The sequence below is a fragment of the Schistocerca cancellata genome, chromosome 4 (genome assembly GCF_023864275.1).
Source record: "Schistocerca cancellata isolate TAMUIC-IGC-003103 chromosome 4, iqSchCanc2.1, whole genome shotgun sequence".
NCBI lineage: Eukaryota > Metazoa > Arthropoda > Insecta > Orthoptera > Acrididae > Schistocerca > Schistocerca cancellata.
In genome coordinates, this window is record NC_064629.1 from 128,766,981 (window position 1) to 128,911,159 (window position 144,179).

The window sequence follows — 144,179 nt, forward strand, 5'->3', positions numbered from 1 at the left end:
TATCCCAGAGCACGGAGAAATTTCATTTTTGAAGAGTAGTACCAAGAATATAACGTCCTGGAATCCTTCAGATATATGCAGGTACCCTTCATAACCTTGCTGAAATTCTACACCACAAGAATATACACCTCTTTTAGGGCACATACCAATGATGTTAAGTTCAAGTTCATTATTAAAAAAAGGATATTCCTCTTTGAATATCTGGATTCGGCAGTGATACTCTACGAAACTGTACTACCCGACATATCCGCATCCTCCAACTAACTTACAGGCGGTGGCATAACAATGACCGGCCGCTGTGACCGAGTGGTTCTAGGCGCTTCAGTCCGGAACCGCGCTGCTGCTCCGGTCGCAGGTTTGAATCCTGCCTCGGGCATGGATGTGTGTGTTGTCCTTAGGTTAGTAAGGTTTACGTAGTTCTAAGTCTAGGGGACTGATGACTTTAGATGTTAAGTCCGGCAGTGCTTAGAGCCATTTGAACCATTTTTTGAACCATAACAATGCAGAATATGAGGACATAATGTGTGTTTGGTAGACAGGAATTTAATATCTCTAACTTAAGGGAGTATACAAGGTTTTGCATGGACATTGAAGTAAACTGTTTTGCAGGTGTGTTTAAACAATTCCATCGTGTATGTCTGGCAACATACAGTCTGGATCCTAAATACTGCTAAACCACGCATAGGTCACTGTGCAACATAACACACCAAAACACACATCCTGAACTCGAGCTCTTAACTGGTATCCACATATTGTTCTTTGTGTGTGTGTGTGTGTGTGTCACGGGTCGATGTATTTATAGACACACCAAGGCAAATAACCCATCAACAGGTGAGTTGTTCAACAACACCATCGATTCGAGTTACATCCTTCACTTGGATATTAACAATTTACACAGGTTCGCCATGCAACAGTTACTAGTTATTGGAGGACTTCTTTTTTATTTGATGACTGACTCATGTTCAAATCGAATGAATGTGGTTTTCAGCTGCGGAAGATGACTGTGGTGTTGGATATATCTTGGAAATAGGCATGGAATATCTAAATAGTTCTCATGACGAGCACAGTGATTTGCAACTGCGTTCAGAGAACTAAGATTCATGACATAGTCCCCTCCCCAAGCTAATGATAACGCTAAAGTGGCAAAAAGAGATAGATTATGCATTTTGGGGACCTCCAGCAGTGTGTCAAGTTGTGTATGTAACTGAATAGAGTCACATGCGTTATCCAGTTCAACGAGAGCCCCTGTTTGAAGGAATACAAAGACTTAAACACTGGTAAAAGATCATCGCCTTCATGGGCAACTGCGCAAGATTTTTATAAATTAATGATCAAAGTGGATTTTGGAAGGACAATGGAGAATGTTCAAAAAACACAACGACATTAAATTAGTCAATCGTTGTGACTGGTGGTGGGGGCGCAGCAATTGATCAGCAAGTCATATTTTATGTGTCCTACAACCTTCCATGAAGAATTTGTGGCTCTGGAGATGGCAAAGGTTGCAGTACAGTTCACGAAACCTGTTTAAGTTTGTGTGTGTGTGTACTTGACTTATCAAACGTCGATGTGTACCGTTTACAGTATGACTTCGCGAAAAACCATTTTGAAGGTTCAAGATTTCTTTGCACATATATAGATAGCTTCATTTACTGGATGAAGGACCGTAATCTATATGAGCTGATAAGATGTCATCCTTATGCATTCGACATGCCTGGATATAAAACCGATAATCCATATGGTACTCGTATAAAGCCAGCCTACTGTAAAGTTACTGGTCTGATGAAAGATGAGGTAAATGGGTCAGTTAGTGGAGTTCGTAGGTCTACTATGTGAAATGTATGCATACCGTATAGAACAATTTAAGCCAGGCTAAAGGTGTACAACATGCTGCTGCATGGATTCCTACAGCTGATGATTACTTGGCATGCTTGAATGGCGGTGTAGATGGTGCTGCAAACGTCATGCATCAGTTTAATTGTCAGACTAGGGGACACGTTGTTCATACTGTAACCCAAAAGAAAATCGGTCTGTCTTGTCATGATGACAGGTGAATCATTTGCGATGGTGTAACTGAAACCCTGCCGTACTTACACTATTCACTGGAGTGAGAGAGAGAGTGAATGTATGCAGTATTTGAAATGTTTGTATAGTGTATCTGAAATAATATTACTTGTTTCTTCTAGTGTTTTAGTATATACATCTGATTTTGGGTGTGTATATGTGTATTAAGAATATGAAAGCTTAAAAAGAAAAGATATTAGAGTTCACACCACACCTTGATATACAGGGTGATCCATCTGAAGTTTCGGATAAGATTATCATGAAAATTATACATCGGATGAAAATAGTGGGTAATACAAGTTCGTAAGCTCAAAGGGGGAAATCAAATGATATTACACGTGACCCCCAGCCCCCACCCCTTTGGGTGGGTCACGTGTAGTATTATAGTGTAAGTAGGCTGTTTATGTTTTCTTTATGTAAGTAGGCTGTTTAGGTTCTTATATTGGTAACACCGCCGCCACGTAGCGCTCTCTGTATGAAAATCACTGGCTGTGCTGTGTGCAGTCTGTGGCTAGTTTGCATTGTTGTCTGCCATTGTAGAGGGGCAGCTGGATGTTAACAGCGCGTAGCGTTGCGCAGTTGGAGGTGAGCCGCCAGCAGTGGTGGATGTGGGGAGAGAGGTGGCGGAGTTTTGATAATTTGTAATACTGGATGTCAATTATGAATATTAAGGTAAATACATTGTTTGTTCTCTATTAAAATCTTTCATTTGCTAACTATCCCTATCAGTAGTTAGTGCCTTCAGTAGTTTGAATCTTTTATTTAGCTGGCAGTAGTGGTGCTCGCTGTATTGCAGGAGTTCGAGTAATGAAGATTTTTGTGAGGTAAGTGATTTCTGAAAGGTGTAGTTTAATGTTACTCAGGGCCATTCTTTTGCAGGGATCTTTGATAGTCAGATTGCGTTGCGCTAAAAATATTGTGTGTCACTTTAGTGAATGTTTGAGTACGTTCAGTTTTGCTCAGCTGTTTGAAAAGCAAATAGTGTAAGAGGTTTATCAGCACAGTCGTGTATAATTGTTCTAAGGGGACGTTTCATATGGCGACCCTGCCAGGATTGTCACATAAGAAACTAACACTGATGACTTGGAAGAAATGTATTGAGAAGCTATGTGAAAATGGTTTGGGCAAAAAAAAAAGGATACTGTACAGTGGAGAAAAACTATTTTTGACAGAGGATGTGAACAGAATACAGAAAGCAGGCTCAGATAGGACTTTTGGGAATAATGATGAACGAAAGGAGATCTCCATGCAAAATACTGCAGTAAAACAAACCCTGTCCTTTCCTTTTGTGTTATCCCACTATATGTTTGTGTACCCTTGTGTATTTGTTTTCTTCCTGTCTCTGTCTAGTTTCACAGAATTTTTTCTTCTTCTAATACTAAGCTACATTCACAATGATGAGGAATACTGTTATCCTCAAATATAATTGGCATTAATTATATGTTATTTACTTTGTAAAGATGTTAGACATTATTTATTCTGTTTTGTTGCTCATGTGTGAAGTTGATGTTTCGCAAGTTATTCTGATCATTTATGTATTTACTCATGTCATAATTCCTTTAACACTGATGTATATGTTATTTCTATTCTTTTGTAAAGCCCCTATTACTACAAACGTTATCTGTATTGTTATGTTTTTAATTATGTATTTTGTACCTTTGTTATTGTATTTTTATGTTATAAAATTGTAATTGACACCAGTTCATCATATTATTAACTTGTAAGCATTCATTTCACTGCACACTTTTCTGTTGGTCATACTATATGGACACTATGTGAGAAGTTGGGACTGTTAGTGTTTGCACGTGTGTTACTAATTCAGCAAGGGACTGGATAACAGCATTGCTGGTTCTAAGGACAATTCCAAAAAACTTTGTGAGTGCACAAGTGGTGGTTCATGGACTTGCTATATTATCCGCAAGACTCTTCAATGGTGATTGTGCACCTGCACAGTCGCAACAGATGGCTGCTGGCCATCTCTACAAGGACTGCAGTGGGTCTGCATCTTTGATGACCCACCAATACCATTATTTCTACAAGGACTACAGTGGGTCTGCACCTCTAGTGGCCCACCAATACTCTCTACCAGGACTGCAGTGGGTCTGCTGTGTGATGACCTACCTACCAATCTTCTTCAAAACGTCGAATGACTCTGCTGTGGGTTTGCTCTGTTGTGGCCCATTACCTGTCAGCATGTCAAGAGTCAGCACTGTCTTTCCGTTGGAAGGACAACACTACTTCTTCAAGACTGCATGGAAATCCACTACTTCTGTGTGCAATTTCTTTTACTAATGAGAAACTGTAATTACTATTATGATGAATGATCAGGACTATCTTTATGGACTGTGAGAAAATTTTAGCTTTTGACCAACATTGTATCAATAAGTGTGTGCATTTTATATCTTTGTTACTGTAATTGTGAAAATTTTTTTTCGAATCTGTATTGGCCAGTGCCCAACACCATTTGTAAAAATTTTTTGTGGGGAGCATGGGGGCTATGTAAGTGGGCTGTTTATGTTTTCTTTATGTAAGTAGGCTGTTTAGGTTCTTATATTGGTAACACCGCCGCCACGTAGCGCTCTCCGTATGAAAATCACTGGCTGTGCTGTGTGCAGTCTGTGGCTAGTTTGCATTGTTGTCTGCCATTGTAGAGGGGCAGCTGGATGTTAACAGCGCGTAGCGTTGCGCAGTTGGAGGTGAGCCGCCAGCAGTGGTGGATGTGGGGAGAGAGGTGGCGGAGTTTTGATAATTTGTAATACTGGATGTCAATTATGAATATTAAGGTAAATACATTGTTTGTTCTCTATTAAAATCTTTCATTTGCTAACTATCCCTATCAGTAGTTAGTGCCTTCAGTAGTTTGAATCTTTTATTTAGCTGGCAGTAGTGGTGCTCGCTGTATTGCAGGAGATCGAGTAATGAAGATTTTTGTGAGGTAAGTGATTTCTGAAAGGTGTAGTTTAATGTTACTCAGGGCCATTCTTTTGCAGGGATCTTTGATAGTCAGATTGCGTTGCGCTAAAAATATTGTGTGTCACTTTAGTGAATGTTTGAGTACGTTCAGTTTTGCTCAGCTGTTTGAAAAGCAAATAGTGTAAGAGGTTTATCAGCACAGTCGTGTATAATTGTTCTAAGGGGACGTTTCAATAGTATTATTTGATGTCCCCCTTGAGTTTACGAACATGTCTTACCCACTATTTTTACCTGATGTATCTATAGTTTTTGAGAATCCCATCCGAAACTTCAGATGGACCACACTGTATATGTATTGTAATTATTTCACACACACACACACACACACACACACACACACACACACACACACACACACATAGACATACACATACATTTATGTGAGAGATGTATATCACCCCACATGCAGTTAATGGATAATGGAGAGAGACTGTATGCATCTACAGACCGTTTCTTCTTCCTATTCAGTCGATAATTGTGTTATATTCATATTTATTAGTGCACAGTGAATATCTGTGTCTTTATTCGTAATATTTGTATTGTATTGTATAAATATATTCTAATACACATAGGGCATAAAGCAATTTTAACATCTATTATTAAATGAATACAGCGTATAATTTATTGACATGCATCATTGTCCTTAATTGCAACGAAAAGAAAACGGTGTGTTGAATCCCAAGCCCTGCCGAAAAAACTTAAACAATGATCTGACTTAAATAAACTGGAACAACTAAGTAGTTAAAAAATTTCGGATGAATTATAGCTTGTCATTTATGTGCTATTTGTAGGGGAAGTTGTGTTATTATTACTTGAAAGTTCGCCGGGCGCGGTGACCGAGCGGTTCTAGGCGCTTTAGTCCGGAACTGCGCGAGTGCTATGGTCAGAGGTTCGAATCCTGCTTTGGGCATGGGTGTGTGAGATGTCCTTAGGTTAGTTAGGTTAAAGTAGTTCTAAGTTCTAGGGGACTAACGACCTCAGATGTTAAGTCCCATAGTGCTCAGAGCCATTCGAACCTTTTCTTGAAAGTTCATACGACAGTTACACCACACGTTCGATACATCGTTCGATGTCTCGCTAGTGACATGAGTAAGTTTTTTCAGACCACCTTAGCAGTCACCTTGTATCATTTGGCGCAGCATTTCTGTAACTTCTACGACGATGCAGAATCAAACTTCTGTCTCTATTATCTTTAAGGGGGGTAGGACGTCAAACGGGCCGACTTGGAGCAGGAGAGGCACCACAGGACATTTTAATTTCCTCTGTCTATACTTTTACGAATAAATTCATAAAACTTTGTCAGCATGACCAGGAAGGATTCAGAATTCACACTCATAGCAGTGGAAGTTCGAAAACATAACGAAGTAATTTTTTTTACATGTGAAATTTCATCATTTTTTCACTTACTAGTGGCAGCATTTGTTGCTATAGGTACACTTTTCTTCATAAGTAAGAGAGATGGTTCGATGAATTTAGCACAGCATACAAACCATACTTAAAGGTGTATGAAATTATAGAATGTTCCAAATCTATTAAAAACTGTGGTAAAAATTGAGGTAATTAACTACAAAATTTGTGTTTTTCTAAACATGAAGTTTAAAATACAACAGATCATTCGTTTTTTCATAAATTAAATAAATTCTAGAGTTTCATACACCTGTAACTATGGCATGAATGCTGTGTAAAATTCATCGAAGAATCTCTCTAACTTATGAAGAAAAGTGTACCTATAGCAACAAATGCTGCCACTAGTAAGTGCAAAAACGATGAAATTTCACACGTAAAAAAATTATTTTGTTATATTTTCGAACTTCCGCTGCAGTGGGTGTCAATCCTGAATCCTTCCTGGTGATGCTGACAAAGTTTTATGAATTTATTTGTAAAAGTATAGACACTGGAAATTAAAATGTCCTGTGATGCCTCTCCTGCTCCAAGTCGGCCCGTTTGACGTCCTACCCCCCTTAAGACCTCGCTGTGCTGTGTCGTCCGAACAAGACACAGACAAGGTGAAAGCACCACAAGCGCAAAGATGCGGGCTGCAGCCAGTGCCATAGAGATTCGCCACTTGCGCGAGTTCCACCATCGCCACAGGCGGCGCTGATGATGTAGATATCGACTTCGCCTCTTCCAATGGCCGAGTGAGTACAATCCGCCAATGATCGGACGACAACGGACAGAGGCCTACTCGGACGATAGAAGAGCAGCTCTCACTCACTTGGTTGTAGATCATCGCCCAGGGCAGACTTACACAGGGAACGTCGTTTAGTGAATTCTTAGAAGTGAACAGACAGTGCCGGCCGTGGTGGCCAAGCGGTTAAAGGCGCTACAGTCTGGAACCGCGCGGCCGCTACGGTCGCAGGTTCGAATCCTGCCTCGGACATGGATGTGTGTGATGTCCTTAGGTTAGTTAGGTTTAAGTAGTTCTAAGTTCTAGGGGACTGATGACCTTAGAAGTTAAGTCCCATAGTGCTCAGAGCCATTTGAACCATTTGAACAGACACCTGTTGTAAATTGAATTTGCTATGTACTGTGAAGTTTACCTACGACTATTTGCACTTAGCCATTGAGGGCCTTTGTGTTATATTACGTGCAGTGTTGCACACTTCATTATTCAACAAGTCACAAAGATAAGTAACCCTTTTTAACTCATTTGTGTGACTTTGTTACTAATTTGTTGGAGTGTTGTAGAATCTTCGTTCTCCTATCCTGATACCTGACCCTGGGGCATAGTTGTGTAATAGTGGCGGGGAGGTATTGTCTTAACGGTGTACTACACCACAAGCCATTTCACGAACTCACAAACTCGGCCTACTGTAACAACAGTGGCAACTCGGCCACCGCAACAGCAGTGGCGAGGCCTTCACAAAAGACTGAAGAACTCGTGGAATGCTCTCGCAAAAAGTATGCTAATTTGATGACACATTGCTCGGAGCTTCGATTTTTTAACTAATCCGAAAAACATTTTTCAGTACGCATTTTACTAATGAACACATTACTTACGGAGATCACCTAAAATTAATAGAGCTAAATGATATTAAATACAGCCTATTTTCGCAGTCATCTACTTATTTTCTTTCGAAGGTGTAAAAGTGGCACTGTATATACGTTTGAAGTAACTGTAGTCTTTATTTTTCACATAATGTGCACATACATGTTCCTAGACCTACACTGCAAATTAGATTAAACTCAGCTTAGGAAATCAGCAGACATCTATGAGATCTCAGATGGGGTTTTTCAAACCATCATTTGAAGAAAATAGCGAAAAAATACTTGTAGCATGTATGAGAGATTTAGATTGCAGGTAAGTGTCGCTAGCTAAAATTGAATTTAAAAAACTGCATAAAGAAGCACCCATAAACTGGCTTATAGAAAACTTCAGTCTACAAGATTAGTGCGCTGTGTCAGGTTCAATCCACCACATGTTGAAAGGTTTTTCAACCAACTGTTTTGCTCAATGTTGGAATGTGTCCACACTCTCACTCCAAGTGACTGACGGATCACAATCAAACGCCTCACTGCTCAACTGGCCGTCTCTGTTGATAATATAACATACTCGTTCCCAGTTAGGGTACTCAAAGACGTGTGCCTACGGGGTTTCTTGCCGTCTAACAGAAGACCATAAAGAGCAACGAAGAACCATCTGTTCAGAAGTGCTTGGGCGTTGTGACAATTCCTTCTCGAACATCGTCACAGGCGATGAACATGGGCTCATCACTTCGAGCCGGAAACAAGACGGCAATCCATGCAGTGGCGCCACACCACCTTTCCTCCAAAGAAAAAGTTCAAAACCACATCCTCACCTGGTATAGTCATGGCGGCGCTCTTCTGAGACTGAAGTGGTTATTCTGTTTAATGTCTTCCCCCAGGGTGAATAGATCAACTCTGAAGTGTATTCTACTACCCTTAGGCAATTGAAGAAATACTTCAATGTGTGCGGCGCCATAAAAATACAACACAAGGCCTCAGGCAAGTCTGCACTCCCGAGAGGACCTCAGAGAACTTCATTGGACTCTTCTTCCTCATTCACCGCACAGCCCAGATCTCGGACCTTCCGACTTCCATCTGTTTGGCCCAATGAAGGATGCACTCTGCGGGAAGCAGTACATGGATGATGGGAAGGTCACTGATGCCTCTAAACGGTGGCTCCGACATCTACCAGTAGAGTGGTACCATGCGCACATACAGATCCCCCAGTATGGTGGCGTAAGGCGGTCGCATTGGCCGGAGATTATGATGACAAATAGGATTTTGTAGTCAAAAGAGTGAGGAATAATATAGCGTATTGGGATTATGATTAAAACCAACCTGCTTTGAGAAAAAAATAGGTTGCATTACTTATTGAACGCACCTCGTGTAAACAGATTAGTCTGATTGTCAACCAAAAAAATACCCTTTTTATTTAAAAACCCACACTTTATTGTATGGTCCATGCTACCCGACACTTTGCTTAACATCTCCAACTGTATGCCTTAGGAAATACAGGGTTATTACAAATGATTGAAGCGATTTCACAGCTCTACAATAACTTTATTATTTGAGATATTTTCACAATGCTTTGCACACACATACAAAAACTCAAAAAGTTTTTTTAGGCATTCACAAATGTTCGATATGTGCCCCTTTAGTGATTCGGCAGACATCAAGCCGATAATCAAGTTCCTCCCACACTCGGCGCAGCATGTCCCCATCAATGAGTTCGAAAGCATCGTTGATGCGAGCTCGCAGTTCTGGCACGTTTCTTGGTAGAGGAGGTTTAAACACTGAATCTTTCACATAACCCCACAGAAAGAAATCGCATGGGTTTAAGTCGGGAGAGCGCGGAGGCCATGACATGAATTGCTGATCATGATCTCCACCACGACCGATCCATCGGTTTTCAAATCTCCTGTTTAAGAAATGCCGAACATCATGATGGAAGTGCGGTAGAGCACCATCCTGTTGAAAGATGAAGTCGGCGCTGTCGGTCTCCAGTTGTGGCATGAGCCAATTTTCCAGCATGTCCAGATACACGTGTCCTGTAACGTTTTTTTCGCAGAAGAAAAAGGGGCCGTAAACTTTAAACCGTGAGATTGCACAAAACACGTTAACTTTTGGTGAATTGCGAATTTGCTGCACGAATGCGTAAGGATTCTCTACCGCCCAGATTCGCACATTGTGTCTGTTCACTTCACCATTAAAAAAAAATGTTGCTTCATCACTGAAAACAAGTTTCGCACTGAATGCACCCTCTTCCATGAGCTGTTGCAACCGCGCCGAAAATTCAAAGCGTTTGACTTTGTCATCGGGTGTCAGGGCTTGTAGCAATTGTAAACGGTAAGGCTTCTGCTTTAGCCTTTTCCGTAAGATTTTCCAAACCGTCGGCTGTGGTACGTTTAGCTCCCTGCTTGCTTTATTCGTAGACTTCCGCGGGCTACGCGTGAAACTTGCCCGCACGCGTTCAACCCTCCCTTCGCTCACTGCAGGCCGACCCGTCGATTTCCCCTTACAGAGGCATCCAGAAGCTTTAAACTGCGCATACCATCGCCGAATGGAGTTAGCAGTTGGTGGATCTTTGTTGAACTTTGTCCTGAAGTGTCGTTGCACTGTTATGACAGACTGATGTGAGTGCATTTCAAGCACGACATACGCTTTCTCGGCTCCTGTCGCCATTTTGTCTCACTGCGCTCTCGAGCGCTCTGGCGGCAGAAACCTGAAGTGCGGCTTTAGCCGAACAAAACTTTATGAGTTTTTCTACGTATCTGTAGTGTGCCGTGACCATATGTCAATGAATGGAGCTACAGTGAATTTATGAAATCGCTTCAATCATTTGTAATAGCCCTGTATTTTGTTGCTCTGTGTAGTTTAAGTTAGAAATCTTGTTTCACCACTTACATCAAAACAAATGTTCAAGTAAAGGTTTTATGCAGTCATACATTATTTTAAGGCAGCAACAAAAGCTTTATACCAGCTTTGGCTTAAGTGGCCGATACGGGCCGCCGTTCCTCTCAGCCACATCGTGAGGCACAACATTTGTCTTGCAGCGTCTACCATGTCCACCACGGAAGCCGGATGAGTATCTCTGTGACTCTTTGACGCTTACTCTAGCAATAAACCATTGTAAAGCGTTGCCACTCTATGCTGTCATTTATTTTCCCACACAGGAAATGTATTCGCACTTGGGAATACGAACACCCATAGGCTGTCTAAAGGAATGATGACAATGAATACTTCTACCGTCCTTGCGTGAGCGGTCGCCTTAAGTGCTTTGGCTATCTGTGCACGAATCACGGCCAGAACCAAATTTCCTCATGTCGTCGTCCATGTGTCACTACCTGCTCTCGTACTTTTCGTAAGTTCCCGTCCAGGAAGGACATTTATTGAGAGTCAAGAGCCTGGTATTGGCGAATAAATACGAAATAATAGTACCTCTGTTATCAAGACGTACGATGCAATATTGCTTCGGACATGCAAGTATTTTGCCGTAGCTGTTGCCTAACCCTTGTGATATTCCTGGCTGTGGCCGCCAGTGTTTTATTTTGCTAGAAGCTCGTCTTGATGCAGCTTGATACACGTGAAGTAGCATATGGTACAAAAGTGAAGTGAGGGAGAAGCGACAGATTCTACAGCATGTACCAGTCCCGTGGGAGAGTACGCCAATTGTACTGAACTTAATTCTGATTGGTTGGTTAGCGGGTGCTATGCGCCAAAACGCCTACCTTCTCTTATTAATTATTTATATATTTTTTATTGTATTTAACCCAGTTTTTAGTATGACAGCCTCTCATGGTTACCCTACGAGTCTATCGATTTTGTTTATTAAATTTATGAGAAACATAAGGGTAACGATATGACAACCGAAGTGCTTCGACACCTTCGGGTCACTTCAGCGCGCCTGGGAGGCGAATTATTTCGGCTGCGCTAGTCACTCTGTTTCGGGCGTTCTTGAGGGCCGCACACGTAACTCAGTTTCGGTCGTTTTGGAGGGACGGACATGTCGTACACCAGATAGGAAGTTGGATGGAACGTACAATTAAGAAAGCTAGGTCGAGTGTTGTAAAAGACAGTGTAAAATGAGTGAATATTTAAATAATTACCAAACAGGATACATTAATGAGAAGTGTCGTCTACCGTCATCGTCAGTACCACTGATCTTGCCCTCTGTAGATACAGAGACGAACCTGGGCAAGTGGCATCCCATAAAAAAGCACAATCACAGGTTCGAGATGACAGCATAGCAGCCTCCTCCGAAGAAGATCCCAAGAACGACGAGCTGTCTTCTGCGCTGGGGAGACAACTTTAGAAGACGACAGGTTCGTGGAAAGAACAGTTAGAGATTCTTATTCAATCTCTCCAGATCTTTCCAGCTCCCAGATCTAACTTCGAAGGGACGCATAATTTATACCCTGTTTGGCCTTGTGGTTAATCTGTATAGCTGCTGTGTGCAGGCAAGCCACGTCATAACAGAGACTACATTATCTGATCAAAAGTATCCAGACATCTTACGTAACGCGTAATTGACCACTAGATGTCATGAGATGCGGACACATCCGTGTAAAAGGGGGCGGACAGTATTGTGTTGTATAATGGGTCGGACAGTAGAGCTCAGAGACTTCGAACGTGGACTAGTCATAGGATGTCTCTTGAGAAACATATCCACCAAGGACATTTAATCCGTCCTAAGGATCCCGAACTCAACTGTTGGTGATGCGATTATAAAATGGAAACGTGAAGGAATAACCCAGCTAATCCAAGATCAGCCAGACCTCATGTACAGGGTTATTACAAATGATTGAAGCGATTTCACAGCTCTACAATAACTTTATTATTTGAGATATTTTCACAATGCTTTGCACACACATACAAAAACTCAAAAAGTTTTTTAGGCATTCACAAATGTTCGATATGTGCCCCTTTAGTGATTCGGCAGACATCAAGCCGATAATCGAGTTCCTCCCACACTCGGCGCAGCATGTCCCCATCGATGAGTTCGAAAGCATCGTTGATGCGAGCTCGCAGTTCTGGCACGTTTCTTAGTAGAGGAGGTTTAAACACTGAGTCTTTCACATAACCCCACAGAAAGAAATCGCATGGGGTTAAGTCGGGAGAGCGTGGAGGCCATGACCTGAATTGCTGATCATGATCTCCACCACGACCGATCCATCGGTTTTCCAATCTCCTGTTTAAGAAATGCCGAACATCATGATGGAAGTGCGGTGGAGCACCATCCTGTTGAAAGATGAAGTCGGCGCTGTCGGTCTCCAGTTCTGGCATGAGCCAATTTTCCGCGGGCTACGCGTGAAACTTGCCCGCACGCGTTCAACCGTTTCTTCGCTCACTGCAGGCCGACCCGTTGATTTCCCCTTACAGAGGCATCCAGAAGCTTTAAACTGCGCATACCATCGCCGAATGGAGTTAGCAGTTGGTGGATCTTTGTTGAACTTCGTCCTGAAGTGTCGTTGCACTGTTATGACTGACTGATGTGAGTGCATTTCAAGCACGACATACGCTTTCTCGGCTCCTGTCGCCATTTTGTCTCACTGCGCTCTCGAGCGCTCTGACGGCAGAAACCTGAAGTGCGGCTTCAGCCGAACAAAACTTTATGAGTTTTTCTACGTATCTGTAGTGTGCCGTGACCATATGTCAATGAATGGAGCTACGGTGAATTTATGAAATCGCTTCAATCATTTGTAATAGCCCTGTACTGACCGTTGAGCATTGCGCAGGGTGATTGTGAAAAATCACCTGAAATCAGCGGATGGAATCACTCGTGAGTTCCAAAGTGCCACCAGCAGTCCAAGTAGCTCGATGACTTTGCGTCGGAAGTTAAAAACAGTAGAGTACAACGGTCGAACAGCTTCTCACAAGCCACAAATTTCAGAAGCCATTGCTGAGCCATGCTTAAGGTGGAATAAAGAACAACGCCACTGGATGGTGGATGACAGGAAACAAGTGATTTGGAGTGATGAGTAACCCCAAACTTTGTGGTAATTCCGCGGATGGATTTTGGTTTGGCGAATGTAAGGGAGAGTGGCAGCCCACGGCCATACAGGTGCCTGGCCATATACGCTGAACCGCACCAACAGCTGTCAGTGCACCATATTCGGAGAACCTAGCAATACGTATACAATCATAGCGTGTAAGGAAATAAAATTATCATTGCTTCACTGTGCAAATGATGACAACTTCAGCTAGCTACTTAATACTTTGTACCCATTATTTAATAAAATATTTTTAAAAATGTTTATACCCTGTCATAAAGCAGCATCTGTGAGACGACTGTTTGCGGGTAGTAGCATTTCTGAAATGGACTAGGCTGCCTAGAGTCCCGACCGGAAGCCAGTGGAAAACCATTGGGATGGGTCAGAATGTCGACATTGTTCTGGACTGCAGCGTCCAACCTTCTCCGGTTTCTACTCTTTAGGAAGAATGGGCTGCCATTCCTCCACAGACACACAGCCTCATCATTGAAAGTGCACCAAGCAGAAACTGCAGCTTCTATAAAGGCGAAGACCTGAAATACCCATACTAATGTTCACTAAGAGGTGTTCGGATACTTTTTATTAGATAGTGCACTTGGGGGTTAAGGGGTTCTTGTCCTACTACATGCATAGGTTTAACGCTAAGGGCATTTGGTGAATACAACAGTACCAATGAACAGAAATGAATAGTCCAGACGATACAAGAGCTTGTATGAACAATGCGTGTTAGAGCCGTTTTTATAAACGGCTTACATTTCATTACATACAGCTCCCTGTTACATCAATGATGGTGGTGCTACGCTTAAAACCGTTACGCAGTCGTCTTTTTTTTAACGATTCTCCTGTGGAATTTGTCATTCCTTACAGTTCATGACTGGTTGTTGAAAATAGAGCATTCCTCGTGAAAAGGAGCTTGAAGATACGTGTTTAACTGACGGTGCAGGATGACGTAAAGCTTGGAAAATCTAGAGAATGTACAGACACGATTTTGCAACAGCCTTCATCCTACCTAGAGGAAGTTTACCATCGTAAATAGAAATTTCCGAATAAATGGGTCACCCAAGCTGCAGAAAAGTGTTCACTGTCCCAGGGCTTGTGTTCTAGAAATTCATCACTTAGCACCCGTCAACTGGTCCGTGAAATGAACGCTAATCGTGTCATAATCACCGTGTGCAAGCAATGATGAAGCACAGTTAAATTCTGTCAGTGGATTATGTTGTGATGCAGGCATTGGGACTGCAGGTTGACACTTCGAACAATTGCTATACACATCTACGTCCAACATATCCTGCGCCCCGAGCACGGGGTCCCGGGTTCGATTCCCGGCGGGGTCAGAGATTTTCACCTGCCCTGAGATGACTGGGTGTTTGTGTTGTCCTCATCATTTCATCATCATCCAGGAAAGTGGCGAAATTGGACTGAGCAAAGATTGGGTACTTGTACGGGCGCTGATAACCACGCAGTTGAGCGCCCCACAAACCAAACATCATCATCATCACATCCTGCGCAAGCAACCATAAGGTGAGTGAAAAAGTGTCTCTTGTACCACTACTAGTCATTCCCTTTGCTTTTGCCCTCGCAAATGGAGCGTGGAAAAAAACCACTGCCTATGTAGTGTCCTGCGGTCGACAGGAAAGAACCAATGATCATGTATGAACACACTTTATTATAACTGAAACGCTTTCTTGGCGTGCACTAATCTCCAAACGCAAGAACAACAAGAAGCACAACAATTCTTGTGGTAGTAAAAACCAGATAACAATACAAGACAATGAAAAGAAAATAATAACCAAAATACCACTCTACACAATTACAAAGATACAACTTTCTACTGAATGTTGTGGCGAATGTCTACTATGCTAGAGCCGGCATAGGTATTGGCCGAAGCTGCCAGTCTGCCAGTGTGGCTCTGCTGGCGTGCCTGTAAAGCCGATTCGACGGAGTGCTACACGTAGTCACATTAGTTGCAATTGGTGTATCTCTGTCACATGACTTTTCAGGAAGTAGTCCCGTATTTATGTGGAAAGTCTGTTGTTGTTTACATCCCCTGGCGATGTTTCGACCTGCGCTCTTGAAGGGAAGTCGGCAGCCCACCTTGCTTGTCTGTTGTGCGGACCTTCTAACTGATAAGGGCCTGCTACGACAGCCTATACCACTCCATACGCGCTATCTTGTCTTCACGGTCGTTACGTGTGATGTACCGTGGTGTTAACAAAACCTTTCTGCAGTCAGCTAATTAGTTACTGTAAGGTGGAGGCTGCTCATCATAATTAAAAAACTGAATATACACTGCCCAACGAAGGAAGTGACGTGCAAAAAAGGCATGACCAGACTTAATGTAACTTTGTATATGTGCGCACCATTTGCGGGTATGTAAATGATTAGACTTACAATTCACTGTGACATGTAGCACGGCCACCAGAGTGCATTAATGATGTTCGTGTTTAGTGTTGTTACCAGGCCTGATAGGGTAAGTAAGGGACGTGACGAGCACCAAATGTTGACTGATGAAGCACACGGAGTTGCTCTGTATCAATATGAGATAGCATTACCAGTACCAGACATAGTTTGCAAGGGGCCTCATTGTGGATCTTCATTTGTCCGGCTGGTCGAATTGTGCAATACCCAGATTTCCGGGGCATTCCAATGTGACAGTGGTCTGTTGTGAAACCGCATGTAAATTTGTGTAGTGGACTGAGAAGACAGCCAGTCCACAGTGACGGGTAACCGAAAGGCACGCGTTTAATTCACGCAGGCTTGCTTTAGTCTGAAACAGGATACGTGATGAATGCTATAAAGAAAAGTACGGAGCTTCTGTTTACTTAACTTTAATTCATCCTTGTGGTACATCGCTCTTGATAATACAAGTGAGACTCTTTCCAGATAGCCGGCCGAAGTGGCCGTGCGGTTAAAGGCGCTTCAGTCTGGAACCGCAAGACCGCTACGGTCGCAGGTTCGAATCCTGCCTCGGGCATGGATGTTTGTGATGTCCTTAGGTTAGTTAGGTTTAACTAGTTCTAAGTTCTAGGGGACTAATGACCTCAGCAGTTGAGTCCCATAGTGCTCAGAGCCATTTTAATCTCTCCAGATATGGTTAATGGCGCCTTGCTAGGTCGTAGCCATGGACTTAGCTGAAGGCTATTCTAACTATCTCTCGGCAAATGAGAGAAAGGCTTCGTCAGTGTAATCGCTAGCAAAGTCGTCGTACAACTGGGGCGAGTGCTAGTACGTCTCTCTAGACCTGCCGTGTGGTGGCGCTCGGTCTGCAATTACTGACAGTGGCGACACGCGGGTCCGACATGTACTAATGGACCGCGGCCGATTTAAAGCTACCACCTAGCAAGTGTGGTGTCTGGCGGTGACACCACAATTTGAGGGCAAGTATACTCGTCATCAAGGTTCCAGTTGGCCATGTCTGACCACTGTAATGGAGTAGTGTCGTACTGCGTTGTACTGTGCCTGCCATCCAAGTGCAAATAATGGACCCCTGCAACATTCCGTGTCAGCCCACACCACAGGTTGGAGACTAACAGCAACTGGATCACAGAATTCCTGTACCATATGGAGGCTGCCGTTAACACCACAACACAACTAGTTGCGTTTTGAACGGTGCAGCATTGACTGATGATGAATAGCCCGCATGACCACCGTCAGCGAATATGGCGGCGACATCCGGAGAGGTCCTATTCTACCAAGTTACTCGTGGAGTTACGATGTGGGAAGCCATCGCATATGGCTGCAGGTCGTGGTTGATAGTGGCTGGAGGAATCTGACGACACAACATATGTCACATTCATCCTGTGTCCTCATGTGTTACCTCTCATGTGACAGGATTGTGGTGCTATTTGTCAATAGTGCAGTGCTTTTCCAAACACTGAACGTATCTCTATGAATTGTATGCGTGACTGTGATACATTCCTGTGGCCAAGTAGAGCTCCAGATATGTCCCAGATAGAACATGTGTGGGGCCAGTTCAGACATCTATCTACTCCATCCCAGGATATGAACGGCAAGTTAGAACAGTAGTGTGCTAGATTGCCTCACGAGAGGATACAACGGCTATGTAACATCTACATTTACATACCGTGTGGTTATAATTAAACTTTCCCTGTTTAACACGTTATAACACGGAAACTAATTACTGTAAGAGTACCAAAATTGGTAGCATTAATTTCCCGAGTATGGGGTGCATGATTTTCATGCGTCACAGCACAGTCATCGTGATTCATAGTCTCACACACCTGAACAGACGCAGTACACTTGTTAACGTGTCAACATGAGCTTGGACAAAACGGTTCAAAGTGGTTCAAATGGCTCTGAGCACTATGGGACTCAACTGCTGTGGTCATAAGTCCCCTAGAACTTAGAACTACTTAAACCTAACTAACCTAAGGACAGCACACAACACCCAGCCATCACGAGGCAGAGAAAATCCCTGACCTCGCCGGGAATCGAACCCGGGAACCCGGGCGTGGGAAACGAGAACGCTACCGCACGACCACGAGATGCGGGCGGACAAAACGAGCAGGGCATAACTGGTGAAGCTCTATTATCAAAACAGCAGTAATGCTGCAGCTGCTTTTCGAGAATATCACCGGCTGAATGGATTACAGAAGGGTCCTCTTTCTCCACCTGCTGTACGGAGTATGATGAAGAAGTTCGAATCAACTGGAGAACTGGGCGTCGCTCCGGGAAGAGGCCGACGATCGGTTGCACCACAGATGTTTGATGAAAGCGCTGTTGCTATGGCAGGCAACGCTGCATGCAATTCCCGATCGTCAGGCAATGCGCGTGCTGTGTCACGACAGTTGAAAATCCTGTGTTCCACTGTACGGAAGGTGCTTCGAATTATTCTCAAATGGTATCCGTACAAGATCCATATCGTACAGCAGCTTACACCACAGGACGTACATCGACGTGTTGACTTCGCTCTCCACTTTCTCGCAGGGATTGAAGTTGACGAAGGCTGGCCCTGGATGGTCATATGGACAGATGGAGCTCAATTTTCTCTGACGGGTGAGGTGAACACACAGAACCGGCGAGTGTGGGGATCTTCAACTCTAGTCACTGTGCATGAAGTTCCTCTGTACGGTGACCGTGTCCCCGTATGGTGTGGTTTCACGGCTACGTTCATCACTGGCCCATTATTTTTTGAACAGGTTGGCGGTCAAGGACCAAAAACGTGCAGTGTGACTGGCTAGCGTTATTGCAATATGCTTCGTCAGCATTCCATACTCGTCCTACAGGAGAGAGACGCATTGAACTCAACAGTTTTCTTGCAAGATGGGGCTCCACCGTACATCGCTCGTGAAGTTCACCTGCTTCTCCGAATTATCAAGCGATCGTTTCCAAATGTTTGGCCGGCACGATCACCTGATCTGATTCCCTGTGATTTCTGGTTGAGGGGCTACCTGAAGGACAGGATTTACCAGGGGAACATTCACACATGTGCTGATCTGAAGCACAGTAAATCCAGAGAGGTAGCCAGTGTGGTGTCACCGCCAGACACCACACTTGCTAGGTGGTAGCTTTAAATCGGCCGCGGTCCATTAGTACATGTCGGACCCGCGTGTCGCCACTGTCAATACTTGCAGACCTAGCGCCACCACATGGCAGGTCTAGAAAGACGGACTAGCACTCGCCCCAGTTGTACGACGACTTTGCTAGCGACTACACTGACGAAGCCTTACTCTCATTTGCCGAGAGACAGTTAGAATAGCCTTCAGCTCAGTCCATGACTACGACTTAGCAAGGCGCCATTAACCGTATCTGAAGATAGTCTAATTTGTATAGTCAAGAGCGATGTACCACAAGGATGCATTAAAGTTGAGTATTAACCGACGATACGTACTTTTCTTTAGTGCCTTCTAAAGTATCCTGTTCCAGACTTCAACCCAGCTGGCGTGTGTGTACGCGTGCCCTTCGGTAACCTCACCCTGTGTCTAGAATGTCTTGTCTAGACACAACAGCCAGAATACCTACAGACACGCTTCTTTCTGCTGTGCAGAATGTAATCCTGAGCTTTCAGAGGCCGGCCGGTGTGGCCGTGCGGTTAAAGGCGCTTCAGTCTGGAACCGCGTGACCGCTACGGTTGCAGGTTCGAATCCTGCCTCGGGCATGGATGTGTGTGATGTCCTCAGGTTAGTTAGGTTTAATTAGTTCTAAGTTCTAGGCGACTGATGACCGCAGAAGTTAAGTCGCATAGTGCTCAGAGCCATTTTTTGAGCTTTCAGACTCTTCTGGCCAATGATGGGCGCCATATTAAGCCACTTTTGTAGCAGTAATGGTACCGGTATGTAACGGTATGATCAACCGTAGCAACTCTTGAAGAGTGTTTCTTTTGAGTTGATACTGCATTATTTCTCTTCCCCATGTCCTTGACATTAATGCTACCGAGTTTGGTCCTCGTACAGTAGTTAGTTTACGTGTTATAACGTGTTAAATAGGGAAAGTTTGATAATAACCACCCGGTACATACTCAGCAAGCAACCATATGATGCATGGCGGAGAGTACCTTGGACCCCTACCGACACTCTTTCCTGTTCTACTCGCAAACAGAACGAGGGAAAAGCGACTGTCTGTATGTCTCCGTATGTTCCCTAATTTCTATCTTATCTTCGTGGTCCTTACGCGAAATATCCTTCCGCATTCAGCTTCAAATGCCATATCCCTAACTTTTTCAATAGTGTTTCGTGAAAAGAATGTCGTTTTCCTCTAGGGATTCCCATGTGAGTTCCCAAAGCATTTTCGTAATACTCGCGTGTTGATCGAATCAACCTGTTGAAACCGATATTAACACAGTCTATAGCGCTGCCAACATACAGACTGGCTACTTACACGGTAACAAATTTACCAGCCCGCCTCTGAATTGCTTCGACGTCTTCCTTTAATCTGACGTAGTGCAGATCCCAAATACTCGAACAGTACTCAAGATTGGATAGTACTTGTATTCTAACACCGTTTTGTTTATATATGAGCTCTACTTTCCTACAATTCTCCAAAAAAAAAAAAATTTACTCGACCATTCACCTTCTCCACTACCGTCCTTTCGTGCTAGTTCCATTTCATTTTTGCTTTGTAACATTACGATTAGATATTTAATCGACATGACTAACAAGTAACACACAACTAATGCTGTATTCGAACATTAAGAGAATTTTTTCGTCCTCATTTGCGTAATTTAACATTTATCTACATTTAGAGTAATCTGCCATTCATCACATCAATTAGAAATTTTGTGTATGTCATCCTACAGTCACTCAACGACGACACCTTCCGTACACCATAGCATCAGCAAACAGCCGTAGATTGCTACTTACCCTGTACGTCAGATCATTTATGTTAACACACACTTCCCTGGAACACTTCTGACGATACTTTTGTCTCTGACGAAGACTCGCCGGCGAGGACAACATAATGGCTTCTATTATTTAAGAAGTCTTCGAACCACTCACCTATCTGCGAACCTATTCTGTATGTCGGTACCTTCGTGAACAGTCTGCACTGGGGCAGCGTTTCAATCACTTTCTGTAAATCTAGGAATATGGAATCTGTCTGTTGTTCTTCATCCATGGATTGCAGGAGCTATGCTTTCTAAATCGGCGCTGATTTGTGGACATAAGCTTTTCCGTCTCAAGAAATTTATTGTATTCGAACTCAGAATATGTTCAAGACTTCTGCATAAAGCTTTTTTCTTGTCTCTTGGGACTTTCCTCTGGGAGTGATATTCGCGATAAATGCAAGTTAAGGAAGGGCTCAATGCCGTAGAGTACTGTGTGTAAAACCGAACTGGGATTTCATCCGGACCTGACGACATATTTGTTTTCAACTCTTTCAGTTGCTCCTATACACAAGGGATGCTTTTTACAATGTTTTGCATCCGGGAATCTGTGCGACGGTGAAACGTCGATGTGTTTGTACGGTCCTCCTGCATGAATGCTTTCTTAAATGCGAAATTTAAATCTTCAGCTGTCCTATTGCTGTCTTCTATTGCCACACTAGGAGGGTCAACGAGTGACTGGATAAAGCTTAGCGATTTTATGTAGGACCACAATTTTTTGGGTTCTCGGCGAGATGTTTTGATGAAGTATGACGGTGGAAGTTGAATGCTCCGCACATCGATCTATTTACAGACGGACGAATTTCTAGTAACTTTGGCCTGTCGTCATTTGCGTATTCTTTTTGAACCGAGACTGCAACAGTCTCGGCTTCCTGAGCATTTTCCGAATTTTGTTGTTATACCACAGAGGGACTTTTCCGACCTTAGCTCACTTACTTGGCACATAGGACTCCAGAATGCGATTTACAATCAGTTTAGATATTGCCCTTAATTCTTCTACGTCCTTCATATTGGAACTAAATGATGTCCATTAATCTCCTAAGTGGGATGCTAACAAATGCTTATCTGCTTTTTGTGGTGTCACCGCCAGACACCACACTTGCTAGGTGGTAGCCTTTAAATCGGCCGCGGTCCGTTAGTATACGTCGGACCCGCGTGTCGCCACTATCAGTGATTGCAGACCGAGCGCCGCCACACGGCAGGTCTAGAGACACTTCCTAGCACTCGCCCCAGTTGTACAGCCGACGTTCCTAGCAATGGTTCACTGACAAATTACGCTCTCATTTGCCGAGACGTTAGTTAGCATAGCCTTCAGCTACGTCATTTGCTACGACCTAGCAAGGCGCCGTTATCATTTGCTATTTATCTTGTGATGCATGTACCGTCAGACCGATGTTCACCAATTATGGATTAAAGTTAAGTATTCAAACAGCTACGTCCTTTTTTGCTAAAGTCTAACTTCCTTAAATGTTCCAGACCTCACGCCAGCCTGCGTGAGCTTAACGCGTGCCTTTCGGGTACCAAATCATAGTGGCTTGGGTGTCTTGCCAAGTCACAACACTTTTTCTAGCGTAAATACTCTCCTCGTCTCCTTGGCGATTTTATTAACTTTGGTAACCATTGACGCTATGATGACATTCTGACTAATACCCGTCCCTATATTGACAATATGGATAAGGTGAGGCCTGCTTGCAGCTGCAGGGTCAAAAATATTTCCATTGCGCGTGGGATATCTAACTAGCTACTAAGACAATTTTCGGAAATCAAGTTCAAAACTACTTTACAGGACTGCCCATCCGTACCACATGCAATGAGTCCGTAGACGTCCCACTCTATACCTGGCATTTTAAAGTCGCCTACAACTAATATTGTAAGTTCTTGGTATTTGCGCGATACTGGGCGTAGACTTTCTTTGAGCGATTCTAAGAGTGTCACGGTGGAATGGGGTGGCCGGTAAAGGCATCCTATAATGTACTTGAGTTCATCTTGACCTGTTACACCCGTCCGGATAACTTCATAGTCAAACCTATTTTCGACCTCGACAGACACAATATTTTGTCTGCTGCAGTGAACACTCTCCCTCCTATGGTCTTTAATCTGCCTTTTCGATATATGATGCATATCTCGCTAAATGTTTCTGAGCTTACTACTTCGTGTTTCATCTAGCTCTCGGTTCCCAGAATAATTGGAGACCAGTAACTTTCTTGGAGGGCAATGAATTCAGGAACTTGGTTACGAATATTTCGACAATTTACTGTTAAAATTTTGGCAGTCGATGTGTCGTACATTGTATGCGATCTGATTTCGTTCTCTGGGTATAGACTTGGAAAGCATTCATTAGAGTACCTCAAACTACTGCTTCGCATAAAAAAGTGCATGTTTCACAAGTACTCTGCTATTCGAGAACGTACTTCCTTTAAGTAATGCATACCTGATATATTAAAAGGAGTCGTACAATTCTCCACCTCCACTATGCACGTCCAGAAATCTGCAGGCAATATCGTCGCACAATTAACGGCGCCTTTGGTTGAGACCTCCAATTGTGAGCTCTGCTTGTACTCAGCGAGCAAGGCCAGCTGTCTTCACCACTTCCGCCAATCACCCGTAGGAACTGAGCCTCACATCCTTCTGTACCGAATCAGTACATGCCAGGTCAGTGGGAATGCAACGTCGTTCTGATAAATGGGCTCATACTGCTAAGCTTTTTTTCTTTTTTTAAAAAATTTGAGTAGATTGTGTAATCACCGCAGTAACACCACATACCCTCTCCACCTGTGAAGTTTCATACCATTACCTCTTCCCCTTCTGGGAGCCTCACTGTTTTCGTCAGGTAGTGTGTATTTGTGGTCGTTAGTTGTCTATCTCAAAATATTCTGTATCGGATCCTCTACCATCTCTGTAATTTACACCCAAAAGCTTTCGAATAACCACACGAAAACTCATTATCCTGGCTGGCATTTAAATTCTGCTCCTTCTTAACCACTTCTCCATCGCATACAACGAGGCAAATGAAGTACGAGTATACAGGTGATATTTCTTGCCAGTGAGAAAGTAAGCTTTCGTTTTCGGTGGCCAAATATTAAAGTGACGCTACATGACAATAAACAACAGTAACGGATACGTAGGCTGTTGTTATAAGTCAAGTATTGCAAGTAGTGTAATTAAATATCTCGAAACATACAATTTTATGGTGCCATTTATCTTTAGTGTTGTTTATTTATTTTCTATGTTATAATGATGAAAATCAGAGATGTTAATGTGGTCAAATTTTAAAGTATGGCATTATATATGCAGCTGACCAAATACAACGTGAATCGTCGTGTTGTCTCTGAAATGTTGACACGTTTCTTCGGCTGCCAAGCGATCGTGGCACAGACTTGGCTGTGGACGGAATCAGCTTGCCGTAACATTTTGGCAGCGCTAACAGGGCCGTCGTTTCTCAGCTGGGCAGGTGCGGAATTTGGCCAGCCACTATGAGTGTGAAATACCGAAAGTATCACTGGTCGTTGGTGTGGCACCGAAAGTCGCCAGAATGGAACCGACGTGTGCCACATATCTGAAATGCCTCGTAAGCATCCGAACGTAGGTCCACTTTCGCACAGCATCGTGTCTGTGCCTTTATTTAATAGATTGTTTCCTCATGACAGACAACGGGATTTACTTACTACGTTTGCCGGACTAGTGTTGAAATGCGTCCTTTTATCTAGCAACGGCATGCAATACACAAGAGCATATAATCCAATAATAACTTATTTATATTCTAACAGCTAAAATACTAAATGGAAAATTGAATCGAAGAGAAAATAAGAAAAGAGAAAAAGGAAAGGATTGTTGAAAAAAAAAATCTATCTATGGGGAAGAGGGCTTGACATATTGTTCACTTCATTTTTTTAGACGCAGTCGCATAATATGATAAAAACCATATTAAGTTTCTGGTAGATTGTACAATAGGAAACGAAAAAAATAATTACATTAAAATCTTAAAACCTGTAAAGTTTTTGCCTGGTTTAATCCAAACCTATTGGAATAGGACATTAGGAAAGTCTTAAATACCTATTTCATTGCAACTGTTTTACACAGTTCCTTTATTTGTGCTGCATATTTGTTTGTGGGATGTCTAGTTGGCCCTGAGCAGTATACGACTTAACTTCTGAGGTCACCAATCACCTAGAACTTAGAACTACTTAAACCTAACTAACCGAAGGACATCACACACACGCATGCCCGAGGCAGGATTCGAACCTGCGACCGTAGCGGTCGCTCGGCTCCAGACTGTAGCGCCTAGAACCGCACGGCCACTCCGGGCGGCGATGTCTAGTGATTTGTGGGATACTATTTACTGTGAAAAATTCATTTGCTTTTTATATATAGTCATTTCGTTTTAGTGCGATTGAACTATTACCTTTACGATACTTCAGTGCCTGTTGTGCTGAAGTATGATTCGCTGCGGCGACTACAGCCGTTATGAAATACATGAAACGAATTCGCGGTTGCGAATATAGACAACCATCAGCTGTATAACGAATGGAATGACAACATTGAAAATTTGTGCCGGACTGAGATTCGAACCCGCATTTACCGCTTACATATCTGTTTTGTTGTTATTTATTTACTTTTCTTAAACGTTACAATTTGCTACTCAAACCAGGATTAGACAAAATCGTAGTTAATCTTACATGCCTTCTGTCACTTAAAAAAGAAAAAGTAAGTTTCATTTCCAGTAGTTATTGCAACAATGTTTTGTTCATTTTTTATTAATCAAAAGAAAACAAGGCAATCTGGGAGACAAAAATGAAATAAACTGTGTAATGATACACCTGAAAAGAGGTCTTGACGAGAATACGAGTACATACGAGGGCTGGTTAACTCAACCGATACATTGGCGATAAAATACAACCTTCAACACGTGGGTGAATATGTCACGACACCGCCGGAGGCACAAACACTTCCAATATGCAGTGACCATACATTGGTGCAAGGCGAGTGGGTCACTATCGATCCCTCCATCTACAATATAATGAACGTAGTGGTCTAGTAACCATGCAGTGGTATTTGACTTTGCCTTCGGAAAGTAGGAGTAGTCTGGATGCAATAGGATATCAGCTGAAATGGCAGTCTCACCGGATAGAATTAGAAACGCTAATTGTTTTCTGAACCAGTGCCAGTTCCCTTCGTGACTGTGACAGGTAAATCTCTATTGTAGCGTGTCTACGACTGGACTGCGACTGCACTGATCTGTGACACTAAGTGGAATACGAAATAGGCGCTCATTGGTGGATAACAGATTGTGTATCACTTGATACCACTAGGACGCAGCCGCCATTGGTAGGACAGGAAGATTAAGATGAAATCATACCATCTTCCAAGAAGTTTGCGGTGATGCCCGTTCAACCGGCGCCGTACAGTCATTCCCTCTCCCCCGCATTAACAAAAATGCGGTAGTGAGATGCTGCCTCTGTAGAATAGCAGCTCTCAAATAACTGACAGCAATATGAAATTCAAGGACATGTTTTAATCGCAAATTCACTCGACCAACATCTACAGGCGGATCGAGACTGCCCGGCCGCGGTTACTGAAAAAACCGAGACGTGAATGTGTGGATTGCATGAGAAATAGTCAGCACAGTGCGCCCGACAAATAACACAGACGATTTCCTTTGAATACAGGAATGTCTCAAACCCACGAGAGAACGCGCACGCGCAACCACCTCGTATCACCTAACGAGGTTAGCACACTGGGACTCGCATTCGGGAGGTAGACGACTCAAACCCCCGTCCAGCCAACCTGATTTAGGTTTTCCGTGATTTTCCTAAATCGCTTCAGGCAAATGCCGGCGGGCCGTGGTGGCCGAACGGTTCTAGGCGCTTCAGTCCGGAACCATTCGGCTGCTACGGTCGCAGGTTCGAATCCTGCCTCGGGCATGGATGTGTGTGATGTCCTTAGGTTAGTTAGATTTACGTAGTTCTAAGTCTAGGGGACTGATGACCTCAGATGTTAAGTCCCTTAGTGCTTAGAGCCATTTGAACCAGCAAATGCCGGGATGATTCAAAAAAATGGTTCAAATGGCTCTGAGCACTATGGGTCTTAACTACTGTGGTCATCAGTCCCCTAGAACTTAGAACTCCTTAAACCTAACTAACCTAAGGACATCACACACATCCATGCCCGAGGCAGGATTCGAACCTGCGACCGTAGCAGTCGCGCGGGATGATTCCTTTCAAAGGGCACGCCCTACTTCCTTCCCCATCCTTGCTTAATCCGATGAGACCGATGACCTTGATGATTGGTCTCTTCCTCCAAGCTACCCAACCAACCAATCACCTAGTATCGTAATCGAAAAATGTGGTAGTCCACAAGAAACGATTAGACAGCTGTTATAGTTTTATAGCTATCACCGCGAGAAGGGAAATTTCCGATCGACGTAATATGCTTTGCAGAAAAAGTTGATATCCAGAATCCGAACTTTCTGAAGCAGCGTAATGGAACGCCGTTCATGTTCCAGGATTGCGCCTTGTATCTTCTTCGTTACCGACTTCCAATTAAATGGAGCTCTTTGAAGTTGAGAGCGGACAGTTATGAGTGCTAAAGATTTATGTCCATCGACCATCGTAACCCACGGAATGAAAACATTATCAAAGCTCTTTAATTTCATCAATCTACATTTGCCTTCTTTGATAAAAGGCAATAGACATCCAACGTAGCCTTGAGCAATGGAATCTCACTGGAAGAACGGAGTAACATAATCACATATCCGCATATTCGCGCACCGAGATGTCTCACCGAACAGTATCCATGTGTGTAACTGAGCGACGATTCTTCGAAGAAGCGCTCACGTGAGAGAACGCATAAAGACATTGAAAGCTGAATTCACTGAGGAAAACCTCTAAAGATGGTAATTGGGTGTGTGAGTGGGCCATTGGCAGCCACCGAGGTTTGGATATCCGTAAACAATTTCTACAAGGCCCGACGCGCGACAGTTGTGAATCCAGCGGCTTCCAGTACCTGTAACAGGAAGGCTGACCCGGTCGAACGTCTTGTCAAAATCCAAAAATGCCAGAGCACCAGGAACACGGTTACGGACATGAGATCACGACATTCAGCGACCAGGATCAGAATGGTACGACGGGAATACCGCTTTGATTACCAGCAACAATTTTCCCCAATAACGCAGACAACCTACTATTTACCGCCCCTCCCCCCACACACAGTCTTATAATTAAAATTTAGTAAGGTAATTGGACGAAATTTATCAGTTGCTGCCTGACCAGAACTTTTAGGAACTAATACGATTTTGCCAGCTTTAAACGAGTCAGGCACAAACCCTCAACACTTCATTCAAAATCAATGTAAATATAGTACCCAAAAAAGGCCAAAAACGCACATAAAACTCCTTAGGCATGCCATCCAACCCCAGCGGCTTACGGGACGGTGATCTGACAATAAAGTCATAGACATAGTCACATTGAAAAGCTGCTCAAAACGCAGCATTATGAACAGGTGTAAGTGTACGATCCAGAGTCTGAATAGATAAATCGGATGACGTATCGACAGTAACGAGGACCTCATACAGCCCAACGTAGAACTGGTGTAGAGCATGCAATATGTCCTTTCGTGCCGTCACAACATTACCGTCCTCTGTCTTCAGAGACGTGATACATGCACTTTGACGACGAGTATGATGCCGAATCAGATGATATAAAGAAGTCAATTCATCCGCTACAAAGGAACGTGGTTGGGATCGCATCCTTAACCCTTCCATTTGACGCTGCTTGAACCGTAACAATTGCCCCTTTACACGTCTGACGGCTGCAATCTGTAGCGGAGCCTGATGGGCACTTTTATAAAAGTGTCTGAATAGAGAGTAGTAAAATTCTTGCGTTCTCCGAAATTCCCGCACTCTATCAGCGCAGAATCGCATCAACGTTCGTCTGAGCCTCGGCTTTGCAGGTTGAACCCACCATTCCAAAACAGAGGCGTATCAAATGGTTCAAATGGCTCTGAGCACTATGGGACTCAACATCTTAGGTCATAAGTCCCCTAGAACTAAGAACTACTTAAACCTAACTAACCTAAGGACATCACACACACCCATGCCCGAGGCAGGATTCGAACCTGCGACGGTAGCAGTCCCGCGGTTCCGGACCGCAGCGCCAGAACCGCACGGCCACCGCGGCCGGCAGAGGCGTATCGTGCAGTTGAACGGAAACTATGGTCCCAACACTTTCCGGATCATCTCATCGAGGGAGAGATCCTCAAAGTGCACCACCGTTAGCGTCCAAGGCGATCTAAACAATTTCAGACTGTCGTGAGTGATTTAAAATAGCAGCAATTGTTCAGTGTGAAACGTCCCCTTTGAACAATTTATACACGACTGTGCTTAAACTGACATACAATATTATTTAGCGCAACGCAATCTGACTTTCAAAAATCCCTACAAAAGAATGGCCCTGACTAACATTAACCTATACCTTTCACAAATCACTTACCTCACAATAATCTTCATTACTCGAACGACTGCAATACAGTGAGCGCCACTACTGCTAGCTAAATAAAAGATTCAAACTACTGAAGGCACTAACTACTGACAGGGATAGTTAGCAAATGAAAGATTTTAATAGAGAACAAACAATGTATTTACCTTAATAGTGTTGAAAAAGCATAATATACATAGCAGTTCATAATATCCATTCTTTACTCAAAAATCCGCCATCTCATTTCCCACATCCACCTCTGCTGGCGGCTCACCTCCAACTGCGCAACGCTACGCGCTGTTCACATCCAGCTGCCGCTGCCCAACACTACAATGGCAGACAACAATGCAGACTAGCCACAGGCTGCACACAACACAGCCAGTGATTTTCATATAGAGCGCTACGTAACGTTGCCAATAAGAAAACATAAACAGCCTACTTACATAAAGAAAACATAAACAGCCTACTTACATAGCCCCCATGCTCCCCAAAAAAAATTTTACAAATTGTTTTGGGCAGTGGCCAATAATGATTTGAAAAAATTTTTCATAATTACAATAACAAAGATATCAAATGCACACACTTATTTATACAATGTTAGTCAAAAGCTAAAATTTTCTCACAGTCCATAAAGACAGTCCAGATTGTTCATCACAGTAAAATTTCAGTGTTTAAATTTTCAAAGTCTGAGCAGTAAAAGACAATGCACACGGAAGTAGTGGATTTCCATGCAGTCTTGAAGAAGTAGTGTTGTCCTTCCAACGGAAAGACAGTGCTGACTCTTGACATGCTGACAGGTAATGGGCCACAACAGAGCAAACCCACAGCAGAGTCATTCGACGTTTTGAAGAAGATTGGTAGGTAGGTCATCACAGAGCAGACCCACTGGAGTCCTGATAGAGAGTATGGTATTGGTGTGCCACCAGAGGTGCAGACCCACTGCAGTCCTTGTAGAAATTGTGGACAGGCCCACTGTAGTCCTGGTAGAGATTGTGGTATTGGTGGGCCACCAGAGGTGCAGACCCACTGTAGTCCTTGTAGAGATGGCCAGCAGCCATCTGTTGTGACTGTGCGGGTGCACAATCACCATTGAAGAGTCTTGCAGTTAATATAACAAGTCCATAACCACCACTTGTGCACACACAAAGTTTTTGGAATTGTCCTTAGAAGTCTTGCAGACAATATAGCAAGTCCATAAACCACCACTCGTCCACTCAAGAAATTTTTTGGAATTGTCCTTAGAACTGGCAATACTGTTATCCAGTCCCTTGCTGAATTATCAACACACGTGCAAACACTAACAGTCCCAACTTCTCACATATTGTGCATTACTATGACCAACAGAAATGTGTGCAGTGAAATGAATGCTTACAAGTTACTTAATTTGATGAACTGGTGTCAATTACAATATTATAACATGAGAATACAATTTCAAAGGTGCAAAATACATCATTAAATAACATAACAATACAGATAACATTTGTAGTACAAGCTTTACAAAAGAATAGAAATAACATATACATCAGTGTGACAGTAATTATAACATGAGTACATACATAAAAGATCAGAATAACTTTTGAAACATCAACTTTACACATGAGCATTAAAACAAAACAGAATAAATAATGTCTAAGCATATGTACAAGGTAAATAACATATTATTAATGCCAATTATATTTGAGGATAACAGTATTCCTCATCATAGTGAATGTAGCCTAGTATTAGAAGAAAAAATTCTATGAAACTACACAGAGACAGGAAGAAAACAAATACACAAGGGTACACAAACACATAGTGGGATAACACAAAAGGAAAGGACAGGGTTCGTTTTCAGTGTAACATTTGGTACTGCAGTCCAACCCAAAACTTCATTCCATAGATCTTTCGTCTTATTTCGATATTTACTCCAGCCAAAAAAACCCTATCCAAGCATGCTTTCTGTATTTATTTCACATATGTCTTACCTCATTATTTATTTCCAAGAAAATCCTACCTATACCTGTACTTTGTTCGTATAACTTCTCAGTGAATTTCTTCAAATTCATTGCAACTCATTCTCTTAGAGGCTACCCCCTCTTAAGCTAACTTAAATCTACTGAGCTCAGATGCTAAACTAAGGGACGAGGCAATGCAGCAGCACAAACAATTAACACAAACATCAATGACAAAAAAATTCAAATTGGCAAAGTAAGCAACAATATTACAACTAATATAAGGCAATGAGCAGCAAACACGAAAAATAAATCAGTAGTAAACTGGCTTAGCAAAGTAATACAAAGTTAAATTCAGTAACACTATGCCTGGCAAACAGCAGTAACTTATACCTAAACATGACATAGCTCAAGCAGAAAAAAATATTACAGTAAAAACAACAATGCACAAAAGGGAAATGTCTATTCACATCTTAATGTCTATGTAATTAAAGTGGTGCACCACAACAACTTATTGTAAAAAAAATATTACCATGTACTTGAAAAGAATATTATGTATGCAGTTACTGTTACTAGTCCCTTCTTATTGTTCTTTTCTTTCTAAGTGCTCCTTTTTTGAAGAATGTGGATCACAAAATTATTATTTAATAGATCTGTTGACAGAAAGTGTTCACATTAGCAAATGCATTTTATTTTATTTTATAAAACCAATGCTGCAACACAGCTGGAAACTAGATATCAAATGAAATAAGCAACTATGTACAAAAGAAGGCATGAAACATCATTCATTAGCCATATGGCATTTTTCTCAGCTAGCAAGACAATAGCCGTGAAATGTTTCTCATCGTTTCATTAGGCATTTCAGTAAATATCATAAATTACGAGCTCCACAGTATGCTTTCAACAAGAAAATGTTAGTAGTGAGGAGAATGGCCTCCTTTTTTTTTTTTTCTACCTGTGCTTCCGAAAGGCACACCCTAATGGCTTGTTCTCCAGGTGTCTGACACAGCTGGGTGCCCACGACGCATTACGTGCAGGTGGTCACTTAACTTTCTTACGGAAATATTTACGACAGCCGTTTCCACTACAGTGACAGTCTCATATAAAAATATTTCACAGGTCAAGAATTTGCGATACAAATCTGTAGAAGCAAAATCTTATGAATATAACAGTGTCCAAAAAATTTTTGCCGGCATTGTGATACATTTACGCATTTACACACATTTCATAACTCTTACAAGTACGATTCTTGGTTTCCAACAACCTTTTTCACAAGCCAGAGTCCCTAACTTCTATTCATTATTCATATACATATGAATACGTAATCACATTCCTCATATATGGTAGCATCATCTTATTGACATGAACATACCTCAACAGCATAATACACATCATCGTCGTAAAAATAACATCATAACACCTCAGTCAAATCTCAAAAAAGTCGTAGCTTTCTGCAATAATTTCAAATCATAAAAAATATTCTCTGCTCATTTCAATAGCGTCATCTACCTCAAACGTACTTTAAAATCATTCTCCCTTACCAAATACATCATTCAAAGCTCTCATAGTATCACAATGGTACCAAAAAAATATGAACAGTTCACAAAGTACAGACAAAATACAATTTCGTAAGTGTGAAGTTATACAACGGTGTAATTACGTAAACATCTGTCACTGATGTAGTAAAAAAATGTTTATCTCTCAGTTAAATGATCAGATAGCTGTGTAATTTATGTATTAGAGAAATATGGTACCGATGTGTAAAGTTGTATAAGCAAATACCATATTAGCTAGGGCTCCTTGTGCTTGCCAAACACATGGTACACAAAGTAAGCGTGTACCCCCCTGAGGATCAATGTAATTATACCCTCATGTGTTACAGATTACAGCAATGGAATGAAATGTATCACGGAAAACTTTCTTTGTAATTCAAAAATCTTTAAAAATAAATGTTTTAAGTACAAAATTAATCACTCAAATACGTGTCCTTTAGCTCTAAATGTGCGTCTTGCTGTAAGATAATCTCTGTGGAAGTGTCGTAGTTATCGTCCTCCAAAAGCTAAGTTCTGCAGAAGTCAATGTACTGACCTCATGCTAAACAAAAGTGAAATGCTTTGCGTATAGATATCTTACTTATTACGCTTATTGCTGTGATGAAGAAAGTACTGTGCTGTAACGTATTGTTGTGCTACGGAAAAGGCTGTCTCATTGTTGCTGTACCACAAAAGTTACTACTAAACATGTTTTACTTTCCAGAAGAATTCAGAAAAACTGTGCAGATATAAAACAGATACACTGCAAAAGCAACATTGTAAATTGTCACTCATTAGTAGCGTCGTGATAAAATCGTGTAGCTGTCACATAAACTAATCACTGTGTCATCTGGTATCTCACATAAAGTACTTTAAATCCAGAATGTATTTTCAAGTAAACCAAAATGTTGCATAAAAATCTCATTATCAGTACCAGTATATGTTCTAAGCAAAGCATGTAAGTCTTATAGTCGTTACGTAATCGTGTAACTAACAAGCAAGAATGTACACACACAATAACACTGTGTCGTCTGTTCTCAATAACAATGCATTCGTAATTTCTGTTTAAATAAGTTCTCTTGGTTCTTGACTGGATATTTAACTTCAAACATTGTTGTATATTAACAGATTCTAAGTCTGACAAAGCATACTAGTAATGTAAAGTGAAAAATTTTATGGCAAAGACTAAGTTAAAAAGCAGATTATCTTTCAATAAACGGTTTTACATGTGAAATGTGGTGCAATCCTTTACTCTTCCTAGTACGCAGAGTTTCAACTTCAACGCAATTATTATGTGGTATACGTCGGTAAAGAATACTGGAATTTTTCTCAAGGTTAGCGTCTATGTTATTTTTCTCTGAGCCAGCCGGCGCACGTGGCAGCCTGCGGTGCGAGTCATTGTGTGTTCCTTTGTTGGCGCACGTCGTTATTGGGATTTGGAGACCTAACTTCTACAAATTCACCGTGACGAGAATCCCGCCAGTTCCGATGCAGTTCAGGTCTGTCGTTATGATCATATCGTCTGTCGTCATGTTGGTAGATTCCATAGTTTCTTTCTTGTCGGTCACGTGGTGGAGAATTTCTCCCTGAGTCGTAACTGTGCGCTGGACCGTTGCGTCTAAAGTTATTCTGTCTCCCTTGATAATAATTGTTTTGGTTCCCATATTGTCTGTTTCTCTGATTGTCTCTGTGATAGTCATTACTGCGGAGGGGTGATCTTTCCCTGTAATTATTACTACTCTGCCAACGGTTGTCATACGGGTGGTGTCTGTTTTGGTCACGATTCGTGTTGTGAGAATAGCCTTGTCGTGTCCAGTTATTATTTCTTTCATCGCGGAATTGCGACGGATGTGACCTGTAGTTGTTGTGTTCCTGTTTTCGCGTTACGCGATTGTCAGTGTCAATTTCTAGTTCTTGTAACAATCCCTGAAAAGCTTCAATGTCGTCTTTGCAACGTCCTGCTAAAATAATATGTTGTAAATGTTCAGGCAGTTTGATTAAGCAAATGCGGATGAGTTCTGAGGGGTTGTATGGGTTTGACAGGTACTGATTCTTGTGCAACATGTCTTCAAAATATTTCACAAGACTGGAAAATTCAGATTGTTCGAAATGTTTCATCATTATGATGCCATGTTTTACTCGGTCTTGTGTGGCTTGAGACCAATATGCTGAGAGGACGGCATGGTAAAATTCTCCTTCACTGTGGCAATTGTGAATGACTGATCGCATTCTTACAGCTGGTTCATTCTCTAAGTAGCCACACATAAATTCTAACCTGTGCTCCAATGACCAGTTAGGAGGGAAACAATGAGAGAATTGATGGAGCCACGCTCGTGGATGAATGTTGTTGGCAGAATTCTTAAACGTTTTGAATTTACGTGTAGTAATGAACAGCTTATAGTCAAAATCATCGTGTCGGCGAGTAGCATATCGGTCATTGTTACGTCGTGTCGGCGGTTCCATCTCAAAATTCGGTGAACCTTGCCAATTTCTTTCATAATTACCGAAATGCCCTGTGTTATTATTTTGTGGCTTTTCCGTATTTCTAAGTGCCTCTTCCCATGTTGGAGCGCGAGTGTCTTCTGAAATATGTAATTCTTGTATTACCTGCGTCAACTGATCTTGTACTTCCCGGATTTCTCTTTTGTACTGTGTATTGATTTGATTTTGATTTTGTTTGAGTTTTCTTATTTGTCCATACTCTTCTGTGTCAGTGAAGGCTACGGGTCTTGTGTCATTCAGATCATCATCTACCTTTGTAGATAAGTTAGTGACCTGATCCGAAAGTTCGGCTACTTTCTCCGATAGTGTACTTATTTCCTCCATGTGTCTTTCTGAACCAATTTTCAGGGTATCTACTGTGTCCTTTAAGTTTTCCTGAGTTTTTGCAAGTTGCGTAACCGAATCGGTAGATGCAACTGAGTCAATTTTAGCTTGCAAGGTCTCGTGATTTTCATGAACAATAGTTTGCAGTTCTTTTATGGCTGCTTCGTGATTCTGTAATGCATTTTCATGACGCGAAAAAATAGGTTGGAAATGCTCACAAATTTGTGTTTTTACGTCATTACAGACCTTTTGACATTTCGATTCGATGTTATGTAACTCAGTGGTTAAACCTTCACGTGTTTGTTCAAGTGTGGTGTCTAACTTTTGAAGATTTTGTTCCATTGTGTCTAACTTTTGAAGATTTTGTTCCATTGTGTCTAACTTTTGCTGTGTTTGTCTCTGATTTTGTTCCATTGTGTCTAACTTTTGAAACATTCTCATTTTGACAAGCAGAAAATGTGTCTTGACTTATTTGAGAAAACGGTGAGGACGCAAAACCTGAATCTACAGTATTTGTAAAATTGTGTCCTGTCATTTCGGATTCCTGCGGCGAGCTGTTGCCGAGCGATCGATCGATAATGCTTCCCTGGTCACTAATTGTTTCACTGCCTACGCCATTGTTTGCCGCCCGCTCCATTTCCCTATGCACAATTACCAAATTACTATGTTGAACATTAGTTAATTCATTAGATGGTGGCGTTAACACACTGCTTTCGTCTTCACTGTCATTTCTCAGTTTACTTTGGAGCCTAGTGTTACGTTTTTCACACGCCATTATTGTCACAATATTTCACACGACAACACAGAAAAACACAATTTGAAGAGCAAAAATAGGGGAATACATTAACATAGCACTGAAAATAATATCTAGTTAATTGCAAGCGTAGCTGCGAAATACTTGGTGCAAATCTACATGCATGCCACAACTGTTTTACTGTACAACAATGAAAGACTGCAACTACAAAGGAGATTCTCTCTACAATTACGCGCTAGCAATAAATAAAATCTACACTAATTACACAAACTACAAGAAAAAATCAGAAGATTCCAGTGAGGTATCCTAGGCTAAGGGTCGACATATGAAACGTCCCCTTTGAACAATTTATACACGACTGTGCTTAAACTGACATACAATATTATTTAGCGCAACGCAATCTGACTTTCAAAAATCCCTACAAAAGAATGGCCCTGACTAACATTAACCTATACCTTTCACAAATCACTTACCTCACAAAACTCTTCATTACTCGAACTACTGCAATACAGCGAGCGCCACTACTGCCAGCTAAATAAAAGATTCAAACTACTGAAGGCACTAACTACTGACAGGGATAGTTAGCAAATGAAAGATTTTAATAGAGAACAAACAATGTATTTACCTTAATAGTGTTGAAAAAGCATAATATACATAGCAGTTCATAATATCCATTCTGTACTCAAAAATCCGCCATCTCATTTCCCACATCCACCTCTGCTGGCGGCTCACCTCCAACTGCGCAACGCTACGCGCTGTTCACATCCAGCTGCCACTGCCCAACACTACAATGGCAGACAACAATGCAAACTAGCCACAGGCTGCACACAGCACAACCAGTGATTTTCATATAGAGCGCTACGTAACGTTGCCAATAAGAAAACATAAACAGCCTACTTACATAAAGAAAACATAAACAGCCTACTTACAAGTGTCAGTGAAACTACAGGGGATGACATTGACAGCCAAAATCCTATCATACATCTTATCAGACAAATAAAGTCAGTCAAGCCTGCTGCTAGAAGTTACTGTAAAATAGGTTTATTTGACAAGAGTCGGATATTGACAGACCGAAACATGTTGCAGTTTCTTGCAACCCCGACAGAAATTAAAATTGGGGGACTGATCTACAGGACGCCACACACAGTTAAAGTTACCACCTATCAAAATATTCTGCGGAGTTTTCCGTAACAAATAAACCACCTCATCCTTAAAAAATCGGAAGCGCTCCAAAGTGTGTCTGGTACGGGACGATGCATACAAGAGAATTAAGGTCAGGTGAAGAAAAGTATTCTTCTACCGTTACCAAGAACTTCAATCCCTTCAATAGGAATGCCCTCCCTAAAAAACAAGGCAGTCCCCGTGGAACATTCTGGAACCACCTTACAAACAATGCAAAAACCAGACAGAGATAAGCGAAAATCCGCATAAGAATTGTAGATAAACTGACGCAACGAAGCGAGCTGTAGGTCCGATTCCTCCCTACTAATATTCAGAGAAAGAAATGTATAAGCCTGCATACTTTAACAACAAGAAACGAAATTCGAGCTGCTGACCAAATGAATAACGTGACCAACGTGTTTAAAGATCAATTGCGGAGTCCAGTGACGAGTCAGAGGGTAGGGGGCCCCCATCCCTGTCTCTGGAATCTTTATGTTTCTTCTTTTCATGAGCCACCGCCCGCTCACGTTGGACACGTTGTTTACAACTACTACGAGACAATACAGCACTGACGGTCGGGGACGTAGGCGGTTCTTGAAAATTAAACAAAGTTATTGGCAAACGAGGAGACGCAGAGGGCCACTCCGTAGAATGGGATGCTTACAGTTTGTGGTGTCACCGCCAGACACCACACTTGCTAGGTGATAGCCTTTAAATCGGCCGCGGTCCGTTAGTATACGTCGGACCCGTGTGTCGCCACTATCAGTGATTGCAGACCGAGCGCCGCCACACGGCAGGTCTAGAGAGACTTCCTAGCACTCGCCCCAGTTCTACAACCGACTTTGCTAGCGATGGTTCACTGACAAAATACGCTCTCATTTGCCGAGACGATAGTTAGCATAGCCTTCAGGTACGTCATTTGCTACGACCTAGCAAGGCGCCATTACCCAGTTACTATTGATACTGTGAATCATGTACCGTCAAGAGCGAAGTTCACCATTAATGGATTAAAGTTAAGTATTCCAGAAGCTACGTACCTTTTTTGCTAGTCTCAGTTCCTTGTCCTGTTCCAGACCTCACGCCAGCCTGCGTGAGCTAAAACGCGTGCCTTTCGGCTTCCTCTAGTAACACGGTGTTGGCTCTCCTGCCAACCACAACACAGTTCACATAGACACACAACAGAGGAGTCAGGCATCACAACATCTGGGTCGACAGGTAGGAGTTCGTGACCACCAATTGCATCCATTGGCGGAACAACAAGTTGTCGTTCCGACGACTCCTGAATGGGTGACATCAAGGCAAAAGGAAATTTTAGGGGCGTCTCATTTGCTGGTGTTGAATCATCGGACCATCAGAAGGCTCAACGACTTCCCCACTCTTGGCTGGTTTCGGAGAATTACCTCAACCGTAGGAGGAACGCTAGAAGAAACACTAGAGACCTCAGTAGCTGTTTCCGCGTCTATCGATCCCATCAGGAACGCAGGACTAGCACTACAAGATAAATCAACCGAAAAAGTTACTTCAGGGAGGGGCGGATGAGAAGTAGACATACCTGACTCCTCCCCATCCTGCATGCGACGTCTCTTAATTTGCACTGAGGACACCGTCGGTTTGGTAACATCAGTTTCAGGACCGTGCTGTGAGGGTAAAGGCGGAAAGTCGGGAGCAGTAAGTGACGCATCCCTATGTTGTTCCATTGCACCCGGGGAAGACACGGCGTCAACGCAGTGAGTAGTAGAAACGAGATGAACTAACGTCAATTTCTGACACTCTTCGAATGATGACTTCAATACAAATACCCGCCGCGTGCAATGAGATCCTAGGTGGCCACTTTCTTTGCAGGAAAAGCAAGCCGTCACTTGTCAATTATACTTAATATGAATGCGGTAACCGCAGACCTGTACATGGGTAGGAATAGTACGTTTGTTTATCCTCACAACTGAACGGAATCTGCTATAACATTGCAACCAGTGTTGAGTGGACCAGTGTTCGCGTCGTATGCCCCTCACATCACCATAAGGGAACAACACCCTTTTAAGGAAGTTGTCGTCAACATCTGGCAGGAGACTGAACACTCGGTCACTGACATCATCCAACTCTGCGTTAGTAATAAGCACCATAGTAATGGAACCATCACGATGCTTCAAGCCGGCCGCTGTGGCCGAGCGGTTCTAGGCGCTTCAGTCCGGAACCGCGCTGCTGCTACGGTCGCAGATTCCTATCCTGCCTCGGGCATGGAGGTGTGTGATGTCCTCAGGTTAGTTAGGTTTAAGTAGTTCTAAGTCTAGGGAACTGATGACCTCAGATCTTAAGTCCCATAGTGCTTAGAGCCATTTGAACGATGCTTAAAGGGAACTGGAGAACCGTGACGCAAAAGCAACCTATCTACTTGCAGTGGACCCAAAAAACATAAGACTGTACGAACCGGTTCAGATGTCACATGAATTGTATTAACGAGCGAATCGAGAATTTCCAATGATCAGAGCTGCATAGAATGCGTGGGTTTGTCGAAACTGGTCGGCTGGTGTGGCCGTGCGGTTAAAGGCGCTTCTGTCTGGAACCGCATGACCGCTATGGTCGCAGGTTCGAATCCTGCCTCGGGCATGAATGTGTGTGATGTCCTTGCGGGACTCGGTGGATTGTCTGCCGCGAGTTATGGGTATAATGGCAGGGGCACTGCGAATGTAGTGTGTGGACTATAAGTTGAGAATTTGGGTCTCACGAGGAGCGTGCCGGCGACAAATCCCTGCAGTCGCACTATCGTCTGTGCCCTCTGTGGCTCAGATGGATAGAGCGTCTGCCATGTAAGCAGGAGATCCCAGGTTCGAGTCCCGCTCGGGGCGCACATTTTCAACTGTCCCCGTTGATGTGTATCAACACCCGTCAGCGGCTAATGGTATTGATTTAATTGTAATTTCATTACGAGGGGACTACGCCGCTGGCAACGGATACACACACCTAACGTTACGGACGAAACAACGATGTGACACACATGAAGACACAGCCAAACAGGAAAAACAGTCCGTGAGCGGGAGACGCTGCGGTGAGGCGATAAACTAACAACCTTCCCGCCCGGCGCTCGAGGTGGAACTTAACGAACCCGGATTTCCCGCTTATCACGAGCGATCACCACTCACCTTACCACTAGGTTATCAGAGCACGCCGGCCAATGTGGCCGTGCGGTTTAGGCGCTTCAGTCTGGAACCGCGTGACCGCTACGGTCGCAGGTTCGAATCCTGCATCGGGCATGGATGTGTGTGATGTCCTTAGGTTAGTTAGGTTTAAGTAGTTCTAAGTTCTAGGGGACTGATGACCACAGATGTTAAGTCCCACAGTGCTCAGAGCCATTTGAACCATTTTTATCAGAGCACGACTCACGGCCACACCCAAACTTCCATTCGTCGTCAGCCATGTATCTACAACCTGCACTCGTACATTCATTATGTACAGTGGTAGAAATATTTATTGCATCACCTCTTACAGTTAACAATTTTTGTTACAATCATTGAATAACTGAGCTAAATTTGCCTGATTTCTCTTGATTTCTGTCATAAATGAATATACACATAATTTTTGTCAATTTGTTTTTATTCTTAATTTTTGTTTCTATAAAAATGGTTGTTTTTTTCTAATTTAACACTTTCTTGGAAAATGAGTGTCAGGGAATATGTCAGCTATTCTGTTTGTTATTCTGAAATATGAATACTAATGTTGAAAGAAACACTGCATATTAATGTTGTAACATAACACTCATGGATTTTAGTGTTTGTATTGCCTCATACGAACACACTGTTGCATTTAATACTTTGTTGCTCCACCACGCACCTTAATTACCGCTTGGCATCGTGAAGGCATTGTAACAATTAACCTTTTAATGTAATCCTCACTCAGTTCATGAAACAACACATGCGCAACGGTCTCCAACAGCTCCCGTTTATTCTGTGGCTTCTTTTTGGTGATAGCATTTCCCATAACCTTCCAACACTTCTCAATAGGATTGAGATCAGGGCTGTTTCCAGGCCACTCTAATACTCGAACTCCTTTTTGTCGAAGGAAAGATTTTACCTGAAATGTAGAAGTATGTGATAATTAACCAAGAAAGTAATCTGCTTCGTGTTTGTTACAAATATTAGTCATAGGACTCACCTTCAAAGCTCTATGGCAAGGAGCGGAGTCATCCTGAACAATGCAATTGGAAACATCTCCAAATTGGTCTCTAATGGCTGGCATAAGCTTCCTTTCAAGGATGCTTATGTAGTCATCTGCGTTGACAGTGCCATTGATTAAGTCCAGACGACCTACTATGTGACTGGAAATGCACTCCAAGACCATCTGTCCTTGTGGGTGTTTGACTGTATGTGTTACGCATGATGGCAAAAACTTTTCACCTTTTCTTCTACGCACGAACACTTTTCCATCTGAGCCATGCAGATTAAATTTGGACACGTCTGAAAAGATTACTTTGTTCCACATCTCTGGTGTCCATGGCGCATGTGCCTTTGCCCGTTTTAGTCGCTGTTGTCGCATTATCTTGGTCAGTAAAGGCTTCCTTCTAGGACGACGGGCCGAGAGTCCAGCCTCCAGTAGTCTATTTCTTGCAGTTCTATTGATTACTGAGATGTCGCACATTTCATCCCAGTCTCGCTTTAGTTCAGTTGATGACAGGCGACGATCGTTGAGCGAAAGCCTTTGCAATATCATGTCCTGTTTGGCAGTAGACGCCCTTTCCCGACCTCATCCTTTCTCACGATCAACATTTCCTTCTTCCCTGTATTTTTTCAGTAACGTCGAAATCGTAGACTGATTAAATCGAGTCTTAGAGGCTACCTCTCTGGTGCTGAGACCAACAGATTAATAAGCAAGTATAGCAGCTTTCTTTTCTGGCGTTAATTCAACTGACCTGCCCATCTTCTCACTGCAAAGTCTCAACTCAAAATGGCAGTATAAACACTGGTTTCATTGTAAAACCAAATGACAACAACGATGAGTTGTGTATTGTTGGAAAACATGCGTGAAGAAGTCAGATTATAAAGGCAAGAATATGTCAACAAAGTTTAGCAACAATGGGACTGGTATAACCTGAGGCAAAAGGCAAAAAGACGAAGTAATTCGTAGTGATGCAAGAAATATTTCCACTATTGTATATTCCTGCTCAAGGGGAACATTTTAATTGAAAATCGCTTGCCCAGTGCTGGCAGATAAATATGATAGTGCGGTGCTTGTGTTCTTCCGAATTACGATGCAATGTTCCTTTGGACATACAGGGCACTGCTGCAATGTTCGTAGTGTTTAATTCCAATCAACATGCGGTGATGCGACCCGGTTTTCATTTAATACTGATTGCTATCCGCAATCCTATCTGAAGCCAGTATTTGTCAGTTTGCAATATTATTGCGCAACTGCGAGGAACATCATCAGAAGACTCTGCATCTCGAAACAGATAGGAGTCTGTCTATATGCTTGCTCACAAGATTATTTTTCTTGCCTAGTTACCTTCAGCTTGCATCCCTCAGTGAAATATTTACGCTCTGTGTGTCTGTACGACACCAAGGTTACTGCTCTCAGGCGAAACGTCTGCTTCTAAACAGCAACATTAGGGGCCAGGCATGACAGAGATATGAAACCTTCGCGATCCGTGACTGCTCAACTAACGAAGACTGCTTCAAATTGGATACTAGGTACGCACATCTCACTCGACCGAGTCCCAGATATGCTCAACAGATCTGAATGAAATGATAATTAAATCAAGACCCTAAGCTGTCGACAAGTGTTGATATACATCAACGGGGACAGTTGAAAATGTGTGCCCCGACCGGGACTCGAACCCGGGATCTCCTGCGTACATGGCAGACGCTCTATCCAGCTTTTTTTTTTGTTATTGTTCGTTGCATTTGTTCGGGACGGACGTCCATATGACACCCGTTGAAGTTCAGAGTTGATCCATTAACTCAGTTTTTTTTATTACAGAGGGCAGCTAATCCTCTGACCGATCACGCTGAGCTACCGACTTCGGACACGTCCAAAAGAACAAATACCATCTTCATATCTTCATACAACAGAATTGAGGTTACGTGACTTGAGTGTGTAGATGTTAACTGTCCACAGCAGTTGACTCTGGAGGCACCGGTATTCTATAAATCGAGGTACTCAAGGTATACCCTTGACACGGCGGCACGTGGAAAGCCCAGGGTCTGCGTGACCTCGGAGAAGGAGTGTCTTATATGTCGGGCAGCCACGATCTGGTCGCTTTCTAAGGCACTTATAGGGCGCACCTTCCCATCCTATACAGGACTGTCACGCCGACCGTCTGTACGAAGCTAGACGTCCATCTTTTACAGGATCCTAGAACATATTCTAAACTCTGTACGAAGCTAGACGTCAATCTTTTGCAGTTTCCTAGAACATATTCTAAGCTCGTACAATGCGAAGTTCTGGGAGGAAAACAAGCTCCTCTAAAAGAATCAGCACGTATTCAGAAAAAAAAAACATCGTGTGTTATACAGCTTGTTCTGTTCGTACACGACGTCTTGAAAACAATAGATTCAGGTGATAAAGTAGAACATGTCTTTCTAGATATCCGAAAGGAGTTCGAATCTGTAGAACATCGTCGCCTACTGTTCAAGATACGATCATACGGGGTATCTTCGCAAATATGTGACGGGATCGAGGAATGTTTGAGTAACGAAACCCATTACATTATACTGGACGGCGAAAGTTCCACAGAAATTAAAGTAACATCAAGTGTGCTCCAAGTAGATATAATAGGGATCCTAACGTTCTACGTACATCAAAATCGTTTATCATATAGGGGCGACAGCAATATAAAATTGTTCACTAACAAATCCGTTGTCTTCAGGAAAGTATCATCCTTGGACAGTAGTAAGGAAAACATTAATACTTGGCTAAAATTTCCGCTGACTGCTTTGAATGGTAGCTCTGTTTAAACGTGGATAAATATAAGATAATATCTATAAATAAGAGAAAACATCCTGTGGTGTCCAATTACAAGATAAGTTGTGAACATTTTGAGAACATCACATTATTTACGTATTTAGGCAGAATACTGAGACGCGGCATAGGTACAACTGGACGATCCCGTAAAATCAGTATTAGGGAAGGTAATTTTGAAGACTTAGCTTTTAGGAGGGTTCTGGGAAACCGCAATTTATATAAAAATTGAACCAAAAGTCCAGAAGAGCTGGTAGTATGGACCAAGAAAAAAGAAAAAAGGTCAAGTAAACAAGAGCTCTAAAAGGCATACCCTAAGAGCTATCTGCAAATGTTCCTCTTCGCTAGCGTGAGACACATCTCTTCTACTAAAAGCTCCTTGTTTGTCATATTTTGAGAGGTAGTAGTATGGACCAAAACAAAGAAAAAATATCCGGTAAACATTGCCTCTAAGGCACATAAATTAAGAGATACGAGCACTTGTTCATCTTCGCTACTGTGAAACACATCTCTTCTATTGAATAAGTGCTCATGGCTCTTAACATATGCGTTTTAGAGCCCATGTTTATTGACTGTTTTTTCCTGTTTTGGTTCAAATAGCTCTGAGCACTATGCGACTTAACTTCTGAGGTCATCAGTCGCCTAGAACTTAGAATTAATTAAACCTAACTAACCTAAGGACATCAAACACATCCATGCCCGAGGCAGCATTCGAACCTGCGACCGTAGCGGTCGCTCGGCTTCAGACTGTAGCGCCCAGAACCGCACGGCCACTCCGGCCGGCTCTTGTTTTGGGCCGCCCGCTTTGGCCGAGAGGTTCTAGGCGCTTGTCCAGAACCACACTTCTGCTACGGTCGCAGGTTAGAATCCTGCCTCGGGCACGGATGTATTTGATGTCCATAGGTTAGTTAGGTTTAAGTAGTTCTAAGTCTAGGGGACTTATGACCACAGATGTTAATTCCCATTGCGCTTAGAGCCATTTGAACCATATTGTTTTGTTCCGTAGTAACACCTGTGAAAATTCGTTGGTGGAGTTCTGATTCACCTCGTATAAAAATTATCGCATACTAAACACTACTGCGACTATTTCTAGGGAACTGCTTCAATATTTGGAGACCTTCTCAAGTAAACGTGATCTTATACACTGTGTGATCAAAAGTATCTGGGCACCAGGCTGAAAATGACTTACATGTTCCTGGCGCCCTCCATCGGTAATGCAGGAATTCAGTATGGTGTTGGCCCACCCTTAGCCTTGATGACAGCTTCTATTCTCGCAGGCTTACGTTCAATCAGGTGCTGGAAGGTTTCTTGGGCTATGGCAGGACATTCTTCACGGAGTGCTGCACTGACGAGAGATATCGATGTCGGTCGGTGAGGCCTGGCACGAAGTGTGCGTTCCAAAACATCCCAAAGGTATTCTGTAGGATTCAGGTCAGGACTCCGTGGAAGCCAGTCCATTACAGGGATGTTATGGTCGTGTAACCACTCCGCCACAGGCCGTGCATTATGAACAGTTGCTCGATAGTGTTGAAAGACGCAATCGCCATCCCTGAATTGCTCTTCAACAGTGGGAAGCAAAAACGTGCTGGGAACATCAATGTATGCCTGTGCTGTGATAGTGCCACGCAAAACAACATGGGGCGCAAGCTCCCTCCATGAAAAATACGACCACACCATAAGACCACCGCCACCGAATTTTACTGTTGGTACACAGACGCTGGCAGATGACGTTCACCGAGCATTTGTCAGACCCACACCCTGCCACCGGATCGCCACTTTGTGTACCGTGATTAGTCACTCCACACAACGTTTTTCCACTGTTCAATCGTCTAAGCTCCTTACACCAAGCGAGGCGTCGTTTGGCATTTACCGGCGTGATGTGTGGCTTATCAGCAGGCGCTCGACCATTAAATCTAAGTTTTCTCACCTCCCGCCTATCTGTCATAGCACTTGCAGTTGATCCTGATGCAGTTTGGAATTCCTTTCTGATGGTCTAGAGAGATGTCTGCCTAGTACACATTACGACCTTCTTCAATTGTCGGCGGTCTCTGTCAGTCAACAGACGATGTCGGGCTGTACGTGTCCCTTCACATTTCCACTTCACTATCACGTCGGAAACAGTGGACCTAGGGATGTTTAGGAGTGTGGAAATCTCGCGTACAGGCGTATCACACAAGTGACACCCAATCACCTGACCACGTTCGAAGTCCGTGAGTTCCGCGGAGCGCTCCATTCTGCTCTCTCACGGTGTCTACGACTATTGAGGTCGCTGATATGGAGTACCTGGCAGCACAATGCACCTAATATGAAAAACCTATGTTTTTGGGGGTGTCCGGATACTTTTGATCAAATAGTGCACATCGAACGAATGCGGACACCCGCTGTTAGGATTGTAAAAGTCTGTGTAGTCCTGACGGAACTGTAACAAAACTTATCCAGGAAAAGAAGTGCGATTTCTTGGAAGAAAGACCACGTAGTTCTCATGAAACACTATTGGGAAAATTTAGAGACCCTGTATTCGAGGAACACTGCAAGACCATTATGGTACCACTATCATATACATTGTCCATTCACATTAAAATGTGACCAACTGTCAAATCCTGAATGGTTACCTTTCGCAGCGCGAACCGCTGCAAGCCGTTCAGGGAGAGAACCAATGAGTTTCTGGAAGGTACCGACAGGGATGTGAAGCCATATCGGCTCCAGTCCTGTGGCCAGCTGCACTAGGTTCCTCGGTTGAGGACCCTTGGTGCGAACAGCCCTATCGAGGCAGTCCCACAGCTTCTCGATCAGATTTAAGTCCAAAGAGTTTGATGGCCACTTACACTGCGAGATATGTGAAGCGTTGTATTGTCCTGCTGGTAAACACCATCGTGCCGAGGAAAAACAAACTGCAGCTAAGGATGGACACGGTCCCCAAAGATAGATGCATTCTTGTGTTAATACATTGTGCCTTCCAGGATGACGAGTTCACCCATGGAATGCCACGAAAACATTCCACAGATCACAACGCTCCCTCTTTCAGACTAGACCCATCTGACGATTGTTCCAGGGTGTTTCCTTTCAAACGTTTCACGCCGTACACACCAACGACCATCTGTCCGAGAGAGTGTAAAGCATGATTCGTCTGGAAAGACCACCTGTCCCCACTCTGTGGACGTTCATTTTGCGGTATTGGCTTGTAAATTCCAGCCTTCACCGCTGATGAACATCAGTCCGCATTGGTGCACGAACCAATCGCCTGCTGCCGAGGCCCCTTCGCATCAACGTTCGCTGAATGGTCGCTGAGGAGATACTGCTCGCCTGGGCAGTCACTGCTCAGCAGTTGTACGGTTCACTAGTTAGCACACTGGACTCGCATTCGGGAGGACAACGGTTCAAACCCGCGTCCGGCCATCCTGGTTTAGATTTCCCGTGATTTCCCTACATCGCTTCACGCAAATGCTGAGGTGGTTCCTTTGAAATGGCACGGCAGACTTCCTTCCCCATCCTTCCCTAATCCGGTATGACTGATGACCTTGCTCTCTGTTCCCCTCCCCCAAACCAACCAATCAACCAACATCTTCGCAGCTATCGTTCATCCCTGTCATCTATGTCCCGTGATGCACCACAGTTGTCTCGACACTGGTTTTGGATAGCGCCATTTTGGCATACAAAGTGTACTTTAACAAGGCTGCATATGAACAGTTCACAAATTTAGCCGTTTGAGAAATGCTTCCATCCCTGACCCGATAGCCAATGATCATGCCCTTTAAGACGTTAGGTAATTTGCTCCGTTTTCGCATGACGACAACGACTGCACTGTTTTCCTCGCCCTCAGACACGCTTTATATAACCTCCACTGTTAGTGCTGCCACCTGCTGTCTGTGAGTTGTTATTGCACGTTGGTTTCGAACATGGGAGGTAGTCACATTAATGTGACTGAACTGTGTATCTCTTGTAGGGATCATGAGAATACGATAATAGAAAAAGTCATTTATCCCTCAATCAATATGCAAATGGAATAGGACATATAATGATAATATGTATTCTCTGCCTTGCACTGTATAATGGCTTTCGGAGTGTATATATTTAGGTGACACCCTAGTCACCTAACACGCCGACCTGTTCCATTAGCTGAGTGACAGCTGCGCTCTCTCTCCAACACAGTTCAGTACTGTGCAAACAGCTGTACAGTTCTGTGATCCATACACACGATGTACAAGAGGGATAGAAAAACTGTTGTACATTCTTACTCGAATACTCAACAGTGTTTCGCAAGGTGATAAGGCTGCTACCAGTGGTAAGCCGGAATCCCAGGTTCGAATGCTGGTCGTGGCACATATTTTTAGTTGTTACTTCAGTGATACTTTCGTATGGTTTGTATCGATCTATTACAATCTTACCAGCACGTTCCTGATTTACTTGATGTCTACTGATATGCTTACGTGATAAAAATGTAAAAAGTGTAACAGTAGTCAACAACAGTTTCCATTAGAGCCGGCCGAGGTGATCGAGCGGTTCTATGCGCTTCAGTCTGGAACCGCGCGACAGCTACGGTCGCAGGTTCGAATCCTGCCTAGGGCTTGGATGTTTGTGATGTCCTTAGGTTAGTTAGGTTTAAGTAGTTCTAAGTTATAGGGGACTGTTGACCTCAATTGTTAAGTCCCATAGTGCTCAGAGCCATTTGAACCATTTTTCCATTAGAGTATCGTCTGCGGTTTCGTTGGCACATGCACAGCACTGCCTAGGACCGCCTAAATATATCTAAGCCTTCAAATCACCTTCCCTGCTACTGCTTTGTTCCATTTCATATTGCTCTATGGTGTTAAAAAAAACCGGTGGTCGATCAGCCTGACTGCAGGTAGAGTGCAGCCGTTCTTCAGCGCGGCACTGGGAGGAGGATTGTGGTGCGCCCATCGCTCCGGCCGCCTTTAACCCTTGATTGCGGTTTGAGCGGACCTGGTAATATACAGGGAGGGGGGCAAATAAAAGTGGCCTGGCCAAGTGGATATGCGTGGACGTTAATTTGTGGCAGCAATAAGGGAGGAGGAAAAGACCTATCGTTATTTCCAACCGGATGGAGCAACTGCCCGTTCATCCAGCAGAACCTGGGAGCACATTTACACGATCTTCATACCTGGCTGAGTTGTTAGCAGAGGTCAGTCTGGTCACGGCCCAAGCTGGCCACCTAGGTCACCTGATCTGACAGTGCGCGATTATTTTGTGTGGCGAGCCCTCAAGTCCAAGGTGTATCGCAACAACCCTCATAGTCTTCAAGAATGCAGCAGAATATTTCGGATGAGACTGCAGCGATTCCGGTAGTCCAGCTACGATCGCCTTCAGCAGCTTTCTGACCAGGTCTCAAAAGTGCCAAGAGATGAATGGCGGTCACTTTCAACATCTACTATTGTGAGATTAGTCCTGTATTTCCTTTCAACTGCTGTGTTTATTTGTACCCTGGTGCTCTCTTCTCCGAGTCACTTCTATTTGATTCAAATGGCTCTGAGCACTATGGGACTTAACTGCTGAGGTCATCAGTCCCCTAGAACTTAGAACTACTTAAACCTAACTAACCTAAGGACATCACACACATCCATGCCCAAAGCAGGATTCGAACCTGCGACCGTAGCGGTCGCGCGGTTCCAGACTGTAGCGCCTAGAACAGCTCGGCCACCCCGGCCGGCTCACTTTTATTTTCCCCACCCTGTAGAACCAAAGCGTTCAGGTCATACTCAACGTCAGGAAATTGACGGCCCCAACAGACTGGCCTGAGAGGACAGGCACATTGTTTGGTCAGTAGTGTGGGATCGTATAGCCACGTCACATACACTGCGCCAAGAAATGGGCTTGCTTATAGCGAGACAATGGCAAGGTCAGTGTGACAACATCTGGAGCGCCACGGGCTGGCATCACGACGGATAATGTTGCGGCTTCCCTCGACGCGGTAGCAGAGAGGGGCGCGCCGAATAGCAACACTGTACATAGAAGTGGCACCACGTTGTCTTTTCTCACGAGCGCCATAGCCAATGTATCCGTGTGTGGAGGTTCCGAGGAAAACGAACGTTGCCAGATCGCAATAGTACCAGGTGGTTATAATTAAAGTACAACTGCTCACGGAGTTCCAGTGTGGGCTGTAATTATCGTGAAGCACCGAAACTTGGTAGATATGATAATGTGTTAATGCGGAACCGGTCTACACTGGAAGAAAATTATTTCCTATTTTGGACACCAGCAAAATCTTACAGCATCTCGTCGACGTCTCCGGTGCTCATATTGAAGAAATAGTGTAAGCGGCGGTTAATAATAAAATCAGGATTGTGCCTTCGTTACTTGTTTGACCTTTTCTGCCCACATCTCGGTGCTAATCCATTACATATGGAAACTTTCTATACGTCTTTCTCGCATTCACAGCGGAGATACGCACCTGGTGCCCAAAATTGGAAATAATTTTTTTTTTAAACTCGTGCAACTGAACTGCATTAACCAGATTTTATTAGTACTACGGGTTTCGGCCATAAGTCATCATCTGGCACGAAAATCATTTACAACATTTCATTTGTCATAAATATTGAAACACAAAGCATTAAATATTTTAATTCACATTTTGTTGTTGTGGTCTTCAGTCCTGAGACTAGTTCGATGCAGCTCTCCATGCTACTCTATCCTGTGCAAGCTTCTTCATCTCCCAGTACTTACTGCAACCTACATCCTTCTGAATCTGCTTAATGTATTCATCTCTTGGTCTCCCTTTACGATTTTTACCCTCCACGCTGCCCTCCAATGCTAAATTTGTGATCCCTTGATGCCTCAGAACATGTCCTACCAACCGGTCCCTTCTTCTTGTCAAGATGTGCCACAAACTTCCCTTCTCCCCAATTCTATTCAACACCTCCTCATTAGTTATGTGATCTACCCATCTAATCTTCAGCATTCTTCTGTAGCATCACATTTCGAAAGTTTCTATTCTCTTCTTGTCCAAACTATTTATCGTCCATATTTCACTTCCATACGTGGCTACACTCCATACTAATACTTTCAGAAACGACTTCCTGACACTTAAATCTATACTCGATGTTAACAAATTTCTCTTCTTCAGAAACGCGTTCCTTGCCATTGCCAGTCGACATTTTATATCCTCTCTACTTCGACCATCATCAGTTATTTTGCTCCCCAAATAGCAAAACTCCTTTACTACTTTAAGTGTCTCATTTTCTAATCTAATTCCCTCAGCATCACCCGACTTAATTCGACTACATTCTATTATCCTCGTTTTGATTTTGTTGATGTTCATCTTATATCCTCCTTTCAAGACACTGTCCATTCCGTTCAACTGCTCTTCCAAGTCCTTTGCTGTCTCTGACAGAATTATAATGTCATCGGCGAACCTCAAAGTTTTTATTTCTTCTCCATGGATTTTAATACCTACTCCGAATTTTTCTTCTACTGTATTTTTCCCCCCATTTCTGTCAATTGTTCCCTTATGCTCTCCCTGAAACTCTGTACAACCTCTGGTTTTATCAGTTTGTCCAGGTCCCATATCTTTAAATTCCCACCTTTTTGCAGTTTCTTCAGTTTTAATCTACAGCTCATATCCTATAGATTGTGGTCAGAGTCCACATCTGCCCCTGGAAATGTCTTACAATTTAATACCTGGCTCCTAAATCTCTGTCTTACCATTACATAATCTATCTGATACCTTCTACAGTAGTATTTACAGGATTCTTCCATGTGTGCAACTTTCTTTTATGATTCTTGAACCAAGTGTTAGCTATGATTAAGTTATGCTCTGTGCAACATTCTACGAGACGGATTCCTCTTTCATTTCTTTCCCCCAATCCATATGCATCCACTATGTTTCCTTCTCTCCCTTTTCCTACTCTCGAATTCAAGTCACCATGACTTTTAAATTTTCGTCTCCTTTCACTACCTGAATAATTTCTTTTATCTCATCATACATTTCATCAATTTCTTCATCATCTGCAGAGCTAGTTGGCATATAAAGTTATACTACTTTAGTAGGTGTGGGCTTCGTGTCTATCTTGGCCACAATAATGAGTTCACTATGCTGTTTGTAGTCGCATACCCGCACTCCTATTTTTTTATTCATTATTAAACTTACTCCTGCATTACCCCTATTTGATTTTGTATTTATAACCCTGTATCCACCTGACCAAAAGTCTTGTTCCTCCTGCCACCGAACTTCACTAATTCCCACTATATCTAACTTTAACCTATCCATTTCCCTTTTTAAGTTTTCTAACCTACCTGCCCGATTAAGGGATCTGACATTCCACGCTCCGATCCACAGAACGCCAGTTTTCTTCCTCCTGATAACGCCGTCCTCTTGAGTAGTCCCCGCCCGGAGATCCGAATGGGGGACTATTTTACCTCCGGAATATTTTACCCAAGAGGACGCCATCATCATTTAACCATACAGTAAAGCTGCATGCCCTCGGGAAAAATTACGGCTGTAGTTTCCCCTTGCTTTCAGCCGTTCGCAGTACCAGCACAGCAAGGCTGTTTTGGTTAGTGTTACAAGGCCAGATCAGTCAATCATCCAGACTGTTGCCCCTGCAACTACTGAAAAAGCTGCTGCCCCTCTTCAGGAACCACACGTTTGTCTGGCCTCTCAACAGATACCCCTCCGTTGTGGTTGCACCTACGGTACGGCCATCTGTATCGCTGAGGCACGCAAGCCTCCCCACCAAAGGCAAGGTCCATGGTTCATGGGGGGGGGGGGGTTAATTCGCATAACACACGCAATTAAAAACTTATTCGTAGCATTTAGAAGTGCAGCATTCTTACAAATAGGACGATTGCTGCACTTGTAAATGCTATGATTGAGTTTTTTTTTTATTATGTGTTTCATGTGGAGTAAAATATTCAATGCTTTCTGTTTCAATATTCGCGACAAATGAAATGTTTTAAGTGATTTTTGTAAAGGTGGAAAGAGTATATAGAGGGTCTATACAAGGGCGATGTATTTGAGGACAATATTACGGAAATGGAAGAGGATGTAGATGAAGATGAAATGGGAGATACGATACTGCATGAAGAGTTTGATAGAGCACTGAAAGAACTGAGTCGAAACAAGGCACCGGGAGTAGATAACATTCCATTAGAACTACTGACAGCCTTGGGAGAGCCAGTCCTGACAAAACTCTACCATCTGGTGAGCAAGTTGTATGAGACAGGCGAAATACCCTCAGACTTCAAGAAGAATATAATAATTCCAATCCCAAAGAAAGCAGGTGTTGACAGATGTAAAAATTATCTAACTATCAGTTTAATAAGTCACGGCTGCAAAATACTAACGCGAATTCTTTACAGACGAATGGAAAAACTAGTAGAAGCCAACATCGGGGGAAAGTCAGTTTGGATTCCGTATAAATATTGGAACACGTGACGCAAAACTGACCCTACGACTTATCTTGGAAGGTGGACTAAGGAAAGGCAAACCTACGATTCTAGCATTTGTAGACATAGAGAAAGCTTTTGACAATGTTGACTGGAATACTCTCTTTCAGATTCTGAAGGTGGCAGGGGTAAAATACAAGGAGCGAAAGGCTATTTACAATTTGTACAGAAACCAGATGGCAGTTATAAGAGTTGAGGGGCATGAAAGGGAAGCAGTGGTTCGGAAGGGAGTGAGACAGGGTTGTAGCCTCTCCCCGATGTTATTCAATCTGTATATTGAGCAAACAGTGAAGGAAACAAAAGAAAAATTCGGAGTAGGTATTAAAATTCATGGAGAAGAAATAAAAACTTTGAGGTTCGCCGATGACATTGTAATTCTATCAGAGACAGCAAAGGACTTGGAAGAGCAGTTGAACGGAATGGATAGCGCCTTGAAAGGAGGATATAAGATGAACATCAACAAAAGCAAAACGAGGCTAATGGAATGTAGTCGAATTAAGTCGGGAGATGCTGAGGGTATCAGATTAGGAAATGAGACACTTAAAGTAGTAAAGGAGGTTTGCTATTTGAGGAGCAAAATAACTGATGATGGTCGAAGTAGAGAGGATATCAAATGTAGACTGGCAATGGCAAGGAAAGCGTTTCTGAAGAAGAGAAATTTGTTAACATCGAGTATAGATTTAAGTGTCAAAAAGTCATTTCTGAAAATATTTGTATGGAGTGTAGCCATGTATGGAAGTGAAACATGGACGATAAATAGTTTGGACAAGAAGAGAATAGAAGCTTTCGAAATGTGGTGCTAGAGAAGAATGTTGAAGATTAGATGGGTAGATCACATAACTAATGGGGAGGTATTGAACAGGAATGGGGAGAAGAGAAGTTTGTGGCACAACGTGACTAGAAGAAGGGATCGATTGGTAGGACATGTTCTGAGGCATCAAAGGATCACCATTTAGCATTTAGCATTGGAGGGCAGCGTGGAGGGTAAAATCGTAGAGGGAGACCAAGAGATGAATACACCAAGCAGATTCAGAAGGATGTAGGTTGCAGTAGATACTGGGAGATGAATTAAGCTTGCACAGGATAGAGTAGCATGGAGAGCTGCATCAAACCAGTCTCAGGACTGAAGACCACAACAACAACAACAATGATGTCTTATGGCCGAAACCGGTAGTAATAATAAAATCCAGTCATGCGGCCGAAACAGGTAGTAATAATAAAATCCAGTAATGCAGTTCAGTGTCATAAGCTTTTGAAACATATATCAACTGCTGAAAATTGCCTGAAGAAAACCTAAGTAATTTTTTTTCAGCGTAAACTGATTCTGCATTAAAGCATTAAAATATCTTAATTTCACTGCCATACGATAATTGCAGCCCACACTGGACCTCTGTGAGTAGCTGCACTTCAATTGTAACCACCCGGCACACCGTCGTACAGGCCAAGCGCCTGGTGTGATGGTATGGGTTGTCATTGGGTACATAACACGATCACCTCTGGTTCGCATAGATAACGGTTCTGGCCTTGTGACACTGGCCATCACGGCCTTTCTATGTAGGTACTGTTAACGACAGAAAGCAAAGGGAAACTAAAACCTTTACGTTACCTGACGAAACACAGCTCTTCTATTTGGCTGAATGATGACAGTAAATTCTTGGGTAAAGTAATCAGGAGGTAAAATAGTTGAGAGGGCTGCACAGGAGTGTGCTGTCATCAGGGAAAACAAAATTGGCCTTCTACGTGTCAGTGTGCGGAATGGCCGATCCCTCAATCAGGTAGGTATGTTAGAGAATATACACTCCTGGAAATTGAAATAAGAACACCGTGAATTCATTGTCCCAGGAAGGGGAAACTTTATTGACATATTCCTGGGGTCAGATACATCACATGATCACACTGACAGAACCACAGGCACATAGACACAGGCAACAGAGCATGCACAATGTCGGCACTAGTACAGTGTATATCCACCTTTCGCAGCAATGCAGGCTGCTATTCTCCCATGGAGACGATCGTAGAGATGCTGGATGTAGTCCTGTGGAACGGCTTGCCATGCCATTTCCACCTGGCGCCTCAGTTGGACCAGCGTTCGTGCTGGACGTGCAGACCGCGTGAGACGACGCTTCATTCAGTCCCAAACATGCTCAATGGGGGACAGATCCGGAGATCTTGCTGGCCAGGGTAGTTGACTTACACCTTCTAGAGCACGGTGGGTGGCACGGGATACATGCGGACGTGCATTGTCCTGTTGGAACAGCAAGTTCCCTTGCCGGTCTATGAATGGTAGAACGATGGGTTCGATGACGGTTTGGATGTACCGTGTACTATTCAGTGTCCCCTCGACGATCACCAGTGGTGTACGGCCAGTGTAGGAGATCGCTCCCCACACCATGATGCCGGGTGTTGGCCCTGTGTGCCTCGGTCGCATGCAGTCCTGATTGTGCCGCTCACCTGCACGGCGCCAAACACGCATACGACCATCATTGGCACCAAGGCAGAAGCGACTCTCATCGCTGAAGACGACACGTCTCCATTCGTCCCTCCATTCACGCCTGTCGCGACACCACTGGAGGCGGGCTGCACGATGTTGGGGCGTGAGCGGAAGACGGCCTAACGGTGTGCGGGACCGTAGCCCAGCTTCATGGAGACGGTTGCGAATGGTCCTCGCCGATACCCCAGGAGCAACAGTGTCCCTAATTTGCTGGGAAGTGGCGGTGCGGTCCCCTACGGCACTGCGTAGGATCCTACGGTCTTGGCGTGCATCCGTGCGTCGCTGCGGTCCGGTCCCAGGTCGACGGGCACGTGCACCTTCCGCCGACCACTGGCGACAACATCGATGTACTGTGGAGACCTCACGCCCCACGTGTTGAGCAATTCGGCGGTACGTCCACCCGGCCTCCCGCATGCCCACTATACGCCCTCGCTCAAAGTCCGTCAACTGCACATACGGTTCACGTCCACGCTGTCGCGGCATGCTACCAGTGTTAAAGACTGCGATGGAGCTCCGTATGCCACGGCAAACTGGCTGACACTGACGGCGGCGGTGCACAAATGCTGCGCAGCTAGCGCCATTCGACGGCCAACACCGCGGTTCCTGGTGTGTCCGCTGTGCCGTGCGTGTGATCATTGCTTGTACAGCCCTCTCGCAGTGTCCGGAGCAAGTATGGTGGGTCTGACACACCGGTGTCAATGTGTTCTTTTTTCCATTTCCAGGAGTGTATTATAAATAGTCGGAATTAGTGTTATGCGGTGACAGGAAGTACAAGATTCCTGGTCAGGTTATCAACGAAAACTCAAATAGGGCCAATGGAGAAGCACACCATCTGATCAAAAGTATCCAGATACCCCTACGTAATGCGAAATTGCGCATCAGATGTCACGAGAGGCAGACCCGCCTGTATAAATGGAGGTGGACAGTATTTTGATGTCAGTAGAGAAGCAGGCTGGATCAGTGAAGAGAGCTCTGTGACTTCGAACGTGGACTAGCCACCGAATGTCCTCTGAGTAACAAATCCATCACTGATATTTAATCCTTTTAAAGCAGCCAAAGCCGACTGTTGGTGATGTGATTGTGAATTGTAAACAAGAAGAAACAACCACAGCTAAACCAAGACGTTAATTTATGGTAGTATGGATCCAGAGCATATAGAAATTTTTAATTGCTATCACACTGCTTTTAGCTGTTACTGTTTTTACCATTGCAATTTCAGCATCTGTGAGATTTCCAAGCATAAGATTCATGATGTGCAGGTTGACGTTGGGCAGAGATAACAATCGCCCAACGTCTGTCTGCAGGTCAAAAATCTTATGCTTAAAGTGGTAAAAATGCCGCAGTTGCAATAGTAAAATAAAAACAGTGACAGCTGGAAGCAATATGATATAATTTAAATAACCGAGGCCATAGTGCCAGACAGGGACCGTCGATTATTGTCGAGAGCTGTTGTAAAAAAATCGCATGAAAACAGCGGAAGGAACTACACATGAGTTCCAAAGTCCTACCAGAGGTCCAGCTAGGACAATGACTGAGCGTAAAGAGTTTCAGCATTCTCTACTGCGTACAATAGAGGGACAGTTCGGAGATAATGATTCTATCAGCAAGACAATGGACCCTCTCATAGAGTAGCGTCTGTGAGGCATTGGTTTTTGGCAATAAAATTCCTGAAATGGACTGATCCGCCCAGAGTCACAACCTCAACCCGATGGAACACCTTCGCGGTGAGTTGGAACGTCGGCTTCGTTCCAGACTCTAGCGTCCAGCATGACTACCTTCTCCGGTTTCGACTCTTGAGGAGGAATGGGCTGCCATTCCACCACAGACATTCACACTCCTCACTGAAAGTGTTTCCAGCACCAATCAACTTGTCATGAAGGCGAAGGATGGACACACCCTATATCAAAGTCCATTAATAGGTGTCCGGATAATTTTCAACAAATGGTGTTAGTTTAGTACTGTGTAAGAAAGTATCCCCTTCAGCTTCTATGAACAGCATGGTCAACGAGTTATCATAGCCAAGATAGATACAGGGCAACACTGACCACAGTGGTACAAGTTTATATCCATACTAGTTCCACAGATACTGGAGAGACTGAAAGAATGCACAATGAGATAAAAAAAAGTAATTAAGATTGTTACAGGAGGGGGATCAGAAATCAGTTCCAGGAAAGAGAGTTTTGCACAGAGCGTAATTTAATCATTACTGTCACATGATTTAACACTTATGAAATACGGTCTATTGTGGGACTGATCTGGAAATGCGGGAAGATTTCAGATAGATTATGTAATGGTAAGACAGAAATTTCGAAACCAGATTTTAAACTGTCAAACATTTCCAACTTCATGGCACGTCGATAAGTTGAAAGAACTACATGTTCTTAAGAATTTAAAGGGGGCATTAGGCAACGATTGACTGGTACAGGAGAAATGAAAACGATAGTACACGAAGGGTAGCTGTGAGAGATGAAATAATGTAGGTAACATAGAATCAAATAGGCAAAAATATCAAAATAAAGTAGAAAACCTTGAATAACACAACACATGCTGAAATTCTGAGGGCAGAAAGGATGAAACACAACGAGTGAAGGATGATCTACAACTTGCGTAGGAACCAGTTTGCAGTTGTAGGAATCGATGAACATTAAAGAGACGCAGTAGTTAAGAAGGGAGTGAGAGAGGGTTGCAGCTTATCTCCGATGTCTCCCTTAAATTCTGATTCTAATACTGGATGCCCTATCTCTTCTAAATCTAATCCTGTTTCTTCTTCTGTCACGTCAGACAAATCTTCCCTTCATAGAGGCCTTCAATGTACTCTTTCCATCTAGTCCACTATGTACATATAGATTTAGATGTAGAGTACACTATAAATATAGAGATATACTTAACCTCGTATAATACATTTCCACAATAACGCTCTGAGTATTTATAGCTGTCTCTGGCTATTGATGTATCGCTTGATAAGACAAATTTGCAAGACTCTTCACTTCAAGACTGACTGACATGTTGTTCACATACAGTTCTTTCTAAGACATTTAATACGCTTGTGGCCCATCTGAGACGATTCTGTCGTCCTGATCGTTAACTGCGAACTGGGCCGAGCCGTAAGTAGATCATCGATTGTGACGGCGTAGCGAGATCATCGATTGCGACGGCGTAGCAAAGCTCTAGAAGGCGTGGCTGTGCTAGCGTTTCTCGGTCCTCTGTGCGGGGTGTAGCGACTATCCTTTTCCGTGGTTTCGTTGCAAGGTACCAGCCTTGCTTTGGCACCTCGCTCCTTTAACGACACCACACCAACTTTCTCCGGCGAATGTGGAAATATTTTGTTGGCGCTCACCTATATATGGGAAAACGATCATCGGAATAAAACAAATCAGAGCTGACACGGAAACATTTAAGTGTTCGTTTTTCCCAAGCACTTTTCGAGAGTCTAACGGTAGAAAAATAGCTTGAAGGTGATTCGCTGAACTCTCTCCCAGGCACTTAATTGTGAATTGCAAAGTAGTCATGTAGCTGCAGATGGAATAAGGAAGTCTCAGAATTTCTAAACTATTGTGACCTGCCTGTATCCACCATCCTTCTACGAAGCCACAAGAAATGAGAGCAGTTAATTCAAATTATATCCTCTGCAATATCAGACAAAAGGTTATATAATCAGGAAAGAGGATGCATTGAGACTAAACTTGATTCGAAGGAAGTAGGTTTCCCCTCAAGCTATTACTAGGTTCCCCCAGGCCATCTCTCTCAACATTCTTTCATCCATACTGGAATATAGACGCCACAAGAATTCTCAAATGACAACAGCGCGTCCGACAATCCTACTCATGATATTGTGGTGTGACATGGACCGAAGACAGTAGTCAGCTATGTGGACAGAGATGACTTAAGCAGAACTATGCTCTATGTTGTGCTCACAGCGGTCTCAGCCCATGTGTGAGTGCTTCGAAAACTCAGAGCCTGTGGCAGAATAGGCCAGTTGATGCGTTTAATTGGCGAGTAAGTCAGAGCTTCCGAATAATGCACTCCGTCCGGATATCTGAGGTACTACACCATAGGTGACGCACAATTTTGAAGCTGATGTAAAAAAAAAAAAAAAAATAAAATAAAATAAAAATAAATTTGATGACATACAGAGAATAATATTTCACCCTGTGTGCTCTGCTATAGTTTACATACCACAAAGAGAAGCATTTTCTCTGGGAATGCTATTGCGATAGCTTTGAAAGAATTATTTAGTTTTAGTCTCCTCAGAACAATGATACGTGGGATTTTTCTTTCTCAGAGCCAAATACTTTTTCTTGTCAGAAACAAAAGTCTGTATTTCATTGTTTTATTTTAATTTGCTTTACTACTTGTCAATGGAAAAAATTTCTGTTATCAACATCAAAATTGACAGTATTCCTTTTAGCTTAAATCCAATCGCTATCGCTGGCCGGAGTGGCCGAGCGGTTCTAGGCGCTTCAGTCTGGAACTGCGCGACCGCTACGGTCGCAGGTTCGAATCCTACCTCGGGCATGGATGTGTGTGATGTCCTTAGGTTAGTTAGGTTTAAGCAGTTCTAAGTTCTAGGGGACTGATAACCTCAGCTGTTAAGTCGCATAGTGCCAAATCGCTATCATCATCCTTCTGACAGTTTCATTATCTTAGGCAGCAAAATGCGCATGGTAACCAACAACGCACTTGTACAAAGGATTCACTGTTATGAATTTTCAGGTTCTCTTCTAACGTGTTCAGGAAAAAGCATTAAATCTGAAACATTCATTCTTCTCTGCACCCCCGCTCTGAAGAACTCAAAAATAAGAACATTTCAGAAAATATTTATATGTAAATGCATCACAAGCTTCTGGCAGAAACAGAGGGCAATCAGGTCCAACAATCTATTTAAAGTCCCCGCTTGTTGTTCAACCGGAGGGAATTGGAGACTCCGAATCAAATGTCGTGAAACCGCCGTCTCCGGGAAAACCACTTCGTGACCAGCACTAGCAAGCAATCAATTCGAGTAGCTGGGGTGCTGTTCACGAGCCAGCACGGACCTCGTCACCTGTCAACTTTGTTATTTACCAGTCTGTCTATATGCGCTCCGCAGTACACTTACAAGGGGAGGCCACGACGTTTGGAACGCGGATTTACTGTAAACTTCGTACACTCGTAGTACTCCATGAGGACAACAAAATGTGTAAGCAGTAGCGCGTACTTCTCAAGCGTTACTGAGAAAATCGCAAGATAATTTCGGTCTTCATATATACGTGGCTGTGCGTGGCCATTTTTACCATGAAGCGGTGGCAGCCGAGTGGTAAAAAAAAAAAAAAAGTTGTTAGCGTTCAAATCCCGTAATCGCTGGATCGCTGAATCGAGTCCCGTTCGTCAGTTTTTTTAATTTCTAACACAATCATTTTCTTTACTATTTATATTAAAATTGATATAATGAGAAAAATAAACGGATGAACTTTTATTAAATTTACAATGTTACTTCGCAGTCTACAAATTTTTAGTATCACAAGTGATATAATATTCTTAGCTATCGACTAGTAAACAACTATACGCATAAAGTGATACCAAAAATGTATGCTTGTCCATGATTTGAGAAATCCCTTATACCTGGAAGGAGCCCGAAACTACTTGTTGCCTGCAAGTATTGACCGGCACGCTTTCGACATTACAAATGCAAGCTCCACGATGGTATTTTTCGTAAAAACATGGAAAACAAAGTTAAACGGCACCAGCTGCATTGATTAAATGCTATGTTTCTGCATACGCAAGGTCTTTTTAGGTTTTCCGTGGAAAAACAAACCTCGTTAACATTTTCAAAAACCTCTCTTTCAGCCGATAATTTGGAAGCAAACCATGCAGAACGCAGCACTTCCTTAAATATCGGCGCTGATAATTGGTCATGCAGTATAGAGTGCATTTTAATAGGGTCTTCACCAGAAGCAATTTCTCGTTCTCTTTCGATTAAATACGAACAATTTTGAAGAAACGCACAAGCATACATTTTCAGTATCACTTTATGCGTTTGGTCGTTTACTAGTCGATAGTTATGAATATTATATTATTTGTGATAATAAAAATTTGTAGACTGCTAAATAACATTGTAAATTTAATAAAAGTTCATCCGACACGTATTTTTCCCATTATATCAATTGTAATATAAATAGTAAAGAAAATAACTGTGTTAGAAATTTTAAAAAAACTGAGGAACGGGACTCGATCCAGAGATCCAGCGATTACGGGGCTTGAACGCTAACCACCCTTTTTTTTATATTGTCCGTTGAATTTGTTCGGGGCGGATCTCCGAAGATACCCGTTTATGTTCTTAGTTTATCCATTCACTCAGTTTTTTTTTTATTACAGAGAGTAGCTAACCCTCTGACCGAACACGATGAGCTACCGTGCCGGCATCACTCGGCTGCCGCCGCTGGGTGGTAAAAAATGCCCATGCACAGGTATATATATATATATATATATATATATATATATATATATATATATATATATATATATATATATATGACGACCGAAATTATCTTACGATTTTCTCAATTACGCTTGAGAAATACCCGCTACTGGTTAAACGTTTTGTTGTCCTCATGGAGTACTACGAGTGTACGAAGTTTACAGTAAATCCGCGTTCCAAACGTCGTGGCGTCCCCTCGTTAGTCCAGAGGCTAGCAGACTTTGACTTACCATGCCGTCTGCAGTTCGGGTTGGTGAGTCTCCACATCTGTTCTTCACAAAGCGAGCCACCAAGATTGTTATCTTATGCGTAATAACAGCTGCATGACCGAACGAGGTGGCGCAGTGGTTAGCACACAGGGCTCGCATTCGGGAGGACGACGATTCAAACTCCCGTCCAGCCATTTAGGTGTTCCGGATTTCCCTAAATCGCTTCAGGTAAATGCTGGGACGGTTCCTGCGAAAGGGCGCGTCCGACTTCCTTCCCCTACCCCGGTGGGACAGACGACCTCGCTGTTCGGTCCCTTCCCCCGAATCAATCTACCAACAGCTGCACGACGTGTACGTCTGGACTGGACTTTGGGATGCACCTTGTTTGGTTCCACCAACCGTAACCAAGACATAATGAAAGGCTATTCCTCGACTTATTAGCACAGTCATGTTTTGTAGTCATGTAAATGTAATACACCCTAGTCAGCGATGTGGCCTTGTCTATTGTACTGTTACAGTAATTTATTTTCTTCAAGCAGCAATCATTGTATGCAAGAAAAAGTTTGCAAAAATTAGTAAATCCAGTATAGAGTGTATCATCCGTTATTTTGCCACCTGTTTTTTTTTTCTGCGTACGTAAATCTCTAGAGAGGTTCTTCGTACTGAACAGAAAGCTCGAGAGCTTATCACTTAATGTTTTTTCAAATATCTGTGCACATTACAGATAGTTGAAAGAGTGCAAAATATTCTCGGAATATTTTTCTCCCCTATGGTACTGTGACGTCCCCTCTCCGCCTTTTTGTTGTCGCTGTTGATGTTGAGCCGCTGCTGCTACAGCTCGGTCGGTGGAATGGAGACGCGACGCGCAGCACCTGAAAATCTCTAAAGAAAATTGTTCCTCGCGTAATGTATGAAAGTCCATTTGCGAGTCCGCACAGTCTTCTCAGCGATGCGAACTGCTGATTTTAATTTTCTGTTATGGTTTTATGATGATTTGCTATGCCCGGTTAGTTAGTTTTTGCAGTATTGAGCGAATCATTCATCACCGGCATCGTTTCACACTACTGAAGCGAGGAAAAATTCATTTGCGGTTCAGTATCAGTAGTTGTTGTTACGTTGCTAGGCAGAATTGTTCACTACGGCACGACGCAAACCCAGAGATAATCTGTAATGCTATCTTGCTTTCGTGCGTCGCGATATTATTTCAGCAAAACACTCCTTTCAATGCTCAATGTTCATCAAGTCATTCATTCAAATAGAATGTTCAGAGTTAATTAATTTTGATTATCAACTGCCACACAGTTCAATTAATGATGGAGCGAACACGTGAGATTTCCATTACTGACGAACAATTTTATTGTTCCTTCTTAGCAATTAGTTTATAATCATCACACCACACGCACACCGATGGATCAGATCAATTACGATTCTTTTCAATTCGGTGATCGTGACAATTACGACAACTTTTACAATCGGCGTATTTGTATTATCTTCGTGTGTTCGTATTAATGTTTCCTACTCCAGGCTAATCAGGTATTGCAGGCTTCGATACTATGTCCATTCTCCGTTGTAACTGTACACTTCGATGAAGGTTGAGTCCAACAATAATATTTCCAATAATTAAAGTCCATTAACTCGTCGTACACTATCAGAATATCACTTCAGTTCAAGTTCTCAAGTCAGAATAACTGAGAAAAAAGTCCGCGCATCTCTTTCACATAATATTACTTTTATTGCTTTTTTTAAATAGAAACAATCTCGTAGCGTTCCGTTTGTAGTACTATAACAAACGGTGCTCTCTCACGACTTGATAGCAAGGAAGCTAGCAAGCGACTAACTTTTCCATGACCGAGCATTGTAGATGCATTGAATTTCCTTTTCTCCGCGTTTATAACTCTCTTTCAGAGTAAATGTTATCTCTGACCGACATATTACTTTGGACTTAATTTTCGTCGTACTGATTGGCAGTTAATACTGAGATGTTTGATAGCTAATTAAAAATAACCTTTCTTTCTTTCTACCTTTATATCATGACATACTCAGTAATTATTGAAATTGGTGTTCATCAAAACTTTAAGGTGTTGTCGTACCTGTCAGGATAACACTGTTCCCTACTTTAAATTATCATGACATTCTTATTTGGGTTTTCGGGTTTCTTGGGGTGTTACAGTACGTAATATTATAATATACCAATTATTTATTGTTTTTTACAGAAAATTAGAGTGATTACAAAAACATAAACATACAATTAAACAAAGTGGGAAGAGTGCGTATTCGAGACTTAGTATTTTAGTATACCAAGCACACCAAGGATTGATACGTTATAACCCGACAGCAGGAGTTGTGCCTAGTCTTCTAAAGACATTAGACTTTTATTCAGGTGGAGCGGAGTTAAAACCCCGTTCCGGTAATGAAGATTTAGTGTTTCACTGGTTTCCTCACATCAGTTAAGGCAAATACCAAGATGAATATTGAGAGAAGAACACTGTCGATTTCCTTCTGCATATTTGTCTAATCTTAAATTGTGTTCTGCCTCTAATGATAGTGGCGTAATTGTTTGTTTCAATCCATCCTTCCCACACTTGTCTTCCTATTGATTTCTTGAGTGACTTGTCAGTTGCAGCTGTGCTTCAGCCACTCTTCTGTCTGTGGTGTTTGTAGACATAAGGAAGTTAAAGAGAAGATTCAAATAAGAGCTGAGTAAATTTTCAGGGCTTTGGTTAGCTAATGAGAGCGTCACAGAAATGCTTAACAAAGTACCATGGAAGGTGTGTTGTCCAGGAATCCTGCACACTCTGTTCGCTAAACAAACGATCAACCAACTCGTATAAATGAGTTTTATTACAAAAAGACAATTACAATACTTAATTTTGATACGTGTTGCAAGCAAAGGGCAACATACAAAATAACCAGTCTTCTTCAGAATAGAGAAACACAAGTCTATGCTTCATAGAGATAGCTAACGAAGTGGCTAACATTGAAACTGCTATCTAAGTGGGCCGCCACCAGTAGGGCGCGGCGATTACGTCCTCTTCACCTATGGGCCGCTGCTGTCACGTCGTTCTGGAAGGGGGTCGGTCAGCGTGCGATTGGCTGACTTCTTCTCACAGCCGTCTCTTCTCTTTCGTTCCCGACAGGAGGGCCGGCGCTGACTTGACGCCATAACAGAAGGCACTCTCATAATTTCGAGAGGCTATTTTGCAGTATGGGCCCAAAACCGTAATACATTCTACGACTTACAGCTGACTACGAGAGATTACATCTACATCTACATCCATACTCCGCAAGCCACCTGACGGTGTGATGCGGAGGGTAGCTTGAGTACCTCTATCAGTTCTCCCTTCTATTCCAGTCTCGTATTGTTCGTGGAAAGAAGGATTGTCGATATGCCTCTGTGTGGACTCTAATCTCTCTGATTTTATCCTCATGGTCTCTTCGCGAGATCTACGTAGGAGGGAGCAATATACTGCTTGACTCTTCGGTGAAGGTATGTTCTCGAAACTTTGACAAAAGCCCGTACCGAGCGTCTCTCCTGCAGAGTCTTCCACTGGAGTTTATCTATCATCTCCGTAACGCTTTCGCGATTACTAAATGATCCTGTAACGAAGCGCGCTGCTCTCCGTTGTATCTTCTCTATATCTTCTATCAACCCTATCTGGTACGGATCCCACACTGCTAAGCAGTATTCAAGCAGTGGGCGAACAAGCGTACTGTAACCTACTTCCTTTGTTTTCGGATTGCATTTCCTTAGGATTCTTCCAATGAATCTCAGTCTGGCATCTGCTTTAACGATGATCAACATTATATGATCATTCCATTTTAAATCACTCCTAATGCGTACTCCCAGATAATTTACGGTATTAACCGCTTCCAGTTGCTGACCTGCTATTTTGTAGCTAAATGATAAAGGATCTATCTTTCTATGTATTCGCAGCACATTACACTTGTCTATATTGAGATTCAATTGCCATTCCCTGCACCATGCGTCAATTCGCTGCAGATCCTCCTGCATTTCAGTACAATTTTCCATTGTTACAACCTCTCAATACACCACAGCATCATCTGCAAAAAGCCTCAGTGAACTTCCGATGTCATCCACCAGGTCATTTATGTATATTGTGAATAGCAACGGTCCTATGACACTCCCCTGCGGCACACCTGAAATCACTCTTACTTCGGAAGACTTCCCTCCATTGAGAATGACATGCTGCGTCCTGTTATCTAGGAACTCCTCAATCCAGTCACACAATTGGTCTGATAGTCCATATGCTCTCACTTTGTTCATTAAACGACTGTGAGGAACTGTATCGAACGCCTTGCGGAAGTCAAGAAACACGGCATCAACCTGTGAACCCGTGTCTATGGCCCTCTGAGTCTCGTGGACGAATAGCGCGAGCCGGGTTTCACATGACCGTCTTTTTCGAAACCCATGCTGATTCCTACAGAGTAGATTTCTAGTCTCCAGAAAAGTCATTATACTCGAACACAATACGTGTTCCAAAATTCTGCAACTGATCGACGTTAGAGATATAGGTCTATAGTTCTGCACATCTGTTCGACGTCCCTTCTTAAAAACGGGGATGACCTGTGCCCTTTTCCAATCCTTTGGAACGCTACGCTCTTCTAGAGACCTACGGTACACCGCTGCAAGAAGGGGGGTAAGTTCCTTCGCGTACTCTGTGTAAAGTCGAACTGGTATCCCATCAGGTCCAGCGGCCTTTCCTCTTTTGAGCGATTTTAATTGTTTCTCTATCCCTCTGTCGTCTATTTCGATATCTAACATTTTGTCATCTGTGCGACAATCTAGAGAAGGAACTACAGTGCAGTCTTCCTCTGTGAAACAACTTTGGAAAAAGACATTTAGTATTTCGGCCTTTAGTCTTTCATCCTCTGTTTCAGTACCATTTTGGTCACAGAGTATCTGGACATTTTGTTTTGATCCACCTACCGCTTTGACATAAGACCAACATTTCTTAGGATTTTCTGCCAAGTCAGTACATAGAACTTTACTTTCGAATTCATTGAACGCCTCTCGCATAGCCCTCCTCACACTACATTTCGCTTCGCGTAATTTTTGTTTGTCTGCAAGGCTTTGGCTATGTTTATGTTTGCTGTGAAGTTCCCTTTGCTTCCGCAGCAGTTTTCTAACTCGGGTGTTGTACCACGGTGGCTCTTTTCCATCTCTTACGATCTTGCTTGGCACATACTCATCTAACGCATAATGTACGAGTACGATGGTTTTGAACTTTGTCGACTGATCCTCAACACTATCTGTACTTGAGACAAAACTTTTGTGTTGAGCCAACAGGTACTCTGAAATCTGCTTTTTGTCACTTTTTCTAAACAGAAAAATCTTCCTACCCTTTTTAATATTTCTATTTACGTCTGAAATCATCGATGCCGTAACCGCTTTATGATCGCTGATTCCCTGTTCTGCGTTAACTTTTTCAAATGAACTCCTTCAGAGTATTCCACTGGAGTTTATCTATCATCTCCGTAACGCTTTCGCGATTACTAAATGATCCTGTAACGAAGCGCGCTGCTCTCCTTTGGATCTTCTCTATCTCTTCTGTCAACCCTATCTGGTACGGATCCCACACTGCTGAGCAGTATTCAAGCAGTGGGCGAACAAGTGTACTGTAACCTACTTCCTTTGTTTTCGGATTGCATTTCCTTAGGATTCTTCCAATGAATCTCAGTCTGGCATCTGCTTTACCGACGATCAACTTTATATGATCATTCCATTTTAAATCACTCCTAATGCGCACTCCCAGATAATTTATAGAATTAACTACTTCCAGTTGCTGACCTGCTATATTGTAGCTAAATGATAAGGGATCTTTCTTTCTATGTATTCGCAGCACATTACACTTGTCTACATTGAGATTCAATTGCCATTCCCTGTACCATGCGTCAATTCGCTGCAGATCCTCCTGCATTTCAGTACAATTTTCCATTGTTACAACCTCTCGATATACCACAGCATCATCCGCAAAAAGCCTCAGTGAACTCCCAATGTCATCCACAAGGTCATTTATGTATATTGTGAATAGCAACGGTCCTACGACACTGCCGGCCGAAGTGGCCGTGCGGTTAAAGGCGCTGCAGTCTGGAACCGCAAGACCGCTACGGTCGCGGGTTCGAATCCTGCCTCGGGCATGGATGTTTGTGATGTCCTTAGGTTAGTTAGGTTTAACTAGTTCTAAGTTCTTGGGGACTAATGACCTCAGCAGTTGAGTCCCATAGTGCTCAGAGCCATTTGAACCATTTTTGAACCTACGACACTCCCCTGCGGCACACCTGAAATCACTCTTACTTCGGAAGACTTCTCTCCATTGAGAATGACATGCTGCGTTCTGTTATCTAGTAACTCTTCAATCCAATCACACAATTGGTCTGATAGTCCATATGCTCTTACTTTGTTCATTAAACGACTGTTCGGAACTGTATCGAACGCCTTGCGGAAGTCAAGAAACACGGCATCTACCTGCAATCCCTTGTCTATGGCCCTCTGAGTCTCGTGGAAGAATAGCGCGAGCTGGGTTTCACACGATCGTCTTTTTTGAAACCCATACTGATTCCTACAGAGTAGATTTCTAGTCTCCATAAAAGTCATTGTACTCGAACATAATAGGTGTTTCAAAATTCTACAACGGATAGACGTTAGAGATATATATCTATAATTCCGCACATCTGTTCGACGTCCCTTCTTGAAAACGGGGATGACCTGTGCCCTTTTCCAATCCTTTGGAACGCTACGCTCTTCTAGAGACCTACGGTATACCGCTGCAAGAAGGGAGGGCAAGTTCCTTCGCGTACTGTGTGTAAAATCGGACTGGTATCCCATCAGGTCCAGCGGCCTTTTCTCTTTTGAGCGATTTTAATTGTTTCCCTATCCCTCTGTCGTCTATTTCGATATCTACCATTTTGTCATCTGTGCGACAATCTAGAGAAGGAACTACAGTGTAGTCTTCCTCTGTGAAACAACTTTGGAAAAAGACATTTAGTATTTCGGCCTTTAGTCTGTCATCCTCTATTTCAGTACCATTTTGGTCACAGAGTGTCTGGACATTTTGTTTTGGTCCACCTACCGCTTTGACATAAGACCAAAATTTCTTAGGTGAGATATATGTTGGAGGATATAATATCTTTCTTCACTCGTATTCGAAAGTGGGTTCCTGGGGATGAAACAGTAAGGCAGTTGCTGTTAATGCATTATATGAAATAATCGATTATACACTCCTGGAAATGGAAAACAGAACACATTGACACCGGTGTGTCAGACCCACCATACTTGCTCCGGACACTGCGAGAGGGCTGTACAAGCAATGATCACACGCACGGCACAGCGGACACACCAGGAACCGCTGTGTTGGCCGTCGAATGGCGCTAGCTGCGCTGCATTTGTGCACCGCCGCCGTCAGTGTCAGCCAGTTTGCCGTGGCATACGGAGCTCCATCGCAGTCTTTAACACTGGTAGCATGCCGCGACAGCGTGGACGTGAACCGTATGTGCAGTTGACGGACTTTGAGCGAGGGCGTATAGTGGGCATGCGGGAGGCCGGGTGGACGTACCGCCGAATTGCTCAACACGTGGGGCGTGAGGTCTCCACAGTACATCGATGTTGTCGCCAGTGGTCGGCGGAAGGTGCACGTGCCCGTCGACCTGGGACCGGACCGCAGCGACGCACGGATGCACGCCAAGACCGTAGGATCCTACGCAGTGCCGTAGGGGACCGCACCGCCACTTCCCAGCAAATTAGGGACACTGTTGCTCCTGGGGTATCGGCGAGGACCATTCGCAACCGTCTCCATGAAGCTGGGCTACGGTCCCGCACACCGTTAGGCCGTCTTCCGCTCACGCCCCAACATCGTGCAGCCCGCCTCCAGTGGTGTCGCGACAGGCGTGAATGGAGGGACGAATGGAGACGTGTCGTCTTCAGCGATGAGAGTCGCTTCTGCCTTGGTGCCAATGATGGTCGTATGCGTGTTTGGCGCCGTGCAGGTGAGCGCCACAATCAGGACTGCATACGACCGAGGCACACAGGGCCAACACCCGGCATCATGGTGTGGGGAGCGATCTCCTACACTGGCCGTACACCACTGGTGATCGTCGAGGGGACACTGAATAGTGCACGGTACATCCAAACCGTCACCGAACCCATCGTTCTACCATTCCTAGACCGGCGAGGGAACTTGCTGTTCCAACAGGACAATGCACGTCCGCATGTATCCCGTGCCACCCAACGTGCTCTAGAAGGTGTAAGTCAACTACCCTGGCCAGCAAGATCTCCGGATCTGTCCCCCATTGAGCATGTTTGGGACTGGATGAAGCGTCGTCTCACGCGGTCTGCACGTCCAGCACGAACGCTGGTCCAACTGAGGCGCCAGGTGGAAATGGCATGGCAAGCCGTTCCACAGGACTACATCCAGCATCTCTACGATCGTCTCCATGGGAGAATAGCAGCCTGCATTGCTGCGAAAGGTGGATATACACTGTACTAGTGCCGACATTGTGCATGCTCTGTTGCCTGTGTCTATGTGCCTGTGGTTCTGTCAGTGTGATCATGTGATGTATCTGACCCCAGGAATGTGTCAATAAAGTTTCCCCTTCCTGGGACAATAAATTCACGGTGTTCTTATTTCAATTTCCAGGAGTGTAATTTTCAGATTTGGTCAAGACTTGAAGAGAGTGTAAAACATTTTAGTTAAATTGAAAAATTTCGTATATGACATTAATTAGCCGAAGAGAAGTGAAACTGAAAAAGTAGTGCAATGAAGCAGCCCTTGATAATGGCTTTAATAATACGTGACTGCATTTGTTTCAAAAGTCCCACCTTCTACAGTGATGGGGAGTAAATAAGTCGAAGTGTACGCATTTCTTACGAATCAGCGCTAGCTGCGGCACCGGTATCAGCTGCAGGAGGTGGTTAACGACAAGTCACCTGCTCTAGAATCTTGACGGTGAGGGGCAATGCGGGCTACCCGCATTGTTAGCCTACGCTCGGTGAATAAGCATGAGAACAGTAACCTTAAACATCTGCACGTACTGCATGAAGCTTTCACAGTATTCGTCAGTGTCAGGTAATGTATTACTCTGCAACAACTCAAATTCATAAAAAGAACATGAAAATGATTAATGTAAGCAACAACAAAAAACAAACAAAAAAAAGGAGAGAGAGAGAGAGAGAGAGAGAGAGAGAGAGAGAGAGAGAGAGAGAGAGAGAGGAAGAGATCTTAAACATTATTTAGGAGCAATGGACCACCTGAGCCCCTGGGAGTGACAGAGTTTGTGACCACCGGTACAGAGTTAGCAGCTATACTTCACGGTGAGCTATCTGAATCATTAACAGGCCGTGAAAGAATACACGGAGCTCTAAAACTATGTCCACGAAGACGAAATGCGGTACAGTAGCTCGCTGGAAAAAATGGTTCAAATGGCTCTGAGCACTATGGGACTTAACATCTATGCTCATCAGTCCCCTAGAACTTAGAACTACTTAAACCTAACTAACCTAAGGACATCACACAACACCCAGTCATCACGAGACAGAGAAAATCCCTGACCCCGCCGGGAATCGAACCCGGGAAGCCGGGCGTGGGAAGCGAGAACGCTACCGCACGACCACGAGCTGCGGATAGCTCGCTGGAAAACAGTAAAACATCGAATGTTGACAGTCGATCAGATCAGTCCAGACTGGTCTTGGTGACATAGACATTAAGGTGACAAAAGTCGTGGGATACTCCTAATATCATATCGGACCTCCTTTCGCCGGCATACTGCGGCAACTAGACGTGGCATGGACTCAACAAGTCGTTGGAAGTCTCCTGCACAGATATTGAGCCGTGCTGCCTCCATAGCCGTCCATAGCTGCTAAAGTATAGCAGGTGCAGGGTTTTGTGCACGAATTGACCTCTCGACTATGTCCCATAAATAATCGATGGGATTCACGTCGGACGATCTGGATGGCCTAATCATTCTCCTGAACTGTCTAGAATGTTCTTCAAACCAGTCGCTAACAGCTGTGGCACAGTGGCATGGTGAACTATAATCCATAAAAATTCCATCGTTGTTTCGGAGCATGAAGTCGATGAATGGCTTTAAATGGTCTCCCAGTAGCCGAACATCCAGAGGACTCAATCCACTCCATGTAAACACAGTCCACACCATTACGGAGTCACTACCAGCTTGCACAGTACCTTGTTGACAACTTAAGGTCCATGGCTTCGTGGGATATGTGCCACATTCGTACGTTCTCATCAGCTTTTACTGAAATCGAGACTCATCTGATCAGGCCACGGTTTTCCAGTCGTCTAGGTTCCAACCGATATGGTCACGAGCCCAGGAGAGGCGCTGCAGGCGATGTCGTGCTGTTAGCAAAAGCACTCGCGTCGGTCGTCTGCTGCAATAGCCCATTAACGCCAAATTTCGCCGCACTATCCAAAAGGATTCGTTTGTCGCACCTCCCACATTGATTTCTGGTTACTTCACGCAGTGTTGCTTGTCTGTTAGCACTGACAACTCTACGCAAGCACCGCTGCTCTCGGTCTTTAAGTGAAGCCCGGCCACCGCTTTAGCTGATGCCTGAAACTTGATATTCTCGGCATACTCTTGACACTGTGGCTCTCGGAATATTGAATTTCCTAACGATTTCCGAAATGGACTGCCCCATGCATGTAGCTCTAACTACCAACCTGCGTTCAAAGTCTGTTAATTCGTCATGCCGCCCTAGTTTCGCCGGAAACCTTTTCACTTGAATCACCTGAGTACAAATGACAGCTCCGCCAATTCACTGCCCTTTTATAACCTGTGTATGCGTTACTACTGTCGTCTGTGTATGTGCATGACTTTTTTCACCTCAGTGTACACTGTCAGCGTAACTTCGTACACATACACACTATCGGCAGATATGTAAATGATTAGAGCTGGCCGGCCGGAGTGGCCGTGCGGTTCTAGGCGCTACAGTCTGGAGCCAAGCGACCGCTGCGGCCGCAGGTTCGAATCCTGCCTCGGGCATGGATGTGTGTGATGTCCTTAGGTTAGTTAGGTTTAATTAGTTCTAAGTTCTAGGCGACTGATGACCTCAGAAGTTAAGTCGCATAGTGCTCAGAGCCATTTGATTAGAGCTGTGATTCTCTATTCCAGGTTAATTGGCCACCAGAGTGCATTAGTGTTGTTGTGTTTATTGTTGTTACCAGGTCTGATAGGGTATTTAATGGATACAAACAGTGTCATATGTTGAGTGATCACTGTGAAGGACACAGAGATGTCACGTAGTCGTATGAGACAGTGTTGTCAACATCTGACAGAAATTCGAAGCGGATTCATTGTGGTTCTGCATTTGGGCACCTGCTCAGATCGTATGATATCCAAATTTGTGTAGCATTCGTATGTGACAGTGGCCTGATGTTGGACTGCATGGGAAAAAGAAGCGTGGCATACTTGTCATCAAGGTTCTAGTTGACCACGTCTGACCACCACAAGGAAGGATCGCCGTGTTGTGCACCAAGCACATCGTTACCCCTTCACATCTGCATCTGTCATCTGAGAACAAGTAATCGACTATCTTTAACAGTCTGTGTCATCCTGTTCCATTTCTCGGAGACTAGCAGCAGCCAGACCAGAGAATTACCATTTTATGTGTAGGCTGCCGTTAACAACGCAACATAACGGATACATATGGAGTGGTGTCATGTCTAGAAAGAGTGGATTGCTTACGAATGGGGTCTCACTGTGTACAGCGACTAATCGCTGTTCTGCACTACCCCAGATGACCACAGTCGGGGAGTATGGTAGCGACCTGGGCAGAGGTCCCATTCTTCCAATGTTTTGGAGTGGTATAGTGTGCGGAGCCATCGACTGCGACTTCAGGTCACAGCTGATGGAACAAAGGTACATCACAGACATCCTGCGTCCTCTTGTATTACCTGTCATGCGACAATAGCTTGGTGTCATTTTTCAACAGGACAGCACTCGTCCACTCAAGATACATGTCTGCCTCAATTGTTTGCGTGATATTGGCATACATCTGTGGCCAGCTAGATCGCCATACCTATTCCTGATAGAACATGAGTGGGATCAGCTCAGCATCAACTCCATTCCCATGTCTATATCCAGGATATCAGCGACCAGTTCGAACAATAGTGGGCCAGATTGTCCCAGGAGAGGATACCATTTTATGTCACTCTTCCCAACTGAAGCAGTGCATCCAGGGCATAGAGGTGCTTCCTCATACTGGTAAGTGGGCTCCTATTGCCAAGTTCTTTGTAAATTTGACTCGAGTTTGTAATCAGTGCAAAACATCAATAACCTCTCATCCTGTAAAGTTTCATTTCGTTCCCTCCTCTCCTTTTGGGATTCACTCTTTTTGACAGGCAGAGTATGAATAATTGCTATTAATACCTTTTTTAAAGTAAACAAGATTTCAGCGGATTCAAACGAAAGAGTTGTGAGAATAAGGAGATCCCAATAGTGAAAACCGCTGGTGGCCACCTTCAGAATCAGTCGAACATCTCTACAAAAGTGAAAACCCCCTTTTTCATGACGAAAACGATGAATCTTCGTGTTGGGGTCTCCACACGACATCAGAAGCATTTGGTGGGTGGTGGTGGTTGCATGGGGATGGGGGCATGGGTAGACTGTTCTACAGTGACTCAATGATAGCCCAAAACTCATGGTCATTGGTCGATACAATAATCAAAGTGCACACACCATTATCGACAGATTGAGCCATTTACACTCCTGGAAATGGAAAAAAGAACACATTGACACCGGTGTGTCAGACCCACCATACTTGCTCCGGACACTGCGAGAGGGCTGTACAAGCAATGATCACACGCACGGCACAGCGGACACACCAGGAACCGCAGTGTTGGCCGTCGAATGGCGCTAGCTGCGCAGCATTTGTGCACCGCCGCCGTCAGTGTCAGCCAGTTTGCCGTGGCATACGGAGCTCCATCGCAGTCTTTAACACTGGTAGCATGCCGCGACAGCGTGGACGTGAACCGTATGTGCAGTTGACGGACTTTGAGCGAGGGCGTATAGTGGGCATGCGGGAGGCCGGGTGGACGTACCGCCGAATTGCTCAACACGTGGGGCGTGAGGTCTCCACAGTACATCGATGTTGTCGCCAGTGGTCGGCGGAAGGTGCACGTGCCCGTCGACCTGGGACCGGACCGCAGCGACGCACGGATGCACGCCAAGACCGTAGGATCCTACGCAGTGCCGTAGGGGACCGCACCACCACTTCCCAGCAAATTAGGGACACTGTTGCTCCTGGGGTATCGGCGAGGACCATTCGCAACCGTCTCCATGAAGCTGAGCTACGGTCCAGCACACCGTTAGGCCGTCTTCCGCTCACGCCCCAACATCGTGCAGCCCGCCTCCAGTGGTGTCGCGACAGGCGTGAATGGAGGGACGAATGGAGACGTGTCGTCTTCAGCGATGAGAGTCGCTTCTGCCTTGGTGCCAATGATGGTCGTATGCGTGTTTGGCGCCGTGCAGGTGAGCGCCACAATCAGGACTGCATACGACCGAGGCACACAGGGCCAACACCCGGCATCATGGTGTGGGGAGCGATCTCCTACACTGGCCGTACACCACTGGTGATCGTCGAGGGGACACTAATAGTGCACGGTACATCCAAACCGTCATCGAACCCATCGTTCTACCATTCCTAGACCGGCAAGGGAACTTGCTGTTCCAACAGGACAATGCACGTCCGCATGTATCCCGTGCCACCCAACGTGCTCTAGAAGGTGTAAGTCAACTACCCTGGCCAGCAAGATCTCCGGATCTGTCCCCCATTGAGCATGTTTGGGACTGGATGAAGCGTCGTCTCACGCGGTCTGCACGTCCAGCACGAACGCTGGTCCAACTGAGGCGCCAGGTGGAAATGGCATGGCAAGCCGTTCCACAGGACTACATCCAGCATCTCTACGATCGTCTCCATGGGAGAATAGCAGCCTGCATTGCTGCGAATGGTGGATATACACTGTACTAGTGCCGACATTATGCATGCTCTGTTGCCTGTGTCTATGTGCCTGTGGTTCTGTCAGTGTGATCATGTGATGTATCTGACCCCAGGAATGTGTCAATAAAGTTTCCCCTTCCTGGGACAATGAATTCACGGTGTTCTTATTTCAATTTCCAGGAGTGTATATTAGAAGACATTGGGGCCACTTTAGTGCACCCTCGGTCATGGGGTCTCCACGAAACCAATCCAACAGTTATGCATCGTGGTTCAGAACGTAAAATTCTCCAGCTGCTCGCAAATACTGACAAATAAAACCGTGTACAAGGTAAAGATTCAAATTTTCGCATTGGGCAGTGAATTACTGTTTTTCTGAGGTGAGATATACAGTCGTCTTTCAGGTCAGTGCACTCTGATGGACGTCTTTTCCGGGGTAGATTTGATTCTGTAAGTGCGATTCTCGAAGGCCTGCAAAATATCGATTTGTGGCTATCATAACCTCTCCATCAGAAACAAAACATTTAGCAGCCACGGACTGCTTAAAATGTGAGAATAGGTATGACAAGCAGGCCACAAAGTCTGATGATACGATGGATATTCCAAGAATTCGTACCTAAATCCCTCGTTTTCTTGTAGCTAAAACCCTTTTGTGATTAAATTCGTTGTCCTGATGATAGGCCCTTTCTGAAGATTTTTTTCATTTCACTTGTCTATAAGTAATTCGTAGCATTTGTAAGATATCTCAAATATATGACTAACTGTTTGCAAGGTGTTGCATAAGAAGTATCTCTTTTGCATCCCACAAGACACACAGTGTTTATGCCAAGAATATAAAGGATAAGCAGCACTTGCTCTCTGTACCATGCTTGGTCTAAGGCACAATGGACCCTCAAATTAAATATTTTTCACATCTAAATTGTTCTGTAACCCAGGTCAAGAGTTACAGCGTTAATCTGACATCTAAAATGTCTGAAAAATTATTAGTCCAGTGAACCTGTCAGAAAAAAAGCCTGTACCTTGCAAAAGGTGGGGTAGAAGATTTTATTTTTTTAACTCGTTCATATTGTTGGAAAGAATAGAAAACCAAGTTTTGCCAACAAAATTTCTCTTGGGAAAACTTTCTGCAGTCAAAAAACTTCGAAAATTTCGGACTTTTTTCAGTTTTTTCAAAATGTCTCACTTTTATTTGCTCCTATCGCTTTGACGTCTATTTTCTTTTTTAAAGAGCACAAAATTCTCTGCAAATTTGATTCTTACCATTTTTTTCTACTCCCAGTATCTAAGGCGCTACAGCGCGTCAAAAAATACCAATTTTTCAAATTTCGAGCAAAGTGGTAAATTACCTAATTTTTGAACACTGTTATTTCAGTTTCCATTTGTGTAGTATAAACATATTACTCATCATGTTATTCATTGGAATTTACCATCTCACTCTGCTGCAGGGCCAGGATAAACAGCACCATATTCAGTAACTACGAACACATTCACGTCAGATTGCGTGAAGTTTGTGTTACAATATGTAATACGATTGCATGCAGGTGCCGTACATTTTCTACAGTTGATTGACGTTAATGTTCAGTTATAAGAAAAAGTGGCCACCTCTACTTACAGGATATGTTGAGACTCGAGGAAAAAATGGATTTATCAGAATATGAGAAGTTCACAACGAAAGGGCATTTTACAATCCAGCGATCAGAAAAGTGTTGCTCAGGGGTTCCTTCTGACATGACTATAGAACAAACATTGATGAGAACCATGAAGAGTTCTGGAGGACTTACTTCTGGCCGAGGAATTACGGATAGTGTATTAACCAGATGGACATTGGGTATGATTCACATGCAGAACATATGTGAAGAAACGGAGTCGTATTGCGAAGTGAGCGCAGTAACATCAGAACAGCATGTAGATGCAAGAAGTTGTCGGATCGAACGAGATGGCATCGACTTGCGTAAGCTGCGTGATTGGTTTTCAGTGCACCCTCCCTTCCCTGAAAGTGATTTTATAATGTCTATAAGCAGTGGTGTTGTCGGTACAGAGGATGTTAATTGTCATATGTGTCACGAAGAGGGAGAAAAAGGCATGAAAAGAATAGTTGGTGACAATTTACATGATGTAAAGTTCCGTAGAAAAGATAAAGTTGCGACTCTCCTTTCTGCGTTCAATTCTGTAAAAGCTGGGAGCACTAAAATTACTCCTGTTGATCCTTTAACTCTTTTCCAAAGGATTTGTTTAATGAAACAAAGTGAAGAAGAGTTAAAAGCCTTTCTGAAATATGAACTTGCTCTTTACCCAATGTCCCTATTCTCAGAAAAAGGCATGCGAAAAGGAACAAAATCTTCATTCTATAATGCCTTCGTTCCAGTGGAAGATGTGAAGTCAGGTGGACCGAGTAAATTTTTTGTCATTGATGGAGGGTACCTTATCCACAAAGTGACTTGGACTCGAAATGTTTGCTTCAAGTCAATAGCCCAAAGCTATGTTTCTTACCTGCAACGTCATTTTGGATCTCAATTTGCTATTGTATTTGATGGGTATCCATGTGAGGGAGACAAATGTAGCACAAAGAGTGCTGAGAGGATTCGTAGGTCCAAAAAACATTCTTCGGTTGACGTTGTGGTTGAATCAGAGATGGTGAACCAAGTGCCTCAGGACAAGTTCTTGTACAACGAACGAAACAAGATGCGTTTGATCACACTTCTTAAAAAGGAATTTCTGGAGTGTAGCATTGAAGTGCACCAGGCACAAGAAGATGCTCACGTTATGATTGTAACATCTGCCATTTCAAGAACCAAAGATTTTGGAAGTGTTGTCATTGTAGGAGAAGATGTTGACCTGCTTGTGGTCATGACCGATTTGGGGCAAGGCATTGAAAACTTATTTTTCTTAATGCCAGGAAGAGAAAATGCATCTTACAAGTTAGACAGTGAATATATTCTGTTCACTCACGTTTTTAGCGGATGTGATACAACATTCGCTTTTTTTGGTCAAGGAAAAATTAAGTGCTACAATATTGTTGCGAAAAATGAACACCTAAGCTCAGCGCTTTGCACGTTCAATAAACCACATGCAACCTGTGAAGAAATAATAACAGCAGGAGAACAGGTTACTATTGCATTGTATAGTGGAGGTGTCAGCAGTTCCCACACACTAGACCATTTGCGGTACCAGCTATTCGCCAAATCTGCCACAAAAAGCAAACTGAATCTTGCACGGTTGCCACCTACACAAGATGCTGCACGACATCATTCGTTGTGGACTTACCAACAAGTCCATAAGTTGGATGGGAAACTAGAAACCTCCTGAGAAATGTGGCTGGAATCAAAGTGACCACGGTCCAATAGCCGTTATAATGAGCCAAGATCCAGCACCTGAAGCACACCTTCACATTGTTTCATGCTCATACAAGCGGAACTGTGGCGGAGCGTGCTCCTGCAGAAAAGCGGGTTTGAAATGTTCTTCAATTTGCAAGAAATGTATTGGGGTCGACTGTGAAAACGTGCCAAAATTTTTATATGAAGACAGTGAAGATGATGTTATGGAGGATGTTGAGGAAACCGCTGACGAAATCAACGAACTTGCTGAGGCTGACTCGCTGTGTAAAGAAGAGGTTACTCTGGGATCAACTCTATGTACAGATCCTGAATCCGTAACTCAAGGTATTTCTGGTGACACTGAGGAACCTGGCCCATCAAAACGTTGGAAGTGATACTCATATCTGTCTCAAGTGCGCTAAATTGCGATATTACAAGTATTACACACCCAGAACTGTCAACATTTTTTGGTAACTGACAATGCATTTTAATCGTAATAAAACGACTTATTTTTAATTTCAACTGTGTGGCTTTTATACACAACAATAATTACCTACCTAATTAGGTTGCCTATTGCAGCTAATAATAGTTCAGTTTCCTGAGACAATTTATTTTGTGTGCGTGTGTATGTGTGCGTGTGTGTGTGTGTGTGTGTGTGTGTGTGTGTGTGTGTGTGTGTGTCTTAATGATGTATTTTTATATTTATAGTTTTACAAATACCAGGCTGGGTTGGCCCATAGTGAACTTCAGGCAGTGATGTAAGAATCACAATAGGTGGGTGCCCAGCAATCCTCATGTTGCATACCTGAGAGTGAGGTAGTAAATTCCAACATGTAACATGATGTATAATGTATTTATACTACACAAACAGAAACTGAAAAAATAGTGTTCAAAAATAAGGTACCTTGCCACTATGCTCATAATGTGAAAAATTGGTATTATTTGAGGCGCTGTAGCGCCTTAGATATTGGGAGTAGAAAAAAATGGCAAGAATCAAATTTGTAGAGAATTTTGTGCTCTTTAAAAAAGAAAATAGACGTTAAAGCGATAGGAGCAAAAAACTGAGATATTTTGAAAAACCTGAAAAAAGGCCGAAATTGTCCAAGTTTTTTGACTGCAGAAAGTTTTCCCAAGCGAAATTTTGTTGGCAAAACTCGGTTTTCTAATCTTTCCAACCATATGAACGAGTTGAAAAAATAAACTCTTTTACCCCACCTTTTGCAAGGTATATCTACTATTTGACTGGACTATATACCAGTAACATAAAGAAACAATGACTATGTCGATTGTTACAATGTTATTTCCACACACATATATCTTTCAAAATTGATATCTAAAACATGACGGTGGACTCTCAAATTACGTGCCTCAATGCTGTTTCCATTCTAAATTGTTACAAAACACATCTGGCTCAAAATAATATCCTAAGCAGATAGCTAACATTCTATTTTTAGGCTTAAATGATATGATGTATCTAAACGAACTTGACCGACACTGTAACTACACAAATGTTGGCTACGGTACTATCTAAACAGGCAATCACACAAACAAATAAGCTGTCGCAATTACTGGCAAGTACTGAAAAATAGAATTAATTTCATTTTTAGGTCCACTCTTGGTGTAAGGCACACTAGATCTTGAAATTTAACATTTCCATGTATATTTATTTCATAAAGTTTTTCAAGTGTCACAATGTTAATTCGGTGTCTAAAATGTCTAAAAAAATACTTCAACAATACAGTGTTTATTTCTATTTGATATCCTCATCTTGTCAAAAAATACATCAGCAAAACGCACATACACACACGTGCGCGCACGCACACACACACACACACACACACACACACACACACACACACACACACACGCACGCACATAAACAGTGTAAATGTAAAGTGTTAGAATGACGTTTAAGTCAAGTGTTAGAATGGTATCTCCACATCTAATATATGTATCAAAATACATGAAGGATGTTGGCATTTCGATTTGATGCTGTATGATTCGTGGTTCATAGAACAAACTGAAATCGCTTAATGTTTTACGAGTTTTCAGGAAGTATTCATTTTATCAAGCACCATTTTAACGGGAAAGAAGATAATGCATCATGTTCTACACTACGAAAATGTAATCAGTGATACTGACAGGGCAATATTGCTTTTTATTTGCATTTGAACTAGGCCTTCTTCAGGCTGTGTACGAAAACGAACTTTTGAGGAATGCTGCAACATTTATTGACTGTAACTATGGTACCGAGGTTCGCCAAACCGTTGACACAATGTATTTACATAATCAGGTGCTAAATAATATCAAAATCTAATCGGGATCCTTCAAAATCGAAATGTAAAAGCACACAACATAGCTACAGGCAAACTGACCAAGCACCATTATATAATGGTAAGAAAGTGTTTTGACAAGGCCTTTATTGCCATGTATAACTATAATTACATATTTTCGTAACATACAAACAGACCTTCATAAGGCACAGAATACAAAAATTTGCGTACAACGTGGCCAAAGACAGTTGTAGAAGAAAGAGAGATGAAACATGGCCTAGAGAAAGGGTGGTAAGAGACTGAGATTAAACTTCAGTGTCTCGAAAATACCATCTTTGCACCAAAATAAAATTATTTATGAGGATGACAACGATTTCGAGTATGAATCACTTGCAGGTTGCTTATCGTAATACACAATTATAATTACACATTCCTGATCATGAACAAAAATTTGAGCTTTGCCCCAAGATTAAAATTATTCTCAAAGTATGTAAGATTTCGAGTACAAAGCACATGTGGCATTACTGTCATAACATCATTGCACTGTAAGATTTTGAAAAAAAATACACATGGCTTGAATAAATTACAATTTTAATGATAAGCATAGTTCTATCTTCGTAACACATATTCAGTTTATCAGAAAACATAAAAACGTGTTCTACAACTTAACACAACACATATTCACACTGCCGCTGATCTATCTTACAGCCTAAAGGTCACTTATCTATGAGAATTACCAAAGTAAGAAATGTTATTTCCACACCTAAATCTGTCAAAAGTTCTTCTGTAAAACTGATACCAATATCAGACAAATGTAATACACTATGGTATGAACTTCATGTTGCAATTCAAACCATTCGTCATCTTTGCTGTCATACTGCGTGTACTACGTGACACACTGACGAAATCGCATACTGAACAGCATAATACACATTCATATAGGTAGGAATTGAATGTGTTTTATGCTTTAAAACACCCACTTTCGAAGTCAACAAACGTTATACTGTAACAAATTGTGCCATGTTACAGCCAAAATGTAAAAAAAATGCTCCATCTTACTGCAAAAATTGTAATAAATTGCTCCATATATTGCCATGCTCGAGCAAAATTGTAACAAATCGCCCCTATGACGCCATTGTTACAGCAAAATTGTCCCATAAAAACACCAATAGCTGACAATGTATATGTGCCATGGGCTTTAGCCACTAGGTTAACAGCAACTTAGGATGTCAGCAACTGGAGGTGTCAGCTATAGGTACTGTCAGCTACTGGATGTCTCAACTAGTGGGGGTGTCATATAGTTCTTTTTTTGTGGTATGTGTGAATGAAATTCCGTTCCGTTTCATTCTATTCCATTTTAACGGCCTATGTGAATGAAATTCGTTGTGAAATTTTCAGTCTACTCTGTTCCTGAATGCACACAATTTTCTACTTACAAGCTAAGAAATTGTGCTCCATGTCATAGCAAAACTCTAACAGATTGATCTTCATGTTACAGTGAAATTTCAACAAATTTCCCTCCATATTACAGCAAATTGTAACAAACTGACCCATGTACAACAAAATCGTGACAGTTACCATGACTCAGCGAGATATGATAGGATTTCAAATTGTGTTAATGCACATGCACAGATGTCAGCACAGTTTAGAGACTGACTAGCACCCCCTTACAAGGTGACTATCACTCCCACCCCCAATTATGTTCAATTTTTTGGGGTGACCCTGGGGACAATGATTGTCAATTTACAGGCTGACAACCAATCCTCCCTGAAGGGGGTGGGGGGAAGGGGATGGTGGTCAGCGTACAGTGTGACCACCATTATCCTCTCAGGGCAAGGATGCTTAGTTTACAAGGTGACCACCATTCCCTTCTGAGAGCAATGATGATTAAAATGTACTTTACGTTGAAAGTTTGATCATCAGTACTGATAATGTTTGTTTTATAATGTGGTAGAACAAATTTTTAAGTGTGCTGATAAAGTTAATGCATGGTACTAAGATCGAATCATGCTCATTGACTGACCTATAATTTCTTTTAGTAATGCCTATAAGCAAGCAGCATGTATTATGGCAAATAATATAGGGGATTTAGATGTGTAAATATTTAATTTGAGAGTCCATTGTGCGTCAAAGTATGCTAGGAATATCGAATTTCAGTCATCAAGAAGTAATGATGAACATATAAGTTTTATCAGTAGTGCCACAGTGTAAGCCATTAGTATTTTTTAAAAATCTTGTAAAATAATTATGTTATGACACTAGTGCTATGTGTCTTGTTCTCAAAATCTTGCATATTTTGGGAACAATTTTTATTTCAGTGCAAAGTTCGATTTTTCATTCATGATAAGAGAACTGTGCGGTGTTGCGTACTCGAAATATTTACATATTTTGATCTTTAATTTTATAGTGATACAAAAATTGAATTTCCATTTGGTTATGTCAATGTCTTTGGCCAAGTTTAATCTCTCCCTTGTTCTGTATTTGGCCATATTGTACGTATATATTTCGTATTTCGTGATTTACAAAGGACTCTTTGTGTATTACAAAAATATTCAGTTTAAGTGATACATTACAATAGAGATCTCGTATGAATATCTTCTTTCTAACGCATCTGCTTGTTTTTCTGTGGCTATGGTGTGTGTTTTTTCATTTCATATTGTGGAGCATTAGATTTAGACTTTGCCATTATTTAGTAGTTTATTATCGAAATGTGGTATTTAAACGTTTTACAGAGCCTTGGCACTATTGTTCCAATCGGTAAATGTGGCACCCATTCTCGAAAGTTCATTTTTTATACGTAATCTCAGCCAGGTGTAGTTCAAATGGAAATAAAATGCAATATTGATTTAGAACATCACTGATTATAGTTTGCTAGTGTAGAAAATGATTCATTATTTTCTTTCCCTTAAAACGGTGCTTCACAAGGTGAAGAATTCCTAAAAAATGTGTAAAAACGTCAGATGAGGTTTTTTAATGTACTACGAACAATATAGCCTCAGATCGAAATGCCAACAGCCTTTACATAGTTTGCTACATATTTTGGACGTGGTGATGCCATTGTAACACTTACATAAAACACATATGTACACACATGAATGTGTGTGTGTGTGTGTGTGTGTGTGTGTGTGTGTGTGTGTGGAAATACTGCAAGCATCAAAATTTACGTAATGTCTTGATAAATAATGTTGAACATGGTTCAAAATTAGATACTTTTGATAGTTCTGACGACGGCCAAGATACCTGCTCTGTTGCCGCATTGTCACTGGCTGTTTCATTCTAATGGCCGCTAAAATACTAGGCTGTGATTAGTTATTTTGTTTTAATGGTGGGTAACACACTAGACCCTGACTTGAGGAGAGGGAAAGGAGGGGAAGGAAAGTAGGAGGGAGAGGAACAGGGGGAGGAGGAGGGGTAAGGGAAGGGTGTGGCTTGTCATGTGATGATGACAGCATAATTAATAAGACTGATGAAATCATTGATAAGGGTCATGATTCCCTACATAATGGAGTCATGGCTTCTGACATCATACACCCATGGCATGTGTATAGTCCTCATTAACAGTTGCACTTTTCAATGTCATTGTAGTGGAAATTGGTCTGCAGTTTCCACAGATTTACTACTACTACTTCACCTTCCACCCAGTGCTTTGGCCGGCCGTGGTGGCCGAGCGGTTCTAGGCGCTAAGTCTGGAACCGCGCGACCGCTACGGTCGCAGGTTCGAATCCTACATAGGGCATGGATGTGTGTGATGTCCTTAGGTTGGTTAGGTCTAAGTAGTTCTAGGTTCTAGGGGACTGATTACATCAGAAGTTAAGTCCCATAGTGCTCAGAGCCATTTGAACCAGTGCTTTGATACTTTTTAATTGCTCATATGTAGCGGCAGCGAATCGTTGCACAAAATAAATTGTTTTTTTCAAAATGGTGGAAATACCGTTTATTAAGACGTTTTCGTATTTTCTTTTGGGCAAATGCCTCATCCATTTCGGGTAAAACTTGCTCGAACTGCCTAAGGTGTCACAGTAGTTAGCATAATGGATTCTGGTGGATGGAAGCTGGAATTCCAGTCCAGACATCTAAATTTTGGATTCCCAGTGTTCCTCTGAATTTTTTAAGGCAAATGCCAGGCTAGTTCCTTCGAAAAGAACGCAGCCATATTTCTTTCCCGCATTTCGAGCATATGTTCTGTCAGCTATTAAACCTGAATACTCTGTCATCTCACATACTGCATGTAAAATTTATAATAATTTCTCCTGTTCTACGCATATGTCGTTAACTATTTCTTAGACAATTATTCGCCGAGTGTCTAGTACCATATTGTAAACTCTCTCAATATGTTCATATATACACTCCTGGAAATGGAAAAAAGAACACATTGACACCGGTGTGTCAGACCCACCATACTTGCTCCGGACACTGCGAGAGGGCTGTACAAGCAATGATCACACGCACGGCACAGCGGACACACCAGGAACCGCGGTGTTGACCGTCGAATGGCGCTAGCTGCGCAGCATTTGTGCACCGCCGCCGTCAGTGTCAGCCAGTTTGCCGTGGCATACGGAGCTCCATCGCAGTCTTTAACACTGGTAGCATGCCGCGACAGCGTGGACGTGAACTGTATGTGCAGTTGACGGACTTTGAGCGAGGGCGTATAGTGGACATGCGGGAGGCCGGGTGGACGTACCGCCGAATTGCTCAACACGTGGGGCGTGAGGTCTCTACAGTACATCGATGTTGTCGCCAGTGGTCGGCGGAAGGTGCACGTGCCCGTCGACCTGGGACCGGACCGCAGCGACGCACGGATGCACGCCAAGACCGTAGGATCCTACGCAGTGCCGTAGGGGACCGCACCGCCACTTCCCAGCAAATTAGGGACACTGTTGCTCCTGGGGTATCGGCGAGGACCATTCGCAACCGTCTCCATGAAGCTGGGCTACGGTCCCGCACACCGTTAGGCCGTCTTCCGCTCACGCCCCAACATCGTGCAGCCCGCCTCCAGTGGTGTCGCGACAGGCGTGAATGGAGGGACGAATGGAGACGTGTCGTCTTCAGCGATGAGAGTCGCTTCTGCCTTGGTGCCAATGATGGTCGTATGCGTGTTTGGCGCCGTGCAGGTGAGCGCCACAATCAGGACTGCATACGACCGAGGCACACAGGGCCAACACCCGGCATCATGGTGTGGGGAGCGATCTCCTACACTGGCCGTACACCACTGGTGATCGTCGAGGGGACACTGAATAGTGCACGGTACATCCAAACCGTCATCGAACCCATCGTTCTACCATTCCTAGACCGGCAAGGGAACTTGCTGTTCCAACAGGACAATGCACGTCCGCATGTATCCCGTGCCACCCAACGTGCTCTAGAAGGTGTAAGTCAACTACCCTGGCCGGCAAGATCTCCGGATCTGTCCCCCATTGAGCATGTTTGGGACTGGATGAAGCGTCGTCTCACGCGGTCTGCACGTCCAGCACGAACGCTGGTCCAACTGAGGCGCCAGGTGGAAATGGCATGGCAAGCCGTTCCACAGGACTACAGCCAGCATCTCTACGATCGTCTCCATGGGAGAATAGCAGCCTGCATTGCTGCGAAAGGTGGATATACACTGTACTAGTGCCGACATTGTGCATGCTCTGTTGCCTGTGTCTATGTGCCTGTGGTTCTGTCAGTGTGATCATGTGATGTATCTGACCCCAGGAATGTGTCAATAAAGTTTCCCCTTCCTGGGACAATGAATTCACGGTGTTCTTATTTCAATTTCCAGGAGTGTATTTACAGTTTTGGGACTACAGGCCACGGTGTAATTCAGTCACCCAATGTTAGTTGTTGTAAATAAGGGAACAGAATCCTTATATACCTTTACCAAATTTGAATGAATAGGCCAAAAGAAGAAATTTTGTGAAGGCACTAATTTTGGAAATTTGTGGTAAGTTCCTATGGGACCAAACTGCTGAGATCATCGGTCCCTAGGCTTACACACTACTTAATTTAACGTAAACTAAGTTGCGCTAAGGACAACACACACACACCCATGCCCGAGGAAGGATTCGAACCCCCGACGGGGGAAGCCGCGCGAACCGTGGCAAGGCACCCTAGACTGCGCGGCTACCCCGAGCTGCTGTGGCATTACACTCCAGTTTATTCATTCAAAAGAAACATAGACAACATGGCTACTTTAAAAAGCTGTTTGAACATAGGTATTCCGCAGATGAACTTGACTCTTGTGTTTCATTATTGCAGATGTATCAACGAAACGGAAACAAATTTTCATTGATATCAACGCCGTATTTCCACTATGCAACGAGCTTTTCACTTTGCCACCATATAACATGAGGTGAATCAAGCCAGTGTGTCTCGTGATAGTGGCAGTGCACAGATCATAATAATCAGAGAATGTGAGAGGGTTCAAACGCGGCAGAACGAAGGGGCTCAGGAAATTACGTTTGTCATATTGCGGCAATTCGTGTCGCGCAGTGCCTGTTACTGCTGAAGTGGCACAACGTGTGGTTCAAATATCCTTCTTCTTTCTTCTGACAGTCGCAGAAAGAGATATCCTTGATGCTTATCAGATGTAAGTGGGAAAGAGATGGGCCATTTTTGGCACGCATTCTTGCTACGATAGATAACAGCTTCCTGCTCCCCTGATGTTTTCTAAACCAGGGGATGTTTCTAATTATTGCATGGGCCACAGCGCTGTATTCACCTTCACGCCAGATTTAAGGGCGCCAATCTATTTCGCATTCTTCCACGGCCAGTTTCCTTAGCCATAATTTGAAGTTGGAGTATGGTAGACTGACGTTCATTATAGGACCAGAAAGGTTGCTCCCTTCGCAGCTGTTCCACCTTGCCTTTGTAGCCTGCAGAAAAATTTGAAAAATGAGGGGCAGACGAAATTTCTTGGAGTATTTCTAGGTGGGAAGAATAAATGCACATGCTAGTGCTGTATCCTCTTAATATTCAGAGCCATCAGTGTACACATGAACAAAGAGTGGCGTATAAAGATTAACGTAAGCACTGAAACTTGAATTAATTGTGCCGAAGTCATTTTTGATAAAACTGTAATACTGAAATCGAGATTTTCCAGTTGGTACCTAACTAGAATTCAGACTGGGAGAATGTAGATATCCGACTGAATCCAACGATCTATGGTATGCACTTAGTCTAATGCTATCATTAGTAGAGGACAAAGATTCCGCATTTCCGTTGTGGGTCTTATGAGCCGAGGATCGTCTGTCATTTCTCGTAAGAGCGTACTTAATTTACTATTAGACTCCTGACTATTGTGCTAATTAACTTCCCTCGCCCAGTACTGACGCCGAGCATTCAATGGAGGTTCAACAGCTTTTATTAGTAAGGTGTACCTTGAGTCCATGGCATTGTCCCATGGTATATTCGCAGGTATCAAAGAGGTTCCGTCTCAAGTTTCTGAACTGCACGTTTGGCAGCGTTATGAAATAAGAAGCATCCATAATCCACCACGGAGTAGATGAGGCCTACGTGTATGGTCACAAGATTGTAATGATCCACATCCCACAAATATGTACGCATTTCTCCGCAAGTAATTACGGATACGGAAAAGAGACAAACAAGATACCTGAAAGTGTTAAGAACGTTTATCATTTCTGTAATAGCTAAGTAGTAACCATTTATAGTTCTGATTATGGTAGTTGTAAGTTTTAACATTCGTTTTAATACCCAATCGCTGTTCTTCCTTGGATACTATCTATAAAATTATTAATTATAGGCCTGTCTTTCATGTTCGTCATGATATATTTCTGCAGAAATAACCTCGTGCTGAGGATGACTTCTCTGCGTAGTGAAAAATACTTTATATCTGTCCAGCGTTTAAACAGAAAAGAAACTGTAAGTCTGCCAAACATGTGGCGACGTACGCCTCGAGGAAAGTTTCAAAAGATGTCAAGGAAAACGACCGTCTTCGCGTAATGCAAAAACATAGCAACTTCTGCAACTTAATTTTGCAACTGCTGGATACACCCAGTTGACAACATCGCTCATCAGTTTAAAGGTGAAATCTCCTAGTTTAAACGCAATAATAGCTACTGGACAGTAATTTATTTAGGGCTGAGGACTTCCTTATGCGTTCAGCGTTATATATTGCATGTTATGTATTATGTAACACCTTTCACACACAACCTTTAAGCATTGGCTAATGAATCAGAAATCTAAATGTACACTCCTGGAAATGGAAAAAAGAACACATTGACACCGGTGTGTCAGACCCACCATACTTGCTCCGGACACTGCGAGAGGGCTGTACAAGCAATGATCACACGCACGGCACAGCGGACACACCAGGAACCGCGGTGTTGGCCGTCGAATGGCGCTAGCTGCGCAGCATTTGTGCACCGCCGCCGTCAGTGTCAGCCAGTTTGCCGTGGCATACGGAGCTCCATCGCAGTCTTTAACACTGGTAGCATGCCGCGACAGCGTGGACGTGAACCGTATGTGCAGTTGACGGACTTTGAGCGAGGGCGTATAGTGGGCATGCGGGAGGCCGGGTGGACGTACCGCCGAATTGCTAAACACGTGGGGCGTGAGGTCTCCACAGTACGTCGATGTTGTCGCCAGTGGTCGGCGGAAGATGCACGTGCCCGCCGACCTGGGACCGGACCGCAGCGACGCACGGATGCACGCCAAGACCGTAGTATCCTACGCAGTGCCGTAGGGGACCGCACCGCCACTTCCCAGCAAATTAGGGACACTGTTGCTCCTGGGGTATCGGCGAGGACCATTCTCAACCGTCTCCATGAAGCTGGGCTACGGTCCCGCACACCGTTAGGCCGTCTTCCGCTCACGCCCCAACATCGTGCAGCCCGCCTCCAGTGGTGTCGCGACAGGCGTGAATGGAGGGACGAATGGAGACGTGTCGTCTTCAGTGATGAGAGTCGCTTCTGCCTTGGTGCCAATGATGGTCGTATGCGTGTTTGGCGCCGTGCAGGTGAGTGCCACAATCAGGACTGCATACGACCGAGGCACACAGGGCCAACACCTGGCATCATGGTGTGGGGAGCGATCTCCTACACTGGCCGTACACCACTGGTGATCGTCGAGGGGACACTGAATAGTGCACGGTACATCCAAACCGTCATCGAACCCATCGTTCTACCATTCCTAGACCAGCAAGGGAACTTGCTGTTCCAACAGGACAATGCACGTCCGCATATATCCCGTGCCACCCAACGTGCTCTAGAAGGTGTAAGTCAACTACCCTGGCCAGCAAGATCTCCGGATCTGTCCCCCATTGAGCATGTTTGGGACTGGATGAAGCGTCGTCTCACGCGGTCTGCACGTCCAGCACGAACGCTGGTCCAACTGAGGTGCCAGGTGGAAATGGCATGGCAAGCCGTTCCACAGGACTACATCCAGCGTCTCTACGATCGTCTCCATGGGAGAATAGCCGCCTGCATTGCTGCGAAAGGTGGATATACACTGTACTAGTGCCGACATTGTGCATGCTCTGTTGCCTGTGTCTATGTGCCTGTGGTTCTGTCAGTGTGATCATGTGATGTATCTGACCCCAGGAATGTGTCAATAAAGTTTCCCCTTCCTGGGACAATGAAATCACGGTGTTCTTATTTCAATTTCCAGGAGTGTATTTGCGTAGCCAGGCACGCATAGTATATTTTCGGATTTCCAACCGGGTGGTCGAGTCAAGGTTTAAGGATAAATTTTGACGATTAACCTAATCATCGTCTTCAAGTGGTGCAGCAGTTGGCTTGTCTCCAACCAGGCTGCGAAGTATTGTTGGCGTCACGCCACTGTTTCTAATCGAAATTGTCTCCAAGCGCAATCTGCACCCTTTAACGAGCAGTTATCCTCTGCGCCATTGCCGTAATTCCACGAAACACCCATCCTGTAATTGTTTTCCTTCTCTAACGGATGAGAAACCTAGGAAAGCATTCACAAACTCAGAGCAGTATTCAAAATGTTGCAAAAACTGAAACTTCTGTTCTTATTATAAAGTTTTCCGAAGTATTATCTCAATGGACTTTTAAATTCGCAGATGCAAGAACTGCACAATGACATTGGCTTTTTGATTACATTACGAACACGATTCGTTTCTTAGACATTCATGAGAAAATCCTTGAGGAACTGAAACAAGTTAGAAAAACAAAAGAACCGATATGCTTCATACCTTCCACAAATCTCCGCATGGCTGTAGCGGATCGTGCAGCCACGTCTCGATCCCTGAATCAACAGATGGGAACGTTTGCAAGGCAACAACCATCTGCACGAACAGTTCGGCGACGTTTGCAGCAGCATGGACTATCAGCTCGGAGACCACGGCTGCGGTTACCCTTGACGCTGCAATCACAGACAGGAGCGCCTGCGATGGTGTACTCAACGACGAACCTGGGTGCACGAATGGCAAAACGTCATTTTTTCGGATGAATCCAGGTTCTGTTTACAGCATCATGACGGTCGCATCCGTGTTTGGCGACATCGCGGTGAACGCACATTGGAGGCGTGTATTCGTCATCGCCATACTGGCGTATCACTCGGCGTGATGATATGGGGCGCCATTGGTTACACATCTCGGTCACCTCTTGTTCGCACTGACGGCACTTTGAACAGTGGACGTTACAGTTCAGATGTGTTACGACCCATGGCTCTACCCTTCATTCGATCCCTGCGAAACCCTACATTTCAGTAGGATAATGCACGACCGCATGTTGCAAGTCCTGTACAGGCCTTTCTGGATACAGAAAATGTTCTACTGCTGCCCTGGCCAGCAAATTCTCCAGATCTCTCACCAATTGAAAACGTCTGGTCAATGGTGGCCGAGCAACTGGCTCGTCACAATACGCCAGTCACTACTCTTGATGAACTGTGGTATCGTGTTGAAGCTGCATGGGCAGCTGTACCTGTACACGCCATCCAAGCTCTGTTTGACTCAATGCCCATACGTATCAAGGCCGTTATTACGGCCAGAGGTGTTGTTCTGGGTACTGAATTCTCAGGATCTATGCACCCAAATTGCGTGAAAATGTAATGACATGTCAGTTCTAGTATAATATATTTGTCCAATGATTACCCGTTTATCATCTGCGTTTCTTCTTGGTGTAGCAATTTTAATGGCCAATAGTATACATACGTATTACTTAAGATAAATTCCATTTGGGAGTAATTCTACCGAGAAGGAGTAGTCAGTATATTCGGTATTTTGAACAAGCGTCTGTAGGAAGCTATGTATTTAAACCACAAATAATTCATGTTATATCTTTTCAGACTTTGGCTTGGTCTGATGAGTTGCAGAAGAGTATCTCATTTCACTATAATCCAGGAAATTCGGCGGCAGTTGATCTGCATGGCTTCTGTCGGTAGTGTTATTGAGGTTCCTGTTTCTGTCTTCTATTGCTTTGGCAGTCAGTCACACGCTTGATACACGACATTGGTACAGGATGCGGTATAGTCCAGCTTTACGGAGGCTATGTCATCTTTAACATTACAAATAAAACGTTTTTCTCTGTTGGTGGGAACGGAATATAATGAATGTCATGTTTTCTTATGAGTCTGTCGATGTTTCCGAAGAATGAACCCGAATAGAGCGGATATTCGACCCTTGGTACTTCTTTTTTTCTTCTTCTTACTCGACCTCGGTCTCTTCCACAGGAGTTGTCGATTTTGACTACAATGTCCGCTCGATTTGTCGCTCTGAATTGAATATTCCTTTTGTTCTTAGTCCGGTGACGCTCTCTAGTTTTGACAACAGGCAATTTTTATGTGGACCATATAACATTCAGTTGTTTAGCTTGCAATCTCAGCAAAAGAAGCGTGCTGCAACGCCGTCGCCTTGTTTTCGAACCGTAAATTTAAGAAATAATGCGTTGTACTGAGTTATTCACTCCACACGACGCCAATCAACGTCTACATCATCTTTTAAATCTATGATTATGAAAGGTTGTTGAAGTTATATATCTGACTACTGTGGTTCCTGTTCTTATAATTTCAGTATTACGAAACTTTCCACAATGGTGGAGCGATCACCGCTCGGGGTGAATGAAACAATGGTACCAGCGGAAAAATGCTCCCATAGGAGCACTAATAAGGCGATTATACACCTGTTTACTAAAAGACTCTGACTCAAAAGTGGGGCATCAGCTGCCTCATTCTGCCTTTCTCAGCACCTTTAAAAATTTTCCCACAGCTTTGGCATGCGGATATATTCGCATTTTTTAAAAATGAAACTCCCACATTCTCCCTTATCTGTAACTCGCTCACACCCGCTAGTTTATTGCTGTAAAGCCGCTCATTCCCATCCACTCCCGCTTGCCCAGTCTAACTCACTCACTCAGCCCAACTTATTGTAACTATCTCTTCGTGGCTCTCTAACTGTCTCACATCCAAGCCACAGTCTCCTTCGTTCTGTCCTACTAATACTGTCTCCTCTCACTCTCGCTATCATTGTCTCATTGTTGCTGTCTCTTGCTTGCTGCTCTCTTCTTCGTTGTCATTGTCATAACTACTGTCTCTCATTATCACTGGCTGTAGCCCACTTCCACTTTCTCCTTCTTTTTATTCCTCTCACAATGGCACTATATCCTTTACTCTTTTCCCAGCATTGTTCTGTTACTGTCAACTATATTCCACTGCCTCTTGTGTCCCTCTCTTACTCTCACACTCCCGTTGTCTCCTTCACTCTTTCTACACCACAACTACTATCTACTACCTTCCAGTACTTATTACTTTTCTGTCTCTTTCCCACTCCTACTGTATTCTTCTCTCTCAGCATAAAAAAGCGCTAACATGTTCGCATGGCAAAATTTTAGGGAAAATTCTTAACCTTTTCAGACCTGAGTTTTTTCTGAAGGAAAGAAAGTTTTTCTTTCTGTGGTAATGTTTTAATTATTTGAGATGCAAGATTTATACGAAAATATGTACCCGTTCTCAAGATATGCTTTGTACACTTTGCTTCATTTTATGGATTAAAATAATTACTTACGAAAAATTCTCTATTGTAATTAATAGTAACATGTTCATACAGTTATCATGCAAAATAACAATAACAATCGTCAGACTATAGCGAATCAACCACATCCGTATATTCTGGTGGCCACATGCTGTTACGGACTGCTGCACTGACTTGATATTTTCATTGTAATGCCTAACAGCTAGCAGCACTTGCGCATGATGAACAGGTTGAATATCCACAAATGTGTACCTCAGGTTTGCATTGGGACAAAATACTTCTGTTACAGTGAAGACAGAGTAAAAGTTAATGTACACAGTTGTAGGTAAAGGGTCTGAAAGGGTTAAAGTTGCTGAGTAGAATGAGGCACGTGGTAACCCACTTTTCAGTCAGTGTCTTTTAGTAAACCGGACCATATTTGCCTTCTTTGTGTTCCGATAGGGGCATTTTTCCGCAGGTTCTCTTCTTTTCCCTGCTACAGCAGAGTAAGACACACATATGAAAGGAAAAGTCCTTCCGAACAGGCCTCCGAATGCCCAACGGTACTGACCGACGAAAACAACTTTATGTATCACTAAAATTTTTGATAGTTTGCTTATTTGGAATTGAAATAACGCAAAACTATATAATTTTGCACCTCAGCCGGATTTTATGCACACAAAAATATTGCCGCGGTGGCCGAGCGGTTCTAGGCGCTTCAGTCCGAAATCGCGCGACAGCTACGGTCGCAGATTCGAATCCTGCCTCCGGCATGGATGTGTGTGATGTCCTTAGGTTAGTTAGGTTTAAGTAATTCTAAGTTCTAGGGGACTGATGACCTCAGATGTTAAGTCCCATGGAGCTCAGAGCCATTTGAACCAACAAAAATATTACATATGCTTCAGTACAACAACAACCAGCACCTGTCTTATGAGTACACTTTACAGCATATTTCATTGTGCTATTCACTTTGCAAACTACATTTTCGTCTCATACCGTATTTTACGTGTACCAGTAGGATAACTTTGAACCTCTGTATCTCGGAAACGGATAAAGATACCAAGAAAATTTTGAAGGTTGTTCTGGGATCTTAGAATTATTATATCGTAAAAGTTAGAACCATTTGCTGTGCACTGCCGCTTTGAAATCCGCGGCTCCGTTTTGCTACCCAAAAAACATGTTTTTCGGATTTTTTCTGAAACCGCCCATGAACTATATGGTGCCTCCATAAGCCACATCTAATGCAAAAAGACCCAACCGATTTTTTCCATTTGCCTTAGCTCGAGGAGGCGTATAATATTCAAACTTTGACCTTGCATTGTAGGATAGTTACAGTAGGACGATCCTTCTGTGGGTATACAGATGAACCCTAGCCCAAGGTCTGTCCAAAACACTGAAGCTACCTTTGTATCACCAACACAACCCGAGGTATAAGGATCGTAAAATCCTGTTTCTTTGTCCGGCGTTTTGGAGCATATCAAGTAGCGCAGGCACTCACATGCGTACCGATTAACTACAAGAGGAAACGTAATCCCGTAAGTTCAGAAATTAAGTACGAACATATGAATGTAAATGGAAGATCTACCTAACATTTACTTTGAATAACACTGAAATACACGAATAACGATGAACAAAACGCCCCTTCATCGTACTCCAGCTTGTGCCCCACAAGAAGTAAACACTTTATTTACAGTTATAAAATGATTCAAATGGCTCTGAGCACTATGGGACTTAACACCTGAGGTCATCAGTCCTCTAGAACGTAGAACTACTTAAACCTAACTAACCTAAGGACACCACACACATCCATACCCGAGGCAGGATTCGAACCTGCGATCGTAACGACCGCGCAGTTCCAGACTTTAGCGCCTAGAACCGCTCGGCCACAACGGCCGGCTTACAGTTAGAGTTTGTACTGTTGGTTGATAAGTCTCTTCTAGAATCGTCCACATAAAGAGGGTACATCAGACCGGGATTCAAAAACCAAACGTTCCATCTGACCAGGTGTCACAGCAACACACTGGACTCGTATCAGGGAGAATCGGAGTTTTTCGGAACTGGGCCACAACCGATTTCCTTTCCCGATTCTTGTCTAATCGAAACTTGTGCTCTGCTACAAATAACCTTCATGTCAATGGGGCGTTGAACCACAAGTAAGCAAGGGCGGAAGCCTGGGTTTAACGTCCCGTCGACATCGAGGTAGCCGCGCGGGATTAGCCGAACGGTCTCAGGCGCTGCAGTCATGGACTGTGCGGCTGGCCCCGGCGGAGGTTCGAGTCCTCCCTCGGGCAAGGGTGTGTGTGTTTGTCCTTATGATAATTTAGGCTAAATAGTGTGTAAGTTTAGGGACTGATTACCCTAGCAGTTAAGTCCCATAAGATTTCACACACATTTGAACCTTTTTTTCTTTTTTTACATCGAGGTCATTAGAGACGGAGCACAAGCTCTGATGGTGCCAAGGATGGGGAAGGAAATCAGCCGTGCCCTTTCATAGGAACCATTCCCGTCATTTGTCCGGATCAGTTTAGGGAAATCACGTGAAACCTAAATCTGGATGGCTGGACGCGGGTTTCAACCGTCGTCCTCCCGAATGCAAGTCCAGTGTGCTGACCACTGCGCCACCTCGGTCAGCTCGTTGAACCACAACCTTCCTCCTCGGTTCCCTCCGCAACGTGCCACTGACAGTCAGTGTCTTACTAACGTGTTGTATCACCAAACGTGACTGGTCGACTCGTAACTCTTCCTCCACTTTCCCTTTCTCCTCTCCTCCCATATTTCATCTCCTAGGGCGCTCGCCATAAATGGTGCGCAGGAGGATGTCCGCGTGTCCTGGAAGAGAAAAGATCTGGTCTTAACTTCTCCCACGCCCCACGATTATAATCTGCGGTGCTGTGTCTTCATATCACCGTCCGCTTCAGTGATGAAAAAAGATTCTCCCTTACTCATTTGACAAAGCATCTGCACTAGTTTATTAAGTGTTTTACTCACTGTTTGTCATATACAAACACTGCGTGAAAATTGAATCACTATGAATGAATGCTCAGAGTAGCTTGAAATAATATTCAATGTAATAAATGAGTAAAACCTTCATTATATTTTCCGTGATGATGACGGCTAAACATTGCGACTTGTGGATAAAAATCTCCGCCGGCCGGAGTGGCCGTGCGGTTCTAGGCGCTACAGTCTGGAACGCGAGACCGCTACGGTCGCAGGTTCGAATCCTGTCTCGGGCATGGATGTGTGTGATGTCCTTAGGTTAGTTAGGTTTAAGAAGTTCTAAGTTCTAGGGGACTGATGACCTCAGAAGTTGAGTCCCATAGTGCTCAGAGCCATTTGAACCACTTTTTTTAACCATAAAAATCACCTCAAGAAATTAAGCCAATGGTCAGTTTTTTAAACCTTTCTTTACGTCAAGAAGCATTGCGAGCTCTGGCCTATTTTCAAATGGCTCCATTCAGTTATACAGGGTAATTATAATTAAAGTTAAACTTTCAAAACGCTATAAAAATAACACCACTGGTCAGAAGACGTCAAATTACAACGGAATATTATCGGAGAAGGGAGAAAACATATGGCACAAGAAAAAAAATAGTGTGAAAATTGATCAGTAGAGTGCTCTGTATGTGTCAGAATACGCAAATGAAAACAACTCGGCTGCTACGTTCGCAGGTTCGAATCCTGCCTCGGGCATGGATGTGTGTGATGTCCTTAGGTTAGTTAGGTTTAAGTAGTTCTAAGTCTAGGGGACTGATGACCTCAGATGTTAAGCCCTATAGTTCTTAGAGCCATTGGAACCATTTTTTGAAAACAACTGTCATGCGCACGACCCATTGAAGTTGGTATAAACAAGCCGGGTACACGGCTTTTCCTCCTTTCGCGTCTGCGACGTTCGCCATGACTATCTCAATGCAGGATCGCGCTCTGTTTGTAAAGCCATATTACAAGGATGATGACTGTGCACACGTTGCTCTGCAGAAGTTCCGCACACTAAAGGGTTTGAAAAAAAGGCGTTGGTCCGATGACTGCCGTGGGTACGGAGAAAATGCTTAGGAAATTCGAGAAGACGGTTTCTTTTGGTGTGCGACCTGGTAGACCGAGGAAATGAATTGACTACACGTCAGTGGAAGCAGTGACCACAGCAATGCAGGAGGAGACGAGTGGTGTACGGAGAATTGCCCGAACACTGGTCATACCCGTGAGCACGGTGCGTAAAATCCTACGAAACATCCTTCTTTGCTGTCCATTCAAAACTATCCATGTGCACGAGTTGATTCCTGCTGACCTGCCAGCAAGAGGGACCTTTGCTTTAGAATTTCTTGCTCGCATGGAAGTGAACAATGAGTGGCCGTGGAAGATTTTGTGGACAGACGAACCCCACTTCTATCTGACAAGATATGTCAATACACAGAACTGTCGAATATTGGCAACGGAAAATCCACACGTAAATCAACCAGTACCACTTCGTCCTGAAAAGGTCACTGTGTGGTGCAGGTTGACGGCATCATTTATCATAGATCCATACGTTTTCGAAGAGACAGGTGCTTCCGGTCCTGTTATCTGTATCGTCATTGGTAAGCGCTATGAGTGTCTTTTGTGCAACCACGTTATTCCGGCCCTCCAACAGTGTGGATATCTGGATGTGATCATTTTTGTGCAAGATGGCGCACCTCCGCACATTGCAAATCCATTTAAGCAGCTGCTGAAGCGCCGTTTCGGAAATCCTAGAATTATCAGCCGCCATTTCCCAACAGCCTGGCCGTCCCGATCACCTGATCTTAATCCGTGTGACTTCTGGCTGTGGGGCTATCTGAAAGATGTTGTGTTCAGTGTTCCGATTACAAACTTAACTGCATTGAAGGCACGTATTGCGCAACACATTCTGAACGTGACCCCGGAAACACTTCGATCAGTTGTGGAACATGCTGTTTCTCGATTTCAACTTGTTGCAGAAAACGGTGGACAGCATATTGAACATGTTTTGCGCCAGTCCACGGAAATTAATAATCCGATTTGATTTTGATTCATCCTTTTTATGCAGTTTTTGGCCTCAGGACAATTAAAAACCGATGTGATTGAGGCTTTTTATGCAGTTTTTGGCCTCAGTACAATTAAAAACCGATTTTTCCTAGTCGATGTGATATGACCTTGCCGTGGTGGATGGGCTTGCGTAACTAACAGTATCACACCTGTACACCCATGCACACTGAGTAGTACAGTTTGTTTAATGTCAAACATACACCTTAGGCATTGTTCTATGATTCATTTGTCATTTGTAGTCGACCACTATTAAATGATTATGCTTACTCTGCCATCTATTGCTACATTTTGTAACTATTTATTTTTCTTCTGCCATACGTTTTCCCCCTTCTCCGATAATATTTCGTTGCAATTTGATATCATTCTGACCAGTGGTGTTATTTCTACAGCTGTTTGAAAGTTAAACTTTGATTATAATCCCCCTGTACATTTATAATCATTTAGTGGACGTATCGTGACTTGCACCTGTACTGTGCGAAAAACAATATTATGCTGCAGACGGTATAAGAAATATTCATTAATTTATTTTTATTATGTTTGAAAATATGTCGACATTCCAAAGATAATAATAATGAATTAATGAATATTTGTAATACCGTCTCCAGCTTCAGTTTTTTCATTGATAGATGTAGCAGTGGCAATGCTACAAGTCTTCAACACTGAGTTCTGTAGGACGATGTAACTTATGAAAATTGCACTTTGACTCTGGTAGTAAGTTCCGACTAACGTGCCGAGCGAGGTGACACAGTATTTGAGACGATGGACCCAACTTCTGGAGAAGTCAAACTTGGGTTTCCCGTGATTTTCCCAAATTCGATTAAGATGAACGCCTGTGTGGTTCCTCTGAAAAGAACACGGGCGTTTTCCTTCTACATCCTTCTCTTGCCAGGGTTTGTGCTCCGCCTCTAATGACCTTGGTGTCGACGGTACGCAGAGCTCTAATCTCACATCCTTACGACCATAGTAAACGCATAAGGGAAAGTGCAGGAATAGTGCGCAACTAAGCAAAAATTATTATTTTGAGAAATTCATGATATGTAACCTAAAGCCAACTGTATGCAGGTTTGCTGTAGTTTCTTTAGTTTTACTATAACAAATCAGTTTACTAATGAGAAATAGTACAATGAAATTTGACTGCAAATACCGTACGACAGTTATCCGCAGTGGTTGGGGAATTGTGCGCTCCAGAAGGAAACGTTATGTTAAATATACATGAGTGAAAATAATCACCATTTAAATTATCTGCCAGTTTTCGTTAGAAAAGTATAATATTGAAACGTATTAAAACTGTAACATGGAATGTGTAAACACTTTCATTTTCACATTTCAAGAACTTTACAATGTTAATTTCTTGTATAAGCTGTTATCACAAACAAAATGTTGGGGTGTCTTCTCCAGTAGTGCATACATGCAGCATGATTCCAAGAGCAGCACCCAACACACCAAAATTCTTTGTTTTTGCCTGCTTCTTCACAGACGCAGTATAACTCATTAAATTCTTTATTAAGTGTAGGCAGTGGTTTCCATGCCCCACTAAACAGGCTATCGTAATTATCGTCCTCAAGACAAAAGTTGGAAACATCCGGTACCTCTGGTGACTCAAACGGTTCAAATGGCTCTGAGCACTATGGGACTCAACTGCTGTGGTCATAAGTCCCCTAGAACTTAGAACTACTTAAGCCTAACTAACCTAAGGACATCGCACACATCCATGCCCGAGGCAGGATTCGAACCTGCGACCGTAGCGGTCGTGCGGTTCCAGACTGTAGCGCCTTTAACCGCTCGGCCACTTCGGCCGGCCACCTCTGGTGACTCTGGTGTTTCCTCCTTACTTCGAGTTTTATTTTTCCGCTGTCATATTATTATTCCTCAAACCAGTCTTTGTGTCCTCACTTTCTTTTTCATTTCAGCTTCTTCCAGCTTTTTTTTTTTAAAAAAAAAGAAAAACACGGTGTTGCTCAGCTGTTCTCTTTCAGAGTACCACTGACCCAGCATATTTCGTTAGTAAGGCAGTTCCTCAGAGTTGGAACAGTACAGTAATTTATCTATTTTACAAAAAAAGATGACACACGAGACATAAAGTATTATAGACTTAATAGCTTCCTCTTCTCTGTGACATACAGCATATTCATGAAAACTTTCCTCAGACGCATATAAAAATCATTGAATTATAATCAGGCAATGGAACAAGCTGGAATTACAAGTGAAAGACGTTTCTGAGGTCGTGAAAGAAATTATTGTCCGCAGAAGTAAGTCTGAACTAGCCCGCCCTGTTGGCCGTGCGGTCTAACGCACTGCTTTCCGGGCGGAAAGGCGTGCCGGTCCCCGGCACCACGAATCCGCGATTCGTGTCGAGGTCCGGTGTCCCGGCCAGTCTGTGGATGGTTTTTAAGGCAGTTTCCATCTGCCTCGGCGAATGCGGGCTGGTTCCCCTTATTCCGCCTCAGTTACACTATGTGGGCGATTGCTGCTCAAACACCGTCCCACGTACGCGTACACCATAACCACTCTACCACGGAAACATTGGGGATACACTCGTCTGGTGTGAGACGTTCCCCCGGGGGTCCACTGGGGGCCGAACCGCACAATAACCCTGGGTTCGGTGTGGGGCGGAGGTGAGGTGAGTGGACTGCTGTAGCCTATTGTGGGGTTGTGAACCACTGAAGGCTAAGGCGGGGACGGAGCCTCTCCGTCGTTTCTAGTCTGAATTACCATTTTACCTCAAATTCATAGATTTTGAAAAAGCCCTTGATCCAGGGTCAACGAATGTTCTACAGAATGGGCATATAAAAGTGGTCCAGACAAGTGGATACTACTGCACGTGAATGTTATGTACATAACCACACCCCGCGACGCGCGCACTACGTGTACGTTCGCCACGTGATCCGCACCGGTTCAGAGCGTGTTGCGGTCTGTGTCAGCAGCGGAACGGTGCAAAGAGGATGATGGTACTCACTGCGCAGCAGCGGGTGTTCGTTGTGCAAAGTTACATGACACCAAAGTCTTGGAAACGGCGTCGTCAGTTGTTTGCTGAGAAGTTTAATGATGTCAAAGTTCCAGTAAAGAGTTCCATGGCAACGCTTAGTCCGTAAATGCCGTCAGATAGGATCTGTTTTGAACAAGTCAAAAAACATCTGAGACGTGTCCACACACCAGGAAATGTGTCTGTAGTTCACCAGTAAATGCTTCCGAGTCCTACCAAATCAACCCGACACCTGTCGCAGGCCGGCCGGTGTGGCCATGCGGTTCTAGGCGCTTCAGTCTGGAACCGCGTGACCGCTACGTCGCAGGTTCGAATCCTGCCTCGAGCATGGATGTGTGTGATGTCCTTAGGTTAGTTAGGTTTAAGTAGTTCTAAGTTCTAGGGAACTGATGACCACAGATGTTAAGTCCCATTTGAACCATTTGAACCCGTCGCAAGAGACCGGCGTATCACGTCAGTCATGAAGACGAATACTGCACCTGGACCTATTCTCTGGGCCACTTTTATTTGCCCCACCGTGTGCTAACAACATTTGAGAAACGAGACACTGATTCAACTTTCTTTAATATAATGAAGAATGTAGAAGTCAGTGCTACTGCTTAGACTTTGTCAAGATGGTTCAAATGGCTCTGAGCACTATGGGACTTAACATCTATGGTCATTAGTCCCCTAGAACTTAGAACTACTTAAACCTAACTAACCTAAGGACAGCACACAACACCCAGTCATCACGAGGCAGAGAAAATCCCTGACCCCGCCGGGAATCGAACCCGGGACCCGGGCGTGGGAAGCGAGAACGCTACCGCACGACCACGAGCTGCGGACTGTCAAGATGGTGATAGAAGAATACATGTCACTAAAACTATTCTCATCAACTATAGAGAAACTTTCCATGTCCTGAAACTGGATATATGTATAAACCATTTCCGTTTTGCTCGTGACATTGTGCAGTTTGTGAGACACTTTCAACATCTAGTGGAAGAATTTAATAGCAAGTTTCAAAGCAAGAATGAAAATCATTAGAAATCATTTAAGTGACGTATGACGAACATACCGACAAGAAAATAGTACAAACTCACTATGAAGTCATGAAAGCCGTACCTGAGTTTTTGAACTTAAGACCAGTCTGAGGCAATCACTCTACCGAGGGAAAGAGAAATAAACAGAAGACTAAAAATGGCCTGGAGCGCCTTTAATAACTAAATACGTTCTTTTTTTAAAAACGAAGCTTGCGATTTGCCTCAAAAGAAAATTTTCAATCAACAGTTTTTACTCATAGCAGTGAGACATGGACTTTTAATGAGAAAACCATCCTAAAACTGAAGGTTGTCCAACGATAAATTGAGAGATCCATCGTGGGAAAACAAAACAAATGATTCTCGAACGAAGTGGAATGGAAGAACGAATTACAGCTGTAGTGAAAATGATGTAGAGATGGATGGGATAGGTAGCAAGGCGAACAAAGGGTATATGGATCAAAGAAGCTCATTCCTGGTTTCTAAGAGATAAGAAAAGACTGATGACGACCAAATGGAAGGTAGGTACATGAAATTAGAAACAACTTGGATTCGCATAGCTCAAGACCATAAGGTGGTTTTGTGCCCCAGAATGAATTCCTTGTGCAGGTCTAATTTTTTAAAAGTTTTACCTGGTGAGCTCAGAAACGAGGAGGCCAGATCGGGGCCGGTATTCCAATTCCAATGTCAACATGGCATACCACCATTGTAGTGGAGTATTGCCAAACAACCTCCGAGTGATGGAAGCAAAAGAGCAAACTCCGCAGTACAACATAACAGTGCAGTATGAAGTAATACTCCACAACTTCAAGCACCAGAGATCTACTGCTATAGTGAAAAGTTGCAGGAAGTTCCGAGCTCGGCAATCCAGAATATTTAGACAATTTCAAAGGAAGGTGGACCCGGAGCTCCAGTTACTGCTCTTACGGAAGAAAACAACACTAATGCTGTCATCGTGAGAGAGGATCGACGAATTACCTTAAGATCACTTTCTGAAATGCTGAACATTTTACTGGGTGCCACCTACACGTTAGTGACAGAAAAATTACACATGATACGTGTTTGTGCGCGATGGGTTCCGAGACTGTTGATTACCGAACAAAAGGACATTCGCGTGCAGGTATGCTTGCAGTTAAAGTTGACGCCAGAGGAAGATCCGGAATTTCTTTCAAATGTAATCAGTACTGATGAAACTTGGCTACATCATTTTGGTCCTGAGAGCAACAGGAATGCTCAGTGTGGAATTCTCCATCACCAACCCCCAAAAAAGCAAAATTGGTTGCTTCTGCTGGGGAAGTGATGGTCATCTCATTCTTTGATATTCATGGAATGGTTTATCAGCACGTTGTACCTGCACACACATCAGTAGCTGGACAATACTAAAGGGATGTCCTGAAAACATTTCAAGTCCATATCAGGCGCAAAATACCACATTTCCGTGAAGCAGGCTGGATGCTGCGCCACGATAATGCGCGGCCGCATATTGCCAATGTTGTTGCTGAATATCTTGCAAAAATCGACGTGACGTGCATCCCTCACCCTCCCTATAGCCCGGATTTAGCCCCATGTGACTTTTTCTGTTCCCTAACATGAAGAAATGCCTTCGTGGGAGGCATTATCAATCATTAGAAGCTGTGGTGAAGGCTGCAGAGACGATTTTGAAGGACCTCTCAAAAAATGGTTTCCAGCATGTATTTACAGGCTGACAGAAACGCTGGGACAAGTGCATCGCATTCATGGGAGACTACTTTGAGAAGGACCATCAAAATTATGATGATGAGTAAACATATGTAGTCAAAAAAGTTATTATCATTCTTTATTGAACAGCCCTCGTATGTTGTGAAAAGTAATGGTCCTATGACACTTATTGGGGTACGCTCGAAATTCCGTTGAGAATGACATGCTGCGTCGTGCGGTAGCGTTCTCGCTTCCCGCGCCCGGGTTCCCCGGTTCGATTCCCCGCGGGGTCACGGATTTTCTCTGCCTTGTGATGACTGGGTGTTGTGTGATGTCCTTAGGTTAGTTAGGTTTAAGAAGTTCTAAATTCTAGGGGACTGATGACCATAGCTGTTAAGTCCCATAGTGCTCAGAGCCATTTGAACCAGTTTTGACATGCTGCGTTCTGTTTGCTAGAAACGCTTCAGTCCAAGAACACAGTTGGTCTGATATTCCGCACGCACGTATTTTGTTCAGTGCGGACGGCAGTGCGGAATTGCGTCGAACGCTTTCCGGTCAAGGAAAACGGCATCTACCTGTGCGCATGCATCTACTGCCTTCTGGGTCTCGTGAACGAACAGAGCGAGGTGGGTTTCATCGATCGCAGGAATGTCATAATACACATCAAACATTCAGCCCAATAGTTTTGCGCATCTTTTCGGCGACCCTTCTTGAAAATATCTTGTGCTTTTTCCAATCATCAGGAACATTTTGCTCCTCCAAGGACCTACGGTACACTGCTGCTAGAAGATACTGTATGTAGAAAAGTACTGCTATTCCGTCAGGTCCAGTGGACTTCCCTCAGTTGAACGATTTCAGTTAATTTCTATCCTATAGTCACTTGTTTCGATACCAGCCATTTTGTCGTTAGTGCAACGATTTAAAGGAGGCACTCCAGTGCCTTCTTTCTCTGTGAAACCTTTTTGGAAAAAGACGTTTAATATTTCGGTCTTTTCCGTGTTGTCCTCCTTTTCAGTTCCGTTACGGACACAGACTGTCTGGACAGATGGTTTCGATCTCTAGTGTAATGTAGCTGGTGGCTCACTTTTGCTTAATTTTCAACTTTTGTTCCTACTCCTCTTTAAAAATTTCTGGTTCAAAATGGTTCACTTTGGCTAAACTTTCAGGTATTCCTATTTCTTAGTTAATCTCGCCTTCGTCAAACTAAGTACTTATCACTTTCCAGAACATTGCCTGAAAGGACCCCCATCAGAAAAACCAGCATCAGATAAAACACTTATTTCAATAGACCGAATAGCTAATGCACAAAGCGAGAAGTTAAAAATATTTGTTGCTACTTGCCGAACTATTGACAGTGAAGTCCTAGAGCTCACGTCCCTCGTGACAAGTAGTGGCCGTCTCACTTTATACTAGGAACGTGGTTACAACACGAAGTACAGAGTAGCGAAATTTTCTACAACACGTGGCAAGTATATCGGAAAGATAGATTGGACTCTCCAAGAGGAAGATAACGCCAAACATACACATTAGTATAGCAGGATCCAACGTGAATCTGACTTCGAACTATTTTGGACAAGAGTGACCGGGGTCGGTGGTTAATAAGATGTTTCTACCTACCGTCAGATGCAGACACATCGATCGTAGATAACCTAAACTCGATATCACAGTAGGAGGGCAAAGCCGTTTCCAGCGCAATTTTGATATCAAACCGATATGTAAATTCATTAACTTATCAATTAATTACCATTCCCAGATGACTTCAATTTTTTCCGCAGCTGGCATGTGGGGCTCCATTCCCTCTCCCTCCCCCCACCCCCTCCACTCCCAAATCCCTCCCCAAACCTGCCCCATTGGCGAGAATATAGAAATTTGGTGGGAATTTCGAATTTTGGGAGCAAATTCGAAGATTACTGAGAGTTTCTTTGTTCCAAGGCTTTACTGATGTCCCAACCCATCTTCCTCCTCGGAAACTGAAGAGAAATTCGAAATGACGTATGCCCTTTCCAGAATTCTAACCCCAATCCTTATGGGCGGAAAGCTCAAGAGCACCTCCCCTACACATAGAAATGTTCAGTCTAATTACATAATTATTCATAAAGATTGGGATTAATTACACATCTGTAAACATAGCGCTACACAAGGAGCACCTAAAATCGCAATAAAGCTAAAATAATGACGATGCCATGCAACTGGTGTTATCCTGCTGGGAAAAAATTCACAATACCAGTCGAAACTACTGGCAGACATACTCATAATAAATATTAGCTCCACATGGAATGATCCCTTTACCTATAAATTAAAATAAACCTGTCTGCTTTTCAGTTTCAGAACCAACAAATTGCTGCCTTCCTGACGACGGTACAACAACTTCTTGGTGCGAGGTCTGTGGATGCATGAAGTCATGTACTGCACTGTGAATCGACCGGCCATTTCAGTAACACAAACAGCTCCAGCACAGGCTGGTGGGAAAAAGGCTGGAGTGGAACGTGCGATCATTATTTTTGGTTCAAATGGCTCTGAGCACTATGGGACTTAACAGCTATGGTCATCAGTCCCCTAGAACTTAGAACTACTTAAACCTAACTAACCTAAGGACAGCAACAACACCCAGCCATCACGAGGCAGAGAAAATCCCTGACCCCGCCGGGAATCGAACCCGGGAACCCGGGCGTGGGTAGCGAGAACGCTACCGCACGACCACGACATGCGGGCCATTATTTTTGGTGGGAAATGTGTTCAACTGATGAGGTGTTGATGTTGGACACAGAGGAGTTTAATAAGTGTATTAAATGTAAGCCTACTTCTGAGGACTGCGTCTATAGCCTCCTACATGAGGAATGGAAGGAGGTGATAAGGGACTAGCATAGGAGGAATACTTTTCAGCAAATAACGGTGATGCAGAGACATGGACTGAATAAGCATTTCACAACTCAAAGACTATCGCCTGTGCTGGAGCTGTATGTGTTACTGAAATGGCCGGTCGATTCACAGTGCAGTACATGACTTCATGCATCCACAGACCTCGCACCAAGAAGTTGTTGTACCGTCGTCAGCAAGGCAGCAATTTGTTGGTTCTGAAACTGAAAAGTTTGTGTTAGATCCATTACACTGACCATCTGTGGCTGGTGCACGGTGATAGCGGCAGGGAAGCCATGGTTTACACAAATACTTTATAGCAAAAAAAGAAGCAAGCAAAGCCTCTGAAAAGTGAAATTTGATTAGCTCTACACTTCCCCTCCTGGAATACATGCAAGAAAAAAGCAACAAATTTGCAATTAGAAGCCGGCCAGGGTGGCCAAGCGGTTCTAGGCGCTACAGTCTAGAACCGCGCGACCGATACGGTAGCAGGTTCGAATCCTGCCTCGAGCATGGATGTGTGTGATGTCCTTAGGTTAGTTAGGTTTAAGTAGTTCTGAGTTCTTGGGGAATGATGACCTCTGAAGATAAGTTCCATAGCGCTCAGAGCCATTTGAACCATTTTTTTGCAATTAGAAACCCCTGCAGTCTGAAACACAAGAAAAGCAAGTAATTTTTTCTGCACTTACGTTTCCTCGTCGCCATTGTTGTATTCTCTTTTGCCACTTTTATGTCGTCTTGATGTCTCTGTAGAGCTGCACCGTGGGAAGCACGGAGAGAATGTTTATTGGTGACCGATATCCTCTTTCTATAATACAAACTGCAAGCAGTTAATAACTGGGTTCTTTATTCATAAACAAAGAGCTACTTATCTTCAATTTTCCATGTGCTGTGGCCGGCCGGTGTGGCCTAGCGGTTCTAGACGCTACAGTCTGGAACCGCGCGACCGCTACGGTCGCAGGTTCGAATCCTGCCTCGGGCATGGATGTGTGTGATGTTCTTAGGTTAGTTAGGTTTAAGTAGTTCTAAGTCCTAGGGGACTGATGACCTCAGATTTTGAGTCTCATAGTGCACAGAGCCATTTGAACCATTTGAACCATGTGCTGTAGTACAAGCTCTCATCTGTATAGTCGACGTAGCCTCAATACTGTTGAAGTAGAAGTCCGTTATGTTCACTGTATGGTTGTTATGTGTTGCCTGTCTTTGTGCTAAAGGCTAAGTTTGCAGCTCCATCTTGGTAACACGCTGGACTCCGAGGCGTACAGACTCGAACTAACTGGGTGAATTGGCTGGCTATAACTGGCTCTCCGGTCCGTGGCGCCAACCCTAAATACTGGCGGCTGAGAGGGCGTTGGTGGCGTGTTTCCAGTGAGTCTTGTCGTTGGCCTCTATCGACACTCTTGCAACCTCTATGCTGCGTGGTGTGCTGGCGCCAGTGTACGCCAGCACAGTTCTCTGGTATGAGATGTTAGGAAGTTCTATTACATGGCATGCTCTCATGACTTGTTTCGTTATGTTTTGTAAATGTCAACATGATATAGCATTTTACTAGTAAAACAGGACCTGCCATAGTGTACAAAAAAACAGCATGCTCTTGAATTATAGTTTGATGATGCCGAATGTGAAATGATTGTGTTTCTTCCAACATGTGAATAGAAAACTCGAGTGGCAGTATTCTGTAGTGTCGTTTCAAATGTTGAAATGTTTGTAATACACATGTGCATGACTATTTGTGGACACTGATATGAATGCGAGGGATGTTCTGTTTGTAATACACGTGTGCATGACTATTTATGGACACTGATTTTAATGCCAACCATGCAAACAATGTAATTTTTTCAAACCATGTAATTTTTTCCATCAAACTGAAAGAAATCTCTCAATATAGATGTTTCAGTAGACTGTACTTTTCTTCCTTCAGAGTTTAAATTCCCACTCTTTCTTTACTCTGATGAAAGTTTGGAAATAACAGGGACATTCTGCAGTGATTGGTTGTTTTCACAGCAAAATAGATAAGGTTTTCTCGATTTTACACAGGGTGGACATGTATAGTAGATGTGACATAAGTTAATATATCTGTCATATATTTCGCTATAGAGCTAAGACCCCTGCAGTTTGCTCATGTGTCAGCAGCAGCAGACCTGTAACTTTATTTCACTTTATTGGAAGTCACAGAATAACAGATGGTGGGGCGAGAGAGAGAGAGAGAGAGAGAGAGAGAGAGAGAGAGAGAGAGAGAGAGAGAGAGATGTGGACTGTGTCCTGCAAAACAGAAGTTTTATTATAATCACGATTGTACTTTTTGTAATAGATACACTTGGTTCAAGAATCATAAAAGAAGGTTGTATACCTGGAAGAATCCTGGAGATACTAAAAGCTATCAGATAGATTATATAATGGTAAGACAGAGATTTAGGAACCAGGTTTTAAATTGTAAGACATTTCCTGGGGCAGATGTGGATTCTGACCACAATCTATTGGTTATGAACTGCAGATTGAAACTGAAGAAACTGCAAAAAGGTGGGAATTTAAGGAGATGGGATCTGGACAAACTGAAAGAACCAGAGGTTGTAGAGAGTTTCAGGCAGAGCATAAGGGAACAATTGATAGGAATGGGAGAAAGAAATACAGTAGAAGAAGAATGGGTAGCTCTGAGGGATGAAGTAGTGAAGGCAGCAGAGGATCAAGTAGGTAAAAAGACGAGGGCTAATAGAAATCCTTGGGTAACAGAAGAAATATTGAATTTAATTGATGAAAGGAGAAAATATAAAAATGCAGTAAATGAAGCAGGCAAAAAGGAAAACAAACGTCTCAAAAATGATATCGACAGGAGGTGCAAAATGGCTAAGCAGGGATGGCTAGAGGACAAATGTAAGGATGTAGAGGCTTGTCTCACTAGGGGTAAGATAGATACTGCCTACAGGAAAATTAAAGAGACCTTTGGAGAGAAGAGAACCACTTGTATGAATATCAAGAACTCAGATGGCAACCCAGTTCTAAGCAAAGCAGGGAAGGCAGAAAGGTGGAAGGAGTATATAGAGGGTTTATACAAGGGCGATGTACTTGAGGACAATATTATGGAAGTGGAAGAGGATGTAGATGAAGACGAAATGGGAGATAAGATACTGCGTGAAGAGTTTGACAGAGCACTGAAAGACCTGAGTCGAAACAAGGCCCCCGGAGTAGACAACATTCCATTTGAACTACTGATGGCCTCGGGAGAGCCAGTCATGACAAAACTCTACCAGCTGGTGAGCACGATGTATGAGACAGGCGAAATACCCTCAGACTTCAAGAAGAATATAACAATTCCAATCCCAAAGAAAGCAGGTGTTGACAGATGTGAAAATTGCCGAACTATCAGTTTAATAAGTCACAGCTGCAAAATACTAACGCGAATTCTTTACAGACGAATGGAAAAACTGGTAGAAGCCGACCTCGGGGAAGATCAGTTTGGATTCCGTAGAAATGTTGGAACACGTGAGCCAATACTGACCCTACGACTTATCTTAGAAGAAAGATTAAGAAAAGGCAAACCTACGTTTCTAGCATTTGTAGACTTAGAGAAAGCTTTTGATAATGTTGACTGGAATACTCTCTTTCAAATTCTGAAGGTGGCAGGGGTAAAATACAGGGAGCGAAAGGCTATTTACAGTTTGTACAGAAACCAGATGGCAGTTATAAGGGTCGAGGGGCATGAAAGGGGAGCAGTGGTTGGGAAAGGAGTAAGACAGGGTTGTAGCCTCTCCCCGATGTTATTCAATCTGTATATTGAGCAAGCAGTAAAGGAAACAAAAGAAAAATTCGGAGTAGGTATTAAAATTCATGGAGAAGAAGTAAAAACTTTGAGGTTCGCCGATGACATTGTAATTCTGTCAGAGACAGCAAAGGACTTGGAAGAGCAGTTGAACGGAATGGACAGTGTCTTGAAAGGAGGATATAAGATGAACATCAACAAAAGCAAAACGAGGATAATGGAATGTAGTCGAATTAAGTCGGGTGATGTTGAGGGTATTAGATTAGGAAATGAGACACTTAAAGTAGTAAAGGAGTTTTGCTATTTGGGGAGCAAAATAACTGATGATGGTCGAAGTAGAGAAGATATAAAATGTAGACTGGCAATGGCAAGGAAAGCGTTTCTGAAGAAGAGAAAATTGTTAACATCGAGTATAGATTTAAGTGTCAGGAAGTCATTTCTGAAAATATTTGTATGGAGTGTAGCCTTGTATGGAAGTGAAACATGGACGGTAAATAATTTGGACAAGAAGAGAATAGAAGCTTTCGAAATGTGGTGCTACAGAAGAATGCTGAAGATTAGATGGGTAGATCACATAACTAATGAGGAAGTATTGAATAGGATTGGGGAGAAGAGAAGTTTGTGGCACAACTTGACTAGAAGAAGGGATCGGTTGGTAGGACATGTTTTGAGGCATCAAGGGATCACAAATTTAGCATTGGAGGGCAGTGTGGAGGGTAAAAATCGTAGAGGGAGACCAAGAGATGAATACACTAAGCAGATTCAGAAGGATGTAGGTTGCAGTAGATACTGGGAGATGAAGAAGCTTGCACAGGATGGAGTAGCATGGAGAGCTGCATCAAACCAGTCTCAGGACTGAAGACCACAACAACAACTCGTGGGTAACAGGTGCATTGACATTAAATGTAATTGTTGCGCTAAAATGGTTTCCCTCTGAGAATGGCGTGCGCATGTGGGGGGTGCTACTGGCTGTGTCGGGGCGTGTCCCATAAGCAACTGCAGCTGCACTTTTAGACAAACAACATGAGGTCGGGATAGGCGTCATTTATCTCACTTTGTTCTGTGGGCCGCTGGAGTCACTGACTATTGCGTATGTGTAGCTTTCTTTGCCATCGATAGCGCTGGCCTTCCCAGCCAAAAGTTCTGCAGGAGAGGCAGTGGACTGAAGACTGTGCTGTCAGCTACAGCAGGTTCTGTGGCAAGCAGAAGTGGTGGCAGCTGCTCGTTTCCTAACCAGCGGACGTTGGGAAAACATTCTCGAGAGCCGGAGTGGCCGAGCGGTTCTAGGCGCTACAGTGTGGAACCGTGCGACCGCTACAGTCGCAGGTTCGAATCCTGCGTTGGGCTTGGATGTGTGTGATGTCCATAGGTTAGTTAGGTTTAAGTAGTTCTAAGTTCTAGGGTAATGAACTGTCACATTTAATCTGACAATTGAGAGATAATTTAATGAAAAGGAAACCATGTGTATTTTCATGAAATTATAGTGAATTTCACATGTTATTTCGCTATTTACTATTTTAATTAAATTTTCATGGAAGAGGGACAGGCTTGAAAAGTCCAACTCAAACCTCGACAATTAATTATGCGAATGACATTATTCACAATCAGTAATACAGGAAGTCACAATGTGTCACACCACAAGCGTAATGCACAGTCACTCGTAGGATGTGCTCCCGACGTCACACGTTGCAGGATGGTATTTGCAATACAAACATGGAAAATATGAGTTGAAACGGCATCTGCTACATCGAATGATGACAGGGACTGTTCAGAGTTTCTAACGGAAAACACAACTAGTTGACATTCTGAGAAATTTCTCTTTCTTCGGACAGTTTGGATACAAACCATGCGCAAGACAACATTTTGGCAAATATAGGTGCTAACAGTTGGTGATGTACGAAGGAGTCGATCTTAACAGCATCTTCATTAGAAGCAATTTCTCATTCGTTTTCATTCAAAAATGAACAGTTCTGAAGGCGCTTGATGAAGTTTTTTACTTGCCGATAGAAATAAACGTCGCATGGTTGGCAAATCAGAGTACATTTTTGGGGGCATGACTTAAACTGTGCAAGCTGGAACACCTGCGTCGTCGGTACAGATGTCATCGCATAAATCAGGATGTGTTTCTTCGCTTACTTATCGATAGTTATAAATACGTTTCTCCTAATAATTAAATTTAATTAAAAATAGTAAATAGTCAAATAACACGAAATTCACTAAAACTTGATGCAAATACACGTGATTTTTTTAAAAATTCTGTTACCTCTCTACTGTGATATACATCAATTGATATTATCAGTGATGAAAAAATAGATTAATATCTAAGTTATTGCCTCATACACATTCACCTTACAAAGCTCGAACGCTAAGCACGAGGCCACCACGAATTCCAATGTCCGCCACATTCGCGCAGATACATCAGTTCACAATAGTCACGTCAAACTTCTCTTGCGATTTCCTCGGAATTTCCAGAGTAGTGCACGTTACGGCTTCCACATTATGTTGTTTCAATAGCCTGCTAAAGGTGTACAAAGTCTGGAGTAAATCTGTGATCCCAACGTCGTGGCCTCCCCTTGTAAGTCCATTCTGAACGAATCACAAGTTTATTTTTGAATGTGTGCATAGTGTACGTGATGTCTCTGCCAGGGGAATCCCCGTGTCGTCTTGAAATAAAGAACTTTCCCGCTGGCAAAAGGGGGCGTGGCTATACGAGCTGTGCCGTAAAAACCCAAACGGGTAAATGCCAATCGCTATTTGTTTATGTGGTTGATTGGGTGAGCGAATGGTTATTAGCGAAATCCATAATTCAGACCACCAGAGTGCAAATAAAAGACTAAACAGGTAAGAAAGATTACGTGCTATCTTCTCGGTGTACCCAAGAAAATGAAATTTTGACAGAAAATTTTTGCCAGATCGGTTCACTTCCAGTTGTACACTCTTCGGTTAGCAGCTGTTTTAAGCTCTATACTCTCGAGTAGTGCGGAAAACGCCTTGTATGAACATGTAACCGGAGAATAGACGCTGGATAACTGAACCTGTGATTCTGGTAGGCTTACTGAAGTTAACCGAAGAATAAGTTTTGAGAATGCCAGGAATAGTTACAGAATTAGTGATGAAATTGTTTGTTAGAACGAGGAAGGAAAAGAAACGGGGACATCACACGCCTTATGTGCAAATTCCAGATTTATATAAAAATTTCGTAGTACTACTTTTCGATCTCGTGCTTGAGTAACTGGAGCGTATGAATGAAATGTGAAATTATTTCCTAACATAAAACTTCTTGTTTGTAGTAGCCCTAAATAGGCTTCGTGTTATTCATGTAAATTAAGTACATAAAAATGACCTTTCGTGCCAACACAGTTCCGCTTATTTAGCGCGTGTAACGACTGCTGCAATATTAGAAAGGCCTCTTTCATTTTGTCTAGCAAACAGTGACAAAATAGACTAATTAAATCGAGAAACCACACCAGGCTTGGATACTATCTGTATTAACAGCTTCTTCAGTATTAGACAACGACATTTTGATTTTTCATATAGGAAAACGTTTGACGTAGTTTGATCAGGTAATAGATTCTTTCGCAGGAAGGAAAGCACGCCTTGTAAAGCCTTGTAAAGATTGGAGAGAAAAGAAGTGCTGGGACCTAAGGATTGGAGAAATGTGTACTGTCTAGCTTGTCTCTTGCCTTTACTGGTTTTGTGTTCCCTATGTTTAATTTTATGGCACACAAAAAGAGAAAGTTATTAGCTAATATGCAATTAAGATTGCAAATTTTCTGAAGATTTCTTATTCTCACGGTCACAAATAATTCCACCCAGTATTAACTGCGATTTTTTTAAAGGGGAGGTAAGATGTCAGACCGGCCGAATGGGAGCAGGAGAGGCACCACAGGACATTTTAATTTCCAATGTCCTCAACATAGGTTTGATGGCTTCCGTTACATAATATACACATTTTAAATCTACAGAGCGAAATATAGCGACGTGCGATAGAAGAATGCTGTGTGAAGAAGTGTGGCACTGCACTTTGGCACAGTTATGACCTAATAACATGTCTTACATTTCCTCAAACCTATATTTTCATACATCAAACTCTTCCAAATGATGTGAGCTACAAAATGAACATGTTTTTGAAAAAATCGATTTTTTTAACTTTTTGACGACCTATCTCAAACACTCGAGAGGAGGCGCCACTATCAAGTTTTTGCCCTGGTTCGGAAATATCGTAGATCCGGGGCTGTTTCGATGATAAGAGGAGTCTCCCCCCCCCCCCCCCCCCGATTCACCCTGCTTCTGTTCACTGCCAGGTCTGCTAGACATTCTGTAACTCCCTATGAATATCTGCGATTCCGGTTTTCCACCAAAAGAAACGCGATGACGCCCTCTGGTTGGAACGCATCTCCGTTACAGACACCATTTTGAAGGTTACGTATAGCGCTGCCACCTGTCGGAACTTCATGGAATTATAGAGGCTAAAGCGGGAATATTCCACGATGTCTGACAACAAATTCCGCATATTTTCAACCGAAACTGGACGGTTCCATTACTTATTGAGGGCCCCTCGTACATTCCAAGTAATGACCTTGTCGTTGGCAATATAGACCATAACCTTGCTTCATTTTTTTCCTTCTAGAGAAGTACGGCGACTGAATTTATCTTTCCATTCCTTGAAAGCTCAAAATGAAGCGGCAGCCTCGTTATAGACCTTCACAAACTTGGGTAAATTTCCGTCGGCCATAAAATGAAAACAAAGGATTTTTTAATAACGTGCTATTCGAGAACATTATATGCAAAGCAACACGAAGGGCTATTTTCAAAATATGGACAAAACTTTTCCACAGGTCAAGTTAACATAGTATTTGCTTTACGGCAGAAACAGTGACAACTTTACAAGACCAAAATTTTACAATTCTCCTGGCGAAAAACTTTCACCTCGTCCTCATAACAACCTAAAATCCGAAGTAAGGTGTAAGACACCTTATCGGTTTGCCAACCTTACAGTAATAATTTTAGTTACTGTTCTCTGTGTGAGTGCCGTATAGCACAGGGCTGTTCCCGGTAAAGCGACGCAGATACGTGGCCTCGATTTCCAGGTCAGCTCAGCTGATTTATAGCTTAGCATGCTTCCAACTGGCTGGGCCGTTACTTTCGTATGTGGTTACTATAATACAGTAGTCCAAGGGCTCCTTTTGGCTTTTGGCCATATACGTGCTCCAGAGACCTGTCGACCTGATAGCTTAGGAACAGAGTATCGGAATACTGATGGAAGCCCTTGCCGAAAAACACAGCAGGCACACAGATATCTGCATCTACTACATCGATACTCTGCAGTAGGGTAACTAATATCGTTCCACATGTTACGGGCTGTCCATGTTCAAACCGCATATGGAATGCGGGAAGCGTGACTGCTTAAATGAGTGACTGCTTCCTGTGTTCCTGCTGTAATCTGTAAGCACACACATCTTCGACTGGTTTGGGCGCTTTCAACGTGGTAAGATGAGTGTTGAAGACCAACCTCGTTCTGGACGCCCTCCAATATCGCGAAGCGAGAAAAAGATTGAAAAAATAAGTCAAAAAAATCAACGAAGATCATCGTTTCACGATCGGCCAAATTTCAAAAGAGACAGGCGTGAGTTGGGAACTTGTGACAGCGGATTTTGAGTGAGGATTTGCACATGAGACTTGTTGCCGGTAAATTTGTCGGTCTTCACCCTCCATATTCGCCAGGCCTTGCCCCATACGACCTTTTTCTATCCCTATGAATGAAAAACAACACTGAAAGGGAAGCGTTATGATGATATGGAGGCAGTAGAAACAGCTTCGCAAACGGCACTGGACGATATGAAAGTTGAAGAGTTCAAGGCATGCTTCAAGCAGTGGGAAAAAGACTTAAAACGTTGCCCATGTAGTATATGACACTTAGAGTATTAAAGTAAGTAACCTACCATTGTGGCAAAATTTTCCTGAAAATACGAAATTGGCGTGTTGTCACAAAGTTTGCTAAAATTATATTTATCAATCGTAATTTTTTATTTGAGGTTCCAGGTTTGTTCTTGCAGAGACTTAGTGAATGCTCCCCATTGAAAGTTATGTGGATCAAAGTTTATGCGTTAGAGAACGGAATGAAAAGCAAAAATGCCTAACAACTGTGATATTTCGTTCCCTTTGGATTTAATAGAGACCTGAAGACAGCAGAGGCAGCTGGAAAGATTTGTACCGTATATGGGGTAAGTGCATCTAAGAAATAATCTCAGAAAATAATTCTTTCGTTTCATGTGCGATTGTTTTGATGTGATTTTTCACCACATACAAGTTAACCAACAGACTCTGATGAATGAAGTATTTTTCGGTTTACCACTATGTTCGACATCGGTGTGCGTGATTATTGGCAAAAGAGATGAATTGCGATCGTTTAACATACGTGAGAGACTGGTATTCAGTGGGCAATGCTGGGGAAAAGAGAAAGAAAGGAAGATTAGGGCTAAATACCCCATCGAATATGAGATGAAGTAGAAACTGCAATTAGAAAAGGTGAGAAAGGAAATGAACTGTGCCCTTTAAAAGGAAAGTTACCAGTATTGGCATTACTTGATTAAGGATATAATGCAAAACTTGAAGCAGGATGACCAGACGCGCATTTAAACCAACCTGTCTTAATTTAATAAAAGAAAAATGATGCTTGGTCATAACAAAGCACTGCCTGAAGCAAAGACCAATGTGAATCCTCAAATGTAACGTTTCGCATATGGTGGCACAAAGAATGTGATTTGTGTTAAAAACTGCACCCAGGGCTGGTTCTGTCGCAGCTGGAATCTGTTGCCAACAATTGTGACTCCTTGCGGTTCCAATATAAGAAAAGTGACCAACGAAACTGCGTCGACTATTAGAACCGTGAAGTGAATATCCGTCTCCACTTTGCTGATTTCATAAAACAATCTATCCAGGAGCTTGATTTGAAGCCCATCCATAGACTACTTATTCCAATTTTGCGCCCTCGAACATTTATCTTTATCGCTCCTTATCCAACAGGCATCAAGAAATTTTTTGTGCCTGAAAATGTATTTAAACATGGATTGACGACAAATTTATTTCCAAACCAGTAGCTTTCTACAGGCGTGGAATCCAAAACCTAACTGAGCATCATCAGACAGTTTTAGTTAATGTAAAAGAATATGTCGCTGGTGATTAATTTCTCTCTCATGTTTTTCTGTTGTATTCAATAAACGAAAGGGGAACGCTATAAAATATGAACAAATGAATTACAGCTTACCGTCATAACCTTACAATGAAAGTCTAATTTAACAGAATAATTAGTGAACACAACATGAGACAGCTCAGAACTGCACGCATTAGTAATGATATTATGTACTCGTACTTTAGACATCAATGTCATCTGTGTCAACGTGCAGTCCTTAGTCCTACTCATGAAGCATTTTGGAGGACACGAGAGTATATAAATTTGGCAGTGAGAATAGACTCAAAAAGAAACCCATTTAACAAATTATTCAGTGCAACACATACATCAATCAAATTGTGTATTCACAAAAACCTAAAACTTTGGCTGATATAACCAGAAAAACATAAGTTTTAACAAGGTTGCAATGTCACAGTTTGTTAAATTTTTAGATTGAGATCTAGGCATACTACACTACTGGCCATTAAAATTGCTACACCACGAAGATGACGTGCTACAGACGCGAAATTTAACCGACAGGAAGATGATACTGTCATATGCAAATGATTAGCTTTTCAGAGCATTCACATAAGGCTGGTGCCGGTGGCGACACCTACAACGTGCTGACATGAGGAAAGTTTCCAACCGATTTCTCGTACACAAACAGCAGTTTACCGGCGTTGCCTGGTGAAACGTTGTTGTGTTGCCTCGTTTAAGGAGGAGAAATTCGTACCATCACGTTTCCGACTTTGATAAAGGTCAGATTGTAGCCTATCGCGATTGCGGTTAATCGTATCGCGACATAGCTGCTCGCTTTAGTCGAGAACCAATGACTGTTAGCAGAATATGGAATCGGTGGGTTCAGGAGAGTAATACGGAACGCCGTGCTGGATCCCAACGGCCTTGTATCACTAGCAGTCGAGATGACAGGCATCTTATCCGCATGGCTATAACGGATCGTCAGACACGTTTCGATCCCTGAGTCGACTGATGGGGACGTTTGCAAGACAACAACCATCTACACGAACAGTTCGACGACGTTTGCAGCAGCATGGACTATCAGCTCGGAGACCATGGATGCGGTTACCCTTGACGCTGCATCACAGACAGGAGTACTCAGCGACGAATCTGGGTGCACGAATGGCAAAATGTCATTTTTTTCGGATGAATCCAGGTTCTGTATACAGCATCATGATGGTCGCATCCGTGTTTGGCGACATCGTGGTGAACGCACATTGGAGGCGTCTATTCGTCATCGCCATACTGGCGTATTACCCAGCGTGATGGTATGGAGTGCCATTGGTTACACGTCTCGGTCACCTCTTGTTCGCAGTGACGGCACTTCGAACAGTGGACGTTACATTTCAGATGTGTTACGACCCGTGGCTCTACCCTTCATTCGATCCGTGCGAAACCCTACATTTCAGCAGGATAATGCACGACCGCATGTTGCAGGTGTTGTACGGGCCTTTCTGGATACAGAAAATGTTCGAATGCTGCCCTGGCCAGCACATTCTCCAGATCTCTCACCAACTGAAAACGTCTTGTTTAACGGTGGCCAAGCAACTGGTTCGTCACAATACGCCAGTCACTACTCTTGATGAACTGTGGTATCGTGTTGAAGGTGCGTGGGCAGCTGTACCTGTACACGCCATCCATGATCTGTTTGACTCAATGCCCAGGCGTATCAAGGCCGTTATTACGGCCGAGGTAGTTGTTCTGTGTACTGATTTCTCAGGATCTATACACCCAAATTGTAATCACATGTCAATTCAAAAATGGTTCAAATGGCTCTGAGCACTATGGGACTCAACATCTCAGGTCATAAGTCCCCTAGAACTTAGAACTACTTAAACCTAACTAACCTAAGGACATCACACACACCCATGCCCGAGGCAGGATTCAAACCTGCGACCGTAGCAGTCCCGCGGTTCCGGACTGCAGCGCCAGAACCGCACGGCCACCGCGCCCAGCTCACATGTCAATTCAAATATAATATATTTGTCCAATTAATACCCGTTTATCATCTGCATTTCTTCTTGGTGTGGCAATTTTAATGGCCAGTAGTGTAAATCATGGTTGTGAGAAGACATTAGATGGCGAAATTAAGATTCCCTTACTGATTCTCCATCTGGAAGCTTTTGGCTAAGTAAGATAAGAGTTAAAAATGTGACACATTGTTTAGGTCTCCAGCGAGGCTGGAACCAGGTGCTATTGCAGCTTCCCCTTCACACAGCGGTTGCATTACCATTTAGCTGGTTAGCTAATACTACTTGCAGTACATTCTCACTTCCATACTGATTTATAATGCAGATACTTTGTAATGTAAAATATGTGATTAGTTATAGACATTGTATGGAACAACGTTCCTGGAATCGTGTCATAAGTTTAATGATCCAACGTTACACCTTTGAAGGGAGAAACATGAAGATTATTTCTTGGAAATGAGCAGAAAATATCAAGTGAATTTAACAGCCACTCCAGGAAATAATTTGGCAGTCACATAGTTGCCAAACATAGTCAATAATGTTGCCAGCTCCACACTAGATTAGCAACAGGAAGGTCAGTTTGACAACCGATGTGTTTCCTGAGCTGGCCAACACTTAGAAAACTCACACTTTGAAGATGCAGTGATGCCAGCGACGTACAAAATGACAGGGAGCCGAAAGTCGTATAGTGTAGATCAGTGGGTTTTACTTGCATTTCTATAATTATGTTTTGGATCAAAAGTGTTGTTACCGATAACACCAAGAAGTATTGACTGCAACTTGAACATCATAAACACACAGCAGAAGGAAATATTTGGGTCACTCTCTTCTTCAGTATCTATTGTAGTTATTTTTTCTCTCTGCAAATTAAAAATCTCATTCGGCGGAAGCGATTCGCTCCTTTAGCGTCTCAAGGCATAATTAATATTATGGGTAAACAAATTGCTTTTTGATATTACACACTTAAAAACAGTTCTAGTTAATAATGCCTTCATTGGTACCCCTTTTAATACATAATAACACAAATGAAAAGACAAAATAGCTCTGATTACAAAATGCGAACATCCACAAATAAATCTCATAAGCGTTTGAAAAATTTACAGCTCCAAATTAGAAAAGCAAACTGCACAAGGAAATCTTGCGCAATGACAGGAAAACAGGATTTCAAAAGTTATGAAAAAAATTAACAACTGAATGAGTGCACTGCCACTTCGATTCCACCTTCTGATAGCATGAAATGAGAAGTAGTTGAGATGCTGCAAGGACCGTAAAATTCTGTCAGTAATTGTAGATCTGACCGGAAGTCCTGGTAGAGGTGTGCGACCAAAATAACGGTAACTATGACAGTAAATTTGAAAATGCTGATAAATCGCATAAGAAATGCAGATTCAGATGGTATTGAATGCTTTATTGTACTTATGACACATTTAGGGTATGGCCCATCATCAGACAACCTGGTGACAAATAATAAAGAGAAGTGCAAAAATTATATCGTGCAATACAGCTGTACCAAATAAATGAGGTTATATAAAACTCAGATGAAGTTAACTGAGCGCAATTTTTAAGAACATAAGTACGTACCATCTAAGATCATTCATTATATGCTTTGATAAGGACGTTGAATAATGTCTGCGCAAATGTAAAGCATAACATGTGCTGTCATATACAAGGAGTAGACCTGACCAGTAGCTGACTACAGTTTCACTGTCAAGGCACTGCTGACAGAGTCATAACATAAGCTCGCATTGCTAGAGGGCAGCACTTCTGAAGACGTGTGAAATAGAAATGTTTACATATGACCACATGTAATTTTATTAGTGATCTGTTTGTCTAAAGTCGTATTAGAAACACAAAGATGACGCGTAACAGTATGTTTGTTTTATGAAACCTGCACTACTGCATTGTGCGTTGCTGTTGACTTTCTTGCACAACTGTGCTGATAAAAGCGAAATAATTATCTTAATTAATTTTGTTTTATTGAAAGATAATTATTTTAATTAACTTTGTATCGGATATGACGCCCTCTGCTGAAATTATGAAGAAATCATACCGAATGTGCTCAGTGGCGGATACAGAAAACCCTCAAGGAGGGGGCGCTAAAGATATCTTGAGCTACCTTTACTTTTACCGTAATAAAAAATAATCAAGTCACATGCAAAGTTTAAGAAAGTGTTATTTAAACTGATTATGGTTCAAATGTCTCTGAGCAGTATGGGACTTAACTTCTAAGCTCATCAGTCACCTAGAACTTAGAACTACTTAAACCTAACTAACCTAAGGACATCACACACACATCCATGCCCGAGGCAGGATTCGAACCTGCGACCGTAGCGGTGGCGCGGTTCCAGACTGTAGTGCCTAGAACCGCTCGGCCACCATGGGCGGCTAACCTGATTATAGACATATACAAGACAATGTATATTACAATATAAAAAAGTTACAGTTGCGGTTCTTTTCCTTAAATTATGTATTCTATGGGCCTATTCTTTCTGGCAAATTGATTAATTACATCGTCAATAGGATAATCAATCTCTGGGTGAGTGTTCAACAGAGCTAAGCCATTACGTCGATCCTCCTTCACTTTTGACCTCAGCCATGTCTTTGTATGCCACAATGTTGAAAAACTTCTTTCTTCTGTAGCAAGAGGTGCAGGTGGACAAGAGAATATTTTGTACAGTGTGTGCAAAGTAGGATAGTCAGATCTAGAACAAAAAGACAACGCTTGCGTAAAAGAATCACGATCATTAAGGTGTTCATGCTCGTTTGCTTGTATTGCAGTATCTCTCCCACTCACAAAGAGTGATTCTTAAAAGAACGGTAGTTTAGCTAAGCACTGATTCAATTTATGTGCCAGATCATTACCGTCATGTTTCAGTAGTCGTGAGGACAAAAGTATGTTGAATTTTAAATCATAAATATTTTATTCAGTAAAACGTTCTCACGTGTCAGTCGTAACATCGTCCAGTGTTGGTATAAAAACAATTCTTTTCCAATATGTCATAGGATCATCATTATGATCGCAGTTTTCTCTGTGTCTTTGTCTACCTGTAAGACGAGGAACACTCACCTCCTCAACAACACGAGCAAAGTGGCTATCAGCATTAGCTCTCATGCCGCCGTACACCTTGAGCGTCGTATCTAATTTTGCTTTTGCCATCGCGACGTCCAATCTAGGGTCTTGTAAGATTTTGCTGCATGGATATGTTATGCTCATAATGTCACTCAGTGTAAACAGAGTGATAATAAACTCGCAATTAGAGAGAGCTCGAAGGAGAATATTGGCTTTGGCAGCCATTGTTCTATCCCTCCAACACTGTATTTCTTTAAGAACTTTGCATGACCACCACATTTCTCGTAGGTATGTGTCAGCTATCTATGTGCCAGATCGAAACGCATAAAATACGATGACGCGGACGCCCCGCTGAAGTGGTGTGAGCACACAAAGGTACTTGCAAACAGAATGTCATCAGCATGTTATGCCCTTAGAATCGTATCATCAATGTGTAACAGGCAGTGTCTTTTAGTTACATACTATTCGTATGTACACCAAATCCTTAGCTATGGCATTATTTTTTGGGGAACAATTGCACAAAATATGAACACAGTTTTCAAACTCCAGAAAAGAGCCATAAGCATAATAACCAAAAATAGTAGTCGAGCTCAATGTAAAGATCTGATCAGAACACTGGGGATTTTAACTGCTCCATGTGAATACATTTACCAGTCAGTTGTACATATCAAAAATAACATTGGTAATTACTGCACAAACAGCACTGTCCATGACCATGCAACAAGAGATAGACTCAACTTACATTTACCAAGAAAAAATAAACATAAAACTCAAAACAGCATTTTCTACCAAGAAATAAAATTATACAATAAACTACCAAAAGAGATTAAAGAACTTGCAAAAATACACTTATTTAAAACGGCAGCTAAAAAGTACCAGTTACGCAATACAGTTTATATATTGAAGGATTACTTAGCTAAAACACAGTAGCGGTTTGATAAAAAACGTTATACAAATAAATAATAATAATAATGATTATAAACTATCCAACATTCCTCATAACACCTTCACTTTATGTTTTTTTTTTCTTTCTAGAAATACTTACCCCCAGGCTATGCATAGCACAATACCAACACCTGTTCCTCTTTTGAGCTCAACATCTCTATTATTATGGAGGGATGCTGACTCAGTTTTTCAGGATAGCAAATGAGAAGTTGCGGTACAGAAAGTGGCCCAGAGATCACCAGTGAGTGTGTGTGTGTGTGTGTGTGTGTGTGTGTGTGTGTGTGTGTGTGTGTAGTGAGTGAAGTGTTATGAAACAATGTGAGTATAGTGTGTGCAGTGACTGATAGTAAGATATGAGTGACAATGTGGCATTACATTATTTCATAAGTTATTTGTAAAAAAAGTATTTTATATCACGAGTAAATCTAATGATTGCCTCTAACTAGAAGTCTGTAAATATGTGTGTATACAAATTAACTTATTTTAAATTGATCTAAATTTGTAAATACTTTGACATGTCCTATATCCTTGTAAAAAGAGATCTAAGGATGAATAAAGCTGCTATTACTACTACTACTAGAAGTGCTGCCCTCTAGCCATACGAGCTCACATTATGACTACGTTAGCTGTGCTTTGGCACTGCAACTGTAGCCAGCTACTGGTCAGGTCTACTTCTTGTGTATGACAGTACATATTTTTCTGGACTTTGCGTGGACATTATTCAACATCCTTGTCATTGCGTATAATGAACTGCGATGGTATATGCTTATGTTCTTCAAAATGGTGCACAATCAATTTCATTGGAGATTTATATAAAGCAATTTCTTTGGTAAAGCTGTATTGTATATCATTATTTGCACTTCTCTTTCCTAGTTGTTACCAGGTCATCTGATGACGGGCTATGCCCGAAACGCATCATGAACACAATAAGGGATTCCATCGTATCTGAATCGCCATTCCTTATGCGATTTGTTAGCATTTTTAAATTCACTTACATACTTGCTGGCAGTAATGTCTCGAATGTGTCATTCTCAAGCCAAACTGTCATCTACAGGGTGTCCACTCAAAGAGGCCCCACATATGTGTGCAGTAATTCTGGTGAAATGGCACCTTGTAATTTGTGACGTTTGATGCGGCAACACTGCACTCTGCAACATCGTTTGACGCAACAGTGTTTCTGCGAGTTGCTGTGGCTGGAGCTCAGTGTTTAGTATTCAGTGATAGTCCATTGCTATTCTGTCGAAGAGCGCGTGTTTCTCGTAAAACAATGTTGTATTTCTGGTTCCATTACGATATGTCACCGAATATTCGTTGGACGGTTTGGTGACCAGTATATACCGTCTAAATGCTGCAAACTGCACAAGAAAGTTAGTGAACAAGATGTAGAGCAGTGGAACGGCGTTCAATCTTAACGGCGGGGGACGGCCGCCAACTCCGGAAGAAAAAGTGACTGACCAGAAACAACGATTATTGGCCACTTCCGCAATGTCTGTTCGACGTTTATCTCAGAAATGTGAAATGTCATGGAGCACATGTCACAGAGCTGCGCCGGCCTGTGTGTCCGAGCGGTTCTAGGCGCTTCAGTCTGGAACTGCGCGACCGCTACGGTCGCAGGTTCGAATCCTGCCTCGGACATGGATGTGTGTGATGTCCTTAAGTTAGTTAGGTTTAAGTAGTTCTAAGTTCTAGGGGACTGATGACCTCAGATGTTAAGTCCCATAGTGCTCAGAGCCATTTGAACCATTTGAACCACAGAGGTGCGAAGAAAGCCGGCATGTATCCACACAGGTTTAAAGTCGTTCAAGACTGAATGTCAATGACAAAGATAAACGCATTCGTGGGTTTCAGCAATTTATTGATCAGAGGCCAGGAATATTGTAGTACACATGGTTCAGTGATGAGGTGTGGTTCCACTTCTCTGGGTACGTAAACTCTCAGAATACACGTTTGTGGTGTAAGAAAATCCACATGCATTGGTCGAGCAACCCCTGCATTCACAAAAGATTGACGTGTTCTGTGCAGTATAACAGCGTCTCGTCATCGGACCACTACTTTTCGAGTCTACTGTGACGAGTGCAGTTTACATCGAAATGTTTCAGGAATTTGCGAACCACTTGGACGATGAAGAACTTACCATTGTCTGGTACCAATAGGATTCGCCACACGTCACACATCTCGAGTGACCATGGCTGAGGTCGAATCATTTTTCCCCGCCAAAGAGATTGCGAAAGGACTGTGGCCCACAAAGTCACCTGATTTAACACCAACTGACTTTTTCCTATCGGGTGGCCTAAAAGGCAAGGTCTACAGGAACGAACCAAACGACGTGGAAGATTTTTGAGAGAACATCATCCGGAAAATGCAGGTAGTGACGCCAAAAGTTCTGGCAGTAGCATTCGAGAATATGCAGCATCGTGTTCAACTGTATTTACAAGCAGAGGGAGGTTACTACCAGCACCTTTTGTGGTTGATTTTTATTTCCCCATGAACAAGGTATGAGATGTTCATTTCATTTCCTGATTTTTATGCAAAGCCTTGAAGTGCAATTTAAGCAAATGTTTGTTTGTGGGGAATCTTTCGAGTGGGACACCAAGAATCTATATAAAGACAAGTCGTTTAACGTTCTTACCAAAAATCTCTAAAAGCTCTTGACGGATTTTTACGCAATGCTCTAATGAATATTCAGACAGACACATTCTATATATTTTTAATACATGTAATACATAGATATGTTGTTGTTGTGGTCTTCAGTCCAGAGACTGGTTTGATGCAGCTCTCCATGCTACTCTATCCTGTGCAAGCTTCTTCATCTCCTAGTACCTACTGCAACCTACATACTTCTGAATCTGTTTAGTGTGTTCATCTCTTGGTCTCCATCTACGATTTTTACACTCCACGCTGCCCTCCAATACTAAATTGATGATCTCTTGCTGTCTCAGAATATGTCCTACTAACCGATCTCTTCTTCTAGTGAAGTTGTGCCACAAATTTCTCTTCTCCCCAATTCTATTCAATACCTCCTCATTAGTTATGTGATCTACCCATCTAATCTTCAGCATTCCTCTGTAGCAGCACATTTCGAAAGCTTCTATTCTCTTCTTGTCTAAACTATTTACCGTCCACGTTTCACTTCCATACATGGCTACACTCCACACAGAAACGACTTCCTGACACTTAAATCCATACTCGATGTTAACAAATTTCTCTTCTTCAGAAATGCTTTCCGTGCCATTGCCAGTCTACATTTTATATCCTCTCTATTTCGATCATCATCAGTTATTTTGCTCCCCAAATAGCAAAACTCATTTACTACTTTAAGTGTCTCATTTCCTAATCTAATTCCTGCAGCATCACCCGATTTAATTTGACTACATTCCATTATTCTCGTTTTGTTTTTGTTTATGTTCATATTATATCCTCCTTTCAAGACTCTGTACATTCCGTTCAGCTGCTCTTCCAAGTCCTTTGCTGTCTCTGACAGAATTACAATGTCATCGGCGAACCTCAAAGTTTTTATTTCTTCTCCATGGATTTCAATTCCTACTCCAAATTTTTCTTTTGTGGCCTTTACTGCTTTCTCAATATACAGATTGAATAACATAGGAGAGGCTACAACCCTGTCTCACTCCCTTCCCAACCATTGCTTCCCTTTCATGGCCCTCGACTCTTATAACTGCCATCTGCTTTCTGTACAAATTGTAAGTAGCTTTTCGCTTCCAGTGTTTTACCCCTGCCACCTTCAGAATTTGAAAGAGAGTATTCCAGTCAACAATGTCAAAAGCTTTCTCTAAGTCTACAAATGCTAGAAACGTAGGTTTGCCTTTCCTTAATCTATTTCCTAAGATAAGTCGTAGGGTCATTATTGGCTCACGTTTTCCAACATTTCTACGGAATCCAAACTGATCTTCCCCGAGGTCGGCTCCTACCAGTTTTTCCATTCGTCTGTAAAGAATTCGCGTTAGTATTTTGCAGCAGTGGCTTATTAAACTGATAGTTCGGTAATTTGCACATCTGTCAACACCTGTTTTCTTTGGGATTGGAATTATTGTATTCTTCTTGAAGTCTGAGGGTACTTCGCCTGTCTCATACATCTTGCTCACCAGATGGTAGAGCTTTGTTAGGCCTGGCTCTCCCAAGGCTGTCAGTAGTTCTAATCGAATGTTGTCTACTCCCGGGGCCTTGTTTCGACTTAGGTCTTTCAGTGTTCTGTCAAACTCTTAACGTAGTATCATATCTCCTAATTCATCTTGATCTACATTCTCTTCCATTTCTATAATATTGTCCTCAAGAACATCGCCCTTGTATAGACCCTCTATATACTCCTTCCACCTTTCTGCTTTCCCTTCTCTGCTTAGAACTGGGTTTCCGTCTGAGCTCTTGATATTCATGCAAGTGGTACTCTTTTCTCCAAAGGTCTGTTTAATTTTCCTGTAGGCAGTATCTATCTTACCCCTAGTGATATGTGCCTCTACATCCTTACATTTGTCCTCTAGCCATCCCTGCTTAACCATTTTGTACTTCCTGTCGATCTCATTTTTGAGATGTTTGTATTCCTTTTTGCTTGCTTCATTTACTGCATTTTTATATTTTCTCCTTTTATCAATTAAATTCAATATCTCTTCTGTTACACAAGGATTTCTATTAGCCCTTGTCTTTTTACCTACTTGACCCTTTGCTGCTTTCACTATTTCGTCTCTCAAAGCTACCCATTCTTCTTCTACTGTATTTCTTTCCCCCATTCTTGTCAGCCGTTCCGTAATGCTCTCCCTGAAGCTCGCTACAACCTGTGGTTCTCTCAGTTTATCCAGGTCCCATCTCCTCAAATTCCCACCTTTTTGCAGTTTCTTCAGTTTTAATCTACAGTCCATAACTAATGGATTGTGTTCAGAGTCCACATCTGCCCCTGGAAATGTCTTAAAAATTTAAAACCTGGTTCCTAAATCTCTGTCTTACCATTATGTAATCTATCTGAAACCTGTCAGTATCTCCAGGCTTCTTCCATGTATACATCCTTCTTTTATGATTCTTGAACCAAGTGTTAGCTATGATTAAGTTGTGCTCTGTGCAAAATTCTACCAGCCGGCTTCCTCTTTCATTTCTTCCCCCCAATCCATATTCACCTACTACATATCCTTCTCTCCCTTTTCCTACTATCGAATTCCATTCACCCATGACTATTAAATTTTCGTCTCCCTTCACTATATGAATAATTTCTTTTATCTCATCATACATTTCATCAATCTCTTCGTCATCTGCGGAGCTAGTTGGCATATAAATTTCTACCACTGTGGCAGGCGTGGGTAGGCCACAATAATGCGTTCACTTCACTGTTTGTAGTAGCTTACCCGCATTCCTATTTTCCTATTCATTATTAAACCTATTCCCGCATTACCCCTATTTTATTTTGTATTCTAACATTCTGCGTGGTGTCTGTTTGTTCTAAGTCGTGTCTCCCTACCACTTTCGCGCAACGACGCTCTGAGCGCGTTTTTTAGGGAATTGACTAGTTTGAACCTGGGACCTGTTGCTGGTAAGGAGACGCCAGACCACACATGACATGTAGAGTTCAGAAGAGTTCAGTGAGACTAGCGATGATATAATCAAACACTTAATGATTTCAGCGTCAGCTCCAATACACTCCCTGTAAAAGAATCTTAATACTAACTAAATTTATTGGAAGGGGTTCAAGGCTTTCCTATTTTTAGTTAGCTGGTAAAATAACGTCGAAAAAGCAGTTAAGTTTACCATTGGAAATTTTATTCTACTCACAAAACATTGTTTATAAATTGCACTATTGATAAAAGGAAATATTTTAATACGGGATTTATCATCCTGTAACTGCGTTCAACAAAAATGTGAATGAATATTCCCTGAATGGGTTTCCAAGTTCTACAATGGATCGAAGGATGACCTATGCCATATCACATCTGTAATCTAGATTTAAGTTAAGTTTCATAAAAGAGAAAACTATCAAAATGGTATACAGTGACCCTCAGTTATCTTTAATTACTTATCTAACTCGTCATAAATTACAGTGGCTGATGTGGCTTCTCAATAATTATATAACAGAAAAATCATCGCGTTTCAGATTTTAACTTCACGTAGCAAATGTGAACACCATGAGATTTAACTGACGATCGACACTAGTATTACGTAAAAAGGGGATGTAACAGATGAGACTTCTGCAGTTCTGAGTGAAGCTTTATGCGCTCAAAATTGCGGCATCGCGTGCGTTCATTACCTTGTCGGTGTTTAGGCAGCGTCAGAGGGCAGCGGGCGGCACAGCTCCACGCACCTCGCCGTCTCGGAAGCAACTCTCTCTAACTTCCCCTTACTACAATTTACCGAAGTTGGTTTTAGAAAAGCTATCTGGCTGTGTTTTCAACTGACCAATCAGGGTCTCAATGTTAACCTTAAGCTCCACCTACAAAAATTCTGTCTATCGAATGAGAAACGTTATACTTTTCGTGGTGGGGCAATGTTTTTAACGTTTGCAATGTAACAGAGACGCGAAAAAGTCTCACGCTAAAACTTGCAGCTGGTGTGGCCCTTGTAGTGTTATCGTAAGATCTATACTGTTCTTCTGGAGGGCTCTGTCTTTTAACATGGGCTGGGGGGTGGTTTTGGCGGTCAGCTGGCGACGTGGGTGTCCGTCCCTTATCGTAGGGCCTCCTAGCCTACACGATTCTGCTCTCAGCTTCTGTTCTCGTTTCTCCCCTCGGAACTGCGTCTATTTCACGGTGGGAAGGTATGACATGCATTTAGGCGTTCTTGTGTTAGTCTGTGGTATTCCGTTTGCTCACTCGTTGATCGTATTACTTTGGTTAATTTGATGTCAGGATTTATTTGGAGCTATGTGACATACTGCCGGATTTGCTATCATGTTAGGGTTTTCATGGAAGGTGTTGGATTTGCCTGACACCTTACAGTATTTATAACCCTGTATTCACCTGACCAGAAGTCTTGTTCCTTCTGCCACCGAACTTCACTAATTCCCACTATATCTAACTTTAACCTATCCATTTCCCTTTTTAAATTCTCTAACCTACCTGCCCGATTAAGGGAGCTGACATTCCACGCTCCGATTCGTAGAACGCCAGTTTTCTTTCTCCTGATAACAACGTCCTCCTGAGTAGTCCCCGCACGGAGATCCGAATGGGGGACTATTTTACCTCCAGAATATTTTACCCGAGAAGACGCCATCATCATTTAACCATACAGTAAAGCTGCATGCCCTCTGTAAAATATACGGCCTATATCTATCCGAATGTTTATTAGGAAATCGTGAAATAACTTGAAGTAAATCAGTCAAGAAATTTGCGAGATTTTTGCTAACTATGCTTCTTCTTTTTATATATATATATATATATATATATATATATATATATATATATATATATATATACCTCTCTATGTATATATAACTATGTATAGATATCTATGTATAGATATATATATACATTATATAAAGAAGAAACATAGTTAGCAAAAATCTCGGAAATTTCTTGACTGATTTACATCAAGTTATTTCACGATTTCCTAATAAACATTCAGATAGATATAAGCTGTATATTTTTAGTATATTTAATATGTGTATATATATATATATATATATATATATATATATATATATCCATCTGCACTGCTATATAAAGCCAAGTCGTCGTTTAACGTTGTTACCAAAAATCGCGAAAAATATTTGACCAGTTTACATCAAATTTCTCGAAAAATACTCGACCAATTTACATCAAATTTGTACACAGTACTCTAATAAACGTTTGGACAGACATATGTTGCATATTTTTTAATATGTGCACCTACAGAACTGGTTGGACATGCCGCTATTTCCACTTTACATTGTTCTCATAACGATGTACGAGGTGCATTCAAGTTCTAAGGCCTTCGATTTTTTTCTCCGGACTGGAAAGAGATAGAAACATGTGCATTGTTTTAAAATGAGGCCGTGTTCATCGTCAATACGTCCCAGAGATGGCAGCACCGTACTGCAGACGGAATTTTACCGCCAGTGGTGAGAATGAGAACTGTTTTAAATACTTAAAATGGCGACGTTTTCCTTACTTGAACAGCGCGCAATCATTCGTTTTCTGAATTTGCGTGGTGTGAAACCAATTGAAATTCATCGACAGTTGAAGGAGACATGTGGTGATGGAGTTATGGATGTGTCGAAAGTGCGTTCATGGGTGCGACAGTTTAATGAAGGCAGAGCATCGTGTGACATCAAGCTGAAACAACCTCGGGCTCACACAAGCCGGTCTGATGACATGATCGAGAAAGTGGAGAGAATTGTTTTGGGGGATCGCCGAATGACTGTTGAACAGATCGCCTCCAGAGTTGGCATTTCTGTGGGTTCTGTGCACACAATCCTACACGACGACCTGAAAATGCGAAAAGTGTCATCCAGGTGGGTGCCACAAATGCTGACAGACGACCACATGGCTGCCTGTGTGGCATGATGCCAAGCAATGTTGACGCGCAACGACAGCATGAATGGGACTTTCTTTTCGTCGGTTGTGACAATGGATGAGACGTGGATGCCATTTTTCAATCCAGAAACAAAGCGCCAGTCAGCTCAATGGAAGCACACAGATTCACCGCCACCAAAAAAATTTTGGGTAACCGCCAGTGCTGAAAAAATGATGGTGTCCATGTTCTGGGACAGCGAGGGCGTAATCCTTACCCATTGCGTTCCAAAGGGCACTACGGTAACAGGTGCATCCTACGAAAATGTTTTGAAGAACAAATTCCTTCCTGCACTGCAACAAAAACGTCCGGGAAGGGCTGTGCGTGTGCTGTTTCACCAAGACAACGCACCCGCACATCGAGCTAACGTTACGCAACAGTTTCTTCGTGATAACAACTTTGAAATGATTCCTCATGCTCCCTACTCACCTGACCTGGCTCCTAGTGACTTTCGGCTTTTTCCAATAATGAAAGACACTCTCCGTGGCCGCACATTCACCAGCTGTGCTGCTATTGCCTCAGCGATTTTCCAGTGGTCAAAACAGACTCCTAAAGAAGCCTTCGCCGCTGCCATGGAATCATGGCATCAGCGTTGTGAAAAATGTGTACGTCTGCAGGGCGATTACGTCAAGAAGTAACGCCAGTTTCATCGATTTCGGGTGAGTAGTTAATTAGAAAAAAAATCGGAGGCCTTAGAACTTGAATGCACCTCGTATTATGTTTTGTAGATGCCTGAAAATGGCATAATGCCGAAATTGCAATCTTAAAATAAAGCACTAACAGGTGACAGCAAAATGACTTCATGTAAAAAATTTATAAAATCTGTGGACCCACAATGCAAGAATACATACATCTATACATAGATATATATACACATAGATATATATACATTATATAAAGAAGAAGCGTAGTTAGCAAAAATCTCGAAAATTTCTTGACTGATTTACTTCAAGTTATTTCACGTTTTTAACGTCCATAGGGATTTTAAAGGTGAATAGGGACTTTTCACATGTTGTACAGGAATATGATCGAAGATGAGTTGGCAACACTGCCGGCATGTGGTTTGGAATTACTACTGTTAATCTGCAGGTCGGGCCAGTTTGAGTAAACGGCCTTAATGCTTTCGGTACCTTGGTTCAACAACCCACTCAGGCATGAAGTACAAATGCAGTCTGCGTGACTATGCCTGTTGCTATAGGGGCTTGTGATTTGTTGTACGCAAGCATGTGGGATAGATCGAAGTACTTCTCGGTACAGTCTGATGTGAAAGAATGCTGTGTTACTGGAGTTTCATCAGTAGATAATGCTGAAGAATCGTTGTTTCGTGCAAGCAGGAACTATAATCCGATTAAAATTACTTGACAGTTTACACTTCACGGGCTGGAGCTGGCCTCGTCCAATCAGAGCGCTCAACGACACGCCCGAACCGTTCGCCGTTGGTAAACAGTCACAACAACTGGTCAGTTCGCCTTGTCCGCATTTCTTCCACATTAGACGCAATTCAGCGTCACATATACAGTTATCATAATCACAGAGATCGGCTCATATTAGAAAAGTTTCTCACGACATTAGGTGAAGTCGAATTTCTGATGGTATCAGTTCATCGTTGCTACTGGGGTACCACAATCATAAATGTAGTAACTATATGCAGTGTAGTGTGCCACAGCGATTAGCGCAGTAACATGTCGTGTAGAAGATTTTAGGTTTGAATCTCATAAAAAATACCGAATTTTTTTTTATTTTCATGTATGACCAAAAGACTTTCATCATAATTTTTATTCAGTTAACTGATTTAAATGTAGTTTGTTTAAATTTCTAATACTTTACTATTTTTCTTCCTATCATTCTCTTTTCATTTGGAATCTGCCAGTATCGTCTATAATCTACAGCCAGGACCGCTCATCGGTTGGTAAAGAGGTATTTCGTGTAGGCAGTGTGAGGAAAGTTTCAGGTAACCAATGAGTGATAGCCAGAAATTACAGCTTGTTTTTTAGCACTGACGTCTTAAGTTTGCTCGGAGAGGTTAGGTTCAATCGCCGTTATTTTAGTTCTGCCGTTGATTATTGACCACCGTTTTCTCGGATACGTTGCACATCACGAGGTTGTGCTTAGTTAAGGATATAGGTATAATTCAGGGCTACAAATCGCGTCGACTGCCGCAGTTCAGTCACTGGTCACTTAAAATCAGCTATCGACACAGCATCTCGCATTTCCTTCATACCTCGCTGCGTCTGCTTCCTACATTGCTCCGGGCTGCACATTAACAGTATCTGCGAAGTGACCCGCCGCGTTTGTGTGCCATATATAACTGACCGTTAGGTGGCAGCGGATGTGGCAACATGGCAACACCGTAGCAGCAAGTGACAGATGTCAACTATCAAGTAATTCTAATCGGACTGTAGTGGCTGATGCAACTGTTCCACTGATGGAAGTAGCTTGTGACAGTGCGTCTGAGGAAGAGATCAGAGCAGGCCACCATCACCGAGAAAAAAAAATCGTCTAAGGAAGGTAAAGGCGTTCAAGCTGTCGATGATCTTAGCGATCTGGGAATTTTAGAAAAAGAGCAATTGAGGAACGTCTGCAATACAATGAAAAAAATGTAAAATATCCTGTGGATAGCGAGATAAGATGATATTTTACTATTTTTTATTGCTTCTGACATCTTTCAAATGATGAAAAAGTTAAGCAAACGTTGCTTGTTTATTCTCGAAAAAAACATCCGGTGTATTGCTTTTGTTGCAAATTGTTCAATTCTAGTGCTGGCTCTTTCAAAATAAATGGTTTGGGAGAATGACAAAGGTTGTCGAAAATTCTCTCTAACCACGCACTGCCCCACAACTCTATTACTGAACTGTGAAAGTGAAAAGAGCTTTTACAGAGAATTAAAAACCCAAAATTAATGTTTCTTTATTTATGTAATTTGTGTTACGTGCGATCTTGATTTCATGGATTTTCAATCCACAACACAAAACAATTACAACAGATCGTGTATCTGCCGTTTGACGACGTCAACGTACTTGGTCAAAATTAATGGATGAGACAACTCAGAATCAAACTGATCAGGAAGAAAAGAGGTAGAGATCGGTTTTGTTAAGCTTATTTTCGATATATTTCCTTGCCGGAAGAAATCTTCCATTCAGAAGCGGCCATGAAGTGTTGAGTAATGCACCTTTATTAGGGAAAGTAGGATTAATGGCCAAGTTCGATCTCGAATTAAATGATCGTATTAATCTTGTGGCTCAACTTGAAAGACTGGTTATTTACTTAGGTGAGCAAATACAATATGAAATCACTACCATAATATGTGATGAGATTGTACGTATTGTGAAGATTACCATACTCAGAAATGAATATTATTCAATAACAAAAAAATGGTTCAAATGGCTCTGAGCACTATGGGACTCAACTGCTGAGGTCATTAGTCCCCTAGAACTTAGAACTAGTTAAACCTAACTAACCTAAGGACATCACAAACATCCATGCCCGAGGCAGGATTCGAACCTGCGACCGTAGCGGTCTTGCGGTTCCAGACTGCAGCGCCTTCAACCGCACGGCCACTTCGGCCGGCCTATTCAATAACACTGGACTGTATGAAGTGTTGGCAGAAGAGCCAACACTGTGTTGCTATAGTAGGCCGAAATGCACGCGTTTAATTACACGCTGACTGGCGTGAGGTCTGGAACAGTTAAGGGAATTAATAGTAGCAAATAAAGTACGTAGTTGATATAAAACTTAACTTTAATCCACAATTGGTGTACATCTCTCTTGTTGCTACGTAAGTACTATCTCAATATCTATACTGGTAATGGCGCCTTGCTAGGTCGTAGCAATTGACGTAGCTGAAGGCTATGCTAACTATAGTCTCGGCAAATGAGAGCGTAATTGTCAGTGAACCATGGCTATCAACGTCGGCTGTACAACTGGGGCGAGTGCTAGGACGTGTCTCCAGACCTGCCATGTGGCGGCGCTCGGTCTGCAATCCTGACAGTGGCGACACGCGGGTCCGACGTATACTAGCGGACCGCGGCCGATTTAAAAGCTACCACCTAGCAAGTGTGGTGTCTGGCGGTGACACCACACTGTATACCATATTTAAATCACAAGGTGCTATTGTGCGTGGTTTTAAGAGAGGGTAGATGTGTTTTCCAAACCAGTAGCATTAGAAAAAAATTTAAGCGAGTGACGCTATTGGAAAAGATTTCACAGAATTGTAGCTTCAGATACTACATAATCTTGGTATACCGCATGCAGATTGCCAGGGAATATCTTACGACAATGGGCGCATATGAAGGGCAAGAAGAGTGGTACTTAAGCTGGTATCATCGAAGAAAATCCAAGAGCTCATTACATTCCTTGCTGTGTACATGGGTTGGAACTGATTATTAGTGAAGCAGTTAAATCATCTATAATTGCGCTACGTTTTTTAGTGTAGTTCAAAGATTGCTCGCATTATTTTCTGCCTCTGTGAAGCGCTGGGAAGCAATGTCTGATAACAAGATGGGACGTGAGGACAGAAAGTGTTCGGGTTGTGAGGTCTGAGCTTAATAACGGAAGACTTGCATTAGGAGAGTTAAAGAACACTTGCAAAAATGATCTGTCGTGTTTCTCTTTAACGAAATCACAGAATTTAAATTTTCTTCGGGTGCTGTGATATGACGTAGTGTCCTTTGCCGTGTCAACAGAATCAATAAAGCAGTTCGCCAACAAGTATGCAGTTAGACACTGCAGTAAAATTAATGAAATCAACACTTAGTGTTACAGAAGAATAGAGAACCTATGGTTTTGGAAATGCTAAGAAAGAAGCAGAGTAACTGGTTGCAGCTTTAAGGAATGTTGCTGAGTTAACAGAATCAAGATCAGCAGATGTTAAAAGGCAGCTTTGTTGTGAAAGTAAGGATGAAACCATTCCAGTTAACGGTAAACTTCTATGTTGTGGCGGACACCGGTGTTATGTCTTTGAAGGAAAGGTTTAAGCAGCTAAGCAATTACTGTGACGTGTTCAGTGCAATTTGTGACATTAAGAACTCAGCAACAAAGAAATACTGTCTCAACAGACGGTGCAGATATCTTGAAGATGCTTTGAATGACCCTAAAATGCAGTCAGGAGACATAAATTCCCACGATCTTGAAAATGAATTGGAACTGTTGTCCCCTATGCTTTCACAAACTGCCAACATTTCGTTCATTTCAAGTGAATATTCATATATTTTTGATGTATGTGTTCCTTGTTTTAGTGTATATTTCTGGTATTTTTTTGCATATTTTAATGCACAGCTGCATACATTTATCACGGCAAAGCCAATTGGTGATCTAGCCATGGCGACAACACCGTCATGCTTATATTCGGAAAAAAAGATAAACAGAGATATTATAAAATCTACATTATTCGGTATTCCTACAACTCGAGCTCTTAACACGCTACACTCCATATAAAAATCACTGAATTAAAATGTGTTTTTACCAACAAGTCCTAAGTCCATGGGAAGTTGCCGGTAGATTAGTACTTAATATATTCAAAGAAACCTCAGTCCATCATTTCATGGCAACTGTTTGGGCTGTACACACACACACACACACACACACACACACACACACACACACACACACGCAAACATTCACGTACACACACGCATAAACACTTTCACATAAGGCCGCACATATACACCGCGCAACACAATTAAAGGATCACTTTTTTGAAACGCCGTAATTGTCTCCCATTGCAATGCAAAAGTTGGAATTTGCTCAAAGGTGCGGAAACCTTTCTCTGTAATGGTATAAAAGTGAGGCGCCTTGCGATGTCATCCTTGGTCTCGACTACACTTCTCACAGCAAGGTGTCGACACACGCGAATAAAAGACCAAAGCTCAGAAGTACACTTGATGTGTAATGTCCATGAATGATGTCACATTGGCACCACATTGCACCACAATTCTACCCCACTCACGGTAGACTTGTCTTACCTACATTTCACCTCTTCTTTTGACGCCTCTGCGATGGAGGTCAGAACCGCGACGCTCAGCACTGAAATCACGAGGAGAACATTTCAGACACACCGCCGTTCAGAACTAATACGACAAGAGCTCGGTGTGTGGTATAAAGGGCATCAGTGAAACCATCCCTTTCCTTGGGACGCTAATTCTCACACATTTCGCGTTCGAAAACGACAGTTCGCAGTGCGACGAACAACAAGACGACGTTATTGACAAACTTTGACATTTCTGACACCCCGGATGTTTCAACTCTTCTCTAAGGACATTATGGGCCTGCTTCCCCATGGAACTTGATCGCATACGTTTGCCTGCCGCAGTGGCTGAGCGGTTCTAGGCGATTCAGTCTGGAACCGTGCGACCGCTACGGCCGCAGGTTCGAATCCTGTCTCGGTCATGGATGTGTGTCATGTCCTTAGGTTCGTTAGGTTTAAGTAGTATTAAGTTCTATGGGACTGATGACCTCAGATGATAAGTCCCATAGTGCTCAGAGCCATTTGAACCAATCGCACGCGTTTGGAGTCCAGCACGTCCGAAATTTTGCTCTTGTGTACAGGTTGGAACCACATGGGGCCGTTCAAATCCATTCGAAGAAATACTGATGTGATCCCAAGCAGTAAAGGGTGCTTATGCCTTTCAACTCTCTTCTTTCGCTGTCTCCTGTGGTGACGTGATCAAAAGGGGAGTGAGATGGATGCGACAAAACACATGTGTGAATAAAACTTCAAAGGATTCCTCCAAACTCCCCCAATTCACCAACACCCTCATTGGCGCACAGCTACCTCTATTGAAACTTTTAAAAATGTGCCTCTACAGATACAACTTGTGAAGTACTCCTAGGCGCCTAAAGGCAGGCAACACCTTAACACCCCTCTGATTCCAGATGCCTACCTGCAGGCGCCTAGGAGTGCTTCACAGGTTGGATACAGGGTGCTTCCATAAGAGCGTGCAAAAGTGTAACAAGACATAGAGAATGATCCAATGAACAATTTGAGATAGGGAACTTGGAGTTGAAGAAGCCAACTTAAGGGCCTCTGGAAAGGCTCAAAATCATGAAAAGTTCAATTTTTACTTTTTTGCGTTTTCTGAATCTGCAGACTATTACCTTTTAATAGATATATAATTTATTCAATTCCGAAGACTACAACTATTTTTAAATTTTTTTTGAAATGTGTTCTACATGGGCGTGAGCCACTGTGGCGCTGTTAAACTGCTGTCAAATGGTGTTATTATTAACGTCCGTGTTCATCAGGTACATTTTTGTGATGTGAGATAAAGTATATGTTGTGGCTAACCTATTTTCAGAGACTTAGCAGCACCTGAACTGTTGAAAAAGTGTATTCACGGAAAAACTCAAAACCCCAATGAAAGTGTAAATAGTGTTATATGGTCGAGAATCCCCAAGACTGTATTTGTTGGAATAGAAACACTTCACTTTGGTGTGTATGATGCTGTTGCGACTTTCAATGATGGCAACATTGTAAGGTGCAAGGTATTTAGAAATATGGGAATGAAGATAGGTTCTAACATGGTACGAGCGATGCTTGCTTTAGACAAGGAACGCCTTCGGGCTGCAGACAGGGCTGTAAAGAGTCTAGAAATACAAGCAAGAGTAAACAGGAGGAGGAACGAGAGGAAGCTGGAGGAGGAGTTTGCAGAGGATGAAGATAATCCATCCTATGGACCTGGAATGCACTAAAAAGTTAATCCAATCTTTGTCGCTCGATTCCCAAAACTTTTATTTTCTCATACTAATTACATGTCTTCTAAGGATCTTCCAAACATATTTGTTTCAAACTTTCAGTAAATGTTACACAGTACCTTCTGCATAATTTAACACAGCCTTTTTTCAAAAAACTGTATACTTTTGAATATATAAATAAAAAATTCCAAAAAAATGTTGTGAATTTTCATTACAATTGAAAAAAAATCATCTTTAATAACTGAACTAAAATTTTGTAAAATCCCTGTGTTAAGTTGTAGCCCATATTCCAATAAATAATCTGTAAAAAGTTCAACTTCCTACCTCAAATACTTTGTGAGGAAAGATGTAATTTATAAGCGTTATTTTAACATTGCAAGTATAGGGCGTTCCGGAGCCCCTTAAGGAGATATGAAAGTAAACTTGTCTATCGCTTTGTCTAGTATTACCGTTTTCCAGTTTCTTTACAACTAACATGCATACAAGTTTACATGTATTGTGCTTTTTATTTACACGCACACCCACTATTTCCTGCAAGGAAACATGGAGGATGGGCCTGATTACCACGAAGTCATGATGCAGTTGTTGTTTACTTGTCCACAAGGCGACTCTGTTATATCCTATTTACATTGTCCCACGACAGAACGTGCTATGAACCAAAGACAGACCCATTCATTACTCAGTGCTGTTCAGAGACGTTCAGTACAATACGATGGAGCAGAACCAGTTCAATATTTCCTGGTCGCTGGATTGGAAGGGGAGATCCTATTCCACGGCCTGCGAGGTCACCTGACCTGAATCCCCTTTATTATTTTCTATGGGGATATCTAAAGTCACTTGTGTATGAGACACAGTGGATACGAAAATGGAATTAGTTGCCTGATTTGTAGCTGCCTCATTTGTAGCTGCATGTGACCTGATTCGGAACACACCAGGTTCAAAATGGCTCTGAGCACTATGGGACTCAACTGCTGAGGTCATTAGTCCCCTAGAACTTAGAACTAGTTAAACCTAACTAACCTAAGGACATCACAAACACCCATGCCCGAGGCAGGATTCGAACCTGCGACCGTAGCGGTCTTGCGGTTCCAGACTGCAGCGCCTTTAACCGCACGGCCACTTCGGCCGGCGAACACACCAGGGATATGTGTCAGTGTGCGACGGAATCTTGTTCGCCTATGTCATGCTTGCACTGAGGTTGATGACCATCAGTTTCGGCACATTTTGTAAGATAAGTACAAATGGTACGTTCATTATGTCAATGATGGTATTTGCAGTTACCTATTGTAAATAAAGAAAATTCAAGTAATGTGATGTCATTCCTATTATCTTCTTAAGCTGGCTTCTCCGACCCCAGGTTACCTACCTCAAATTGTTCAGTGGAGCATCGTCTATGTCCGGTTACATCTTTGCACGCTCTTACGGAAATACCCTGTATGTATAAATACAAATTCTAAATAGATGGTGGACGTGTGCCATCCAGGGTGTTGGCAAACTGGGGGGATCTTAGAGGAGGCCTTTGCCGTTTTATTCGTGCATG